The following is a 138,624-nucleotide window of genomic DNA, read 5'->3' on the forward strand; positions in this document are numbered from 1 at the left end:
GTCCAACTTCGGCTCAGGTCATGATCTCACGGTTTTTGAGTTCAAGCCCTACATCAGGCTCTGGGCCAACAGCTCAGAGCTTGGAGTCTGCTTCAAATTCTGTGTCTCTCTCTCTCTGCCCTCCCCCACCAGCACTCTCTCTTGCTCTCAAAAACAAATCAACATTAAAAAAATATTTTAAGAATATTTTAAGGGTTCTAATTTCACTTCACTTATATTTTAACTTACAACTCCCAAATAACAAATTAAACTTGGTTACTTCAAATTTTGATATTAATCAAGTTCTGAGCATTTTTCTTTCATCATTTATGTAACCATGCCCACTTTCTCCTTCATCCCATGACAGAGCAGCTTTATTTTTGCACACTGTCCCAGCTGAGCTCTAAACCAAGTCCAGCGGCTGCTGCCCTTGAAACTGGTTAGTAAAAGACCAAGTATTCAATTTAACACAGGCGTTGATTTAAACCGATAAAGAGCAGGAAACTCAGAGCTGAAGGGAAAACCGGCCCCATTGTTCCTGGGCATACTGGAGCACCCATCACATTAGGTAACCTCGTATCTCATCTGGACTAAATACCAAAGCTCAATGCATCCATTTAAGGTAGATGTAGCCCCATCCTTGAATTTCCAGATTTCAATCACCGTTGTCCTTCCTCATTTATTTTCTCAAGTAGCAGCTTTTGTTAAGAGTAATGAAAGAAAAACAGGTTTCAAACGGAGGAGGCAGTTGGGAGACCAGTATATCCTCCTCCACTGTGCAGAAGACAATCTGTGAAGTTTAAGTTTAGCAGATAGATCTTCCCTTAATATTGACACTGTCCTATGAAGAAACTAGACTTACAAATAAAGCCTGAAAAAAAAAAAAAATCAAACTTGCAGTTCAAGCTATCCTTACTCAACTGTACCATCAAAGTACAGTCTCCAAGTCAATTGTCATTTTACTTTATTTTTTTAAATTCATTTATTTTTATTTTTTTTATTTTTAGCGTTTATTTGTTTTTGAGATAGGGAGAGACAGAGCATGAACAGGGGAGGGTCAGAGAGAGAGGGAGACACAGAATCTGAAACAGGCTCCAGGCTCCGAGCTGTCAGCACAGAGCCTGACGCGGGGCTTAAACTCGCCGACCGCGAGATCATGACCTGAGCCGAAGTCGGACGCTTAACCGACTGAGCCACCCAGACGCCTGTCATTTTACTTTAAAGTAAGCTCTATGCTCAGTGTGGGCAGCTCCCCCCAGTGAGCCAGCCAAGTGCCCCTTATAAGCCAACTTTAGAACTCACCTACCATGACCAACTTTTTCTCTGCTCCTAATTTTGGCACTGAGTCTTATACTTAACTTCTATCAGAATGACCTCTTTTCTAAACCTTCAGAATGCAGACCACATCCATACTCAATCACAGAACTAGGAAAAATAACTCAGTTTATATGAATACTTTTGATACAAATTTCATATGGTTCATTTTAAAACAGTCGTCTTTTAGGGAGACTTACCTTCCAGTAAGTGCAGTTGCACATTCCCCGCATTACTCGGGCCCTTTCTGGGCCAGTTATTTTTTTACTGCCAATGACAGAAGATGATACAAAACCCTTCAAACACCATGTATCTCTTAGGCTGGCAGCCTCATTTACAAAAGAATAATGACTTCAAGTTAGACAAGATGGCAAAGTTATTTGGAAACTTGGCAATTTAAACTCCCTTTTCAGTTTTTTTTTTTTTTTTTTTTTTTTTTAAGTATTTTTGAGAGAGAGAGACAGAGAAGGAGTGGGGGAGGGGCAAAGGGAGGGGGAGACACAGAATCTGATGCAGACTCCAGGCTCTGAGCTGTCAGCACAGAGCCCCATGCAGGGCTGGAACCCACCAAACTGGAGATCATGACCTGAGGTGAAGTCGGACACCCAACCAATGGAGCTACCCAGATGCCCCCAGTCTGCTTCTTAAAAAAAGTTTTCGTTAAACATTTTTAAAAAATATTACTCAGATCAAGAAATCTTGAGCAAGTAAGAGCATTTATGTATGTGCAGGCTTGCGAGATGAATGCAATAGCACACCAGGAAAATAAATGTAACCGTTCCATTCCCAATCACATCAAGAATACCTACAGTCTAACCTTAGGGGTGCCCGAGTGGCTGAATCGGTTAAGGGACTGACTTCAGCTCAGATCATGATCTCACAGTTCATGAGTTCAAGCCATACATCGGGCTCTCTGCTGTCACTGCAAAGCCTGTTTCAGATGCTCTGTCCCCCTCCCACTCTCACTTGCTCTCTCAATATGTAAATAAGTAAAACAGAAAAGAATTTAAACGTAACAAGTTCAAAACTTACACTCTCCCAAGTACAGAAAGACCTAATTCAAAGCAAACGCCCCCAGTGCTCATGGATTACAAGACTTAACATTACTAAGAGGTCAATACTCCTCAAACTTATCTACAGATTCAATACAATCCCCATCAAAACCTCAGCTGGCTTCCTTAGAGGCTAAGCACTAATCACTAAGAAAAGATCATCTCTACGAATGAGAATACATCCTGCATTTAGGATTTACTTTGGTTGGTAGACTAGGGGGGTTAGAAATGCTGCAACAGAAATCACTCCAGCAGCCCTAACTATGGATCTCCAGGGTTCCCTCAAGGTAGATTTATTGAAAACCCACATGTAAGCCGTCATATCCAAACAAGGCTTGCTCTGTAATGTAACCTAATCACTGCCAGGTGAGTTTAGTGGCAAAGGTCCCAAATCCACCTGGAAAAAATTTGTGGGGGTGGAGTGATGAGAGCTGAGGGAAATCTGCAAAACCAAGCTCAGAGCAAAAAGGAAAAAAACACTCCTTGACTTCATTCCATAAGGTCAGAGATTTTAAATATGTAAGGAAAGAAATAGTAAAAATCTTTACATTTTCTCATAAAAATCTGCAAGGCAATTTCCTTTCAACAAATTGGGCAAATCTTATCTTGAGGTGAACCACCCCATTTATATGCCTGCTAATGAGCTGAATTACATATTGCGCATCCATCACACTAATCCAACAGTCATGGGTTACATGCTTACTCTCTAGTCCCAGTAAGGTAAGCTAGCCTCTTACTCTGAAAAAGATAAAAAGTTAAGATTAGCTTGTAGATACACTTCTCTCTCCCCAAGAGCCATTTAAAATCAATCCTTAAAAAAAAAAAAGAAAAAAGCAAACACAGAAAATTATGCCACTGAGAGGGATTTATTCTTCCATTAACTACAACTACTGCACTCTGATACCAATGTCAAGAAAAAAAAAATTATTCACGGGAAAGAAATTTAGGGCCCTCCAAAATAATTACAGTTCATTTACACCCGGAAATTAAACAGGAAGATGTTACCACTTTCCATGGATAGATGCCACAGAATGTGCTCATCTACACAGGCTCCCCCTTATACAAGACATACTACATTGAGATTTGACACATGGAACTTTCTCCTGAAGGCACAGAGAGGTGCACGGCATTTCTTTGCCGAAGAGGCTCCATGTTTTAGTTTAGAGAACCAGTATCAACGACAGGTGCACTTAGTGGCTATCATATCTTCATATTCTTTGTAAGCGATTGAGCCATCTGGCTCAATGGTCAGAACACTGAGAGGACTGTATTTGGCAGGCACACAGGAGGGTCTTGGCACTGAGGAGTCAAGCTTCTCATGGATGATATTCTGCACCATGGTGTGAACTGGCGAGCCATACCGATGTCCAAGTGCCCTTGGACAGTCCCCTTTACAGTATCGAGGGTTGTATCTGTGCGGGGCCACGATCCAGCTGTCCCACTTCAGCTGACTAAAACTAAGTCTAAAGTCATGGAGCTCACACTCGTTTTGGGGAAAAAGAAACTGTTTGAAGTATTCGCTCAGATTGAAAGAAGCTGGAACCAGAGGCTTCTGAGGTTCCAAGCCGATAGTCTCCTGACCTCTCCGATGACGGGAAGGTCGTACAGCCTCAGCTGACTCTTCTTCCTGGGGACAGGCAGACAGCCCTCTCTTCTGGCCAGCACCTTGGGAAGGCCTCCTTTTATAGTGAAGGGAATACCACCTGTGATGAGCCTGGGCACTCGTGTCGTTCAGATATAAAAGCAGTGAGGGGGGCACCAGAAGAGTCACGTTAAAGGGACTGTCATGTGCTGAAGGGCGCTGCAGCTGGGCTTTCACACAGGTCAAATTTACAGACATGTGAATGTTTCTTTGGTTGGAGGCCACTAGAGGCTGAAGAGGAGCAGTCACATCCACCTCAATCCATCTGTATTTCTTTCTAAATTCAAACTGGGAGTCAAAGGTAAATGAGGACGGAGTTCTATGGGGGTTCCCACTAGAAGACTCGGGCTCCTTCATCACCAGGTTGCACACACATTTCACAGCAGAAGAAAAAGAAATGGAGTTGCTGAAAGTAAATAGCAAGACTGACTTGATGAAGTGTTCAACGGCAGTAACACGATCCAGGTGAAATAGCAGGTCCACGGATGGTACGGCTCCTGAGAAGAAAAACAACCCACGAATTGTGCTTGAATACAAAAACGAAATAGCAAGTCAAATCACAGCATTAATACTTGATCATAGTGCTTTCTCCCTTCTCTTCCTCTCTTCATCCAGCCTCAACAAGTGAGGGAGGGGGGGTTACATAGAAAATGCGGGTGAGAGCTTTCTTCCATAACTAACTGCCAGCAACTACAGGCAAGTATTTTATCATCACAAAATCAGAACAGCTTTGGTGGTGAATAAAAACAACTATCGCTCCGTTTCACAACCCCAATCATTTGCTCCAAACATACAGAAGCTAATAAATATTTTTCTCTTGGCAAGTGCCTGGAGAGAAAGCGGTCATAAAAACACCAAGCTTCCTAAGGGATACAGGAGTACTGATGCATAGGGGCACTTGTACCCCAATGTTTATAGCAGCACTCTCAACAATAGCCAAATTATGGAAAGAGCCTAAATGTCCATCAAATGATGAATAGATAAAAAATTGTGGTTTATATACACAGTGGAGTACTACGTGGCTATGAGAAAGAATGAAATATGGCCCTTTGTAGCAACGTGGATGGAACTGGAGAGTGTGATGCTAAGTGAAATAAGCCATACAGAGAAAGACAGATACCATATGGTTTCACTCTTATGTGGATCCTGAGAAACTTAACAGAAACCCATGGGGGAGGGGAAGGAAAAAAAAAAAAAAAAAAGAGGTTAGAGTGGGAGAGAGCCAAAGCATAAGGGACTCTTAAAAACTGAGAACAAACTGAGGGTTGATGGGGGTGGAAGGGAGGGGAGGGTGGGTGATGGGTATTGAGGAGGGCACCTTTTGGGATGAGCACTGCGTGTTGTATGGAAACCAATTTGACAATAAATTTCATATATTGAAAAAAAAAAAAAAACCAACCTTGCTAAGAAGACTTTCTAAGCCCAATGAACAGGGTCAATGAAGAAAATTTAATCGTGTAATTCGAACACTTGAGATTGATAATCGAGGCTCTAAAAGCACTATAATAAGACATCAAGGAAGAAGAAAAGATTTTAAACAGCCCCACCTAACTTGTTGGGTCAGCACAGTTTTGGTCATGAGGTAATGAATTTAGGTTTTTGTTTTTTGATTTTTTTTTTTTAAAAGCACTTCTTTTTCACACACAATACCAAGGTGCTGAGTCAGACTGTTGACTAACACTTTGTTGTGAGGACCTACTGTTCCAAATGGGGACTCCAGCTTTCCTCTCACAGCAACAAACAAGGGGAAAACATCCCAGTCAATGCAGTAAATAGCTAGGGGATATTTTAGACACATTTCCAGGTTAGCAGTGGTAAAAGGGGAAGAACAAAGAGAGGTCAAGACACCGGGTTTCCAGTCTTGACTTTGTGACCTTGGACAAGATGCTGAGTTCCAACCAAACACTCCTCAGTCTTTAGAGCTATTAAGTCCCCTCTAACTCTACCCTATCTATCCTAGGAGACTCGCCACCCCTTAATCCATGAAGATATTAAAACCATAAGATCAAGTACCACATTTCCTTGATTTCGGTTATCGAATATTACGCAAAGTAAACTGCAATTCAAGGAACAAACCCAATCTGTTTCTTTAACCGAAACGCAAACTAATTTATCATCTTTCCACCACCCATTCACCACTCCACTCCTACATACCTGTCACCTGGTCCCCAGGAGCCTGCTTGTGCTGGGCATAGGATGTGAAGAGCCGAACAGTGTTGTAGAGAGGACTTCTGTTGGATTTAGGGATCCCCTCCTTGGTAGCAAAGGACTTATAGAGTCTCTTCATGTAACGCAAAGCTCTGGAGTCTGGCTGCAGCCTAGGGGCGTCACCTTGCCCATTATACAGAACCTTGAAGAGAGGAGGAAGAAAGCCCAATCTGTCTTTTTCATCTAGAGGCTGCACCAAGGACCAAGGTTCAGCCTTAGATTCCCATTCAGCACCCGCTGCAATCTGAACTTCTCCTGTAGAAGCCCGAGAACAAAGGCTAATAGGAAAACACAGCCAGGAAAAGCAGAAAAACCAAAGGAAAAAGTTGCTGAGAAGCGCCATGGCCTGGAAGAACTAGCAAGGAATACACTTCCCCATACCAGTCTTCTTCCTAAAAGCCAAGAAGAGCTTAGGTTGGTCTCTTAAATAAATTTTAGGTGTGTGGGTGGGCCAGGGTCAATTCTGTAATCAGACCTCAAGGATGGGTACCTGAAGATAATTCTTATCAGCTGTGAATCAAACATCTGATAACATCCTATCTATCCAATTTGTGCTCATTAGATACTGATGTATCTGGTGATTTAGCTTTCCTCTCCCTTTTGTTCTGGCATTCATTTAAAACCTCTTAAGTTAGCATTGCGTAGGTAGACTACCTATGCAAGCTGAAAGGCCAACAGAAATTGAGAAATGGCCTTAAAACCCCCCCTTAAAAATTTTTAACTTTTTTTTAATGTTTATTTTTGAGGGAGAGAGAGAGAGAAAGAGAAAGAGAGGGAGCGGGGGAGGGGCAGAGAGCAACGGAGACAGAAGATCCAGAGCAGGCTCTGCGTTGAGAGCGTGGAGCAGCAGGGCCTAAACCCACGAACCACGAGATTGTGAACTGAGTGGAAATCCCACGCTTAACCGGCTGAACCACACAGGCACCCCCAAACCATCCCTTTTTTGAGATTACGATTCTTAAAATGTTCCCTAGGTATTGCTGAAACTTCCAAAGCATGGAAAAAAGCGAATTATTCATGATGATACGAAAACCTGTTGGTATTCAATTTATGGTATTGGGTTCACTCTTGCTCTTCCTTCACTCTCATCACCTCTCTGGCTCCCAGGTGCTTAGAATAATTACTTACTGCATGTGGATTTGGAGAGAAAAAAATCACAATTGGCATGGAAATCCCAGAGAACAGAGAACTATTGGATGGCCCAATTCTCTTAGGGAATTTCGTATAGAATATGTACTTGGAATGCTGCAATATGCTTTAAAATGGACATCACCTTTAACCTTGACTCATTAAAAAAAATTTTTTTAATGCTTATTTTTGAGACAGAGCATGAGCAGGGGAGGGGCAGAGAGAGACGGAGACACAGAATCCAAAGCGGGCTCCAGGCTCTGAGCTATCAGCACAGAGCCCATTGTGGGGCTCCAACTCACGAAGAACAATCGTGAGATCATGACCTGAGCTGAAGTCAGCCACTTAACCGACTGAGCCACCCAGGCGCCCCAGACCTTGACTAATTTTAGAATATAATACCTTGATTCTTTACTTTCATCTACATATTCATCTGTACCTATGTAGATTGAAAGGTTTAGAGATGTTTGCAGGCTGTTTTTTGTTACTCAAATGCTGGTAGAATTTGCGAGGTGTTTTTGTTCTTGTTATGTAAGTACTTAGGTTCTTGCCTTGGAGCTGAGACTAGGTGAGAGATGATGTTTTAGAGAAATGGGACGAAGGTGCACCACAAGAGGCTGAAACGAATGCATATCCAGCGCCACCCATGAGATCACACTGGAAGGAAATCAACCCACACTCCTGGTATAAGATAGAGAACCAGTCTGTGCAGCACCTAGGTTGATGAAACTGTTCCAAATTTTATGTCTCCAAATTTTAAGTTCATTGCCTATGCCAAGCCTTCCCGGCCCATGACTGGTAAGCAGGGTCACATAAAACACACCTAAACTGTTGAATGACAGCTTACTTCTACTACACACACGGCTGGCAATTCCATGAACTAAACATGTACAAGACGCCCTGCATCCCGCCTTAGAAAGCGCTTCCGGAGGGAAGCTGGCGGCTGCGGGGGTGGCCTCTGTCCTCCTACCGCCACCAACAGCCGGTAATCAACGGCTTGCCCACTTCTTGAAGACTCCTGGGGCGCGACCTGAGGAAACGTGTTTATTCTACCCAGGGAAAGTCTACACCCCGCCAGTACATTCTATGACCGCGGCAGCCGAGAAAAGCCCCGGATGCAAGCTCCTGGTACTGATTCTGATACTGATTCTCGTCACCGATGGTCTGAAAAGAACCGAACCCCTTTAGCGGCCGGACCAGAGCGCACAAAGTCACGTAGGGAGGCCCCACCGCGGGCGTCAGGGCGCCCTCCACAGGCGCAGGGCCCATAGGTCCTCGGCGGGAGCGCCTTTGACGCCGGCTGGCCCCTTTCTCTCCACCTCAGTTCCCCTCGGCCCCGGCCGTCGCACGGAGAGGCAAGGGGCTGAGATAGTCGGCCGGATAGTCCACGGACCCCAAAGGCCGCCGCGGAGTCCGCAGCCGGCGCTTGGCCCAGCCAACCCACGGGGCCACCCGACCCGGGCACTCTTCTCCAGAAGGGGGAGCAACGGTGCCTCCCCCTGGAGACGGCAGGAAAATGGTATTCCCCGGAAGTGACTTCACGGCCTCCCGGAGCGGCTTCCAGTTAGCGGAAGTGACGGAAGGAGGCCGGTGGTTCCCGAGACTGTGGAGGGCGAGGTGACCCCCGCGCGGGAGTGAGGTCCGGTCGTGCGGTCGTGGTGGCCCCTGGGAGGGTGGAGGCGGCGCCTGGGCCGGGAAGGATGGGGAGCGCCGGGGAGGACCTCTTGGGTGGAAGCGGCGCGTCCGGAGACTGAGGCAAGCGCCTGTCGACCCTTGGTGTTGCAGGCGCCGTCACGACCATGGGCCGCGAGTTTGGGCATCTGACACGGATGCGGCATGTGATCACCTACAGCTTGTCACCCTTCGAGCAGCGCGCCTTCCCCCACTACTTCAGCAAGGGCATCCCCAACGTGCTGCGCCGCACGCGGGCGTGCATTCTTCGCGTCCTGCCGCGTGAGTGCCTTGGCCGGGTAGGGGGGCTGGACTTCCATCACACCCCAACAGCGGGTCCCTTCCGTGAGCACTGTCGGTAGGGCAGGCACTCCGCAACTTGGGATACGCCCGGTTTCTCACTGAGTGTTCCTGAAAGCCCTCGTGCTAGTATATCGTCCTGCTTATCTTAACCGATGAGTAAACTGAGTCACAGACGACTTAAACGACCCGTGCAAGGTCACCTGTGTGATTCCAGCGCCTCCCTCTGAGGTCATCTTTACCCACTAAGTAGCGAGGAACTGTTTGTGTTACATCCGCATCAGGTAGTGATGAAAATTAGCCCAACGTTGTGAATTTGCTAAAAACCACAGAAGTGTTCACTTACGTGTTTCTGTTACGTGCATCGTTATGTGCATAGTTTCTGTGAATTATCTTCATTATCTCATTAAAATATTTAAAATGTGCAACAGGAAAGAGATAGGGGAGGTCTGGTGACAAATTTTCCTGGGCTGGCCCTTTATTTTGGTCGCCTGTAAAATGAGTGTGTGATATAACCTTCCTTCATCATCTGGTTTAAAAGTGGCTTCTTGGAAACTAGAGACAGGAGGGCAGAACCTGCAGTGAGTCAGAAAGGAAGACTGGGACCCCAGTGTCTTATATGGGTGCACTGCTTACTCTCGCTTTTGATTTTTAAAGCGTTTGTAGGGTTTTATCTTGTCTATACCTGGGGGACCCAGGAGTTTGAAAAATCCAAGAGGAAGAATCCCGCTGCTTATGAAAATGACAAATGAGCCACTCATCTGGATAATGGTTCCCTTCGTCTGAAAGCCCTTCTCTGGGAGAGGAGTCGACACTGTACTGTCTTGAAGACATAATAAACTTCTTATGGACTGCACCGTTGTCATTTTCCATTTCTGTGAGCAAGTCCTGGATGTGACTGCTAATATTCAAGTTCGTGAACTCCCTTTCCTGGCATGAGTCCTAAACAGTTTCTCTAGTGAGTTTGGTGAAGGATCTGAGCTCAGTGCTTGTTCTATAATCTACGAGAAAGTAGCTGCAGCTGTTCCTGCAGATCATTTGTGAACCGCGGGTTGCCAGGGGTCTGTTCCCGTAATAACAGTAAGATCTGGTCACTACTGTAATTACGGTGTGTCACATACTCAGCCCTTCACGTGCCTTTAAACCTCACACCTGCCTTTTTTTTTAATTATCATTATTGCACACATTTTGCAGATGAGGACACATGCACAATGAGAGTAAGTAATTTGACTAAATGACACAACCAATGATGGTAGAGTCTGACACTAATGCTTCTAAAGCCATGCTAGACTGCCTTTCCTCCTAAGACAGGCCTTCCTTAGCCAGAGGGGAAGTCAGCTATAAAAGCAGGGGTGAGATCACCACCTGGCCCCTAGAGCTGGTGTCAGCAAATTGCCTGTTCTTGTACCAGGCTGCTAATGGTTTTAATCACATATGGCCCAGAAAGCTTAAAATACTCTCTGGCCTTTTATTGAAAAGTTTACTCTTGTTCTAGAGCCTTTGAATTCTCTTTTTAGTAGAAAGGCCCTTTTCCCTTCACCAGGAGATGGTAGAGGTAGGTATGGGTAGTTTACATGCTTCTGGTTCCCTGCTCCATTTCTAGAAACTTTCTCACTTCTTAGGACACTTCCTGCTGGTCCAGAGCAGCAACTTTCCCAGTGTAGTTCAGCTTCTGGCCCAGGCTGTATTTTTTCTCCTTCTTTTCTTTTTATTATTTTTAAAAAATGTTTATTTTAGAGCGAGACAGAGTGTGAGGGGGTAAGGAGAGAGAGAGAGGGAGACACCGAATCCAAAGCAGGCTCCAGCCTCTGAGCTGTCAGCACAGAGCCCAGTGCGGGGCTTGAAATCATAAACTGCGAGATCGTGACCTGAGCTAAAGTCGGATGTTTAACCAGCTGAGCCACTCAGTTGCCCCTCTTTTATTCTAACAATTATTTTTGCCTTTTAGGAACCAGAATTAAAATACTTAGAAACAAAAAACGCTAATAGAAATTGGATTGTGTGGCAGGATAAAGAACCTCTGAGTCTGGTGAACTGGGGCGCATACCCTTTAACCTGTGTTTCTTCACTGTATGATACAAGCAAGAAATCTGCATCCCTGAGCTTTGAACTTTTTGCCAGTAAGATAATGTGTTAATATAAAGCCATAGGGTTGTAATGGTGAGATGAGAGATAAGTAGGCGTCTGGCAGGCTTAACAAAGGACAGCTATGTGATGAAAATTGCCTTACCAAACGTCCAGTTTTCCTGGGCTCTGTCCAAATTTGTTCCCGGGACTTGCTGTGTATTTGGGTCCTAGACTATTGACAATCTGATGCAGCTGTGGACCTGAAGGTGTAAATGTACCCCTCCTTCACTTTATTTAGTTTCAACAGGTTCAGGCACCAGGGGAGGGCCACTGCCTTGATGGGCCAGTAACCTGTCCTCTTCCCTCTGACTAGCCTCAAACTTCCTTGGGGAGATGGCTACCCTCTCCCATCTTTTTGGCTCCATTTTACCCCAAGATATTATTTCTTCTTGGTTCCTAGACTCCTTTAAAGATAACAGCTCAAAAGTAAACTTAACCCTTTTTCAGCACAGACCAGGCCCTGAGTCTGGGTCTGAATCCTTTTTATCCCAGGAATGCTCTGAGAAGACCCTGCTACAATCTCTTTTATTGAAGTTCTGCTTTGAATAAAATTATTAAAGGCTGCCAGAAGGCTGTCTCTCACCAAAGGGCTTCCTTCTCTAAACTGGGGGGGGGGGGGGGGGCGGGGAACCCTGTGTAGCAGGGTGATGGGGACGGTGGGTGAAAGGGGTGTGTGTGGGGATGTGTTGCGTTACCATAGCTCAGTGCTACTGTACTGGGACCTGGGATTATTTTGGAGACCATTCTATCTGCAGAGATCTGTAAAGAAAAGAACTTTTATTTTTTATTTTTTATTTATTTTTTTTTTTTAATTTTTTTTTAACGTTTTATTTATTTTTGAGACAGAGAGAGACAGAGCATGAACGGGGGAGGGGCAGAGAGAGAGGGAAACACAGAATCGGAAGCAGGCTCCAGGCTCTGAGCCGTCAGCCCAGAGCCTGACGCGGGGCTCGAACTCACAGAGCGCGAGATCGTGACCTGAGCTGAAGTCGGCCGCTTAACCGACTGAGCCACCCAGGCGCCCCAGAAAAGAACTTTTAAAGTCTCTTAAGGAAGAAGGGGACCACTGCCGTGGGCCTTAATGCCTATAACCCACCCACTTGGAGCCTCCAGCCCTGGCTGTGGCTCAGTCCTCTGCTTCCAGGGCACAACCACTTAACTCATCTAGCCCTTCTTTTCCTCAGCACTGCCCCGCCCCCACAAGGGCTCTTATCTCTGGGCTGTAGAATGCAGCGAAGTGAACTCCGCTTTGCCAACAAAGTCCTCGAGATGCAGGCCTACCTAGTGTAGGGCCAGAAGTCTGTGCCAGTTCCAGCCAGCAAAAAAGCAAATATACTTTGACCCTTTGTTGAAGTTTTACCTGGAAGAGTTTTTCCATTTCAGAGTCTTTCATTTTTTATTAGACCTGTCCTGCTCAGGGACAGCAAAAAAGTCTCCAGTTACGGCCAAGCCCTAATGGTCTCCTCTCCATCTGGAATGTGTTTCAAACTGCTCATGTAGCTACACCCTCTTTCTCTCATTTCATCCTCGGCACTTACCTCAGCAGCAGAAAATCCCTGGGAGTTGTAATCAGAGTTACCTAGCTATAAGCTATCCAACATGCTTCTCATTTTCTTTTTGTAAATTAATCATTTGAACCCCCCCCCCCCCCCCCCCCCCGCCAAATGTCAGTGGCTGAGAGGTCTCAGATCTCCTCCCATCTCACTGAGAGAACAAGAGACTGAAGCTCAAAGGGAAAGGACTGACCACTGGTCAGTTAACCCAGACCCCGGGCTCCTGCCTCCCAGCCAAGCATTGTTTTCTCTTTATGGCTGAGATTGTTAAAGGCTGCTTAGACCTTTCTGCTGGAGGAAGATGTAGTTGTATGCTTATTCATTCAGCGAATACTTGACTGTTACAGAGCCCACTGATTATTTTTATTTATTTCAGGAATAGGCATTCACAACTATTCAAGGGCTATGGGATGGTTGTGGACAATGGCTGTCACTTCAGCTTCATGCTGTCCAGATGCCACTTTCCTTTTCAAACTTTGATTTTTGCTCCATGTTTAACTTAAACAACTACAGAGGTAATGTAGGCATATTTTGGAATACTTTTCCTAACCGGGTTCCTTCCATGGGCAGTGAACTGATAGGACTTTCCTCTTGGGAGGGGAGGTGGCAAACAAGATTGAGGCTTGAATCCCAAAGGCTTCTGCAGTGCTGTCACACTCATTATGATAAATAAGACTTTATCCCCCTGTACACAATGGACCCTCAGGCTTTTTCCTTGCCTGGGGAATTGGCTAGTTTGATTTTGCTTGGAGTAGAGGAAGGCAGAAATGAAAGATGAGGAGAAACCATGTTTGGAACTAGCAGTTTCCAAATCCCATTTGGCAGATCACGCTCTTTAAGGGGAGGCTGGCACGGAGGCCACAGACCTGTCTCTAGGACATCACGTTGTCAGTCTTTTGCTTATCTAATCAGATTTGTGTTCTTACCCAAAGTTCACTAGGTCATCACATAGCTTCTTCCCCACTCCACAGAGGTTCCTGGTTAAGCCCCTACCTGGGCTGATTCAACATCCAAGCTCAGGCCTAAGGGGAAGGAGCAACCAGCTAGTCTGTTTCTTCAAGTTCCTAAAGTGCAAGTAGTGGTGTCTCCCTCGGGGCCTGGCTGCACGGTCATCAGTGGACTGGGACCAGGACCGTCAGATCTGTGGCCACACCCCACTCCCCTAGCTCCAGTTGAGGTCCATCTTCCCACTCTCTGCTCCCTCAATAAGACGACTGGCATTTATGCTGTCCTATCTTCTGCTGTTCTGCGTCTCCTCCACTTTACCTTGCAGAACAGGCAACCTCAGACCAAATACCCATCCTGATAACAAGGGCCTTGGAAAGAGGTATCAGCCAAGCTTTTTTTTTTTTTTTTAATATTTATTTTTGAGAGAGACAGAGAAGAGACAGTGTGTGAGCAGGGGCCGGACAAAGAAGTGGGGAGACAGAATCCGAAGCAGGCTCCAGGCTCTGAGCGGTCGGCACAGAGCCCAATGCAGGGCTCAAACTCACGACCTGTGCGATCATGACCTGAGCTGAAGTCGGTTGCCCAACCGACTAAGCCACCCAGGGACCCCGTATCAGCCAAGTTTTTAGGGAGACACCAAGGAATCTTGTTACATCTGTCTTGGCTTAACCTTCCAGGTCATAGGAGGGATGTGAAGTCCTATCAATCTTACTCATAAGTTACAGCTCTTTCCCCCACATTTATCAAAATGCCCATGTCATTTAAGGAGTACCCATAACACCTCATGACTTAGGTACACACACTTTCTTGTTCTAGCAATCTGCAGCTGTTCCTACGGAAGCTGATGGACGTTTTGTGCTTTGGCAATATCTCAGCCCTAGGCCTGCTCCCCTGAGGCTGCTAGAAGGCTATGCTCTGCAGATGATCCCAGTCACCTACTGGGCAGAAAGCCTGTAATTCCAGGATTGCTGTCATATGTCACCACCATCAAGCAATCCCACTGATTTAGGACCTAGGATGCTAAGAACTCATTCACATTTTTAAAAACAAAACCACCTATACTCATTCATTCTATTCACCCATAGTTCAAGTAAGTCCCACATCAGTCTTGATTGCCCTTCCCCTGGGAAAAGGAGGTAGGCCAGACTTTGAACTTGCCACAGCTGGGTCCATTCTTCTAGTGGGACGATCTGGAGCAGATAACTGGATGAGAGTCCATCTGTACAAAAGGGGGATCTGGGGCCACTGTTAGATCACATATGCTGAAGCAACTTCCCAAAGAAGGGAGCTAAGAGCCTTATCCAATTGCCTGCAACATGATAGACTGGTGCTTCTTTCCTAGACAAGTCTGAAAGGGATCAACACTATTTCTGAAGACCTCACTATTAGAATTTTATTTTGATTACGGTGACCTCACTGAGCTATTTTGGAATCAAAATGTGGCTAGGTGCCTGGTTTCCCTCAGTGGCTTCACGTGGCTTTCAAAGGGAAGGAGAGGGTGGTGCTTTTGGTAAAATGGGTAATAGCGTCCAAGCCAGTAACATAATCAAAGTCCAAATGAGGGATCAGTAAATACAACGTGCCTGAAAGGCAGGCCTTGAGCACATTCCTCTGGTAGACATTAACTTATTACATCAACTGTGGTTGCAAATATAAACTTTGCCCCCATCTCACCTGGCAACCATAAAAGTGGTGAATTTCAGTCTATAAAAGGAAGTGGGAACTGCCCCCGGATTTCAGGCTCCAACAGCCTCCCTGTCAAGATGTGGCATCTCAAACTCTTTGCGGTGCTCATGATCTGCTTGCTGCTGTTGGACCAGGTAAGAAGTGGGTGTACAGGGATTGTGGTGGTGTGGAGGGGTGGGTGTGGCGGGGGGTGGGGGGTAGGGAATTGTAGACCGAACTTGAGAACCAGACTCAGCCCTTGAGGAAAAGTCCCTCTGCTCTGAGTCTACAGCATCCTGGCGGTGAGCATTCTCCCAAGGTGTGCAGAAAGGGGTCACCTCTTCCACGCCTGAGCTTTACTGGTCTTTGCCCTACAGGTAGATGGCTCTCCCATGCTGGAACCGAGTTCAATGAAGAGAAGGCCACGGAGAATGACTCCATTTTGGAGAGGGGTTTCCCTCAGGCCCATCGGATCCTCTTGCAGAGATGATTCTGAGTGTATCACGAGGCTGTGCAGGTAACTCCAAAAACTTGGGAGAAGGGCAGAGGACAGAAGAGCACACACACAGATCTAAGAATAAAACTGGGAGAGGCGACTGCCTGGGCTGTAGCCGGGAGCTCCATGGAGAATCCCTCAGGACTTGAGAACCAAGAACAGCTCAACAAAGTTAGCATGAAAGGTGGTGCCTTTCCTTTCTGCAGTCTATCCTGAGGTTAGATAGAGCCAGGAGAGGAAGGAAACACAGAAGACATGTCTCTGGGCACTGCTAAACCTTTGTCTTAAAAACCACCTTTTCTTTTCCTTAAGAAAAAGACGCTGTTCCCTAAGTGTGGCCCAGGAATGACGTACACACCGGGGGAAAAGAGGACAGCATTCACCTACAACAATGCTCCATTCTATGGAATACTGATGAACTGCATTTTGGCTGGAGACACTTAAGTGAAGCAATTTTGTGTTTTTAATATTTAAAGACAGATATATGCTTTAAACTGGTCTCCATTTCTTCTTAGAATGTTATGTAGATAAGCTTAACTAAACTTGTCAATTTAGAGTTTATTTTTCTATGTATACTATTAAACGTCTCAAACTGAAATTTTCAGTCTCAAATTCAAGTTTTTGAGGGGAAAAAGGATTCATTTTGTATGCTACAGAAAAACCCCAACATTGCCTAGTAACAGACTACTCAATCTGGAAAGGACAGTGAAAGTGAACATGTAAGAAATAAAGAACACAATGGCAGGCTGCAAGAGAAAAGTTTCATAGGAGCCAGAGGATCAGCCTTGGCAAGTTCACAAGCTGTGGCCCTGGCTCCAGGTCAGAACTCTTCAGCAAGGCCTCAGACATGGGCAGTGTCAGCACTTACTGCCCGATGATGGGCCCAAGTCTGTCTATGACTGAAAAGGAGGCAGAACTGGAAGAAGAAAATCTAGTTTAATAAAACGATAAAACCCAAGCCCCCAAGAACAGCAGAAAAGACTTTTCTGAGTTCTACTGGAGCAGGGTGAACTGTGATCTACGCAAAAGGATGCATGGCCAGCAAGTTCAGAATTTCTGTCATCAGAAAAGGAGAGCCGGACTAGGGGACCGACTCTTCAAGCAGAGAAGCAGTAGACACTAAGCTACAAAAGAGAAATTACATGAAAAGGCAGAGTAAGAGTTGAAGAAGTTTAAAGAGCACAGTGTTTATAAACTTTAATACAGAAAATCTATTTGATATTTATTAAACTTAGTTTCTCCAGCTATGGTTTGGCATTATACAAAGCATCTTAATGACACAGTAGAGTTAAAAAGATCTTTACAAATTGAAATGTGATACCCTTGTCTCCAAATATTTTAATTGCCATAAATTTGTTTAAAAATACACATTAAACGCATGTTTGACACTCTAAACTTTCTATAATCTCAATACCACAAAATACATATAATATACTATACAGATGTGGAAAAATCTAGTTAGTATATAATACTTTGCTCACCATTAACAGCTTTATTATGTGAAATGCACATACTTAGAAATCCTAGCTTTTGAGCCCCAAAGTACCTCTGAAATTTTAATGTATTGCAACAAATAAAAATCACAGTATATAATTGAAATTTTGGTTGAAAATGTCAGATGCCTAAATATTTTGGATAAAAGAAATGTAAAACAAAGATTTGGATCATGTACAAAACAAAGGCATCCTATCAGACACTAACAGTACCTTTCTGCAAAATCAACAAGGCTTTTTATCAGCGGCATTGCTTCCCCTCCAAAACCCTCCCCAAATATCAAACCGTTATTCACCAAATAATTTTAATGTCAAATAAGATAAAAGGATTCAATAAATATATAAGCATTTCCATCCTCCATATACAAAATTTCTTAAAACCATTCAAAACGGAGGCTAGATAGAAATTTTCATAACCGTGCTAACCAACCTACCTCACATCTGGTCCTCAAAAGTAGTGCCTTTTTAGGCACTGCCATCCGGGCCAGCTCTGTTGGTGAGCCCCCCCCCCCCCCCCCAAACCCCAGTACTGTTGAACGCTCATGTCAGTGATTTGCCAGGTGTGTGCATAAAGTTTTAAAAGGGGGACACTTCTTGAACAGTAACAACAAACTCAACAGTATGGATAACCATGGCATTGATTTGAAAGGCAGCATTTCCAAACATATTTTCCAGAGAGGAACATAGCCAGTAGAAAATTCCAGTGGTTGAAAGCTGAAAAGAAACCCCACGTGGAAACAGTAACAGGTCAAAAACTGCATATTACTAGAATTTCTGGGTGGGAGCTTTTTTTTCCATGCTCATTTAGGAAGCTTTTTTGTTTGCTTCTTTTTAAGAATGGCAATTTATGCTTAGCTGAGCAATGGTGGCAAGGAGAGGTCAATGCTGACATTCCGAAAGTCAACTTCATTATGTGATGATTACTTTAGGCTGCTATTTTAGGATGCTTAAAGATCTGTAAGACTCGGTTTAGACTTAACTCTAATGCCATATTCTGTAACCAGATTCCATCAAAAAGAAGAGATTTAGATATTCTTCCGTTGCTTTTCTAGAGCAGTGACTTTAATTAACCATATGGTTCAACTGAACAGAATCAGCATCCCCTTTACGTACTACTACTAACTTCCTTCCTGTCACTTGCCAGCCTGGTTCTAGGGTCTTGATGTCTAAACTGAATTTCTCCGTTACGGAGTATGTCAAAGACAAGCTCACAAAAAACATTGGCCTCTTGTCACTACATATTCCAAATAATTTGACACTTATCTCTATTTATTTTACTGAATAGCAACCTTAGATGTGCAATGTTATTTATTATTGGAAAAAAAGTCTGCCTCTCCAACATGTAAATACATGAAAACTGAAATGAAATCTGTGTTCCACATAACTAGGGAATATGAGTTATAGGAGTCTACATGAACATGAAATGCTTTGCTTCTGGATTTACTTAGGTTTAAAAAAAATCATCACAATCTGCCTAAAACAGTCATTCCCATCAGATGTTCCTGGGACCCAGAGGCAAACTCCTATAATTCAAAATACATAATGAGGCCATTTTGTTCAATTAGCAACTGGAAAATTAAAATCCTTCCCACCCTGTAAGAGCCCTTATTATACTACAGAAGGGCTCAAATATATTCTCAAAGTTAATTTACTACAAATCATAGTAATTAAGCTTTAACAATCTAAAAGGAATACACATTGCACTCTTGAACATTAATATTCAAGGTGTCAACAAGAAAGTGTCTTAGATCAATTTAATAAATAATGTGGAAATAGTTGCACTAAGCTAAAGTACTAAACACACACATTTTTGACAAACTAATTTCATGTTTTCATACATACATACATATATATAAAGTGTGTATGTGTACATAATTTTAAAATCCAAAGTTGCATACCCTTAAGCCTAGGAAGAGTGCACAGTGTACCTCTCCTCTACACAATCAGGCATCACTGACTGGAGCAACCACTGGCTGCTCCGAAACTCCAGAGTGCTGCGAGCCTCCAGAACCAGAACTTTCATTTAGAACAGGTGCCTTTTGTAGGCTCTTGCTTCACAATGCAAGCTCACTCAGTGAATATAATTTCCCAAAGTTTCTGTCATTAAGTACAAAATGATGCTTGTCTGATCTAGCTGATTAAACCTTTCTTTAAGAAAAAGAAAAAAACAACAATTAAAAACAACAACAACAGTGAATCTAATAAAGCCACAAGTGAATGCAAAGCGCAGCCCAGATGCCTATGGATCCACCAGTGCGAGAGCTACCTGGAGCACAGGCATGTTGTGGGCACGTGCACACATTACTCTACACTGCTTTTACGTTGGAGAATTAAATTCGTGATGGTCAAGATTCTCCACTCTTCAGCAACTATAGCTGAAGATTGATCTGAAGTACTCATTTCTTATAAAGTTAGTTCTTGGCTACTTGCCCAGGAAAAGGTGGCCCTGAGGCAAGAAATGGGCTGAATGCTCCCCAGCCAGACTGGCCCCGGGCTGGACTGTGGAAGCTTGAATCACCTGGAGGGGAGTGTTCCCCACAGCCCAGCCCAGGCTGGGCAAAACTACCATGTGACAACTTCATCCATTGTCCACTGGATGCCTGTGAAGAGTCCAATGGTGTAGGCTGCTGCCTCCTGGCATACAAGTGTGGTCTTAAAGAGCAGTCAATAGAGTTTTTTTTAAATAGTTGCTACTTCTATAATTAACTATATATTAAGTACAAGTCTCAGACGAAGTAAGTTTTTAGCCACTTGTCAAATTCAGGTTTAAATGGTTACAGAACAGTGAAGACACCTATTGAGGAAGGAGGAACGGTGGCCTATAAAGGAGTCCAAAGTCTGTGCTGGAGCGGATGAAGACACAGACAACTTTGGAGGAGATGGACACAGAGGGAAGGGAGTGGTGTTTCCACAGACTATTACATTAAAAATTCAATTATTTAGGATACGATTTTGATCCACTGCCCATTACCACCTGGTGGGAAAAATCCCTCCACGATGAAAAGCTTGAAAAATTCATTCTCTAAGAATGAACAGTTTTACAGAGAGAGAATTAACTTAGAGCAGCACCAGAAAACATGCAGGAAACTATATTTTAACCAAGTATCAGTGTGACCCCAGAAACACTCCTGCTGCCTTTCAGGACACACAAGAGATTAGAACACACTGGAATTCAGAGGTACCCAGCTGGCTGCTGTTGCCGAAAAGTATAAACGCTCAGAGGACACTTAATCCCTTTCTAAGACATCACTGCAAATTAAGGAATCAGAGTAAGAGCAATCAGAGAAGGACAGGACATACAACTACTTGATTAACAGGGGTGAGTTTCTCAATAACTACCCTAGATCACTGAGAAGTCGTCCTCTTAAGGAAAACTGTTCCTAAAACATACTAAGATGAAGTCAGAAAGATTTCAGAGGCAACTTCTCTAAGGGAAAAAAGTTAAATTCAACCAAATTTCTAGATTCCGATCTTCAGCGACATGCAAAAACAACCCGAGGTACAAAACAGTTAAAACGCTCTATAAATTTGAACCATAGGACAATGAGGGTTCACTAGCTTCAGAAATGAGTGTAAAAAAGACTCAAACACAGAGGACTCACTGCACCACTGGGCTTGGGAGATTTTCTATCCCGTCTTTCCCACTTCAAATCTTAGCAATCATCTGTAAATAGCAGGGCAATCCTTTTTTCTGATTGGATGGATTCATTTTTGGAATGGGGAAAAGGATAAACTATTTTTTGAAGCAGCATTACCCAACAGGTTAGACTAAGTCATGTACCAAAGCATTAGCTTTTCTGAAATAATTAATCTTTATGTGACCCTAAAGGAAGATTAAAAAGTAAAGAGAATTTAACATTATTACTGCTGAAGACCAACCACATGGGTGATCTGGTCCTAGTGTAAAACTTCATCTGTAAACAATCCATAAAGGTTTCATTCAAAGGTAAGATTTAAGGCACACCAGACATGATAGGGGTACGAAAGGGGGATGACAGACGGTACGTTTCTCGCTTTTAACGCCTATATGCACCTTACAGGGAAGGTACTCTGATACACAACTCTTACAGAGCTGGCTTCTTAAGCTCTACCCCTGCTCCCCTCCCCTTCCCAAGAGAGCTAACATTGAACTAAATTAGATACTTTTCTAGTGTGAATTTTCTGATCCCATCGGAAACACAAATCATTGGTGAGGGGGCCCTCATAATACAAAGGCAGTCAATACAAGACAAGTCTAAAAGGAGAACGTCATCTCTACCTCAGGCATTATAAACTGTAAGTTGTACAGCAAAAGCACACACAGCAAAGCTCCAGCCCATTCCTGCATTAGTCACTGCATGCTCCCATGAGAGCATCACAATCTAGTGTGGCAAAAACATTTTACAAATAAGAATTCTGAAGAGAGATTTAACCCTTCAAACACCATCACCGAAAGAGATACAGGCAACATCCCCCGGAGCTGGATCATTGTTTGTCCCTCAGTAACTTAACTCTGTTTCAAAACCGTCAAGTTATTAGCAACAAAAAAGAACACATGGTTTTAGCAAAATCCATGAAGTTCAAGATTGTCCTTTTATGAAACCCTTCACACGACATCCGTCTCCTAGAAAGTTTACCTGCCCTCTTTTGTAATGCATTAAATGCAAGCTATAGTCACCTTGTGATTGCTATAGTGTTATTAACACACATTCACAGTTCCGGAAGTAATGCATACTGAATCAGACACATTTCATCTTCTCTCTGGAGAATGTCATCTTCTCATATTTAAATGATTTTCATGTGTAGAAGAATATCCTTAATACTAAGTATAAATTCTGCAAGAAAACTGTAGTTACGATTTAAAATAATATCAGGTAGTAGGTACAGAAAGAACACGTCCGCGTTTTAGATGAACCAACTCTTACTCTTAGAAGAGCTACCACAAAAAGACATTAGATAACAAAGCTCCCAAAAGTATATAAATAAAAATGCCTACATTAAACTTAGGCTAAATTTTCAACAGAGTAAATTCATAAGCAGAAATAATTAAGTTTTAAACTAGCCCCAATCTGGGAACTTAAAAAAATTAAAATAAATAGGATTTCAATTGATTAGTTATGAATTGCAGCTGGAATTTCAATCTTATTACAGATCACCGAAACCGTCTTAGCAATGTGCTGCAGATTTAAAAACATTTAAATAATTTTCCATATTGGGAATATTAAAGGGGTCAACTGACATCATGGCTTTGGGTTATAAATAACAACACACATGAACCAGGGAGGAAAAAACCATTCCTCATTCTTAGTGTCGACTAGGTGGCATGTTATGGCAGTTTTCCTTCGTGATGTGACACAGTGTTGTGGAGAAAATCAGAGGCAACGAGAATGTGTTCAGTTCAAGATATCAACTTGGCATCCTGGCGAAGCCAGTGCAGTCCCTGCCGGGTATATCGAACCAGGTCTGTCATGATGCTTGCATTAAAGATGAGAGGGCCCATCACTTTATCCAGTTCAGCAAAGAATTCTAGAAAACCAAAAAGAGTCATTAAATGATACACATGCTCTCCCCAAACACTGCTTTAAAAGTTTGGTCTAGACTATAAAACAGTATTCATAGGAAGTCAAAACAAAGATTCCCGCCTGCACTAAAATGATGACCGTCCATGTTTTAGAACAAACCATCCATCCCACAGTCTCTGTCTTTCAAGCTACATTATTTTCTCTAAGTCATGAAATGTTTCCAACAGACTGTATGGTTAGGCATTAAGTGTTATACATAAAAGCAGAATTCCACTAATGGAAATTATCAATTGCTAGTATGCAGTATACACTACTAAAATGGGGACCTAGTGCTACGATGTACTCAAAACAGTCTCTGTTTACTGTTTTTGTGTAACAAGCAAGTGGTACAAAAAAGGACAATGTTCTGTGCATGTTTCCCTGTAAGAGCTCCTGTGAGGTTAGATATTTATGACAGCCTGTATCCAAACTTTCTGCTGCAATCATATACCATGCAACAGTGATAAACTAAATCCCATGTTTCAGACAGTATAGTTTAAAAATATAAGGGATGGAAATGAAAGGATTCTTCCTATGTGAACAAATACAGGTTGATGTGGATGTGAGGTAGGTGCAGAGGAGGACGGAACGAAAGTGTCCTAACATCTGATCCTGATGCAATTTTGGGAGAAGACAGAGAAGGATGCAGGACTCAGATGGTAAAGAGTTTTTATATGTGCAGAGAAAATGGGGTCATTCTCATGATGAAGACTTGGCCCTACTCAACACAAGACACAATCAAACAGTGAGGAAAAAAGGGTCTTCTTTATAGAATGCCACCTAAAAAATGCAGAAGGAATATCAGAAGACAGATTCCTATTTCCTAATGGAATAATAGATATAGATAATAACCATCAATGGATGTTAAAACAGAAGTAAAAGTTTGAGGGGCGCCTGGGTGGCTCAGTCGGTTAAGCATCCAACTTCAGCTCAAGTCATGATCTCATGGTTCGTGAGTTTGAGCCCTGTGCTGGGCTCTGTGCTGAAAGCTGAGAGCCTGGAGCCTGCTTCGGTTTCTGTGTCTCCCTTTCTCTTTGCCCTTCCCCCACTCACACTCTGTCTCTCTCTCAAAAATGAACAAACATTAAAGCAAATTTAAAAAAAAAAGTTAAAGTTTAATAGGGAATCTTACATCAAACTGAGGCTAAAACCACCTGAATTCAATCAATGGTCAAATCCTAATATCACTAAATAAGAGATAACCATTAATTACATGCCTCATAATATGCTGTAATATGCTATAATAGGAAATCAAGAGCACCACCTATGAAGTATTATCTAAAATAATGAACTTGAATCTAATCAAGTCTCAAGATGTAACTAATCAGTATGAAGGAAATATGGGGGACAGAGGAGCAAGCTAAATGATACCATGAGGAAGGAATCAGTCAAATCCAGAATATGTGTCATTGAGTCTTCAACATAAATGGCACAGTGCCCCACCTCCAAAAACACCAAAAAATAGAGGAGGGAGACTGATCAATGGATGTGTGGACTCTGTTGGAAACAAACAGAGCTGTCTTTAAAAAAAAAAAAACAAAAACCCGCATATTTGCAACAAAAGGGAAACTGGATGGTAGACTAGGTATTAGGTGACAGAAAGGAAGTACTATTAATTTTGGTGACTGTGTTAAAGTGATCACGGTGATCATGTTTTTGAAAAGTCCTTATCACTCAAGGATGCATATACCAAAGTATGTTGGGGTGAAATGTTATAATATCTGTTGTTTGCTTTAAAATACTCCAGGGGCAAAGAAAAGCAGGAGTCAGAAAGAGATGGAGTAAGATTAGCAAAATACTGTATTGGTAAAGCTGAAGTTGAGTGCAAGGTGCACAGGAGATCATTACATCATCCTCTTTCCTTTAGTCAGTATTTGAAAAGTACCAAGCAAAAAAGTAAAAATGAAAGAAGAGGATTGAAAAAAGGAAAAATGAAGCTGGAAAACTGTTATCAGAGAGAAAAAATGTAAAGGAAAGCAGGAGTGACTTAATAAGAATTTTGGCTTTGTAACCTTTCCTGAGCAACACTGACAGTATTTAAAATTTTAAGAAAAAATTGGATTTTAAGAAACACAACTTCATGTTAGATGCTGGGGTTCCTCTTCTACCTTTCTCTTCCCATTATCCCTCTTTAGGGATAGGAATCGTTCATCTTCATCTGATTACCTGTTTATATAATAAATATTTAAATTCACTGTGACAGAAAGACACTTGACTGACGACTGATGGGAGTGTTGGTCTACAAAGGATCTACCTGAATAGTTGCCACACTTGCCATATTTGCTAATAAAAGCCATGAAAATATTATGGTGTTTATATAGTACTTTTCCCTAGTATTTTATTATTATGTCTTAAATTTAAAATCCAGTAGAGTTAACATACACTGTTATATTAATTTCAGGGTACAATATGGTGATTCTTCCCTAGGACCTTTAAATATGTTATAATTCTCAATGTTCTTAGTTTGGGACATAACAAACATAAGGTACAAAGTCTCAAATAACCTAAAACTGAATAATGCCAGAAAATAATTTATTTTATAGTCTCTTTTACCATGTAAGTTTTTCAACAGACCTAAAAATCCAGTATGAATGTGTGTTTTTTTTTTTAAGTTTTATTTATTTTTCTTTTAGTAATTTCTACACCCAACACAGGGCTCAAACTCATGACCCTGAAGACCAAGAATTGCATGCTCCTGTGACTGGGCCAGCCAGGAGCTGCCAAATGTGCTTTCTTATTACATATTAACTATCTCCTGTGTACAAAATGTCTGCATGTAATCCTACACCTAAGTCAAACTTACTGTCACCCATCCTAACAGCATATATTTTTATTACTTTTATAACTGGCGCTGTCCTTAATGTGCCAAAACAAAGGCCTATTTGTCTTAGACCAAAAACTGTTTGTAGTTTAGTCTGTGTCACCAGTACAGTGAAAGGTATTTTTTCTCCAAATTCAGTACATTCAGTATGATTGGTAAGCAATGGTCATTATAATCAACTCTCGATTGCATAATAAACTAAATGCGGATCAGACACTTATTTGACTGGATCATAAAATCTCTCTTTGACAATTTCATCCTTCAAAGTCTCTCCATTGACCTGCCTACCTTTTTGCTCTTTGGAAAGCTGCTCGGCTTGGTCCCAAATTTCGGTGGCATAGAGGAAGTTGGACGTAACCTGAACATAGCTGGCTGCCATCTGGTGGATCCTCTGTGGAATGGTCACCGAAGAACCACTTGCTGAAGCACTACTGGCCCCAGAAGAATAATTTCCTGAATTGCCTGGCGACAGCTTTGGAGATACAGGGGAAGGCATCCCAACAGCTTTGCTACACACAGAGAAACAGGAAGCTTATTCGTATGAATATGGTGAATGTGATGAAACCAATGTTCTACTGGCTCTTCTTCCATGAAAGCTTTTAAAATTTAAAGATTCTTTTAAACTAGAAGAGTTCCCAGAGAAGTACAATTCCTTCTAAGTAAGTACTTAGCTCACTAAAGCCCATGGTGAATCAGCCTATCTAGACTCTTTGTTTTAATAAATGTAATAAATAATAAATCCCACCTTTTGACGGAAAAGAAGGGAGGAGGTCACACACCTTGTTAGAAGCACCTCAAAGACTTAGAAGTTAGATCACCTCACTCCCAGCTCAACACACTTTCCATCTATTCTGGCACATAATAGGTACTTTTCTAGTTGTTTTATAGAAAGTTGGGTGGAATTTGCAATTTAACACAAGAAAATTGTGGTAGTAGAGAGGAACATCTTATTTTGAACTCCATTTCAGGTATTTTCCTAGTTTAAACAAGTTATTCAAAGCTGACAAAGAGGTACAGATTTCTCAATCAACTGCAATTATTTCAAGCTTCCTGTCAATTAAATCTTTCTCAGGAAACACATGTTGAACTCTGACAGGTACATTTCAGCAGTACTAAAATTTGTGGAAATGCCAAAGACCGTTAAAAAAAAAAGGAAAATCAAACAAAAGTTGGGGGGGGGGGAAGCTATTTGTTAAGAATATTTTTATCTTCACTTTTAGCACTAGAAATTTGATTAAGAAAATACACAAGGGCAAAGACAGAAAGTTAAGATAAAAATAATAACTAAGTAGATAAACTTACACACAAAAAAAGCTTTCATGGCAATTTGCCTCCTTTTGGTGGGGGTGACACAGGAAGGGAGGAAAAGTCACAATAATCCCATTGTGATAAAAACCCAAGTAGGTGTGGAAATTAAACTATGAGAAGGACTGAGGTGCTATTAAAAAAACTCAAGATGGGGCGCCTGGGTGGCTCGGTCGGTTAAGCGTCCGACTTCGGCTCAGGTCATGATCTCACGGTCTGTGAGTTCGAGCCCCGCGTCGGGCTCTGTGCTGACAGCTCAGAGCCTGGAGCCTGTTTCCGATTCTGTGTCTCCCTCTCTCTCTGCCCCTCCCCTGTTCATGCTCTGTCTCTCTCTGTCTCAAAAATAAATAAACATTAAAAAAAAAAAAAATTAAAAAAAAACAAAACTCAAGATTTCTCCAGGTGAAATATCCCCTTCTCTACTCTTTCAAAGATTATGTTCATTACCATATTTTCAACTTAGTAAAAATAAACAGAAAAATGAAAACTTTAAAAAATACTTTATTAGAAATAGTTGTAATTTTTAAAGAATTGTCATCTTTCCATTTTTGGAAATTAGACCTTACCACCCATTCCACTTTTACAAACAAAAATAAATAATTGTGTCACAAAAAATACTTTATAGAATAAAATTTACCTACCTTCCCAAGCCAGGTGATGGTGCTTGAGAATTATTATAAGAATTCTGTGGAAAAAATAAAATGTATTTAATTAAAAAAAAAAAATCACACAACTTCTGAAGTACTACAGATATTCAAAAGCACTGGACCAGAACTGACCTTAAGAATCTTTACAAATTTAAGAACCTAAAATGTAAGAGCAAGAGAGAGAATGTATGTGTGTGTAAATGTGCAACAGAAAAACAATACTTAGGTGACAGCTGGGGGTTCTGAAAGACTTGAGAGAGAATTCTCAGAGAAGAGCGGAGTCATACTATGTGCAAAGGCTGCATGAAAGTGAATGGATGTAACCCACAGTTTCTCTGGAGCAGAGGTTTAGATAAGGAACTAGAAAGAGACCTTGATGACTTTGAGGTCAGGGTAAGAAGCTTGGACCTGACCTTGAAATCAACAGTAAGCTACTGAAGGGTTCTAACTCAGAACCAGGGCAGGATTTTAAGAAGATTTATGTGGTGCTGGCAGGAAAAAACATAGATAGTTTAGGAAACAAATGTAACAGTGTAAGGAAGGGTGGCAGTAAAACAGAATACCATTTGCAATGTATAAATTAGGTTTCATTATAAAAAGAGGCTACATCCCCTGAATTATTAGTAAGTGCTATTGCATATGGCTACACAGGTTCTACAATCAGATATATGTAGATTTAAAAACTTTTTAAGAAATCTCAAACCTATTTGAAAGTTCACCGACAGTAAGTAGCTCTACCCTTGCTGTGGCAGGCAAGACATGAAGGCACTTTTGGGGTTGGGATAGGAGACTTTACAAATTTTGTGTCCTAGAACATGGACCATCCTCTTTTTCACACTTACCTTCAGGTGCTCTGTCAGTGTCTTTGAGTACTTCAGAGCATTTTCCTTCTTCAGTTTGAACAGCCTCAGGTACAGCAAAGACTGGCATCGCAGGCTGGCCAACGGAAAAGGGCAGCTTATTTACCAGCACAGCAGACTCTGGCTATATCTGCACAGACAACTTTTGTATCGTGCAAGAGCGCAGGACTGGCTAATGTGAACAGACCATGGCATAAGTGTCAACGACACTAACCCTGAGGCAAAACTGGAAGATGTGCTCTTTATGGTACACACCTCAAGGAGGGGAAGAGACTGAGGACTAGTCTCCTGTTTGCTGACATTCAAAAATCAAAACCTCACCCATGAGACACCAACATGTCATTGCAACACATGCATTAAAAAAATCACTGAGGAGCAGAATCTCTAGATCCAATTATAAATATCTCATACTAAACAACAAAAACCAGGGAACTCCACTATGCATAGTACAACTCTACTGCAACGCAGGTAAACCTTACTATGGCTGACCAAAGCCCTGCACGGTCACCAATGTCTACCACTCTAGTCACTTTCACTTCTCACTGGTCTTTTTAGTTCCTTGATAGTTTCCTGTTTCCTTCCACCACACACCTCTTGCACATGTCCCCTCTACCTGAAGATAACGTGTCCCTACACCCTATTCTCTTATATATACTTTTCTTTCCAAGTACTGAATTCATATACTTGTCTGATTATTTAATTTCCGTCTCCTGACACTAGACACCAGACTCCATGACAAAGAAGACTGTGCCACTTTATCCACACTACATTCCTAGCTATTAAGCCCAGTGCCAGGTAAAGTAAATGCTTTTAACAAACAAATTGGTAATATCTCCCTGGGAGCAAGCCAACAAGCCACAATCTTTATTCTGAGCAAGCTAAACATTTGCTCCCTAAGGAAAGGTATATTGAGGAAAGGTATGTTGAGTAACAAGAGAGGATACCGAAAGAAGCGCCTGGAAAAGGGACGATGTGAGACAAGGAGAGTTCTACTCTACCAAGGATTTGCCAGGAGGGCAATGGATCAGAGACTGACAACAAGTTAAATCTTTCCGTAGGGATTTTGAGTTATTTTCTACTTTACCCATTGAGATTTATGAGTGGGTTACAAAAGGTCGATTCAAGGATAACTTTCCGAAGGGCATAACAGCATAATTTGCTCTGGAACCGCCTGTCATCTAGCAGAGGCTGGAACCCAACACCTACCAAAGTACTGTGAGCCTTTTATCTGCAGCTGTAGCATCAGGTGCCAAGTAATTCTTTAGCTTCATAGTGTACCTGTGAGTTAAAACAACAAACAGATGACACAAAACATAATATTCCCCTTTATCTAATGACTTCCTTGGTCCTCAGAACATTAGAACCCAACTTCAATAAAGGCAAAAATACCCCCTGAAGTATCTAATTCTCTGTATCCAAGAACAATAAAGGATTAAGCATCCTCTTTAGCTTTACTGTATACAGCTACATCAGCCCCTTCCAAGATGAACCAAAGAAATACTATTGCCAATGACGTGGCAGCAAATTTTCCCACTTACTTGATGAGCTCCACTGTCTCTGAATACATAGGGAATGGGGATTTGGATTCCTGAGCATTTTTCTCTAATGCATTCCCACATTCAATGAAAGATACCACAGCATCAAGATAGTATACAGCTTTCTCAAACCTATCAGACTGAAGAAAGGAGAATAAAGGTAATGAGAAATACACTGATGTACTATGAGAGCAAACCACAAATGAAGATTTAAGTTAATTTGATTAACTTAAATAAATGTGAGAATGTTTACATACCAATGCATCTGCATTGTGCTTCAGCTTTTTTGCTTCTTGTAAATAATGGTCTGCTGAATAATTTCTGCAATGTAAATTTTTATAGTAAATGGAACAGTAAATATTTTTGTAAGATAATACTTTCCATTTTAGTCTCTAGCATCCCTCAGTTTTCATATCCCCAAGTAAAGAACATGACCTGCGACTAAACATCCAATTCAGGTTTTTCTGACAAATGCTTTTCTTGGGTTAAGAGCATGAATCGTTTCGGCCAACTCATGGCAGATTTTCTACTTAGGGAAACAGAAATCAAGCTCCCTAGTATTAGATACTAATTTACCCAAGTTGTTTGAAAGATTCAGAATGAACAGATGCCTTTCGAATCAAAATCTAAATGTTCTGTGGATTACAACACAAGTATGAATTCTTCTGTTCACTGATAGGATTTTAAACAAGTTTCTTACATGCTGACTGGAATGATTTCTCCAAAGCATAAGAAACATTTATCTCACCTGTCGTCAAAGGCAAGCTTCGTTCTCCGAGGCTTAGAGGCATCAGGAGTTGGTGTAGAGGAAGGACAGTTAGAAGAGCTATTTGGAGCCTTTTCCTAACCAAAAAAATATATAATGTTGAAAAAATACGTATGTTGAAAATTCTGAGGTGATTAAAGTTAAACTGGAAGTATTTCTTGAGCCACTAGTTAAAAGTACAAAAAATTCCACTGCTGTCAGTAATTAATTTCTTTGCTATAATCATTTACAATTTCACAATGTAAAAGTCCTTTTTAACAGAATGGGTCCACTTTATATAAACAAAAACATTCATTCTAATAGCAAAGTCTACTATTACCAGGCAATGACTGAACTAGACACTTGTTGAAACATATGGAAGACACAAACCTACTATCAAAATAGTAGTAGTGCTTAAGACAAAATTTACTGATAATTACTGGTCACTGAAAACAGCAATAATATCATCTAACATTTACTATGTGCTTACTACTTACCAGGCACTAAGTACTTAGGCCAGTCATTAAGATTTCAACAACCTTATGGAATGTGTATTGCTACTGGGACAGAATAAAAAGCAGTGTCAAGGAGGGTAACTCACCCAAGTTCAAACAGCTTTTAAGTGGCATTCCCGGAATCCAGGTCTGTCACATTTTATTTTATTCATTTTTCAGAGTCTTTTTTTTATGTTTATTTTAGTTATATTTTGAGAGAGAGGGAGAGGGAGAGACAGAGTGGTGTGTGTGAGCAGGGGAGGGGCAGAGAGAGGGGGAGACAGAGAAACCCAAGCAGGATCTCTGTACTGTTAGTGCAGAGCCCACGCAGGGCTCGAACTCATGACCCTGAGATCACGAACTGAGCCGAAATCAAGAGTAAGTGCTTAAATGACTGAGCCACCAGGCGCCCCTGAAGCAGTCCCATTTTACAAGTCTAGGCTTCTTAACTTTATTCTACCCTCTATCAATATAGCCCTTTATGCGGGGCCTTTGATCCTGTCTTCCCAACTACTTCCCTATACACATTTTTCCATAATAAAACATAATAAGTTAATAAGTAGATAGATAAGTAGATAAATAAGTAGAATTTATCCTACAAATGGATGAATGTTCCAACATTAGTAAACCCAATTAATATATAATTTTACCGCTTGTGCTTAAAAATCTACTGAAAATGAACCATGTAACCTAACCATTTCTTTTTTCTTAAATGATAATAGCTTTTCAGTTCTACCCAATACAGCATGCACCTCAAAGAATTAAAATAATCATTATGGTGATGATGATATATGATGATGTATCTCAACTCAAAAAAACCTGGCAGAACTAGAAGAAATAAACAAATCTTGTATGTTTGTGGAAAAAGGAACAAGAGGACAAAATGACCAAAATATCAACATAAAGAAGGTCTGAAAACAGGATTAATCAATGTGAATTACACAGATTCCTTGTCCACAATATATGCAGAATAGACATTCTTTTGTAGTAAATACAGAACTACCATATACTATACTCTCATAAAGCAAATCTTTTTTTTAATGTTTACATTTTTGAAAGAGAGAGAGCAAGTGCACAAGTAGGACAGGGGCAGAGAGAGAGGGAGAGAGATCTGAGGCAGGCTCCACCCTAACAGCAGAGAGCCTGAAACAGGGCTCAAACTCACGAACTTTGAGATCATGAATTAAGCTGAAGTCAGACGTTTAGCCAACTGAGCCCCCAGGCATCCCTCTCATAAAGCAGATCTTAACAAATTTCAAAAGACTGCTACCATGCAGACAATTTTCCAGCCCCAATGCAATTAATGTAGCAACACTAACCAGACGATAACCAGCAAATCTCCATGTTTGGACATTGATTAATCCACTTTTAAAGAACTCTAGTGTCAAAGATGAAATCACACTGGAAATTAGAAAAAATTTTAAACTGAGTTATAAAATCATTCCATATCTTCTAGGATGCACATATACAGTAGTTAAAGGAAAATATATAGCTTAACTGCTTATGTTAGAGAAAGAAAAAAGGCTTAAACTTAATTTAAAAATTAATGAGCTAAGTTTCCATCTTTAAAAGTCAGTGAACAGAGGGGCACCTGAGTGGCTCAGTTGGTTAAGCATCTGACTTTGGCTCAGGTCATGATCTCGCAGTCCGTGAGTTCAAGCCCCATGTCAGGCTCTGTGCTGACAGCTCAGAGCCTGGAGCCTGCTTCAGATTCTGTGTCTCCCTCTCTCTCTGCCCCTCCCCCACACATACTCTGTCTGTGTGTGTCTCTCTCTCTCAAAAATAAATATTAAAAAAAAAAAAAAGTAAACAGAGGGAGCCTGGGTAGCTCAGTCAATAAAGCATCTCACTCTTGGTTTAGGCTCAGGTCTTGATCTCACGGTTCATGAGTTTGAGCCCAGCATTGGGCTCCGAGCTGACAGGGGGAGGAGGGCCTGCTTAGGATTCTCTCTTTCCCTCTCTCTCTGCTCCTTTGCTTGTGCTCTCTCTCTCAAAATAAATAAACTTAAAAAAAAAAAAAAACCCTCAGTAAACAGAACAGCAAAACAAAAAGAATAAGAAAGGAAATCATAGACTAAAAATTAACAAAATAGAAATAAAAAGTAAACCACAGAGAATCAACAAAAACAAAGGCTCTTTTTTGAAAAGACAAGTAAAACTAATAAGCCTCTGATGATACTAATCAAGGGGGAAAAAAAAAAGAAATGGCATACAGAACTAATATCAAGAACAAAAGAGAAACATAAGAGATGTTACAAATACCAAAAGCATAAGAGAATGTAATCAACAACTTTATGCCAACATATTTCAAATATTTGATAATAGGAGCAAATATGTAGAAACATAAAAATTATATGTAATTTTGTTTTTCCATATTATCTAATTATTCTTAAAGTGATAACAAGAAAAAGTACATTTTCTAACTAAATTACAGATTCTTTTTATTAAAAAAATTTTTTTTAATGTTTATTTTTGAGATTGAAAGAGAACACAGACAGAGGAAGGGCATAGAGAGAGGGAGACACAGAATCCAAAGCAGGCTCCAGGCTATGAGTTGTCAGCACAGAGCCCGATGCGGGGCTTGAACCCACGAACCATAAGATCATCACCTGAGCTGAAGTCAGAAGCTTAACCGAGTGAGTCCCCCAGATGTGCCTATAGAGTGTTCTTTAATAAACCCATATATAATTGCCTAAATTGGAAATTGCCAAGACTAACATTAACGATTTTAATAACTGTTAAAAATGCCCTAAGGTGTTGGAATCAAAGTGGTCAGGACCTATATTTTATATTTTGTCACCAACAACAGAATACCAAATAACTACACTTGATCCAACAAATATTTCCTGATTACCCAGTAAGTTAAACAATGGAGAAAACACAAAATAAGATACAAATCCCTGCTTTCAAGGACCTGACAAACCAACAAGGAAGACGTAAGAGTTTTTACCTATGAGATCACAAAAGCCACATGAGTGGGTGAGCTCACTTAAAGAGTACATTTAAAAAGAGAGAGGTAAGAGGTTTCAAGAAATAAGCATACAGACCTCAAATCCTACAGCTAAAGGATGGAGAATAGAAAAAGAGCCAGTCAGCAAGTTGACACAGAAGTGGGACGGTGAAGGAGGTCAAGAGGACAGTCAGGTCCCTTAAGGACACTAGGACTAATACTCTAAACCATTACAGAAGGGTGTCCAACTGCGGAAAAAGTCTTCTGTATATCTCAATTTCAGATGTTGTTCACAATTAAAATTACCTCAATTTCAAAGACTTAACTACTACATTTAATAAGCACAAGTAACTACTTTTAATGCAATTTTTTCAACTCTCAAACCTTTGCCTACTCAAGTCACAAACAACAATCCAGTGAACTATATTCTTAAAAATCTATGTATTTGGGGGCGCCTGGGTGGCTCAGTCGGTTGAGCATCCTACTTCAGCTCAGGTCATGATCTCGCAGTTCGTGAGTTCAAGCCCTGCATCGGGCTCTGTGTTGATAGCTCAGAGCCTGGAATCTGCTTTGGATTCTGTGTCTTCCACTCTCTCTGCCCCTCCCCTGCTCACACTCTGTTTCTCTCTCTCTCAAGAATAAATAAACATTAAGAAAAAAAATCAAGGTATTTTCTTAATTTTGTCAGAGTTTGCTCCCAATCAAAACAGTTCAGAAAGTAATGCAAATAACCTCGTAAAAAAACTGAGGGTAAGATTCTAATAAGGTATAGCCTTGAGAAACCTTCTATGATCCAATTCTCCATCCATGAACATTAAGAATATTCCCCTATAGGGCACCTGGGTGGCTCAGTCGGTTAAGCATCTGACTCTGGCTCAGGTCAAGATCTCATGGTTCGTGGGTCTGGGCCCCCGTGTCTGGCTCTGCACTGACAGTGCAGAGCCTCTTTGGGATTCTCTCTCTGCACCTCCCCCACTTGCACTTACTGTCTCTCTCTCAAAATAAACTTAAAAAAAAAAAAAAAAGCCCTATGTTATGATCATGCTCTAGGAATAGTTCCAATGCTAATTTACCTAAAGAATTTCCTTCATGAATCAAAGCCAAATTAGTTGCCTTATCACTTTATGTAATATAACTTGCTTGTAAAATCTAATTCTAAAAAATCCAAAGCCAATTCCAAACTATACACAATCGATCATAGCAAATGGAGTGATTTATAATTAGATCATAATCAGCTACTTTCTTCCAAAACCAACTTTTCCAATTAAGCGTTTGTCTTAATTAATATGCATGTTGGCAGATGACTTATTGCTTTCACGGTCTGAGATCACCGCATACGTTCATTATCAAGATTATGACATTTTGAGATGAAAACACATAGGCCTACAAGTTTAAGGAGAGGTTTACAAGATTTTCAAAGCACAATGCCACCTTGGAGAATTCCTATGACAATGGGATTGCTTTTCAAAAGGCTCAGGCCTCTAGTGGCTTACCTTGACCTCCTTAGAGCTAGTGGAAGTCTTCCCTTCAGTCTTCTTCTGCTTTGATGTGGAGGAACTGTTTTTGCTGCTGCCACTATTCTCCTTGTTGCTGTTATTACTTGACTTTAAAGAAGACGACTGACTAATAGTCCTCTTCCGAGAGCCATGCTCTGTTTTTGGATCTTTTGAAGGAACGGGTCCAGCAGGAGAAGGCAACAAATCCTTTTCTTTTGCAGCACTTTGCTTAGTTGACCTGCCAAACCAAACAAATGCCCTTATTTCTCCACAGTCATGTAGCTGTGATGGATTTTTTTCTATTTCTCTCTGTCTGCTTTCAAGACAAATTTATTTTTCCCTGAGTTAATTAAAACACATGATTTCTATGAAACAAAATAAAAGTGTACATTTCATGAGGACAGGCCATCTCATGTGTTTTCCACCCTCTGGTTGTATACCCAGCGCTTAAATCCTGGCCTGCCACACAGCAAGTATTCAATAAATACTGATTACATAAATGAGAAGATGAACGATGAAGATATTAATAAGTTCCTAAGTTAGAAATTGGTCTCTTGCAAGTTACAGTTAAGCTTGTCATTTAGCCAGAAAGTGGTAACACTTTAGTTTAATTCTTAGCCTATATTCAACCCTACTCCACTAAAGAAAGAAGAACAGACTGAATCTTAAAAACTTTCTGACCCAATTAGCTAAAAATAAAATCTCCTACTAGCTGGTATATGTATACATATGCATGGATAGGACATGTACTTACTAAAAGGAACATTCTAAGAGCACATCAGGAAGTACACAACAGCAAATGACATACACATATTAACACACATGTAACATGTTTAGGGGACATACTCTCTGTTGCTGGATGGCTTGTGACCTGCTGAATTCTTGTCCTCTGTTTTGGGTTTCTTGCTGTCATTGGCTCGGTTATCATCTTCATTCTGGGTGAAAAATAGGAAAAAAGCAACTACTACATTTGATTTTTATTCACCTAATTTCAGTTTCCAGCACAAGTCACCCTCAAATAGTTCATCCCTGGTAAGTTTCAAAAAGAAAAGAAATAAGAAGTGAAAAAATTCATGTAAGCCATGCTAAATAAACTGAGTTTCAAGGTGGAGAAGTCTCCTATTTAGATAAACAGAGCCCAAACACTGAAATACATTTCCTATAGAGTCTTGAGATGACATCTTTTTATCCTAATGATTTTGCAGGAAGAATGAAATTATAATTGAGATATAACTCACATACAATAAAATCCACTCTTTAAAGTACACAATTCAATGACTTTTAGTATATTCACAGAAGTGCACAACCTTACCACAAATAATTCTAGAACATTTTCAACATCTCAAAGACCCCTCTACCCTATAGCAGGCATTCCCCCCATTCCCTTCACTCTAATAATCGCTGATCTATGTATTTCATCTTTATAGATTTGCCTATTCTAGACATTTTATATAAATGGAATCATATATGTGGTCTTTTGTGTCTGCCTCCTGTCACTTAGTATATTTTTAAAGTTCATCCATGCTTTAGCATGTAACAGTACTTCATTTGTTTTCATACCTGAATATACTCCATTGTATGCATATACCACATTTTATCTACCCATTCATCACTTAATGGCCATTTGAGTTGTCTCCACTTCTTGGCTAATACAAACAATACTCCTGTGAACATTCAAGTATAAATTTGGGGGTAGACATGTTTTCTTTTCTCTTGGGTATATACTTAAGTGGAATGGACTGGAATTTTTGGGTCATAAAGTAACACTGGGGTGCCTAGGTGGCTCAGCCAATTAAGTATCCGACTTCGGCTCGGGTCATGATCTCACATTTCGTGGGTTCAAGCCCCGCGTCGGGCTCTGTACTGACAGTTCAGAGCCTGGAGTCTGCTTCAGATTCTGTATCTCTCTCTCTCTCTCTCTCTCTCTCTCTCTCTGCTCCTCTTCTGCTTGCACTCTCTCTCTCAAAAATAAATAAACATTAAAAAATTAAAATTAAAAAAAATTAAGTAACACTACCTTTAACTTTTTGAGGAACTGCTGAAACTGTGTTCCAAAGTGGCTACACATCATTTTATATTCCCACCAGCACCATATAAAATTCTAACTCCTCCACATCTCTGCCAATACTTGCTACTGTCCATATTTTTTATTATAGCCAAACCTGATGATTTTGAAAGACTCTTTTTGCTAAAACAAAAGCTATTAGCCTATCTATAATTACCAAAGCTACTTTCCTGAGTGATTGTAAATTTTCTTACTGCTTCAAATATCAGGGCCCAAGATTGCAAACATTCTACTGTAACAAAGAAATCTGTTCCCTTACACAAAAGATTGAAAGTGGACACATAAAAACACGAGGGGGCGCCTGGGTGGTTCAGTTGGTTAAGTGTCCAACTTTGGCTTGGGTCATGATCTCTTGTTTATGATATGAGTTTGAGCCCCAACGTGTGGCTCTCTGTTGTCAGTGTGGAGCCTGCTTCGTATCCTCTGTCTCTCTCTCTCTCTGCCCCTCCTCCCTTGCTCGCACACATGCTATCTCTCAAAAATAAATGAACATTAAAAACAAGACAAAACCAGGGGCACCTAGGTGGGTCAGTCGGTTGAGCGGTCGGCTTCAGCCCAGATCATGATCTCACAGCCTAGGAGTTTGAGCCCCGCATGGGGCTCTGTGTTGAGAGCTCAAGAGCCTGGAGCCTGCTTCGCATTCTGTGTCTCCCTCTCTCTGCCCCTCCCACGCTTGCACTGTGTCTCTCTCTATCAAAAATAAATAAACATTAAAAACAAAACAAAACAGGGGCGCCTGGGTGGCTCAGTCGGTTGAGTGGCCGACTTCGGCTCGGGTCATGATCTCGCGGTCCGTGAGTTCGAGCCCCGCGTCGGGCTCTGTGCTGACAGCTCAGAGCCTGGAGCCTGTTTCAGATTCTGTGTCTCCCTCTCTGATCCTCCCCCGTTCATGCTCTGTCATTCTCTGTCTCAAAAATAAATAAACGTTAAAAAAAAAAACAAAACAAACAAACAAAAAAACATGAGAAAAATAATCTAAATCCATCATTACTCTTAGCTGGGACTCCTCTCAGTACCATCTGATTTATCGTCAGAAACTACCCCTGACAATTTTACCAAAGTCAGGACACTCAAAAAACCATTACTAAGTTTCCGAACTTGATTCTGATTTTATAAAATCAAAATCTGACTTACAGGTATTGATATAAAAAAACTTGGGGGGCTCCCAGGTGGCTCAGTCAGTTAAGCATCTGACTTCTGACTTCAGCTCAGGTTATGATCTCAGGGTCATGAGATTGAGCCTCGTGTCGGGCTATGTGCTGAGCATGAAGCCTGCTTAAGACACTCTCCCCCTCTCTCTGCCCCTCCCCTGCTCTCTTAAAAAAAAAAACAACAACCAAAAAAACAAAACTTGGGAGGAATATAACATGCCAATGAGATGTGGGGAAGGGGAGGAGTATGGAGAATTTCTTTTAGAGAAGGGGATTTTGTTGTAAGTTATATATTGTAGAATTTTAAACAAGAGTAAAAAGGACATTACATATTCTATCTCTATATTATATCAAATCTCATAACATGTAATACTTTTTAAGCATAAAAGGACCATTTTTTAGTTCCATAAGAAGCACCTTAGTGTTCTAAAGAGCAGAGTCCATCATTTATTTATAAGCTCTTATTTCATGTAATTCTATGAATTAAATCCCAAGTCCAGCAATCTGAGGTTGCAGCTCTACAGTGGCAGCAGCCCTAAACTTACTGGTCTAAAAAGCTTCCCTATACTACAATAATGGAAACTCATTAGCTATAGCACTGAAAATAGTAAGCTTCAGTTTTCTAGAAATTCATATTTTTATAAATCGTCTATTTTTGAAGATTAAAAAAAAGGGTATTATTCTAGTTTGTCCGAATATGTATCATCATCTGCACTTCTGTAGTGTGGTTTTAAGAAAAAAAACAGAGGAAAAACCTCCAGTTCACTCATTTTAAAAAATGCTTTATTCTTTCTATCCTCTGATGTGAGATTGCCACGGTCAACTGGGATTGGGGTTTTGCTCTGAGTCTACCTGGTAGACTGGGTGGCTCTACCTGAGCCTGGGTGGCTCAGTCAGTTGAGCGTCTGACTTTGGCTCAGGTCATGATCTCACTGTTTGTGGGCTCCAGCCCCGTGTGGGGCTCTGTGCTGACAGCTGAGAGCCTGGAAACTGCTTCCAATACTGTGTCTCCCTCTCTCTCTGTCCCTCCCTCCCTCTCTCTCTCAAAAATAAATAAACATTCAAAAGAAATTTTTTTTTTTTTTTAAATTTATTTTTGGGACAGAGAGAGACAGAGCATGAACGGGGGAGGGGCAGAGAGAGAGGGAGACACAGAATCGGAAACAGGCTCCAGGCTCCGAGCCATCAGCCCAGAGCCTGACGCAGGGCTCGAACTCACGGACCGTGAGATCGTGACCTGGCTGAAGTCGGACGCTTAACCGACTGCGCCACCCAGGCGCCCCTCAAAAGAAAATTTTTTAATATAAATCATTAAGATTTTCTTTCCTCTAAAAATGTCTCACTAGACCTGAAAGATCAAGCTGGTTTTTTCCCCAAAGAATCTGTCTATACACATAAGTTGTTCAGCTCTTTTCATTACATGTCATTATCCTCCAATCAAAGACATCTGTGAGTTTTCACACTTCCTCAGTTTAAAAAGGCTGACATTATATACTAAGCATCATCTCTAAATCCAAATTATCACAAAAGACTTTAAGGACAAGAGTTGGCCATGTGCCAGCAGATGTGCTTAGTTTTAAACCTACAGACATAGGTGGTCAAAAAGGAAAAAAAAAGCTGGGGCACAGGTATGTACAGAGGATTGGTGAAATTCTTAAGAATTTGTCCAAAATTGATGAGCCCATTTTTTATCTGGAATTAGTAATTTAAAGAGTGTGACTTGGTCTGGGTGTAAGATAGAAGAGAGTGTTACAGAATGTGACAGCCTGGGGGCACCTGGGTGGCTCAGTAGGTTAAGCGTCCAACTTCTGCTCAAGTCATGATCTCGTGGTTTGGGAGTTTGGGCTCTGCTTCGGGCTCTGTGTGGACAGCTCAGAGCCGGGAGCCTGCTTCAGATTCTGTGTCTCCCTCTCTCTCTACCACTCCCCTGCTCTCTTTCTCTCTCAAATATACATAAACATTTAAAAAACATTTTTTTTAAAGAGAATGTGACAACCTGGAAAATATATATCCCAACTAAAGACATTTAAAATAAAAATTTTAACAATGTTGTGAAGGCCTGTTTGCAATCCCTGCTTCACTCTCATCTATACGCTGGCCAGTACATACTCTGAAAAGAAGCACTGGCTCATTTCTTACTTGATCAGAAACTATCCTGCTTCATTAAAGGAGCCAGGCAGAGGCACAGTGGTCCTGAAGGACTGTTCTGTCTGTAGCTTCACTTGGGTCTTGGGCTTCCCCTCTATTTTCTCTCACAGCTATAACTCAACTAGGTATCTTCTGGCTTACCGAGATTTCCACTGCATTTCAGGTTCTGATGTTTAAAAACAAAACAACAACAAAAACCCTTTACAAACCTTATGTTTCCTCTTGCCTTTGTTGGAAACTTTTTCTGAGGCTTGTTTCTGAGCCTCTCTTGTGTGCTTTTCTGGCACATTTTTCTTTTCCCCCTTGGGTGGCTCTGTTTCTTTGTAAGGCTTTCCTGGTATTCTGGTCAAGAGATTCAGGTCAATCTTCACAATAAGTGGATACCTGTCATCAGGCTCACTGAGGGGTGAAAGAAGTTCCTTCTCTTCCATAGGAGAGAACATTCGTTGCCGAAAAAAGCTATCTTCTTCCTCCACTGAGGAGGGTTTCACGGGAGTCCTGTTACTCTCAGGGTACTTAGGAGTTTGTGAGGAAGGAGGAAGGCTCTCGCTTTCATCCGAATCTGAGGATGAGGTATCTGTTTCTATGATTTCCCTTGATTTCTGGGAAGATTTACTTGTTGACTTGTATTTCTTTTTTTCTGCAGAAGGTCGAGGGGAAGATTTGGACTCCTTTTTTATATTGGGTTTCCTTGAGCCTTTGGTGGCTGCTTTGTGTCTGCTGGAAGGCATGCTGGTAGCCATGTCTACAGGGGTTTCACTTTCTATCTTCAGGCCTCCCCGGGGCTCTTCAGCAGCTGCCTTCTCAGCCTTTTTGGGTTGTTTTTTGCCTACAGTTCTCCTCTGTGTTGTACTGTCACTCTGTGCAGGGGACTTCTGCCTCCCGCGCCCACTTTCTGATCCCTTTTGGACAGTCTTGGAGTCTCGTCCAGGAGTAGCAGAACTTGTTTCTTTAGGTCCCCCTGGATCAGTGTAGCTATTCCCGGTGCCCTGTTCTCGGCCTTCCTTTTTATAGCCTTGAGATGAGGGGATGTTACTGTCCACAGAAGACGCTGGTGACACTTTATGTGGGTTCACTTTATTCAACCAATTATCAAGTTGCCATTTGTTTGTTGGTGGTGGTTCAGGCTGAAAAACAGAAACAAAAATACAATGTCTAAGAGCACAGAGCCATCTGTTTTTCATACTTTTGACTGAACTAAAGCAAAGGGCTGAATATTGACTATCAGAGCTCTCATCACTTGAATGAGGAGATAAGCTTAATGTTACAAATGGCCTTTAAACATTAAAGATTCCTGTCAGGAACCCAACTTCAAAGATAAAATTCCTAATCTAGACCAAATATTTATTCAAGTAACAAGGACACTGAAGTATCGAAGGTTCCTCCAAGATACACAGTTCAATTTCTTAACCTTCTTTCCTTCACTTTCTATATTTGACTCTTTTTTTTTTTTTTAAAAAAAAGGGGGAAAAAGGGGGAAGGGGGGGGGGGGGGGGGGGGGGGGGGGGGGGAGGGAGAAGTTGGGCTCACTCGAAGTGGGGCTCGAGCTCACCTGATACAGGACTCGAACTGAGAAACCCTGAGATCATAACGTGACCTAAAGTCAAATCCTTAATGACTGAGCCACCCAGTGGCCAAATCTAGCCACCTAGATTTGAATCAAGTCTTAAATGGCCATCAACAGAGGCCATTAGAGACCCATGGAAGGTGGTACCCCTGTCTCCCTCTCACCTCAGGAGATGCACTCTGGGATGGCTCGTTTGCCTCACTGTCACTGGAACTACTTTCACTCTCAGAGTCAGATCCAGAGCTGCTTTCAGATCCACTGTGGCTGCTAGAATCATCCCTGGAGTTATCTGCTCCTTCACTATTATGGTGTGATGGTTCAGAGTTACTAAAAGAAAGAAAACATATAAATGAGAAAGTTGGGTTTTTTTTTCCCACAATGACAACAGGAAAACATCCAAATCTGAAAACCAACTTTATAAAATGTTTACTGTTATATTGTTACAATTCTATGAATTCAGAACTTTATTTATAAATGAAATAAATACTTCATAAAAAGTTTCTAATATGCTGCTCAGCCACTGGTACTTACCTTTTAGAAACGGTTTTATTGAGGTATGATTTACATACCACAGAATTCATTCACGTTAAGTTTACAATCTGATGATATTTAGTTAATTTACACGGTTGTACAATCACCACCACAGTACTATTTACTGTGTGAGGTCAATTTTTCTTTTAATGTTTATTTATTTTTGAGAGAGACAGAGAGGGAGAGCGTGAGCAGGGGAGGGACAGAGAGAGAGGGAGACACAGAATCTGAAGCAGGTTCCAGGCTCTGAGCTGTCAGCACAGAGCTGGACACGGGGTTCCAACTAATGAACTGTGAGCCGAGCTCATGACCTGAGCCGAAGTCAGTCGCTTACCTGACTGAGCCACCCAGGTGCCCATGTAAGGTCAATTATTATAACACTACAATTCTATCAGGTAATTCCCACCTCTACAAATAAAACAAAATAAAAGGATGCATACCTTCCTGGTGTACTCCTTGGCATTGTCTTATCACAATCCTAAAAGTAAAACGAGAGGAAATCTGTGAATGAATAAACACTCTATCTGCTTAATGTGAACAATATTTGAACTCTTAACAGGAACACTAGCAGTTCTAATGTATGCATCAATGTTTACCTAACATTAAGGACATAATGTTTTTACCTAAAGAATAACTAATTACCAGGCTAAGATGAAAAGATTTGTTAATAGTTCTTGTCAACAATCTCATGCTTCATGAGTAAGTTCTGATCCACCATAAATATTAAAGAAGAGCCAATTAAAAAAAATGGAGATTTAAAGACAGAGCAGAAAAACAACATTACACTGGTCAGAAAGCAGTAAGGAACTTCTTTTAAATAAATGGCTCATGGGGCGCCTGGGTGGCTCAGTCGGCTAAGCATCCGACTTCGGCTCAGGTCACGATCTCACTGTCCGTGGGTTCGAGCACCGTGTCGGGCTCTGTGCTGACGGCTCAGAGCCTGGAGCCTGTTTCAGATTCTGTGTCTCCCTCTCTCTGACCCTCCCCCGTTCATGCTCTGTCTCTCTCTGTCGCAAAAATAAATAAACGTTAAAAAAAAATTTTTTTTAATAAATAAATGGCTCATAAATCTATCATTCAACCATAATTCTTATCAAATACAATGAAAACACACAGTGTATGAAACTGGCAAACTCATAAAGCAGTAGACATACCTGCTCCCCATCGCTGTCTTCACTGCTGCTTAGTTTTAAGTCATCTTTTAACATACTAAAGGGAAAATGCAGAAAGGATTAGTATTTTTGTAACAGTTTATCATGGCACACCAGAGTATTAAATATTTACTAACCATTCTAGAAATAATCACTGTGGTAGCCAAAGATTTAATTAAAAAACAAAGAAAAGAACCAGTAAATTTTACTCTGTTTTGGTTCACATCCAGAGTACAAAGTGAGAAAAGTAGGAATTTAACATTTTCACAAGCTCTCACTTTTCCATAAGTAAAATGCATATCCTTCTTTTCTAATTAAATAAACCACATTCTACAACTTCTCTCTACTTGTTTTCTCTATTTTTCTCTAATTACATACACACACACACTCATTCATATTAAATCAAATTACCATACTCATACTCAACAGTCCACTAGAGAGATGTAACTCCTAAAAAGAAGGAAGATAAAATGAAAATATCACCAATTCTCTTTCACTGTCCCTCATGTATCACAAAGAGATTCATACAACCAGGTAACTGTGAAAACCAGAACACTAAGTCAAAGTGCTAGTTCATAAATGTCTTGCTATGAAAGAAGAATGCCCTCTGGAAAAGTAACAATTTGGGGTAAAAACCTTACTTATAAAATAGAAATGACAGTGTGTGAATTAAAAACAAATTCCAGGTTCCAAACCCTCCTTCATCAAATTCAAATCAATTAAAAAAACATGAACTGACAATTTCTGAAATTCACTTTTCAAAGTAAAATTACAAATTTAAAATTGCCTAGAGGCTCCTGGATGGCTCAGTTAACCATCCGACTTTGGCTCAGGTCGTGATCTCGCATTTGTGGGTTCGAGCCCTTCGGTAGGCTCTGTGCTAACAGCTCAGAGCCTGGTGCCTGCTTCGGATTCTGTGTGTGTCTCTCTCTCACCCTCCCCCGCCTGCACTCTGTCTCTCTCTCTCCCTCTCTCAAAAATAAACATTAAAATTTTTTTTTTCCTTAAGGCCAAAAAATCATAATTAAAATTAAAAATCTGAGTGATGACCCACAAAACACTCCTTGCCTTTTTACAGAAGAGCAAAAATTAATACAAAGCTTAGGGAAAACTACGACTATAAAAATGTTTCTCATTACCAGCAGTTCCATTACCTTTCTTCTTAAAATTTCATGACACTCTCCAATCAGTGGGAAGGAAATCTTCTTTCACTTCAGTAACTATTAATACTTTCCCTTCAAAAACTTCACCTGAGTTTCTAAGTCTGACCCCAAATTCAGATTATCATATAAGAGATCACCTTGAAACAAAGTACCCAGATAATTACAGAATTATGAAAAATGTTTTAAGGCTGGCCTGGTTAAGCAGGACAGAAAAAAAGGGTTTTCTTTTGGACAAGGGCTTGGTGCATGTCTATGAATGACATCCTATAAGGAAATGTACTTGCTCTGAATTCTCTCAGCCCTTATGATTTAATAATGGCAGCTCAATGAACCTGCTCACACATGTGGATATGTCAAAGCTTTTACCAAACTGCTCAAGGTCCTGCATGCTTTCGCTCCCTCCGCAACAAGAGATACACACATATATGGTAGGCCCTTATCAATTCTTTGCACATCAATAAGTATGATAAATATGAATATAATTTGAATTCTTTAACAGTGAGGGGGACTTGTTGCATTTCACATAAGTTATTCTCACTCAGTTCTTCCTCTGTTCAGCTGAAGAGGCTGAGGTTATCAAGACTGTATGTTGTAGTTTAGAAAGCTAGCACTGTGGCCACCATTTCTTTAGAATTTTGTTTTAATCATGGAGTTAACTTGTGGTCTCAGGAATTCAGGAGTTCACTTTTGAACCTGGAATTTATTATCACCCAATATACTAGCCTGATTACATTTTGATATATATTCCTGGTTCTACTAAAGAAGTAGGAAAACAAATATAGTACAAACTATGCTGATTTAATATTCTACATTTAGCAATTAAATGGAGGGCTTACAAAGAAGAATCCTGTATTTTTTGGTCTTCTTTATTAAAAACTATCAACCTACACACAAACACAAATACACACATCTCTAAGAGATGAGAAAAATCTGTAATCTCAGAGGAGGGGAAGACAAACTATGGCCCACAAGTCAAATAAAGACTACTACTTGTTTTGTAAAAAAGTTTTATTGGAACACAACGACACCCATAGTCTATATTTGCTTTCATGCTACAATGGCAGAGCTGGTTAGTTGGGACAAAAGCCATCTAGCCCCTAAATCCTAAAATATTTCACTATCTGGCCCTTTACATAAACATTTGCATACCCCTTCCTTAAAAGATTAAGGACACATTTCTAAGTGTTCTGGTATGCAGACACTACACATAGACTTTTAGCAAAACGGATAAACTTATTAAGCAATAAACTTACGATTTAGACTGGTGTCCATTTGAAGTTTTAGAAGAAGGATTGTATCTTTCTAGAACAAAGAGAATGCAGAAATTAGCAACTACAGTGTGGCTATTTAGATTGTAAAATATGTATCAGTATACCCTCAAAGAAATGTAAATCAAAACATTTAGAATTCTTCCTCCACCAAACTGGCAACACTTTAGAGTCCAATAATACAAGATAACTGGGGGAAACAGGTAAGCTCCAATGCTGCTTGTCCAACTATAAACCCATACAATCTTTTTGGCAGGCAATCTGGCAATATTATCTTTACTGATACTGTAAATGCACATATCCACTTTCGTAGCAATTATAATGAAAAAAATTTTTCCTTACAGGTATATCTGGAAAAATACATAAACACACACTGAAACACAGATGTTTATCATAATATGTTTTGTAACAGCAAAAACTAGAAACATCTATCGAGAGGAGAGTAGTTAAATAAATGATGGTATTATCATAAAATACACAATTTTAATGTTAAAAAGAATGAGCTAATGTTAAAAGAATGAGCAAGAATTTATACTGATATAGACACAGCTCTAAAATAAATTAAGTGAAAAATATAGGTAATAAAGAGTATGTGCAACTTATGATCTCATGTGCCAATACTGAGTTATAGGGGGAGGAGGACAGAACTAAGGAGGAGACATTCTGAAAAGTTGTTAAGAGAGAAAATGTAAACTTTCTGGCCTACGGCTATTTTCTTCATATCTTTAAATAGTGATAAAGATTCCTATAACTATAGTTTAAGGTAAAACCGAGAAGTGGATATACAAATAAAGTTTGCTAACATTAAAAAGGAATATTCTCCATAGTTTCGTCTCTTTGCTTTAAGACCTCTAAAGACAATAAACTAAGCATCAAAAAGTTCCACATTTTTATATCCCAAAACTGATTACCAATGTAAATCTACCTTATTAAAGAAGTTACTGTTCTTGGCAAAACCATTTACTTTATTATAGAGCTATATGAGGAAGCCCAGACATTCATAAGGTTCCTGGCCTTACCACTCATTAATTCACGTAACCATCATCTCTTGGGATCACATTTAAATTCCCTAAGGCTATCATCCCCTCAAGTTCTTCTCAGAAACAAAAAGACAGGAGGTAGAGGGGGATTCTGTAACACACAGAAGATTTTCGTCCCAGACCTAAAGGCCCAGGAAGAATAAATACAGACGTAGGCAGAGAAGAACTACAATAAGTGACAATGACCCTTTCCCTTGCATATAGTGTAACTCTCACAGAACCAACTATCTTCATGAAAGATAGAGAAAGAGAGAGGAATGCTCTTGGGTTTATGAGGTGTCCATCAAACTGAATTCATGAACTCTGAACTTATTGCTTCAAGAAATACTTAGTCAATTTGATCTCCAATGATCTATAATTCTTCATTTTAAAAAATGTTGATTTATTTTGGGGGGAGGAACAGAGAGAGGGGGGAGAGAGAGAATCCTAAGCAGGATCCATGCTGTCAGCGCACAGCCTAAGGTGGGGTTCGATCCCACGAACTGTGAGATCATGACCTGAGCTGAAATCAAGAACCGGGTGCTCAACGACTGAGCCACCCAGGTGCCTCTATAATTTTTCATTTTTTAAATGTACCAAGATTCAGTTTAACTCATTACAAACTGGGATAATAACTCATTACAAACTCAGATAATAAAAACTGGGATAAGACACGTGAACGAATTATAAAACCAATATATGATGTGACCATGAGAAATGAATGCTCAATTAACAGCTTAACATGAAAACCAAGAAGAAAAAAAATACTCACTTTGTTCTCCAGGGCCAAAATTGGACTGCTGAGATTCCTAAGGGACACAAAATTATATAGTGATATTAAGAGAAGGGTTCATTAGTAAAAAATGCTTTAAACTAAACTATTCAATTCCAGCTAATTCAATGAAAGATCCTGTTGAGTTCCTAAGAATGCATAAAAGAAAAAACACAAAGAATTTAATGATCCCATCTAATCAGCCTCAGCAATTGTTCTGGTCAGTAATGAACTCTCCCAGAGCTGAACACAAAAAACATCAAGCTACCTAATAGTCTACCTTTATTATTCATTTCTTTTCAGCAGCATCCATGGTCCTCATATCATAATTTAGAGCTTCAGGAAAGCAAATTATTTCCATTTAAGATTCTTGGTCTTAAAATGTTTAATTAAAAAAAAAGTAATACTAAAAACCTCACACGGTCATTCACATGTCACTATATTGCCTTGCTTTTCCCACTCCCAATATTTTACACACAATTAGCAACTTGAGGAAAAGACTGTCATATACCACTCTGTAAGCCATACACTAGTACAATGTCTGGCACTCAGGAAGCACCAGTAAAAAGAAAGCCAAAATCTCACTGTCAGTGAAAGAAACATGTCTTTCCAAACTCAACTTTCATAATCAGAAAACCTTTTTCACACATGGAAATTGTGCATTTTTCTAGGTTAAGTCTTTGGAACACAACATTATTAAAATTGTGTTTAATTGTGTTTGGAACACAACATGTATTAAAATTACACAAACATCCCTAAAAGCCCACTTAAAAATGAGCAAAATCTTGCTTTAATGACAGAATTACCTGTGAAAGAGAAATCCACATAGTATGAGTGCTAAAATACAGTTTTGTTGTTAAAAATAATACTGTAAACCTACACCTATGGTCAAATGATTTTCAACAAGTATTCCAAGACCATCTATAAGGGAAATGACAGTCTTTTCAACAAATGGTGTTAGGACAACGGACTAGACATAAGCAAAAAAAATGAAGGTGGATGCTTACCTTAGCCAATATAAAAAAAATAACTCAAAATGGATCAAAGAACTAAATGTAAGAGCTCAAACTACAAAACTCTTAGAAAACTTAGAGCCAAATCTTAATGACCCTGGATTTGGCAAAGAACTCTTACATATGACACCAAAAACATCAAAAACACAAAAGAAACAAATAGAGAAATTGGATTTCAGCAAAATTAAAAACTTTTGTACTTCAAAGGACAACTCTATCAAGAAAGTAAAAAAACAACCCACAGAATGGGAGAAAATATCTGCCAATTATGTATCTGATAAGAGACTGCTATCTACAATATATAAAGAGCTCTTACAATTCAATGATAAAAAGACAGCCCAATGAAAAAAATGTGCAAAGCATCTGAACAGACAATTCTACAAGGAAGATATAAAAATGGTTAATAAGCACATACAAATGGTCAATAAGCACATGAAAACATGTTGTCTGACATCGTTTCTCATGGGGAAAATGCAAATCAAACCCACAATGAGGTAATACTTCACACCTACTAGGATGACTAGGATCAAAAACAGATAACAGCAAGTATTGACAAGGATGCAGAGAAAAATGAAAGCCTAGTAGGAATGTAAACTGGCTCAGCTAGCTTTGGAAAACATTCTGGAAGTTCCTCAAATGATGAAGCATACAGTTGCCATTTGACTTTGCAATTCTACTCCTAGGTATATAACCAAGTGAAAAGAAACATTATGTCCACCCAGAAACTTCTACACAAATGTTTACAGCACCATTATTCACAAAAGCCCAAAGCTTAAAACAACTCAAATGTTCATCAGCTGATGAGTTTATAAGTAAAACGTGATATATAACCATACAATGGAATATTTGGCCACAAATAGAAATGAAGTACTGATATATTCTATAACTTGGAAGAACCTTGAAAACATTATCCTAAGTTAAAGAATCCTGCAAAAGACCACATATGGTATGATTCCATTTACATGAAATGTTCAGAAAAAAGGAAATCTATGGAGACAGAGTAGATGAGTGGTTTCATAGGGCTGAGAAGGAGACAGAGGGAAGTGGTAATAGATAAACAGGGCGTTTCTTTTTGAGATGATCAAAATGCTCTAAAATTCACCGTTTTGATGGCTCCGTAAGTCTGTAAATATATTCAAAACCATTAAATTGTACACTTTAAATGGGAGAAAAGCATGGTATGTGGATTATATTTCAATAAAGCTACTAAAAAACCTGCCAATAGAGCAGTGACCAAGGTCACTCCTGTGAATTATGTTGCAGATACAAATAATCCTCCACCGCTTTCAATTGCCAATTATCTTATACTCATTTACCTGGTAAAGAGCCTAAATGTTAATAGCCCAAACTTTCAAGTAATCTCTCACTCCTTTCCCTAACACCTCTGACAATAGTCAGTCTACTGGTCTTCAAAGTCTAGTGGATTCTGTCCCTATAACATCTACTAAATGCACACCATCTCATCTTCATCTATGCTGCAAAGACTTCAGGTCCTCACATTTTTTCATCTACAAAGGCCATTTAATGGAACTTTCTAGCTCTAATCTTTCTCCTTCACTCAACTATAGTCTCCAGTCAACCTTTCTGAAGCCCAAATCCTAGTATGAGTCATCACTACTTTATTTCGTAGGGCCTTCAATGGCTCTGTTTTTCCTAGGGATTAAACCCAAACTCTTTGACACACACGATATCCATTCATATGTCTAAGTACTGGAAAACAAAGTGAAGAGGAAAAACACACAAAGGCCTTCTACTCATGGAGCTTAACACTTTTCTGAAAAATGTTAATGACTATCTCTGCAACTATTCATGTAAATAAAGGTAAAATGGCAATTGTAAGAAGTGCAATCAAAGGTAAATAACAGGGGCGCCTGGGTGGCGCAGTCGGTTAAGCGTCCGACTTCAGCCAGGTCACGATCTCGCGGTCCGTGAGTTCGAGCCCCGCGTCAGGCTCTGGGCTGATGGCTCGGAGCCTGGAGCCTGTTTCCGATGATTCTGTGTCTCCCTCTCTCTCTGCCCCTCGCCCGTTCATGCTCTGTCTCTCTCTGTCCCAAAAATAAATAAAAAAACGTTGAAAAAAAAAATTAAAAAAAAAAAATTAAAAAAAAAAAAAGGTAAATAACATACACAGTATTATCTAAGAGCTTATAATTGTGTGTGTGTGTGTGTGTGGGAGAGAGAGAGAGACAGAGAGAGAGACAGAGAGAGACAGAGAGAGAGAGCGAGCATGTGAATGAATGTGAGAAAGGGAGAAAGAGAGAGAGAGAGACACACACACAGATCTAGCCAGGAAAATGAACAAAGGCTTCTCTGAGCAAGTACCGTTCAGGTTGGGATGTGAAGTGTAGGTAGGAAGTAAACTGGGAAAGGTAAGTGTACAGGGTAGAGAGAACAGCATGTAAAGGCCAGAAAAGATAGGGAGCACTGGTAGTGTAAAGGACTTAAAGGCAGTCCACAAGAGGAAAAAGTACAGAAGGGTAGTGAGAAATGAGACTCAAGAGAAATGAGACTCAAGACATGAAAACCTAGATCATATAGCACGCAGGCTTTATAGATTATATTAAAGAACATTTAATACACATAAACCACATCTGTTTAGTAAAATCTGAGGGGTGCCTGGGTGGCTCAGTCGGTTGAGCATCTGACTTTGGCTCAGGTCATGATCTCACGGTTTGTGAATTTGAGCCCCGTGTCAGTCTCTGTGCTGACAGTTAGAGCCTGGAGCCTGCTTTGGATTCTGTGTCTCATTCTCTCTCTGCCCCTCCCCGACTTGTGTCCTGTCTCTCAAAAATAAATAACTGTAAAAAAAAAAAAAATTTTTTTTTTAAACTGGGGACTTGCAGGAGGGAGAGATGCAGGCCGAGGAAGGAGGCTGGGGGAAGGGGTATAACTCATTTTTATGTGAGGTAACTTATGTCATGAAACAACCAGTGAATTTTTTTGTTAGTGCAAAAAATACAAGCTTCTGTGTTAGTGTAAAAGATTCGGGAGTACTTTATGCCCCATTAAAAAAGGAGGAGGGAGGGAGATAAATTATTTACATTATACTTCAGGATTTATACTGTCTCTGTTATATCTTTCTTTGATGCACAAAAAAGTAGCTCTTCAAGTAATTTAATAACTGGAAAAGAATCTAACAAAAAGACAACTAGAATCACTGGCACTTCCACCCATCTCTATAGAGCTAACTTTGTACACTGAATGATTTATTCTAATATTTATTTCTTGAATCTTGAGCTTTGCTTTCTAAACCTGCCTCAACAGTGTTTCCTGATAAAGAAGTGCCTTTTAGTAGATTTGCTCTTTATTGGATTTCAGCCATTTTTAACTAGAGCAGAAAGACCAAGGTTTTGGACAAAGATATAGAACACTGGGAAAAATCTCAAAATAGGTTTATAATACAATTTTACTAAACCTCGATGTTTAAGGACTGAATTGAATTATTACACAACTCAAAATACCAGTGAGTATGAACCATGATGCTTTCATAGTTTCATTAGCAACTATCTCAAGGTATGTTATACACTCAAGAGCAAGATTAATGATATAAATGCATATTCAAACTACTGTTGATAATCCGATGTTTCCTTCTTTTCTGTTTATGGCATCTTTGTTCCTACTTTGTACAGCGGCAGATAAAGAGTTCATACCAGAAGAAGATAAATCTCAGCTCTGTCATGTTCTTGTTTGCTCACAAATGCATCTCACTGTTATTTTCACTCAGCACTTTCACTGCAGGTATATCTTTTAAGCCACTTGTGCATTAGTGAAGATTAGATGAATTAAAACCAGTTAATATACCGTGTAAATCACCTTAACTATGCACATTTAAAACTGTAATATAGTAGAGCCAGTAAGAGCAAATAAAGGAGAGCAAGTCTATCAACTTTTCCATAATGAGAAAACCTAAGCTTTTCTCGGAATACCTCAGAAATAAAATGTGACTAACTGCCATTCAGATCAAGAGAAGCAATACTACTTTGATTTTGTTTTTGTAGACTTAAAAATAGAGAAATTTAGGACTAAAAACAACTATAAAATTTTCATCCCCTTCTCCCCAGTCCCCAATCTCCAATATACACACAATGTTGGAGCAAATGCTTTTCACTCTGAAGACCACTGACTTACCACAGTGGCAAGAATAAAGATGGAGAAAAATGAATGGAACTAAAATACATTAAAGGAGGCAAAATCATTAGGACTTGGTGATAGTTTAGAGGGTGTAACAGGGAAGGACGTGCCAAGCATAATTCTAACAAGGCTTTCCTAGCTTCACTAAGACAGGAAACAGGAAGAGGATCATGTTTGTTTCCTCTTTACTTTCCTTTCGGTTTGAACTAGCAGGGAGAATCATAAGTTCTCCCTGGAAGATGTCTCAAAGGCACCTGAAACTCAACATCTAAGAAGTGTCATGTATGTAACTAGATGTATGTATCTGGAATTCAAATACAGTCTGGAATTAAGATAAAAATTGTCATGAAGATAAAAATATGTGGAACACCGATGTGAAGAGGAACAGGGTACAAAGAGAAGACAATCTAGGTCTAAGCATGGAGTGTGTAACTGTGCATGCACTTAAACACTAATATGAATTTTTTTATTCTTTTTATTATTTTGTTTTCACAACGGAATATTGGGCAGCTTGAGGCAAAACACATTTCTTCTTTTGTATTCTCGTATAGCACCAAGCACAATGCCAGGAAAACGTAATGGTAGAGACAAAGACAGAGGAGAAAAAGGAGAAGCCAGAGAAGCAAAGTAACTCTGGATGAGCAACGTACAGTGGGAGATAAGGAGGAAATAGGCTAAAACAGTATTTTTTTTATTTAAAAAATTATTTTAAGTTTATTTATTTTGGGGAGACAGAGAAAGACAAAGCACGAGGTGGGGAGGGGCAGATAGAGAGAGAAACACAGAATCTGAAGCAGGCTCCAGGCTCTGAGCTGTTAGCACAGAGCCCGACATGGCGCTCGAACCCACCAACCATGAGATCATGACCTGAGTCGAAGACAGACGCTTAACCGACTGAGCCATCCAGGCGCCCCATAGGCTAAAACAATATTTAATGCTCATGAGAACCCTATGAAAATAAAGAAATAAAGAACATTAACTGGATTTACAAAATGGGCCACTAGTGGTCATAATGAAAATGGTTTTGGTGAGGTGTAAAAGCAAGATCAGACTAGGTTGAGGAGTAAGTGAAGGAAAGCATACAGACAGCAAATTTGAACCACTTTTTAAGTAAGTTTAACTCTAAAGAGGAGGACTGGATGGAGCATAACATGGAATAGAGGGATTTATTTGTTGTGCTGTTTTTAAATGGCACAGATCAAGGATGTTTAAGTGAATGGTAAGGATTTAATAAATCAGCTCTCCAAATATGTTCCTAAACTCAACTTCTCCTCTACCACTAGCCACATGTGAACTGCTCTTTCACATCTGTTAATGAGTGTGAAATCTGCCCTCTTGGGTGCTCCTTACCTTCCTGTGCTTCTAGCACCCTTATACTTCTCCTTTAAAGCCCAGTTGGTGCCATCATCCTTAGGATGCCATCTCCAAATTCCATAAGTATCAAAACTTTCTCCCTTTTCTGTCCTCTCGGTGGACCCAGTTCATATGGTTAACACACAAAGAATGAATACCTATTAAAGTTATGTAGGAAGCTTTAAACTGTTTTATACACAAAGGTGTATTCATTAAAAATTCAGAGACTGAGATGAACTATAAAAAAGCAAAACCTGACTTATAAAAGCAACTCAACCAAAGCAATCATCACTAAGTAGCTAACTGAAGTTATTTCAAACACATTACCTGAGTATTTATATCCAAATCCAGTAAACAAACATTTACTGAATGGCTATATATGCCAGGAACTATTCTAGGCATTGGCACATACTATTCTAATTGTGTTTGTTAAATACCAATCTTAGTTAGAACAAGGGTAACATCTCAATGATTCAATGCTAGGGACGCCCGGGTGGCTCAGTCGGTTGAGCGACAGACTCTTGATCTTGGCCAGGTCATGATCTCATGGTTCGTAAGTTCGAGCCCCGTGTCCACCTCATGCTGAAAGCAGAGCCTGCTTGAGATTCTCTCTCCTCTCTGTCTCTCCCAGCTCACATCCTCTCTATCAATAAAATAAACTTAAAAAAAAAAAAAAAAAGATTCAATGCTATACCTCTGAAGTACTATCTATAATACTGCCAGGTAGTGTTTCAAACATATAGTAAATATGTGCAAGGTCAGTCAAAAGCTTTAGTATGCTTCAAACTATCATTGGAAAATCTACCAACCTAATTCCAACTACACCCATCTAATCTGCTTTCCTTCCTATGATAAAGAAAGACCTAACTGTGCTCTATTCTAAAGCTAATATCCTCCATCACAGCACTGAATCTCAACCTCTCTAATGGAGACTTCTTAAGGTTACCGGCTGTCTTTCCCATGTATCATTTGTTTTTCCTTTTTTACTAAAACATCATGATCAGCACAGATGATATATATGATATATAAAAAATCCTTATCTTATAAAAATACTCACCTGACAACATCACTATACCCTTCCTGGCACCATCACATTTCCCTGCTCCCTTTTACAATGTGTCAAAAGAAAATCTTTTATATGTTCATCATCTCCAGTATCTTTTGGGCCTCTGAAATCATTCTTTTACCCTCAGCTTTCTAACTAAAAGTGTTTATATCAGCAATTAAAAAAATACATTGTCAAATCTCATACCTGGAACATAGTAAGAACTTAATAAATATATGCTTGACAAATAAATACATAAACATCAAATCTATAGACATGAAAGCCATAATGTCTGAGATCAAAAATATGTTAAATGGGATTAACAACAGATTAGACACTACAGAACGAAAGATTACTGAAACTGAAGATTTAGCAATAGAAACTACCCATAAATGAAACAACAAAAGATAAAAGATTTTAAAAAATGAACAGTGCATTCATGAGCTATGGAACAACTTCAAGAGGCCTAATATATATGTAAATGGAGTCCTAGAAGTGAAGGAGAAAAGGGGAAGAGGGAGTACAGAGAAATATCTTGAGAAAATAATGGCAAAAATTTCCCAAATGTAATAAAAACTATAAACCCAAAGTTTCAAGAAGCTAAAAGTCACCCCCGAGCACAAAAAAAAGATGAAAAGACCCAAGACAACTCAAAAGTGAAGAGCTTAAAATCAGTGATAGAGACAAAAAGAATCTTAAAAGCAGCCAGAAGGAAAAAAAAGACACCTTATATACAAAGAAAAAAGGCAATAAAGGATATCTCATATACAATGCAATCCAGAAGACAACGGACAACGGTTATAACCTAGCATTCTATAATCAGCAAAAATACCTGAAGAAAAAAGGTAAAATAAAAATGTCAGATACACAAAAGCTGAAAGCATTCATCTATCACAAGCAGACAAGCATTAAAAGAAATGTTAAGGGGCGCCTGGGTGGCTCAGTCGGTAAAGCGTCCGACTTCAGCTCAGGTCATGATCTGACACTCCGTGAGTTCGAGCCCTGTGTCGGGCTCTGTGCTGACAGTTCAGAGCCTGCAACCTGCTTCAGATTCTGTGTCTCCCTCTCTCTCTGCCCCTCCCCTGCTCAAGCTCTGTCTCTGTCTCAAACATAAATAAAAACATTTTAAAAAATTAAAAAAAAAATGTTACAAGGGAGTCCTCCAGGGGCACCTGGGTGGCTCAGTAGTAGATTAAGTGGCTGACTCTTGATTTTTGGCTCAGGTAATGATCTCTCGGTGGGTTTATGAGTTTGAGCCCCGTGTCTGGCTCTGCACTCAAAGTATGGAGCCTGCTTTGCACCTTCTGTCTCTCTGCCCCTCCCCTTCGCACACACTCTCTTTCTCTCAAAAATAAATAAATGTTAAAAAAAATTATTAAAAAAATAAGCTACACTGGTTATATTAATATCAAAGTAAATTTTATAGCAAAGATTATCGTAAGAATTAAAAAGAGTCAGTTCCTAACGATAAAGGTTATCATTCATGTAGAATTAATAACAATCCCAAATGTTTATGCACCTAAAAAAAAAACTTCTTAAAAATATGAAGAAAGGAACAAGAGAAAATTCAAAATCATAAACTCAAACTTACTGGAGATTAACTATAAGTCTCAATAACTGATAGAACAAGTAGAATTAAAATGAGTAAGAAAATAGAAAACTGAATACTATAAACCAACTTGATATTGACATTTACAAAACACTCCAATGAACAACAGCAAAATATATATTCAAATGTACACAAGCATTTGCTAAAAGAATATATATATTATATATATAAATTATATATAAATTATAATAAATGTAAAAGGATTCCAGTCACACAAAGCATGTTCTCTGACCAAAATGGAATTAAGCCACAAGTAACAGAATATATTCTGTAACAGAAAATATACAGCAAAATCTCCAAATATTCAAAAACAAAATGACACTTCAAAATAATCCACGGAATAAAGAAGAAATCAAAAAGGAAATCAGAACACATTTTGACCTGAATAAAACTGAAAACACATTTCAGAATTTGTGGGACGCAAATAAAATGTTACATAGAGAGAAATTTATAGCACTAACAGCGTGCATTATAAAGTAAGAAAGATCTCACATCAATAACCTTAGCATCCTCTTTAAGAATATTTTTTAAAAGAAGTATAAATAAAATAAAATGAAAGCAGAACAAGAAAGTAATACAGATGACAATGGAAATCAATGCAACAAAAACCAAAACCAATGAAGGAGAAAAAGCAGATTTTTAGAAGATCAATACAACTGAAAAACCTCAAGCCAGAAGAAAAATAGAAGAATCAAATTACCAATAACAGGAATAAGAGAAGTGGCATCATAAGAGATATAAAAATTATAATAAAGAAATATTATCAAAAATCAAAACTTTATACCAATAAATTTAACAACTTTCATAATCAACAGATAAACTGAACAAGTTGCTTGAAAAAATACAAACTACCAAAACACATTCAAGAGAAACAGATAATATGAATAGCCCTAGATCTATTAGTAAATATAATATTGAGTTAAACACTATACTATAAACAAAACCCAAAACTCAAAGGGTTTCACTGGTGAATTCTAACAAACATGTAAGGAAGAAATAATACCAATTCTATACAAACTATTCCAGAAAATAGAGGAGGGAGTTATGTCCCATCTCATTCTATAAGGCTGGCATTACTCTGATACCAAAACCCAGCAAAGACATAATAAGAAAATAAAATGACAGACCAAAAACATAGATGTAAATTTTTTTTGTAAAAATTTTTTAAAATTTTTTGAAAATCAAATCGACATATAAAACAGGTAATATATAATAACCAAGTGAAGTTTCTACCAGGAAGGCAATACTGGTTTAAATTTTTAAAATTAATCAATGTAATTTACCATATCACAAACCAAAAAGGAAAATCATATGATTACATCAATAGATTCAAAGAAAGCATTCAACAAAATCCAAAATGCACTACTGATAAGAACACTCAGGCAAATGTGAATAGAAGGGAACCTCCGCAATTTAATAAATGACATCTGTGAAAATTCCACAGCTAAAATCATACTTAATGATGAAAGACTGAATACTTCCCCTCTATAATGAAAAACAAGGCAAGAATGTTTACTCTAACCACTTCCAGTCAACACTTTATTGAAGGTTCTAGCCAGTACAATAAAGCAAGAATAAGAAATGAGGCATCTGGTTTGAAACTAAAGTTGTAACAACACCCTTCATTCACACATGACATGATTGTCTAAATAAAAATTCTATGGTAGCTACAAAAATGCTACTAGAACTAAATACATTCATCAAGGTTTCAATATAAAAAATAAAATAATAAATGAAATGTATCTTTATAAACTAGCCAGGGAAAGCAGATACTGAAAAAAAATTTCCAAGTTTTTGTTTTAAGTGTATTTATTTTGGGGTGCTTGGGTGGCTCAGTCAGTTAAGTATTCGACTTCAGCTCAGGTCATGATCTCACAGTCTGTGAGTTCAAGTCCCACTTTGGGCTCTGTACTGAAAGCTTAGAGCCTAGAGCCTGCTTCAGATTTTTTGCCTTTGTCTCTCTCTGCCCCTCCCCCACTCATGCTCTGTCTCTCTCTCTCTCAAAAATAAACATTAAAAGACAAATAAGTATATAAACTTAAAAAAAATTTTTTTAAGTTTATTTATTTTGAGAGAGACAGATGAGCAGGGGAGGGGCAAAGAGAGAAGGGGAGAGAGAGAACCACAAGCAGGCTCCTTGCTGTCAACGCAGAGCCTGACACAAGGATCAAATCCACAAACTGTGAGATCATGACCTGAGCAAAAACCAAGAGTCGGATACTTAACCAATTGAGTCACCCAGGGGCCCCACATATATTGAACATTTTTAAACAAAATACCATTTATAATAGTACTAAAAAATGAAATGCTTAGAGGTAACTCTGATAGAAAGTGTGGAACACCTAGATATTGAAAACTATAAAATAACAACAAATTAAATTATACCTAGGTAAATAGAGAAGAAGATAAGTGCTATGGGCCAGAAGACTCAATACTGTTAAGATGGCAATTCTCCCCAGCTGATTCATAAACCCAATGCAATCTCTATCAAAACCCTAGAAGGCTTTTATGCTGAAAATAACAGGGTGGTTGTAAAATTCATACTAAAATGAAAGGACCCTGAAAAATCAAAATAATTTTGAAAAATGGTAATATGATTGGAGGATTTACATCACTATCGCTTTATATTATTCACGTCAGATAATCAAGACAGGTTGGTACTGATATCATGATAGACAAAGAGATTAATGAAATAGAATACAGTCAGAAATGCACCACATATATAGTTAAGTGCAAGTACTAAGGCAATTCCATGCAGAGAAACAAGTTTTTTAAACACTGATGATGAAAATGGACAACTATACACAAAAAATAAACTTTCATCCATACCTGTACCATATACAAAAACTACTTTAAAATGAATCACAGACCTAAATGTAAAGCCCAAAACTATAAGAAGTTTAAAAAAATACATAGGAGAATGTGAGTTAGGGAAAATTTCTTAGACACCAAAAAACATGATCTGTAAACTAAGAAACTCATGAATTGGAACTCATCAATACTAGCAACTTCTCCTCTTCAAAAGATATAGTTAAGAGAATGAAAAAGGAAGCTACTTACTGGGGTTGGAGGGATGTACAAATCTCTTATCCGATAATGGACTTGAAGCCAGAAAACAGAAAACACTCTCAAACTCACTAAGAAGAGGACAACATCCAATAAAAGATGGGCAAAAGTTTTTTAAAGTGCACCAAGGAAGATATACAAATGACAAATAAGTACATGAAAAGATGCTCAATATCATTTGTCACTAGAGAAATATAAATTAAAACCACAATGAGGCGGCACTCCTACACAATTACTAACAGGCCTAAAATTTAAAAAGACTGGCCATAACAAGCATTGGTTAAATATGGGGAGCAACTGAAACTCTCATATATTGCTAGTAGGAATACAATATGGTTCAATCATTTTGGAAAACATTATGAGCTATTCTTAAAAGTTAAATGTATATTAACCATCTACTAAAAGGTATTTACTGATGAGAAATAAAAGCATGTGCCCACATAAAGATTTGTACACAAATTTTTACAGCAGCTTTATTTTTAACTAAAAACCAGAAATAGCCCAAATGTCCATCAGTAGATGAAAGGGTAAACAAACTGGTAAAATTATAAGACGTGAACACTACTTGGCAATAAAAAATAATGATTTTCATATGCAATACTATGGATGAATCTCAAAATAACTGTGCTGAAAGAAACCAGAGCCAAAAAGAGTACATATATTATTATTCTATTTATGTACAATTCTCAAAAATGCAAACTAATGTATAGCGACAGAAATCAGATTAGTGTTTGACTAGGGATGGGAAGGGTAGAGAGAGTACAAGGAAGAGAACATTGTAAAGGATCATAAGTAAACCTTTGGGGTATAGCAACAAAACAAAGGATAAAAACCATATGATCATTTCAACAGATTCAGAAAAAGCATTTGACAAAGTACAACATCCATTTATGGTAAAAAATCTTCTGCAGGGGTGCCTGGGTGGCTCAATCAGTTAAGTGTCCAACTCTTGATTTTGGCTCAAGTCATGATCTCACAGTTCATGAGATCAAGCCCCATGTTGGACTCTGCACTGACAGAGGGAAGCCTGCTTGGGATTCAATCCCTTCCCTCTCTCTCTGCCCCTCGCTCACTTGTGATCACTCTCTCTCTCAAGATAAAGAAATAAACATTTAAAAAAAGAAATAAAAAGCACAGTTAAAATATCTTCTACAAAGCAGGCTTAAGGGGGGCATACCTCAACATAATGGCCATATAGGAAAAACCCACAGCTAACATCACCCTCAATGGTAAGTTTTGTTTTTTTTTTAACCTGTGTTGTGGTCCTTTATTATTTTTTTAATATAAAATTTATTGTCAAATTGGCTACCATACTCAATGGTAACTTTTAAAAACAAATTTTTTCCCCTAAGATTAGGAACAAGACAGAGATGTCCCCCCTCACCACTTTCATTCGACAGAGTACTAAAAGTCCTAGCCACAGCAATCAGACAAGAAAAAGAAATAAAACATATCCAAATTGGTAAGGAAGAATTAAAACTTTCATCATTTGCAGGATGACATGATATACAGAAAACCCTAAGACTCCACCAAAAAAACTACTAGATCTGATAAATGAATTCAGTAAGATCACAGGATACAAAATCAATACACAGAAATCTGTTGCATTTCTATACATTAATAACAAAGTCGCAGGAAGAGAAATTAAGAAAACAATTCCATTTACAGTTGCACCAAAAATAATAAAATACCTAGGAATAAACTTAACCAAGGAGATGAAAGACATGTACTCTGAAAACTACAAAACACTGAGGAAAGACAACACCAACAAATGGTAAGATATTCCATGATCACGGATTCAGAGAACAAATACTGTTAAAATATCCATACTATCCAAAGCAATGTACAAATTGAATGCAATCCCTATCAAAATACTGATAGCATTTTCACAGAACTAAAACAAATAATCCTAAAATTTGTATGGAACTACAAAAGACCCCAAACAGCCACAACAATCTTGAAAAAGAACAAAACTAGAGGTATCACAACCCCAGGTTTCAAGATACACTACAAAGCTGTAGTAATCAAGACAGTGTGGCACTGGCACAAAAAAAGGCACATAGGTCAATGGAACAGAATAAAGAACCCAGAAATAAACCCATGATTATATGGTTAATTAATCTACAATGAAGGATCCAAGAATATGCAACGGGAAAAAAGTCTCATCAAAAAATGGTGCTGGCAAAACTGGACAGCTACATGCAAAAGAATGAAATTGGACCACTTTCACACCAATTTTGTGTATTTTAAATAAACTCAAAATGGATTAAAGCCCTAAATGTGAGACCTGAAACCATAAAAACCCAAGAAGAGAACACAGGCAGTAATATCCCTGACTCTGTCAGTCACAACATTTTTCTAGATATGTCTCCTAAGGCAAGGGCAACAAAAGTAAAAATAAACTACTAGGACTATATCAAAATAAACTGCAAAGCAGAGGAAGCAATCAACAAAACAAAAAGACAACCTACTGAATGGGAGAAGACGTCTGCAAATGACATATCTAATAAGGGATTAGTATCCAAAATATATAAAAAACTTATACAACTCAACACCAAAAAGCAAATAATCCAATTAAAAAATGGACAAAAGACAGGAACATACATTTCTTCAAAGAAGACATACAGATAGCCCACAGACACATGAAAAGATGCTCAACATCAATCATCATCAGTAAAATGCAAACCAAAACCACAATGAGATATCATCTCATACCTGTCAGAATGGCTAAAATCCAAAACACAAGAGTTAAGATGGCAGAGAATGAGGGGGACCAGGATTGCCCTCATCCCTCAAACACAGCAGTACTGAGGTCAGAACACTTGGAACACCCATGAAATCAGTCTGTGGAGTGACAGAAAAATCTCCACAGGTAGATGGGAGACAGCTTGGTGGGACAGATGTGCATATATGCGAAATGGGGGAGATAAAACAACGTGGGCATGGAGGGGAGGGATCCCCCTGAGTGGAGAGAAAAAAGGGAGAGAAAGAGAAGATGTGGATTGCAGTACTGTTAGGACAAGAGAAAAACCTCTCCAGACTAGGGACTGGGGAAAGAGAAATACAGAGAGCACCAGTTTTACTTTGCAAACAGCCTTAGGAGCTAAAAATCGGAGGTTTCAAAAGACTTTCTCCAGACTGAGCTGCCGCCATGTGTGTGCATGCCTGGGGTAGACAGGAGCCAGTCCCAGGGGTGGTAGTGAAAAACACAAGAAACACATGGTGAGAATATGGAGAAAAGGGAACTCTTGTGTACTGCTGGTGGGAATGCAAACTGGTGCAGAGACTGTGGGAAGAATATGAAGGTTCCTCAAAAAATTAAAAAAAGAACTACCCTACGATTCAGTAATCACACTACTGGGTATTTACCCAGAGTACAAAAACATTAATTCAAAAAGATACACAACCCCCATGTATACTGCAGCATTACTTCCAACAGCCAAATCACGGAAGCGGCCCAAGTATCCATCAATAGATGAATGGATAAAGAACAGATGGTATATACATACAATGGAATATTACACAGCCATAAAAAAGAATGAAATCTTGCCATGTGAACAACATGGCTGGATCTAGAGAGTATAATGGTAATAAAGTCAGTCAGAGAAATATAAAATACCATATGATTTCACTCATATTTGTAATTTAAGAAAACAAATGAACAAAGAAGGGACAGACAAAAAAACCCAGACTCTTAAATATGGAGAACAGATGCTTACTAGAGGTGGGATGGGTAGGAGGATGGGTGAAATATGTGAAAGGGATTAAGAGTAGACTTATCATAATGAGCACTGAGTAATGTAAAGAATTGTTGAATTACTATATGGTACATCTGAAACTAATATAATCCTATGTTAATTATACTGGAATTAAAAGAAAAATTTAGGGGTGCGTGGGTGGCCCAGTCAGTTGAGCATCCCCCTTTGTCTCAGGTCGTGATCTCATGGCTCGTGGGTTCAAGCCCCGCGTCAGACTCTTGTGTTGAAAGCTTGGAGCCTGGAGTCAGCTTCGGATTCTGTGTCTCCCTCTCTCACTCTGTCCCTCCCCTGCTTGTGTACTCCCTCTTTCAAAAATAAATATAAACATTTTTTAAACGAATAAATAAACTAAAATTAAAATTAAAAAAATTTAAAGAGAAACATTTGAGGGTAACTGATCTATTAACTGTACTATGATGATGGTTTCACAGGTTTACATGTAAGTCAAAATATAAAATTTAATTTAAAATATGTGCTGTATATTGATATCATTAATCCTTAAAAAAATCATTTAACATACTCAGCTGTTTAAAATTTTTTTTTTAATGTTTTATTTTATTTTTGAGACAGAGAGAGACAGAGCATGAATGGGGGAGGGTCAGAACGAGAGGGAGACACAGAATCTGAAGCAGGCTCCAGGCTCTGAGCTGTCAGCACAGTGCCCGACGCGGGGCTCGAACTCACGGACCGCGAGATCGTGACCTGAGCCGAAGTCGGACACTTAACCGACTGAGCCACCCAGGCGCCCCCATACTCAGCTGTTTAAAATGTAGGAAATAATAATGTATTGTGAAGTTTATAACATATAGCTAAGCAACATGTATTATAAAAGCAGAAAGAATAAAAAGAGGGAAATGAAGTTAAACTGTTGCAAGGCAACTAACCCGTATGTGAAATGACACACTGTTTTAAAATAATTGTGGTGTATGTATGATGTTGTAAACCCTTGAGCAACCACACACACACATATACACAGGTCTAGAGAACTCACACTTCCCTGATTTCAAAATTTACTACACAACTATAGTAATCAAGACAGTGTGACACTGCCATAAGAACAGACAGATCAGTGAAAAAGAATGCAAGAGTACACAAAAATCCCTCACATTTATGGTCAATTTATTTTCCATAGGGTGCCAACATGATTCAATGGGCAAAGAACAGTCTTCTCAATAAATGGTGCAGGGACAACTGGATACGCACATGCAAAATAATGAAGTTGGACACTTATCTCACACCAAATATAAAAATTAACTCAAAATGATCAAAAACCTAAATATAAGAGGTAAAACTATAAATTCATATAAGAAAATATAGATGTCAATCTTCATTACTTTGAACTGTGCACTGGTTTCTTAGATATGACATCAAAAACACAAACAAAAACAACAACAAAAGATAAACTGGACTTCATCAAAATTAAAAGATTTTTGGGCTTTAAAAAACACCATCAAGATAGCAAAAAAGACAACCCACAGAATGGGAGAACATTTTTGCAAATCATACATCAGACAAGGGACTACACTCTAAGGTATACAAAAAACTCCGATGAATAATAAAAAGACAACCCAATTTAAAAATCAGCAAAATATGGGATACCTGGGTGGCTCAGTCGGTTAAGAGTCCAACTTCACTCAGGTCATGATCTCACAGTTCAAGAGTTCAAGCCCTGCATTGTGCTCTGTGCTGACAGCTCAGAGCCTGGAGCCTGCTTCAGATTCTGTGTCTCTGTCTCTCTCTGCACCTCCCCCACTTGCACTCTATCTTTCTCTCAAAAATAAATAAACATTAAAAATCAGCAAAATATCTAACAGGTATCTCTCCAGATCAGATACACAAAGGCCCTAGAAGCCCATAAAAAGAGTCTCAACATTACTAGCCATCAGGGAAATTAATATCAAAACCACAAGGACAAACCACTTCACACCCACTTAAAATATCTAGAAGGGTAATAACAACTTCGCCAGGATTTGAAGAAACTGCAAGGCTCATACACTGCTGGTGGAAATATAAAATGTAGCAACCACTTTGGAAAAACATGAGGTAGTTCCTCAAAAGATTAAACACGGTTACAATATAACCCAGCAATTCTACTCCTAGGTATATAAAACCAAGTGAAAACAACTGAAAACATATGTCTACACAAGCATTTCTACACTCACGTTTATAGCAGCAATTTTCATAATAGCCAAAAAATGAAAACAACCCAAATGCCAAACAACTGATAAAAAGATAAACAAAATGTGATATATCCATAAAATGAAATACACATTTAGCCATAAAATGGAACAAAATAATGATATATAACATAAACAAATCATGCCAGATGTAAAAATATCTGGTCATAAAAGACCACATATTGTATACTTCAATTTATATGAAATGTCTAGAAGAGGCAAATGAATAGAGAAATAATGTAGAGTAGTGACTGCTTTGGGGTTAGGGTATGAGACTGGAGGATACAGAAGGGTAACTGCTAAGTAGTATAGGGTTTCTTTTGGTGGTGATGACAATGTTCTAAAATAATTGTGGTTATAGTTACATAACTACGAATATATTAAAAACCAGTTAACTGTATGTTTTAAATGAATTAACTGTATGGTATGTATGTTATGTACCTTAATAAAACTGTCACCTAAAAAAAAATTATGAATGGACTTGCATTCATAAGCCAGAACTATGAAATTAAGTTCAAAGTCTTTTGATAAACTCAAGCTTTAATTTTACAATTAAAAAAAAAAGTATACCTATTAAATAATTCCAGATAGAATATTAAAAATAATTATTCAATCCAAAAGAACCTCAAAAAAAGAACAAAGAAAGAATTGTTGGGACAAATGGAAAACAAATAGCAAATAGTACATTTAACATTGTCAGGTACATTTAATCCCTACAATAAAAACAAAAAACAAAAACAAAAAAAACCCTACAATACCAATATCAATTACTACATTAAAAGGAAATGGTTTAAACACTCCAAGATTAAATGCTAGAGACCGGCAAACTAAAAAACCAAGACCCCAAATTATATGCTGACTATAAGAAACTCACTTCAGGGGCGCCTGGGTAGCTCAGTCAGTCAAGCATCCGACTCTTGATTTCAGCTCAGGTCATAATCTCAAGATTCAGGAGATGGAGCCTTACACTGCTATCAGCACAGAGCCCACCTGGGATTCTTTCTCCCTCTTTCTCTCTCTCTCTCTGCCCCTTCCCTGCACATACACACCTGTGTGTGCACACACTCTCTCTCAAAATAAACATTTAAGAAAGTCATTTAAATATGAAGCCACCAATAGATTAAAAATAAAAGAATAGAAAACGTTAAACCTTGTCAATAGTAAATTAAAAGAAAGCATGAATGGCTATATGAATCTCAGACAAAGTAGACTTCAGAACAAGTATTAATACCAGATATAAAAACCAACACCTCATGATGGAAAAAAAAAAAGGGGGGGGGGATCAAATTATCAGAAAGATATAGCAATCCTAAATGTGTACATACCTAATAAACAAAGCTTCAAAACACATGAACCCAAAATGGATAAAACTCAAAGAGGAAACAGAAAAATCCATAAATACAGGTGCAGATGTCAACACTCTCCTTTCATTACTTGATAGAATAGAAAGTGAGTAAAAATGTAGATGACTAATCACTCTCAACTAACTTGATCTGATATATACAGAACATATTCTATATAGTGTACATAAAGGTCACCAAGAAAGATCATATAATGGCCATAAAACATTTAATAAATTTTTAAAAATTGGTATTATATAGCATATATTCTCTAACAAGAACATAAATAAATTAGAAAATTAGTAACAAAGGGTATGTGGAAAATCCTCAAATATTTGAAAATAAAACCACATGCTTCTAAATAACCCATGGATCAAGGAAGAAGTCACACAGGAATAAAGAAATATTATGCAATGAATGATAATACAAACAATATAACACAATTTGTGAGATACACCTTAAGTAGGGCTCAGAGGTAAACTGTAGTTTTAGAGAAAACAAGAAAGGTTTTACAATCTACTATCTAAGCCTTCATCTGAAAAAGTTAAAAGAAAAGTACTCCTGGAACCAGTATTGCACTGTATGTTACCTAACTGTAATTTAAATTAAAAAAGAAAATAAAATAAAAAAAAGAAGTTAAAAGAAAATGAAACTCACAATAAGTAGAATGAAGACAAGGAATAAACAAAGAAATAGAAAACTGAAAAAAGTAAACTATGGTTCTTGGAAATGATCAGTAAAACTCATAAACCTAGCTAGTTTAGTCAAGGAAAATAAAAAAAAGAGAGAAAATGCAAATCACCAATAAAGGGAAAAAATGACCACTAGAGATCCTAGAGGCATTAAAAGAATATTTATATTATTTACAAATAACTCTATGTCAATAAATTTGAGTACTTAGAGGAAACGGAAATTATAAAATTGACACAAGGAACAGAACATCTGAATAGCTCTTACATCTAATAAAAATTTTGAAATTATAATTTAAAACCTTCCAATAAAGACCACTATGGGCCCAGATGGCATCGCTGTTGAAGTGTATTAAAACATTCAAGGAAGAATTAATACTAAATTTCACAAACCAGTTCAGAATATAAAGATGAAGAGAACTTTTCCCTGTTCCTTTTAAAGAGCCAGCACTCCCAGATACCAAAATCAAATACAGACACTAAAGAAAACTACAAATAACACTCCCTACCTAGCTGGGCCACCACCCCCTCCCCCCCCACACACACACCCCCACCCCCACGGCAAAAGATTTGAACTGGCACTTCCAAAAGAATAGTCAATAAGCTCATAAAAAGAGGTTCAACATCATTAGTCATCAGGGAAATTACAAACTAAAACTAGTAGGAGATACCGCTGCGTGCCCAGTAAAATGGCTAAAACTCAATAGACAATACCAAATGTACACAAGGATGCAGAACAAATCAAACTATCATATACTACTGAGGGATGCGAGTGGGGTGAAGTAAAAGCGTGATAAAATCACCTTGGAAAATATTAGGTTAGTATCAACTTAATATGAACTCAGCATATGACTCAGCAATTTGACTTTTTACCATATATCCCAGTATTTACCCTAGAAAAGAGAAAACTTAAGTCCACACAAAGACTTGTAAGTCACTATTTATAGATACTCTATTCTTAATAGCACAAATCTGGAAAAGACCCAAATGTTCATCAACAGGTAAATGGATACACAAATTCTGGTATTTTCATACAACACAAATAAAAAGAAACTCAGGAATAAAAAAGAACAAATTACTGATATGTTCATGAACATGGACGAATTCCAAAAATACATGCTGAACAAAAGAAGGCAAACATATATGCAAAAGAATTACACACTGCATGGCTTCCATTTATGTGAAATTCTAGAAAAAGCAAAACTTATCTGCAGCTACATGAAACATATCAGTAATTGTGAGGGCCAGTGGTGGGGGTGAGGCAGATAGCAAAGAAACGTGAGGGGACTTGGCAGTGATGGAAATGTTCTAATTATTCAAAACTGCAATTACGTTAAAATAAAAAATGGGGGTGTGCTTATGATCCCAGGAAAGGAGAAAGCTTCTTTAATAAGACATTAAAAAATAACAGCTTCATGAAAGAGAAAATTCTACATATTCATCAAAATTAACATCTTCTGGACCACAATACTTAAAAAGACTCTAACTGGGAGATACATTTACAGCATATAGAAGAAATTATTAAATCCAGAATTCACAAAACAATAAACACAAAAAGAAATCCTCCTAAAATATTTTAAGTGAAGGATGCAAGCCAAAGAGCAGAGGAAACAGGTAAATTTATCCACACAGAAATCACATGGATGACAAATGTGTAAAGAGATGGACCCCATGAGTAATCTTGGAAACGGAATACCATCTTGCACTCAAAAGACTGGTGCTTAAAATAACAAATGGTGATGTGCATGTGAGGAATAATAGGGACTACAAGTGAGAGTACTGACTGGTACAACTGATATGGAGGGAATTTAAGAATTTATATTAAATATATAATCAATAATTCTACTTCTTACTTTTCACCCAAAAAAAACCTCACGCACACAAGAAGGCATGAAAAAGATACCCACTAAAGCAATGTTTATAGAAATGAAAACTTGGCAACAACTTAGATACCAAAGTAAAATAATTCAACTAAGATACATTTATACCATGGATGCAAATAAAAGAAGTAAAATACCTCTATATGTAATATATTATCAGTATACAATAAAGATACATAATAACATGGAGAGGTCTTTCAGACCTGTTGCTGATTAAAAATATAGAATAAACTGGTGCAGAAATAAAGTACATGAGAAAATGCTTACATGTAATGATCACATATATATGTATGTAAATGCATATGAAAAGACTTGCAAAGGTATGTATGAAAGTAGCTCCGGTAAGATGGAGGAGGCAAAATTGGGGAAAGCTATTATCAGGGGTCCTGATCAAACTTCCACAAGGAAAATATATTCTTTTATTGTTCGTGTAAATATAAATTAATGTAAAAAAAAAAAAAAGCATATCTGCTGATTGTAGATGAGCTTGGAACTGTTGTCTGAGGAACCTCCATCCATAGCACATATTTACAGTTGCTACGTCCAATGGAAAGGAGTTCCTCAGACAGTCTGAGAAGCCTTAGCGCCTGCAGCTTAGAATACCATAACAGTTTCCAACCAACTTTGATGCCTTTTTAAAAGGATAAAAGAATAATTCTCTTCCCAATTGCCTCCAAAGCTTTTTCAAGAACTTCTTAATCCAAGTCGCTCTTGATTCCCTTATCTTGTTTTATTTTCTTCATAGCAATTATCACTATCTGAACTTATGTATTTATTCACTTATTTATTGTCTGTCTCCCACTAGAATGGGAATGGCAAGACAATTTTGAATTCATATGATTTTAGTGAAGCCATTGAGAGTTTTCTAACAGAATCAAAGACACATGTTATTTACTTACCTTAGTTGGAAAAGGAAATTTGGAAGGTTCTGTTTTGCATGGTGTATGAATAGCCGTTAGAGGGGGAGGCCATGAATGCGTCATCTCCTGAAATGTAATTATTACAGTTTGTTTTCAACCAGTTCAAGGATAAAAGTTACATAGCTAAAAACCAGATTTATATTATAAATGCTGGTTTCATGGTAGCTCCTCCAAAAGTATACATACTTGATCGGTAAGTATTAATTAAGCACAACTGTGTGCAAAGCACTATGGGGGCAGGAAACAGTAAGATAAATAATATACACTCCCTGGCTTCAAGAAGCTTGGAGTTAGGATGCCGAAACCTGTGAAATGTCACAGAAATCAGCCTGTGATCAAACACAAGGCACACAGTACAATGCTACTGAGGAAGAGCCGGCTGTGAGAGCTGTGACGGGGGTAATAATAAGAAAAGGAGGTAACACTGTGTGCCTGTAATGGGCCACCTACTGTGCTGTTTTACCTGTCTGTTCCTCATTTAGTACTCACAATGATATTAGGAGGTAGATACTGTTATTACCCTGACTCTGCGTAGGATGAAACTGAAGCACAGAAGTTGTCCATTAAAAGTCATACACGTAGTAAGTAATGGACACACAGTTGCACCCTAGGAAGTCTGGCTGCAGAACCTATTAACTGATAGGAAGTTTTGGTCAGGTGGAGGAAATCAGAAGAGAGATATCAAAAGCACATGAAAAGGAAGACAGACAAGCAAGGCCATAAGTATGATTTCGTTCAATGCCTTCTGTTTAATCATATGCCAACTATGTTCAAGTGGAGATTTGGATAAGATCACAATGTATATGTTAGAAGAGCAGGGGAAAGAGAGAGAATCAGATTTAGAATAAGGAGGGAGTGTTTTATTTCTGGCATATAGCTCAAAGTAAGCCATCAGGTAGACTGAGAAAATACAATAAAAGTGGTACAATTTTTAGGAATTTACTCTGTAGCTATACCCACATAGTTAGGTAAAAATACATGTTCAAGGGGCCTATGCTTAAAAAATGGAAACAACCTACATATCCAACAGCACAGAAATAATTACCAGACAGTCATACAATGGAACACCAACCAGACAGTAAAATGAGTAATTTTAACTACTGATATGAAATCATGTCCACAATATACTGTTAAGTGATAAATACAAATCATAGTCTATGTGCTAGTAAATGCTCATATATGAAAAAAAATCTCTAGCTACCTGTGGGCAACAGAATGACAGGAGGAGGAAGGGACATGGGCATGTGATACAGTCTATACTACCTGAACCTCATAAAACAGCCACCTGCACTGTAATGGCTCTTTATCTTCTTACAACGCTTTATTTTTCAATGGCATTTCATGTTCTCAAATAATATTACATAGTTGATTATTTCCAATATCCTACTCTAGAACATCAATTCAAAGGGTGCAATACTATCATTATTATCACCACTGTATCTGAAGGGCTTGATAATGGCAGGTGCTCAATTAGTAAGCCTTGAATTAATCTTTTTTTATTTTACAATAAACATGTATCATTTTTAGATTAAAACGTTTTTTCTTTACGTTCATGATGGAGTTCCTAGAAACAGTAGGACTACAAATATCAAGAAAACATGAAGGCAGTCAGGACCAGACGTTCCTTACACACTGCATACAGGGAAAGGAAACAGAAACTCATGCACTCTAGGTTTTCAGTGTGCATTTTACACTTCAAATACCAAAGTACTCTCAACAGAAAATCTATGTAACTCCATCATTAAATGTCAGAGCACCTATTAAACCCAAGGCCATGTGCCAAGCCCTGTATATACAAAATGTATTAATAAATGGTCAGTAACATCAAAGAGTAATTAAATATAAGAAATCTAAGATTCTTCCAGGTATTATAATATCATGCATTTTTGAGGATGCAAGAGAAAAGATAAATGCTGTTAAACTTTTTATATACATGGCAACTGAAAAATGCACACTATGTGAGATTCAAAGGAAAGACTTATTTTTGTGATCTGATGGTCTGACATAGGGGAAAGAAGGATTTCACTGGGATTCTAAGAAAAAAATAGAATCTATATATGACTGAAGACTAAGGAGAAACATATTTCACGCAAGTTTACTTTAAAAAGGTAAAAGAGCAAGTATATGCCTTAGTGAAACCAATTTGGCAAAAGTGGTGAATCAATAGCAAAAGAGGTTAGAACCGGCCTATAGAAGGTCTAGAATGTTGAAGCTGGACACTATTCTTTCTATGGGGCTTAGAGACTCACTGAAAACTTCTAAAAAGGAAATTAACTTATGAAGACAATGGATTAAAAAGAGAATCTGGTAGCAATATAGATGACAGAGGAGAAGGGAGACTCAAGGCAGAAAGGCAAAGCAAGGACTGTATATTGCAATTTTTGAAGCTCAAGGTGGCAGAAATGGAAATAAAGGAATGGTATTTCCAAGGAGTATTCAAAGCGTACATGTAGTTTTGTGATTAAACAGAACATGAGAGAAAATGAAGATTTTACACTTATAAGCACATGAGAATGGTAGTACCACTAATAGAAGGAAGTCTAATAAATCTGCCTTTAGACATGATGAATCTAAAAAAAAACAGGGAGAAATGCAAATGGACACACAGCTACGAGGCAAGGAAGAGACATAAACCACAACCCAAGGGAGGCTAAGCAGGAGATAAAGACTGAACTGCTAATAGTTGAAGCCATTAACAATAAAGGAAAATTAAGACAGAGCAAAAAGAGAAGGAGAAGCTAGAAAAAAGGACCCATATTTAAAAGATAAAAGGGGCACCTGGGTGACTCAGTCGGTTGAGCACCCAAGTCTTGATTTTGGCTCAGGTCATGATCCCAGGGTTGTGGAATCAAACCCCATGTCAGGCTCCATGCTAAGGATTTATTCTCTATCTCTCTCTCTCTCTCTCTCTCTCCCTCTCTCCCTCCCTCCCTCCCTCCTCCCCAGGCCCCCTTTCCCACTCTCTCTCTAAAATAAAAAATTTTTTTAATTTTTAATTTAAAAAATAAATAAAGAGAAGAGAAGACACAAAGGTTTCCAAAAGGCAGAGAATGAGACAAGGGTGGAAGGAAATAAAAACAGTGAAGCATAGTAACAGTCAAGGGAAGGAAGAATCAGGTTTCCAGAAGTAAAAAATAAAAATTCTTTAAAACAGCAGAAACAGCAGAGAACTCAAATGAAAGCCCCAGTGAAGGGGAAGATAATGACCTTAGACAAACAGGTTCAGCAGAATGATAGAAGTATATCAAAGACTGCAGTGGGCTGAAGAAAGGAAGGAGAGAATAAAGTGGAGGCAGCAAAACAAGTAGTCTTTCAGAAGTATCCACAGTGAAATGCACATATAGACACAAAAACTCAGGAGCTTATGCAAAAAGTACAAGTAATATGTAACTTAACAGTTTTTCTCTATTGAGCCAAAAGCAGTCACTGTCACTCATTAATTTCCTGGACTTTCTCTTTTTCCGACAGAAAACTTTTTCTTTTCCCAAAAGAGGAATACACATTTTGGTCACGTGTCACTTTTAAACATATTCCACTCAACACTCAAAATGAGCAATATTCAGAGGTCTTTCATTGTAGGATTTGACCAGTATGTACAGAGAATTACAAAGCAAGTATTTTCAATGAAATGTTTTGACTGGTAATTACTGAGTTTTTTAGCACTTAAATTAACTGATCAGCCTTAGAAAGTGCAATTATATTTGCTTTCTTCCTCTTTTCAAGGCAAAGTATTAAACCTGGAATTTGCTTTACTTAAAAATGAAAAACAAACAAAACCAGTCCTTTGAGGGCAGACAGTAAACAAACCAAATGATTCAGAAACTAAGTATGAAAATAAGCAAAATAGAGTCAATTACTTTTTAAGGACATAATGAGGTTATGCATGTAAGCAATTTCCTGCTTCAGGTCCTTTGAGAAATATTGGGGAGAAGAGAGAAAAAGATAGCAGAGCATCATAAATAAAAAAGACTGAAACTATTAAAAAAAAAAAAAATCAACAACTTACTTTAAGAATTTCATCCACACAGCTCACATCACCAGAAGCAGATGCCTTAAGAGGAAAAGAAACACACATTAAATTTGGAGTCATTTATTATTAGATTTGTATCATTTGTTGTACAGATTTAACAACATTGCTAGAAAGTGAATTAAATTTAAAGACATATTTATTGATCCCACTACTCTAAATCACTAATTAGAACCTTTGGACAAAGTTCCTTTAATGTCAATTTTTCAAGCTTTAAAAAATTTTAATCATCAACTGTACAGGATGTAAAGAACTTTGTATTTTTCAGAAGTTTTAAAAAGTCCTATCTTTCTTAGATTAGAAATAAATTTTTAAATGTTATTTTTCAGGTGAGAAACTTATCAAAAATTTAAAGTTTATTTATATACAAAATATTCCATGATACTGAAATGTATCATTTCAAACAAAATAAAACCAATATTATTGAAAGAATACTTGTCTGGAACAGAATGGACATTTTATATAGCTTTTCATAAATTATGGAAAAGTTGTTTATTCTAAAGCACAATCAGGAATTAGAGAGCTAAAGTGTGAACTCAAATCCACCTCCAAGGATCATGTCATCTGAAGAAAGAACAAACAACCACGTCACTGTTCTCTTGCAAGGAGTTCTTAGATGACACATGCCATGAACAACAGTTTCCCAAGTCCATAGGAAAAATGTTTCAATGTTCTCAAAATAGCACCTGACCTATCCTTGATCCCTTCAACCACGTTTTAAGCTATAAACTATGACTTTCAGTTACTGACATTACTTTTGAAAATTTTATTTTAAAATTTACATTAAAATATAAAACTTCTATTTCACAATGAATGCTCAATTTCTTTGGTTATTCTGATGCTTGGTATACAGTTATAATGCTGTAAATTTCAAACCACCAGTATGAATTTAGAGCAGCTGCCTCAAACCTTTAAGTTTAACCAGAGAAAAGATCATGGAAACCAAACCTCACAACATTACCAACTGGATGGATCCTCAAAAATCTTAACATTCCCTACATGGAACCACTGCCCACATCTCATTCATGAGTATCACAATGAGAAAACAAGTTAATTTTTTTAAACACAATATGTATTATTTCATACAATCAAAAGGAGGAAATCTAAGATATTGATCTCACAGATAGTGCTTTTATTCTGTAACTGTTATTTGAATATTTCAAAATAGTGAATGGCATTTTCTCTACTGCCCAAGAGGGGAAGTTAACAGGTCTGTGGATCCACTTGAGAGTCAATGACAAGCCTTTTTTTAAACATATATACACCTTCTCATTAAAACAGAGAGGGGCGCCTGGGTGGTTCAGTCAGTTAAGTGTCTAATTCTTGATTTTGGCTCAGGTCACAATCTCATTGTTCCTGAGACTGACCCCACATTGGACTCTGTGCTAACAGCGCAACGTCTGCTTGGCATTCTCTCTCTCTCTCTCTCTCTCTCTCTCTCTCTCTGTCTCTCCCCCTCTCTGTTCCTCTCCCGCTCATACTCTCTCTCAAAATAAATAAACATTAAAAAAAAAACCAACAACAACAGAGAGACAAACTGCTTCACAGAGTCGTAACAGTAAAAGCTCTAGGGGCGCCTGGGTGATTCAGTCAGTTCAGCATCTGATTCTTGATTTCAGCTCAGGTCATGATCTCACGGTTCATGGGATCAAGCCCTGAAACGGGCTCTGGGCTAACAGCATGGACCCTGCTTGGGATTCTCTCTCCCTCACTTGCTCCCTCTCTCAAATAAACATTTAAAAAAATAAAAGTTTTAAATGTGTGACTTACATCCAATGGTTGGGAAGGTATTTTCAGCTTGGTAAGATGTGCTTTGCTACTGGGCTTCAGTTCGGTCATGCTGTTGCCATGGGATTGGCTACTGTAGTGCTCAGAGGACAGCTTTGGTTCCATGGACTCCTGTCCATCCATGGGCCGCACATAGGCAGTGGGTTTCTGTAACATTGAACTGGACTTTGACATCAATGAAGGTGGGAAAGACTGATTCGAATGTTGCCCACTTGAAAAAGGTACACGGGAAGGAGAATCCCAGTTTGCATCAGGGTCCCGAGGTGATTTGGAACGCTGATGTTCCTTGCTATGGTGATCATTCCCATGAGATCTGGAATGACTGGAGCTTAATGAAGAAACAGCCTGGGGTTTTCCAGGGCTGGAAGAGCGTGATTTGGAGTGTTCTGATCCATGCTGGCTTTTTTTCCGACTGCTGCTCCCACTACTGCTGTATGAATCACGGTCGTGCCTCTGGCCACTACTATTAGTGCCACCACTGCCACCTGTACTGGTCCGCTGGCTACTGTGTCCACTCTGCAAGCCGGAGGACCGTTTCTGAGACTGAGAAGTACTGGGAGCAGGTCCTACTGGAGTCCATTTGCTACTCTGATGAGAGGTCCCATGTCTCTGTTCGAAGAAATTAGGATTCGATTTTTCATCTGCTGTTGGTGGTACTGTAGGCTTGGGAATTGCAACAAGCTTTGGTATAGATCTGTCTCCTATGAAATCCTTCATTTCATCGTAATTTCCAAGCATACTCTGAATACGACTTGATAGCTTATCTTCTTTGCTAGTCTACAAAAAAAATTGCAAAATAAAATTATATAATTAGCATAACCAGAAATAAAAGATGCTTCTAAGCGGACTTTCCAAACTTCAAATGCAAAGGGATTTTTCAAAGAGAAACCTCATGTCCTATCTTAAGGTTAACATCTCAAAAGCAAACTCCAAACATATAATTTTTATAGTGACAAAAAAAAAAAAAAATACTGAAAGTGAAAAACATTCATGCTAAAACACAAATATTCTAAAGGACATTGAGATATAGCAGCACTCTCAACAATAGCCAAATTATGGAAAGAGCATAAATGTCCATCAACTGATGAACAGATAAAGAAATTGTGGTTTAGGGGCTCCTGGGTGGCTCAGTCGATTAAGCGTCCGACTTCAGCTCAGGTCACGATCTCGCGGTCCGTGAGTTCGAGCCCCGCGTCAGGCTCTGGGCTGATGGCTCGGAGCCTGGAGCCTGCTTCCGATTCTGTGTCTCCCTCTCTCTCTGCCCCTCCCCCATTCATGCTCTGTCTCTCTCTGTCCCAAAAATAAATAAATGTAAAAAAAAAAAAAAATTAAAAAAAAAAAAAAGAAACTGTGGTTTATATACACAATGGAATACTACGTGGCAATGAGAAAGAATGAAATACAGCCCTTTGTAGCAACGTGGATGGAAGTGGCGAGTGTGATGCTAAGTGAAATAAGCCATACAGAGAAAGACAGATACCATATGGTTTCACTCTTATGTGGATCCTGAGAAACTTAACAAAAACCCATGGGAGAGGGGAAGGGAAAAAAAAAAAAGAAGTTAGAGTGGGAGGGAGCCAAAGCATAAGAGACTCTTAAAAACTGAGAACAAACTGAGGGTTGATGGGGGGTGGGAGGGAGGGGAGGGTGGCTGATGGGTATTGAGGTGGGCACCTTTTGGGATGAGCACTGGGTGTTGTATAGAAACCAATTTGACAATAAATTTCATATATTGAAAAATAAATAAATAAAAATAAATAAATAAATAAATAAAAATAAAGGACATTGAGAAATATGTAGAAAAGATTCCAGAAGGGAAAAAAATCCAAATTTCACCAATAAATATATTGGAATAGTAGTAAAAATCTTTTGAAAAGTCATGTGCCTTTATGTCTTTCAGTTCTAGGTCAGCTGCTGAGCCAACACTCATTATTTTAGCAATCTAGGAAAACATTGCATTACTTAAGAGTTCAATGTTACAGTTAGAAAGAGAAACAAAAATTTAATGAAATGAGTTATATCCAACTGACATTTTTAAAAATTTTAATTTCTTCTGTTACTGTGACTAACAAAAGTCAACAAAAAATTAAGAAAGGAAAAGCCAGTAATAAAGTTTCAAATATTAATTCTATTAATTCTGACCAACAAACACAAGTTTTGAAGCCAATGGTACACACTTTAAGTTTTGAAAATCATTCTTGGAGGGACACCTGGGTGGCTTAGTCAGTTGAGCATCCGACTCTTGATTTCAGCTCAAGTCATGATCTCACAGTTCAGGAGATCGAGCCCCACCTAAGGCTCTGTGCTGTGTGGAGCCTGCTTGAGATTATCTCTCTCCCCCTCTTTCTCTGTCCCTACTCTGCTTGCAGGTGGCACGCTCTCTCTCTCTCTCTCTCTCTCTCTCTCTCAAAATAAATACATAAACACTTAAAATTAATACTAAAATCATTCTTAGATAATAAAGTCCAAGATGTCTACAAGCTTTAGGACTCATTCACGTTCATACGCAAGAATGAGAGTAAGCTTACTGATTACATTAAAGAAGAAATCAACCACTACTATTTATTTTGAGATTGGCATGAATTGATAATAACTTTAGATTATTTGAAAATCAGTCTGACCCCTATTAAACAAGAAAGGCAAATATATAGACAGCATCGAGATCAGGAATCAAATCCAATTCATTACATTGTAATTATAAAATAAATGGTAGTATGAATCGAAGATTCTGGACCAATCTCTTGTTTTTTCCAAAATGTCTTTAATCTCTAATTCCAAACCCCAGGTTTTGTGTCACACTCATATAAATGATGTCAGTATAACCTTAAAAAATAAAAAAATGGCTTCTACAGATCTCATAAATGGCTTCTACAAACACCAAATGTTTTAAGAACAAAGTCAAACTATGTGTTATATTTATATTTCATCAGAAAAAAAAGTTTAATACACTCTCAATCTCATACTGCAAACCCACAATGGTCATTACTGTGACAATATATACTATTACAGCCACCATACATAGGCTAAGCCTTTAAAAATGTAAGGCTAGATCAAATGAAAGCCAAAGGCAAATCAAGTATTAGAGACATTTATGTCCACTGCAGCTATGTTAGAGTCAATCAGAAGTGATATGTACTGTTTTATGCAATCCCAAATCAAGTACAATGATAGCTATAAAAATAGCAATTGGTTCAATTTATTGAACGTCTCTGACAACATGCTTTTAACGTAAATTGGAATCTGTTAATTAACCACATAAAAAAGAAAGATAACTTAGTATACGGTAACAGAAAAAGGAACCAGACTGATAGTGAAAACACATTTATTCAAACATACTAATAGTCATTGATACTTAGTTTACTAAGTAAGCAAATGGCAAGAAACAAGACAGACACAAAGAATATCTGAAATAAGTGTCTTTGACTGATGTTATACCCAAAGAACCTAGGAAACAGCAGATGACGCGTACCCATTTACAAAATATTAATTTAATTCAGAAAGGTGAAATGCCTGCCCAGGATTAGTGGTAAAGCCAAGAATATAGAGATAAATGCTTGAGTTAATCCAGACCACATTTTCAAGACTATGAGATAGCAAAGGGGAGATGGAAGGAGGTATGGGTTTGAGGACAATTTTAGGATGCTAACAATATTGTTTCTTGATCTAGATACTGATTATATAAGAGTGTTCATGTTGTGAAAATTCTTTCAGCTAAAACACTTGTTTTGTGTACCTTTCTGCATGTTATACTCCAATGACAAGTTTATCCCCAAAAAGGACATTCTGATTTAGAGGAAAGGAAAAAATGTTAAATGGTATACATATTAGTAACTCTTTCCTACTATAAAAATTCAATTTTAAACACTTTCTTAAAAGGAAAACTGTCACACTACTGGCAGGGGGGAACATTCAAAGGACAACTTACAACTTTGTATGGTTCAGCAAAGAGAGGAGAGCTAGGTGGGAAGGCGTCTTCGCCCTGCTGAATTTCCTGATTCCGCCTTTCCCGTTCTTTCATACGCAGCACATTTCGGTCTTCACGGTTCATGTTGCTAAGAAGAGAAACACAATCTTTGTATTATAAAAAGAAAAATTAAATGTTCTGTACTCGTTTTGTGAGTTTAAAGCTTCAATCAGAGATTCCCTTTCAAGTTCCAAGTAATAACAGGCATTAGTGCGGAAGCTGGGTACTGGTAATGGTTTTACCAACTAATACCAAGTGTCTTGCATAACTATCGAGACAGGAAACACTAGCCCAGACTATTAGGATCCACCCCATTGAAACATTTAACCTCATCAATTTTTAAAGAATTCAGCTAGCTAAAAGTCAGCTAAAACTTATGGAAGGTTGTACTTAAACCCAAATCCTTAGCATTTCCTATAAGCCTTTCATGGCTTCCTCTTCAGAAATCTAACTATTCTTTGCCATTAGAGGCACACAACCCACTCCCACCTACCACTCCCTTCCCCCAGGTATCCAGTGCTTTCCTCTACTTTGCATCTCCTTGATTCCTTTTTGTCTCAAACACAGCTTCCTTGGTGTCCATCCTTAAGGCAGTCTAACCTCGCTTTGCTGTTGCTCTAGATTCCCTAAAAAACGACATTTCTGCTCTAAATACATTAATATTTCAATTAATACCTCAATAAATGGCAGGGGCACTGGGTGGCTAAGTTGGTTAAGCGTCCAACTTCGACTCAGGTCATGATCTCACAATTTGTGAGTTCGAGCCTCGCATCTGGCTCTGTGCTGACAGCTCAGAGCCTGGAACCTGCTTCAGATTCTATGTCTCCCTCTCTCTCTGCCCCTCCCCTGCTCACGCTCTGTCTCTGTCTCTCAAAAATAATTGTTAAAAAAAAATACCTCAATAAATGGCAAAACTGAGGCTTTCAGCAATAGAATCTAAAAATAACTTGGGTTAGTAATAGTAGTCGAAACTGTACTGAAAAAGAGTCAGTCTTTTGGGGTGGAGGGGAAAATGAGGGGGTCATTTCTACAAACATTACAGCATTTTGTATTTTCACTAAGAACAAAACAAAGAAGAATTAAAACTTTGTAAATGGGTACACATTATCTGTTGTTTCTTAGGTTCTCTTTCAGAGATATTTGCCTCTCCCTTGTTTCTTGCCATTTGCTTGCTTAGTTAACTAAATGTCGTTATTTATAGCAGCAGGGACCTTTGGTTAACAACGTAAAGGATGCTGAGCCCCGGGACAAGGTATTACCAGAGACTCTGCAACATTCTTCCCTGGGGATAGAGTAAATCAGCTATCCTGGTTTTATTTAAAGGGAGTGGGGAATCCTGGAAGAGACCAAAGGGAAAAACCAGGTTGTATGTGTAGAGCCTTTCTAGCCTTATAATTCATAAATCTAATCAGAAAATTGAAGTAAATCAAGATGGGAAATAAATTATAATTGTAAAATTAGAATGGACAGCAAAACCAATATATTCTTGAAGATTTTTATAAGTGGTCAGAACAGTGCAAGTAAACATTCAAAAATAAAACTTTGTGATTTGCACAATTTAGTATCAAAGTAAATTAATGTTCAAAAAAATATTCTAAATGCTCGAAATGTGTATTAAGGTGTTTCTATGTGTACAATATTCTAATACACTTAAACAAGAATATAAGCTATTTTGAGGTACTGAAGTAATATGTGCTTTCTTTGGTCTCCCTGGTACTTAGTACCATACAGAACCACAAAAAGTATTTGATTCTTTCTTTAATAAATACCAGAAAACATCTACACTTCAGTATTCAGAGAGCGAAACCGAAGAACATAATATTATTCTACAATACACTTGAACAAATTAATAAGTGTATATCACTAACAATCAGGTTTCAGAGAGAATGCTATAAACCTTTACACCTCTTCATATGGTGCTACAGCATATGAAGTGATCTGTATCCTAAGAGTCTAGGGAATGTGTTAAATACTAATTTCCTTACACTTCCTGAATTCGATTTCTGAAATATTTTTTTAAAAAAAGAAATGCCTTCCCTAAACCATGATTTAATTAAAGTGCTAAAATAATCATGCAAAAAACACTTGTACATTTATTACACAAATAGATATGATTCCCACAATAAAAGTCCTCCAATAATCCAATACAAAAATGTTTTCTTAATGTAAGTCATCCAACTGAATATTCCCTTTTAATAAGACTGCCAAGAAGCAGAACAAAATTAAATGATTGCTTATAAGAACTAATATCCCAGTTATAGCTCTTATTCTCTAATTTTTTTAAACTTTTTTTTAAAGTTTATTTATTTTGAGAGAGACAGAGAGAGCAAGTGGGGAAGGGGCAGAAAGAGAGGGGGAGAGAGAGAATTGCTAGCAGGCTCCATGATGTCAGCACAGAGTCCAACGTAGGGCTCGAACACACAAACCACAAGATCATGACCTGAACCAAAACCAAGAGTCAGACGCTTAAGTGATTGAGCCACCCAGATTCCCTCAAATTTTTTTCTGATCAGCCTTACTTTCACATATAATTTATTGGATCCACATTTGTTCCTGTGTTTTTGAACATCAATACCTCTGCCTAAGATAAAGTTTCCCACAAACAATAATTCCAGTAATCTGAGCTCCCTTAAAATTAACATGAAATTTAAATATAAGTCAATTAGAAGTATATCTCTGCTGCACAGGCAAGCTATTATATAGCATATCCCTCAGGAGATTTGCAACTACCAGAATGAAAAAGGATTGTTAAAATTAGCAAATTGCTACATCAAAACAAAATCTGTGGGACTACCAGATAAAATAATTTTTAAAAGCATAATAGCAAGTAGAAAGGAGAGTTCTCTAAATTTTTTAATTGCTTAAGGTAAACTGTTCTTAAGTACCTATCAAGTACTTATGTTAAGTTGATATGTTTATTTCAAACAGCATTCTATGGTATAGCATAATGATATAGCAATTTCATTGTTTCAAGATTGAGCAAATGAGTAAATATACCAAGACTTCTAGGGATCCAGGCATGTTACTATGAAAGAAGAGAGATTATAAATATAGAAAGGAATAAAAAGAAAAAGAACCTTTGAGGACTAGGAACTAGTAGCAGTACAACGAACACAGGCTTTTATTTTAAAAATCTGTATGTCCATCTGCCTGCCTGCCTGTCTATTGAGAGTGTCTCCAGCTCTGTTCACTGAAAGCGTCTGTGAGCACTGACATCCCAGAAAAAAGAAGCACCTTCAGTACCCAAATTCTGATTTCTAATATCATTTCCTACGAAAATGGAACAAGACTTCTTGGAGAAATAGCTCATTCCAAGGCTACAGCAGATAAAGTACAAATAGACCTTAAAATATCTTGTTTTAACAGCAAGAAAATGCACAAAAACATATGGGGACATATGAAAAGGGCATGAGAAGCAGCCAGAAGGTGCTCCCATCAGTCAGATTTAGAAACATGAGCATCAAAATAAAGACAAAAATGGAATATAAGCAAATGAACAACAACAACAAAAGAACCCCTCAGTCTACAGTAATAATAGCAAAAAATAAAAGAACGAGAAATAAAGCAGGGAGTAAATGCCTTCTTTAAAAAACAATGTCAACTAATCAATATAGAAGAAATAAAAGAATTAGAAAATCACTTTTTTTGTGAACACTGAATTAATAATTGAGACCAAAATCATCAATAGGTGCGCACCTGGGTGGCTCAGTAGGTTGTGCATCTCACTCTTGATTTTGGCTCAGGTTATGATCTCACAGTTGTGGGATGAGCCCTGCTTAAGATTCTCTCTCTCCCACTCCTTCTGCTCCTCCCCCGCTTGCACACACATGTGTGCTCTCTCTCAAAAAAACAAACAAAACAACCATCAATGGATGCTAAAACCACTGGGGAAAAAATTGGGGGGAATAGAATATTCAGTATCACCCCATTGACCATTAATTAGAAAAAAAATTTTTAATATAGAGAAGTAAACAATACCCTTAATCAAGTAATCAGAGTTAACATTATCAATAATGGGATAAAATAACATCATGCGCGGCACTAAATGAGGCACTAAAGACATATCACTACCTAGGTATTCTTTCTGCTAAAAATTTAACCTGCATCTAATCAGGAACAAGCAGACAAAACTTAAGTTGAGAACAATTCTGCAAAATTGGCCTGGACTCTTCAAAGATGTCAGTATCATGAAAAGAAACACAAAAAGAGGCTGGGGTTACTTTTATATTCTTCTATATTCAAGGAGACACAACAACTAAAGGCTGGATGTGATTCTTCATTTCCCAGACACTAGTTCTGGGGAGAGAAAAATGGTTGTGAAGGACATTATTGGGAAATTTGAGTATGAACAGTATTTCAGATAATCCTATCAATGTTCAGCTTTTGAACTATGAATATTGTATTTAGTAATGTAGGAGAATGTCCTTGGTTCTTAGGACGTACACAGCATATGTGGGTGAAATGTCATCATCGTGTCTGCAAGTCTAAAATGGTTTAGCACCCATCTAAATATAGATCTAGCATGTGTAGAGAGTGAATGAGTGAGAGAAAGTTTGTGTATGTGTGTATGCAAGCGTGCACGCACACAGGGAGGTTGGAAGAAAGGAGGGACGGAGGGCAGGAGGGAAAAACAGACAGTAGAGCAGGATCGGCAATTACAGTAAAAATATTGACAACTGGTACATCTAGATCAAGGGAATACAGACATATGTTATACTTTATTATATAGGTCTGAAATTTCCTTTAATGTTTATTTATTTTGAGAGAGAGAGAATCCCAAGCAAGCTCTACGTTGTCAATGCAGAGCTTGATGAGGGGCTCAATCTTACAAACCATGAGATCATGACCTGACTTGAAGTTAAGGGTTGGACACTTAAGAGACTAAGCCACCCAGGTGCCCCTGAAATTTTTTAAAATAAAAGATAGAAGGAAAAGAGTGATAACATTTATACAGGAGAGCACTATGGGTACTTTCCAGCATTTTCACCCTTGGAATTTACTATCAAACTGTCTCTTCTCTAAAGATTAAAGTATTTCTCTCAAAGACAGATACCATATGTTTTCACTCTTATGTGGATCCTGAGAAACCCATGGGGGAGGGGAAGGGAAAAACAAGAAAAAAAAGAGGTTAGAGTGGGAGAGAGAGCCAAAGCATAAGAGACTCTTAAAAACTGAGAACAAACTGAGGGTTGATGGGGGATGGGACGGAGGGGAGGGTAGGTGATGGGCTTTGAAGAGGGCATCTTTTGGGATGAGCACTGGGTGTTGTATGGAAACTAATTTGACAATAAATTTCATATAATATAAAAAAAAAGTATTTCTCTCATGTCTAACATGTGCCCCCCCGCTTCATATTTCCAAGTTCAAATTGATCATCCAAATCTCAACTCGTCCTCTATGTCACTGTTTATTACACTTGAGAAAGTGTAATAGCATTCTTGGCTAACAGGGGACACTATGAACATGCCAAGTTTCAGTTCCCCTAAAGTAACAAGGGTGCCAACCTAAAACAAGATATTAATATTAAACATTAAGATATTAACATTAAACATTAATATCTATTATTTATTAAATCTATTTATTAACTTAATAAATACACAAGAAGCATCTATTATATACTTAGTACTGGATAGAGAACAAGAAGAATTTGTCCAGGTAGATAATAAAATTTACTATAAAGTCATCACCATTATCAAAACAGCATTGTAGTGCACAGAAATGAACTAAATAAATGCTCTGCAAAACAAAACCCAGAAATAAACTCAAAGATACATCGGATATTAACAGTTAAAAAATCCAATCCAATGAGAAAAGAATGTTTTATTTAAAATCTTCTATTTACTAACAAGAGCCAAGTATTTTTCTAAAACGACATAGTCATTAAAATGGTAAAGTGATGTTTCAAACTCAGAAAAAATAAATTCTTTAATTGAGCAACCTTACTTGTGGGGATATAACCCACAGAATTAGCAGTACAGCCATAAGCTACAAAGATGTTTAGTGAAGCACTTCTGTTAATGGTAAAACAATTGAAAATAACAAAATGACCAAGAAGAGAAAAAATGGTTAACTAAATAGTTAAACCACAGTTTTTTAATAATAAACAAATGAGGCAGGTCTTTGCCAATGAACTTGAAGGAATTTCCCTAATTGCTGCTTTGTGAGAATACATAGATGCAACACAACGTATAGTATGACTGATCATTCTTTGTTCAGGGTAAACTAGAATTGTTAGGTGTTGAGTATATCCATAAGAATTAGATTCAACTAACTGGACTAACATCAGAATGTAACAACTAATATTCTCACAAGCTAAACACCAGGACACTGAAATGTGAATATACAGTTTTCATATATAAGACATAGGATGTCTTCCTATTTAGCTATCTCTTCTTTATTGGTCCTCAGCAAATGTTTTGGCTGTTCATATAAACATGAATAAGGAGTATTCTTCCACCTACACATTTTTCAAAAGAGATGAACCTTAATGGTTTTGTTTCTCCAATTACAAAAGCAATACTGTTTGCTCAAATACTGTTTGCTCAAAACTTAATATAAATTAGAAATTAAAAGTCATCAACAATTTCACTTTCCTGAAATAATACTGTGAGGAGCCACATATAATCATACACATGAAGAAATTATTACACACACGATTCTTATTTCATTTAGTAAACAATGAACATAGTTCCACATCAATACATATGAATTTTCAGTCTTTTATTGACTGTATAGTATTTGTTTAACCAGAAAGCCCCTGATAGATTGTTGGGCTATATCCAGAATTTAGTATTTCAGACATTACAGCGAATTTGTATGTATGTGAAACTATTGTGAGGGTATATGCTATATCGCTTTTAATTTATATCACTAAAGTGCTTTCCAAAATGAATGAATCAGGGACACCTGGGTGGCCCAGTCAGTTGAGCACCCAACTTCAGCCCAGGTCATGATCTTGTGGTCCATGAGTTCGAGCCCCACATCAGGCTCACCGCTGTCAGAACAGAGCCCACTTCAGATCCTCTGTCCCCCTCTCTCTACCCTCTCCACTCATTCCCTCTCTCTCTCTCTCTCTCTCTCCAAAATAAAACATTAAAACACACACACACCAAAAACAAACACACAAACAAACAGGGGTGCCTGGGTGGCTCAGTCAGTGAAGTATCCAACTTTGGCTCAGGTCATGATCTCAAGGTTTGTGGGTTTGAGCCCCGCATCAGGCTCTGTGCTGACAGCTCAGAGCCTAGAGCCTGCTTCAGATTCTGTTTCTCCCTCTCTCTCTGCCCCTCCCCGGCTTGTGTGCGCTCTCGCTCTCAAAAATAAATAATAAACATTAAAAAATTTAAAAAAGGGATACCTGGGTGGCTCAGTCGGTAAGGCGTCCGACTTCCACTCAGGTCATGATCTCGCAGTTTGTGAGTTCGAGCCCTGTGTCGGGCTCTGTGCTGACAGCTCAGAGCCTGGAGCCTGCTTCGGATTCTGTGTCTCCCCCTCTCTCTGCTCCTCCCATGCTCATGCTCTGTCTGTTTCTCAATAATAAGTAAATATTTTAAAAATTAAAAAAAAAATTAGGGGCGCCTGGGTGACTCAGTCAGCCAAGGGTCTGACTTCGGCTCAGGTCATGACCTCACGGTTTGTGAGTTCGAGCCCTGCATCACGCTCTGTGCTGACAGCTCAGAGCCTGGAGCCTGCTTCGGAGTCTGTGTCTCCCTCTCTCTCTGCTCCTGTTCACATTCTGTCTCCCTCTCAAAAATAAATAAAGATTAGGGGCGCCTGGGTGGCTCAGTCGGTTAAGTGTCCGACTTCAGCTCAGGTCACGATCTCGCAGTCCGTGGGTTCGAGCCCCACATCGGGCTCTGGGTTGATGGCTCAGAGCCTGGAGCCTGCTTCCGATTCTGTGTCTCCCTCTCTCTCTGCCCCTCCCCCGTTCATGCTCTGTCTCTCTCTGTCTCAAAAATAAATAAACGTTAAAAAAAATTTTTTTTAAATTAAAAAAATTAAAAAATAAATAAATAAATAAATATTGAAAAAAAAAAAAGACTGAATCAATGGATTGCCTACCAACAAAATAATGAGACTGCCGTTTAATCATGCCATTCTCAATCCTAGGGCATGAGTCTTTTTAAATTGTGTCACCAATCTAAGAGGGAAAAAATCCAATTTCATTTGTTTATTTCATTCATTCATAAAATACATGAGCCTATCCATTATTGCTAGGCACTGGGCTAGAAGCTAGGGATAAAACGGAAAACAACACATAGACAGTTCTTGGCCATCTTACAGTCAACTGCATTCTACTGAATTTCTCTGATAGCTAGGTTGTACTTTTTTGTGTTAGCCATTATACTTCTTCTTTTGTGAACTGCCTATTCATGTCTTTTGTCCATTTTCCTATTAAAGTGACAGTCTTTTAATTATGTGATAACTATGCTTTCTCAATTTGTCACATATCTTAACTGAGGAATACCAGGTTAGGATTAAATCTTTTTTTTTTTAATTTTTTTTAATCTTTATTTATTTTCGAGAGAGAGAGAAAGAGAGAGACAGAGTGCGAGTCGGGGAGGAACAGAGAGAGGAGACAAAGAATCCGAAGCAGGCTCCAGGCTCTGAGCTGTCCACACAGAGCCCAATGCAGGGATCGAACTCACAAACCATGAGATCATGACCTGAGCTGAAGTGTCACACTTAACCGCATGAGCCACCCAGGCGCCCCGGATAGGATTAAATCTTACACTGACGTGTGCATCCTCACTCTACTGAGTACCGCTTCAAGTCTTCTGCCTCCTCCTCCAAGATCACCACCAAACTGTACTGGCAGGTTATGCCTAAACTCTTTTCAATCTCTTCACAATACGTAAACTGCACTGCAGTTGCAGAAATTTGTCAGTACTCTCTGGACTTGTTTCTGCTTCCTTCTTTCATCTTGATCTGGAAATGCTCAGCCTCTCTGGAGTTTTCCATTCTTTATTTCTGTGGGGTAACTATAATTAAGCTAAATAAATAATTTTAAATTCCTATACTACAAATATTATGCTATCTAGATCTTAATTCTCACTTATCCAGTATCTAAAGAGACCAAAAATGAGTTCAACTATGGACAACATAGGATTGGAGGACTTAAGGAAGGAAACAGTTGGCTTTGACTGGCAGCCCCCGCCACCCACTTCACTTGTTACAAAAGACTCATCCACCACTAGCAGCCCCAGTCAAGTCAAACTGTATTTAGAGAGGAACCATGCAAATTAGAAAGAGGTCACCTCTCAGACATTCATATTTCTCTGAAGATTCTTAGGACCTCTTGGGAAAAAAGAAGGGCAATGACGGATTAAGAATAGCAATCTCAGGGGCACCTGGGTGGCTCAGTGCGTTAAATGTCTGACTCTTCATTTCAGTTCAGGTCCTGTTCTCACAGTATGTGGGATCAAGCCCTACATGTCGGGCTGTGTGCTGACAGTATGAAGCCTGGTTGGGATTCTCTCTCCTCGCTCTCTGGCCCTCCTCCGCTTGTGTGCGTGAGTACTCTCTCACTTGCACACTCTTTCTGAAAATAAATAAACATTAAAAAAAAATAACAATATCAGAAGAGTATGAAGAATAACTCAGGCATGTATGTAATAACTATTTACTGGATGAATATTTTGGAACCAAAAAGAAGTCCTCCCTTATTTTTCTGTAATCATCACGGGAAAGGCAAAGGTTATCAATTTTCAACAGGACCCTTTATCTCCCAATGCACAGTACCTCAAATTGTCAAGTGATACCTGTCGTTTAGTTATAAGCAAGGACTATTTGATAATCTAGATGTAGAGTGGTATCCTTGCTAATAAAGATTCTCAAAAATGTCTAGTAACCAAAAACCAACATAGGCAATTACCTATTAACTAATTTCTTAAATACCTTAAAGTAATCTAAGTTCCAAACTTCAATTGAGCTATAAACAGTTGAGGCATGGTAATTTAGTACATGAGATACGTAAAGATAAATGATTGTTATTTCTGATTATATATTAGACATACATTTTAGGTTCAGTAACCTCCCTAAATTTCAGTTTTATCTTTTATAAAATGCCCATACTACTCTGATGATAATAATTAGATGAGAGAAGCATTTGAATGTATCTGAGCATTTACCATTACACAAGAATAAAGGATAAAACAAAAAATGAAGGGTGACTGCAAGTGAGCATAAGAGATCGTTTTGGGGAGATGGAAATGTTCTACAATTAAACTGTGATGAGGGCTGCACACTCTATAAACTGATTTAAAAACTGTTCAATTGTACCCTTAAAAAGTGAATTTTATGGGGCGCGTTGGTGGCTCAGTCGGTTAAGCTTCCGACTTTGGCTCAGGTCACGATCTCGTCAGTGAGTTCAGGTCCCGCATCGGGCTCTGTGCTGACAGCTCAGAGCCTGGAGCCTGCTTCAGATTCTGTGTCTCCCTCTCTCTCTCGGCTCCTCCCCCACTCATGCTCTGTCTCTCTCTGTCTCTCAAAGGTGAATAAATGTTAAAAAAAAAATTTTTTTTAAGTGAATTTTATGAAATTGTATCTCTATAAAGCTGTTTTTAAAAAAAATAATGGAATATTAACAGCTTGAAAAGGATCCTTGATTACTCTCATTTCTCAAGTGCTCCTCTGTATCTGTGGCCTTACTACTGATGGTCTGTAGGCCAGTGCATTTCCTTAAATAACAGAGGCCTCCAACTTTCTGCTTAAACTGCCTTTTCCCTATCACAAACAACTGAGGTCTCCTACCATTAAAATAATCTGGTGTTAAAGAGATAAAGAATATAAATAAAGACAAACATTACAGTCTCTCGGGATTTGACACAATGAACCTGAACACAATACAATAAGCCAACTAGTCCTAACAGATACATATAAAACACTCCACTCAACAATAGAATATACTTTCTTCTCACATGCAGTATTGTCACTAGGAATAAAATACTCAGAAATAAATTTAACAAAAAACAAGAAAACATGCTCTGAAAACTATAAAATGTTACTGAAAGAAATGAAAGAAGACCTAAAGAAATGGAAAGACATCTCATATTTGTGGATTGGAAGATTTAACTATTAAGATGGACATACTCCCTAAACTCCTCTACAGATTCAACACAGTTATCAATACCCCAGCCGACTTCTTTGCAGAAGTTGACAATCTGATTCTAAAATTCATATGGAAATATAAAGGATCCTGAACAGACAAAACAATCTTGCAAAAGAGCAAGCTGGAAGTCACACACACTTTCCGATTTCAAAACTTACTACAAACCTATAAATCAAATAAATAGAACTGAGAGTCCAGAAACACATTACATTTATAACTGATTCTCATTAAGAGTGCCAAGACAACTCAATTGAAAAATGGGCAAAGGACTTAAATATTTCTCCAAAGAAGATATTAAAATGGCCAATAAATAATTAATACTTTGTTACCTACACTGGAAACAAAATTTTAAAAGAGAAAAGAGAAATAAAATATGACCAATAGTGGCACCTGGGTGGTTTGGTTAGTTAAGCGTCCATCTTCGGTTCAGGTCATGATCTCATGGCCCTTGAGTTCAAGCCCTGTATTGGGCTGTGTGCTGACAGCTCGGAGCCTGAAGCCTGACTCAGTGTCTCCGTCTCTCTCTGACCCTCTCCCGTTCACACTGTCTTCCTCTCTCTCACTCTCAAAAATAAATAAAAACGTTTTTAAAAAATTTTAAATGAGCAATATATGAAAAGACGCTCAACATCATTAGTCATTAGGGAAACACAAATCAAAACCACAATGAGATACTACTTCACCACTCATTAGGATGGCTATTACCAAAACAAACAAACAAACAAGCAAAAACTGCTGTTAAGAAAGTTGAGAAATTAGAATGCTTGAGCATTCATTACTGATGGAAATGTAAAATGGTGCAGATGGAGTGGAAAACAGTTTGGTGGTTACTCAAAAAGCATAAAAGAATTTCATGTGATCTGGCAATTATACTATGTCTATACCCAAAAGAACTGAAAGCAGGGACTCAGGTACACCAATGCTCATAGCCCCATTATCCACAACAGTCAAAAGGTAGAAGCAACACAAGTGTCTATCAAAAGATGAATGGATAAACAAAATGTGGCACATATATGCAATGGAATATTATTTGGCCTTAAAAAAGAATGAAATTTTGACATGCTACAACATGGATGAACCTTGAGGATATTTCGCAAAGTGAAATGGGACAGTCACAAAAAACCAAATAGTGTATGATCCCACTTATATGAAGTGCATAGAAAATTCACAGAAAGAGAAAGGAGAATTGTGGTTGCCAGGGACTAGGGATAAGGAGGAATGGGAATTATGTTTAATGGGTATACAGTTTTTGTTTGGGATGATGAAAAAGACCTGTAAACAGACAATGGTGATGGTTTCACAATACTGTGAATATACTTAATGTCATTGAGCTACACACTTAAAATGACTAATAACTTTTATGTTATGGATATTTTTCCACAATAAAAAAATTACAATAAGCACACAGTAAAAAAAAAAAAAGGTTTAACGTGCATTCCCAATGAAGCAGAAAGCCACCTTCTATAATATTTTAATAAACACATGCAGTCTTAGAACGTTTCAAATTTAAATTTTAAAAAGATTAAAAGCAAAATGTGACCTTTAACTTGCCTCTTTCAAATGATGTTCAGAACCTACTACAATGTTTTTTTCAATTATTGTCTCAGAACATCTATACTACTGACAAATGGAGCTGTTCAACTACCAGATTATTAAATTATTTAAACTCTAAAAATCTAAATGAGACTAGAGCTAAGAGCATGATCATTTTAGAATCCAGTTTACAACAAATGCTATTAAACTGTAATTGTATCACAATGCACTGTATTAAAGCAAAAAGCCTCATGTGTACTGAAATCTCCCTTGGCCTCATTTGGCAGGATTTCTCTGTGAGAATCTGAAGAGGTTATTTCCTAAAAGGTAGGGAAACAAATATTGTACACCTGGAGAGCAAAGCCAATAGTAACAAACCATCAGGTCCCAAAACAGTATTTTGCAGAGAAGGATCTTGCCCCAAAGTCAGAAATAAGACTTCTACAGCCTTTAGGTTTAAAATACTGCCATGAAAAACACGGAAGCAAAGATAACTCCATTCTGGTTGTGCTTTCTTCGTTGTATCTTTAAACATAAGCAGAATTTCTTATAATCATTTTTCATAACTCACTCTCAACTAGGCCCTCAAAGATTCCCAAAATCTTACTAGTTTTCACAGATGAATGTTCTTTCCTACTTCTCACAAGTATTTTCATGGAGTCCTAGGACTCTATCTCCTAACTTGCATCCCACAAATGGCCTTGTCTTAGTGAACAGAGATTAAAAACAGAAAATTAAACAAGAGACAGAAATTTTCTCATCAATCAACCATGAACTTTCAAACTACCAGCATCTGAATCCATTCTCTTATTTCCTCTGGGTAAAAAAGAAAAAGTATCTCTTTTCTGTGAAAGAACAAGTATGTCCATTTTACTACGTTCTAGACCTTTATCAGTTACTGACTTCTCTCTAGCAACTTCAACTTCTCCCTCTCTAATGAATCCTTTCTACCAGCATCCAAGCATATTCTTCCTTTATTTAAAAAAAGTTAATATATACTTGAGAGAAAGAGAGAGAGAGAGAGAGAGAGAGAGAAAGGGAGAGAGGGAGTGTGCACCCAAGTGGGGGAGGGGCAGAGAGAGAGGCCACAATCCCACGGTGCCAGTGTAAAGCCTGACAGGGGTTGAACTCATGAACCTTGAGATCAAATTCTTCTTCAAAAAAAGAAACAGACTCAGGGTGCTTGGGTGGCTCCATCGGTTAAGTCTCTGACTCTTGATTTCAGCTCATGTCTTGACCTCACAGTTCGTGAGTCAGTTCGTGAGTTCGCGCCCTCCATCAGGCTCTGCACTGTCAGCGCAGAGCCTGCTTGGGATTCTCTCTCTCCACCCCTTCCCTGCTCATGCTCTCCCACTCTAAAAACAAATAAACTTAAAAAGAAAGAAAAAGAAAAAGGCTTCCTTGATCCCATCTCTCTCTCCAGCTACCATTCTATCTTTTCTCTTCTCTATTTTCGTTCATGGCCAAGCTTCTCAAAAGGACTCTTGGCGATTCTCTACTTCCTCTGCAACCATTCGTGTCATAAAAAGTTACCTGAAATAGGGTAAGAAGCAATAAACACTTGTGTTAGTCACGAACCACCTCAGGAAATATAGCATTGCCAATATAGTGAAAGGCTATTGTATACCATCCCTGGATCACATCTCTTGTGCTCACTCCACCTTATAAGTGAGAGCCACTACTCTGATTTTGGTGATAATCATTCCCATAAATTCCTTTTATATTTTTATAACTTATGTATATATCCTTAACACTGTTTTGCATATTTTTCAACATTTAAAAAGGGTATATTCTAAAGACTGAGGGTTTCTAATTCTCAGCATTATGTTATGAGGTTGATACATGTTACTGTAGTACATTTATTTTCACCAAGGTGTATTCACACAACTTACCACTGTCCAGTTGATGGATATTTAGTTTCCCCTTTTTCTGCCAACACAGAGCTGTAGTGAATTGGCATTTCTCTTATGCCAATGAGTGAAAGCTTTTCTAGAATAGACACCTACAAGTGGAATTTCTAGGATGCAAGCATCTTCAATGTTGTTTTTTTTTAATGTTTGTTTAGTTTTGAGAGAGCATGTGCATGAGCGAGATAGAAGATCCAAAGCAGACTCTGTGCTGATCGTAAAAAGTCCAATGCAGGCCTTGAACCCACAAACTGTGAGACCATGACCTGAGCAAAAACCAAGAGTCAAATGCTTGACTGACTGAGCCACGCAGGAGCCCATGGTATCTTCAATTTTAGTAGATATAGACAAATTGTTTTCCAAAACATATCCAATCACTATTCAACCTTCTATTGTTTCCAACTTCCCAACATTCTGTTTTCAACTTCCTACACTCCACTTTGCCAAGATCACTAGTGATTTGCATATTACTAAATCCAACAGACACTTAATCATCTTAGTTGACCTGCCATTCAACACATCCAGCCACTAATGGCTCCTTAATATACTTTTTTTTTTTTTAACAAAAAGCTGCAAGTTTATTCACATAATAATTCTAACATGTATCCACATAACATGTATCAAAATTTCAAGCATGTCGTTTTGAATCTCAAGAAACCACAACATTCAGTATTAATTAAAAACAAAAAAAAAAGGGTGACAGTGGTCATTTATAGGTTTTAGTCCAACATGAAAATGCAGAAAATGTTTATTTTGTTGATCTGTGTTGATTCCATGTTTCTCCTTGAGAAGCTTCAACTGTTCTTCCTTCTTTTTTGTGTCCACCTTCTAAAATGCCCTATTGGCATTACAGTACAAAACCACCAGGTTATCTGTTATAAACACTGAATCCTGAAAGGTGATCACACACATTCTAGGCATCAAAGAAATCTTCACAGATCACACAAGCTGTTCCTCTAGTTGCAGGTGTGTCCCCAGTCAGATTTAATGAATAGATCAGTATTTCCAAAATATATCGTATGTTTCTTCACCTATGATGTCATATGGCAAATTTCTTATATCTAAACTGATTTAGTTCAAGTGGAAGTCGAATATTCACTGTCTTGGCAGGCTGATGAGGTTACTACAGCAAATACTGGAATCCCTCCGGACACCTCTGGAGCTCACTCAACTTTGACCACAACGTCAAATGCAGGACATCATCATACAGGCTCTCTCCTCCTTAATATACTTTTGGTTTCTGCAACTCCAGCCCTCACAGTTTTCCCACCACCTTGGTCTCCTCCCATTTTACCTACCAGACTTCTTAGAAGTTGATGCTTCTCTGTGCTCAGCCATGGGTCTTATTCTGATTCAGTCTACATTCTCTCCTTACATTCTCATGGCTTAAAATACTATGTGTACACAGGGGCACCTGGGTGGCTCAGTGGTTTAAGCATCTGACTCTTGACCTTAAGTCATGGTCTCAAGGTGTGTGGGATGGAACCCAGTGTCAGGCTCTGTGCTGACAGTGCAGACCCTGCGTGGGATTCTCTGTCCCTCTCTCTCATTCTCTTAAAATAAACAAACTTAAAAAAACAAAAAAACCACCTATATACCTACAATACAAATACCCAAATATGCACCATTATCAAATTTTTCTCTTTGAGATAGAGAACCTCTTTGATCATGTTCTTTGAGGGATCTCAATCTTAATACATCCCGAATTGATTCCTTAATCTGTTTTTCCCTGCCAGGAACTCCTGCTCCAGTAATCCTCATCCTATCAACCAACTGCTCTTGTTCAATCCTCCCTTTAACCTCTCTCCACAACCAACCCATAACCACAGCCTCCCAAAATATATATATTTTTTATAACTTTTTTTAAATTTTTTTATTAATATATGAAATTTATTGTCAAATTGGTTCCAAAATATATTTTTAATTTATCTGTTCACTTCTCTCTGCTCAGCCACTAGTCAAAACAAGGTATTACTTTATCTCCTTGAACAAATGTTACAATTGGATTCCTGGTTCCCTTGTTTTCTAATCCACATTTCATACAGCAAAGTGATCTAATTTTTTTTAGAGGAAAAGTAGCTTTTTTTTTTTTTTTTAATTTGAGAGAGAGAGAGAGAGAGAGAGAGAGAGAGAGAGGGAGAGGGAGAACATGAGTGGGGGAGAGGGGCAGAGGAACAGAGAGAATCTTGAGTGGGCTCCACACTCAGCAGAGCCCAACGTGGAGCTCAATTCCATGACCCTAGGATCATGACCTGAGCCAAAATCAAGACTGGGATGCTCAAGGGGCACGCGGGTGGCTCAGTCATTTAAGCATCCAACTTTTGGTTTTGGCTCAGGTCATGATCTCATAGTTTATGAGATTCTCTCTCTCCCTCTCTCTCTGTCCCTCCCCATCTCCCCAGAGTCCTATCATGAGCTCGCACTCACTTTCCCTCTCTTTCTTTCTCTCTCAAGATAAATAAACGTTAAAAAAAAAAGAAAAAAAGAAAAAAGAGTCAGAAGCTCAACCACCAAACCATCCAGGTGCCTCCAAAGTGATCTTTTTAAAACACAAACCAGATCATATCACCCAACCCCTGCTTTAAACATTTTAATAAGCTTTCCATTTACCTTAGGAAAAACTTTAAGGTCCTGAAATGGCCTACAAAGCAATGATGTAACTTCATACTTGACGTGACTCCCACCTATCTCATCAGATTTATTTTATATCTTATGAATAACCTCCCTTCCCAGTGCCACCAATCATCTTTTCTTTTTTTAGCTTCTTGAACTTGTGGTGCTTTTTTCAGCATTAGGAAATTCATGTAGACAATTCCATTTTCCCTCAGAGTACCTAATCATAATTAAGTATACACTTTTTTTGATGTTCATTAATATTTCCTCTCCCACTAGGTCATGATCAGAGAATGTTGTCTGTTTTGTTCAGCCTTGCATACCTAGAACATAACCTAGTGGACAATCACTTCAGTAAGTAAACTAATGAACTTCAGGGCCTGGTTAGAAAGGAGCAATTATCTCACTATAAAATAATACTTAGAGATCATGAGATTCTTCACCTAACATCACAAAATCCCAGTATTTCAAAACTGGAATAATTAAGACTCATATTACACTAAAATCAGACACCATCTGCAACAAATTTTAATATAGCAGACACTTAACGTGTGCATTAATTATTTTAGATCAGAATTGAAACACATGTCTTTACTTATCTGCCAAGCTATACAACTCTGATTCTATGACTATAACTCAATTCACTTTCTCTATGAAGCTTTTCCTAATAAAGCAAAACTTTATTTCCTCATCTTAGAGGTCAAACAATACCACAACAATGTTTATTATGTCATTACACACACATTCAATTGTTCAAGAAGTCATTTGAAACAGTATTTTCCAAATGGGTTACTGATAAATGTATTCTTTTTAAAATACTAGACAGGGGCAACTGGCTGGCTCAACTGGTAAAACATGCGACTTTTCATCTCAGGGTTGTGAGTTCAAACCCCACACTGGGAGTGGTGCCTACTTAAAGATTTTTTTTCTAAAAATCTAGATAATTTTAAGTCTCAATTCAAGAAATGTTTATTACACACACAAGTATGCTCAACACTTAAGTGTGAACATAAGAATATGACTATTCATATTACTTATAACCAGCTGCTTCCTTTTAGATAATATTTCTCTCAATAATAATCCTAAAATGGTCCTTCTCCCAGTAGTCCTGCACAGTTTTACACACCAAAACCATTTTCAGAACCAAAACCAAGTAAAATTATATTTCTTGGTCTTTTACTAATACTTGAGAAATATGCAAACCAAATTTAACTAGTTTAAACTTCTCTCAAAAAGTTACTACCAAATTCTAAAAGCATATGGACAAATAAACTGAGAAGTCTATTTTCATCTTTAAAGATGAATGAATGGCTGGTAACGATGGTTAAAAGTCAAAGTTTACAGTTCCTTTTAGAAAGAAAACAACCTTGGGGCACCTAGGTGCCTCAGTTGGTTAAGCGTCCAATCTTGGCTTCAGCTTGGATTGTGATCTCATGGCTTGTGAGTTTGATCCCTGCAATAGGACTGTGCTGACAGCATGGAGCCTGCTTGGGATTCTCTCTCTCTCTCTCTCTCTCTCTCTCTCTGCCCATCTCCTGCTGTTTCTGTCTCTCTCAAAATAAACTTTAAAAAAAAAATTAAAAATTAAAAAAAAAAAGGAGAAAAATCTTTTGATTCAGTTTCTTGCTTTCAAAGCATGCAATATCTAAAACCCACTAAGGTCTCCTATTGGAAACTTCTGTAATATATGAGTTGATAATTACTTTCATATTTTTATGAAACAGAAGTACTTAAAACATTGTTCTGCTTAAAAATCAAAAACTCCATGGGGCGCCTGGGTGGCTCAGTCGGTTGAGCGTACGACTTTGGCTCAGGTCACGATCTCACGGTTCATGAGTTCGAGCCCCGCGTCGGGCTCTGGGCTGATGGCTCAGAGCCTGGAGCCTGCTTCCGATTCTGTGTCTCCCTCTCTCTCTGCCCCTCCCCCGTTCATGCTCTGTCTCTCTCTGTCTCAAAAATAAATAAACATTAAAAAAAATTTTGTAAAAAAAAAAAAATAAAAAACTCCAAGCTCTATGGAAAATCCTAATCCTAAATTCTCATCCCAGGATTTAAAACTGTCCACAGCTTTTTAAATTCTTACCTATTTCTATAAAACCTTCAGGGTTTATCTGAGCCTAAAAATAACCTACACACGTCCAGATCTACATATTTACTCAAAAACTAGTCCCTCTACTTAGAATATCCTTCCTTCTCCCCATTTCTAAACACATCCATTTCAAAGTTCACTGCATACCCCACTTCCTCCAAAAAGCCCTCCAAGATTCCTCTGTCACTAAAATCACTTACTTTCCAAAGAATTTCTTTGTATCTCATCTGGCCACTTAACACTTGTATTACATTAGGATTATTTACTGATATTCTAGGGACTCTCCCTACTCACCTCCTTATTATAAGCCTCTAGAGAGTAAGAGCCACGTAAACATCATTTCACTTACTCTTTAACCCCTGTGGTGATTAACACAGTGGCAGGCATACGACACATACTCAAAACATGTGATGAGTTTCATAAAGGTCACAACTGTAGTGTTATTGCCCTAAGAGTCAGTGGTAATACTCACTAAAAGTTGTGAGTTTCAAAATATGATGTGGCCCATCATTTTCTATCCACAGATAGTCTCCCATTTCCTAAGACTTTCAATTATATCTGATAACAATAAGAGAGTAGGTCTTCTTTATACTGTATTCAATATATTATCAATCCAATAAAGGCATTAATAGTGATATTAAATGAACTCTGTTGCTTTTAAAGCAATTTTTCTACAAGAGTTTATCTAAAAGTAAAACAACATATGTTCAAGAAAAAAAACCATACAGAAATGATCAATTTCTATTTTTACTTAAACCCTGTACTCTCAAATGTTCACCAAATGTAAGTGCTAGACTGTAAAATCTCAGAATCATACTTGGCAAAGTGGGAAGGTGTAAAAACTGAATATTTCAGTCTACAACATCCAGAAAGAAATGATCTGTTCAACAGAGCACTGTAAGACTGCTTTCATTTGCAGTACCTGAGGAAGCCAAGAGAAAAGAATACAAGTCCAAACTGCAAAATAAAAGCAAATTTTTTACTTAAAAATGCATATACCACATTAAGCAAAAGTTTAACAACATTATACAGCAAAAGATCCTTGGAGTGCACACTAAAAAGGAATTTCTCAGTAATTTCATCATCATTTGCATATGTGAAAAAACGGATGGTAACAAAGTACCCCGTTTCTTTTTTTTTTTTAAGTTTATTTATTTTGAGAGAGAGAGAGCATGCAGTTGAACAGAAGAAGGGCAGAGACAGAGAGGGGATTCAAGCAGGCTCCAAGCTCAGTACAGAGCCTGATGCAGGGCTCAATCCCATGACCGTGAGATCATGACCTGAGCTACAATCAAGAGTTGGTAACTTAACCCACTTTATTAACTCTAAATTCTGTTAATAAGGTTCCAGTTAAATGTAAACAGGAATACTGCTTTAAGAAGGTTAAGGCCATTTAAGGCTACTGCTCTTTAATAATAACTTAGAAGTTACGGGTTGTTTATCATGGCACAAAGAATATTTACTTTGAAAGATCAAACTGTAAGTAAGAAGAGTAAACATACTTTCAAAATATTTTCTAATTCAGACTTGTAACATATTCGGACAAAAGTCAGAAGGAATTTTGAAGGTTTTACAATTGTCATTTTAAAAACTATCTTTCAGTATAGACCTATACAACACATAAGGTACAATGTTAACACTCTTAGTTCATTCACCAATTACTTAACCAGAGCATATACTGTGCCAGACACTGCACTAATGTTAAGGATATTAAAAATAAAAGTACTCTGGGGCGCCTGGGTGACTCAGTCTTCAGGTTAAGTGTCCAACTTTGGCTCAGGTCATGATCTTGCCATTCATGGGTTTGAGCCCCGCGTTAGGCTCTGTGCTGAGATTGTGTCTCCCTCTCTCTCTCTCTGCCCCTCCCCCATTCGCACTCTGTTTCTCTCTCTTAAAAATGAATAAACGTTAAAAAAAATATTTTTTAAAAAACAAATAAATAAAAGTACTCATCTCCAAGATTTGGGTGCACCTACCCAGACTAGAGAAAGATGGCAGTAGGGAAGGAGGAAGGAAAGGGAAGAAGGCAAAAGAGGGAGGTTGGTTCTAAGCAGAGAGAACAAGTGCAACAGCCAAGAAGAGAGAGCACAGCACAACCAGGGAATACAGGTGTATCAAGTACAGGTGGAAAATAGGGTTGGGGGAGTACAAAATAAAAGTTAAGACTGGAGAGATACATGAAATCAGACCAGACCTGTGGGATTGTTTATCAGATCTGGAAAATATAAAGAGACCTCTGCAAAGAAAATGAAATCTCCCAGATCTTGAGTGACGACTTTATTACATTAAAAAAATACTAAAACATAAAATTAGGTATGAACTCATTATATTTATAGCTCTTAAGTTTTACCTAACTGTAAAACAGAAACAACTTTAAAAATTAAATACAAAATAAAATTTAAAGTAACATTAACATAACATGGGGCACCTGGGTGGCTCAGTCAGCTAAGCCTCCTACTTCAGCTCAGGTCATGATCTTGAGGTTCCTGGGTTCACATCCTGTATGAGGCTCTGTGCTAACAGCTCAGAGCCTAAAGCCTGCTTCAGATTCTGCAAGATTCTCCCTTTCTCTCTGCCCCTCCCCTGCTTGTGCTCTCTCTCTCAAAAATAAACATTAAAAACATTTTTTAAATAAAATAACATTAATATAAGACTATGACGTATTCATAATAATTCACGAACAATGTTGTAGTCGATCCTAGAAATATGTAATCTCAGGTCTAGTTTCATATTTACAAACCACTTCTACAATATGACTTTGATAATACTAACACAGGAAATGCTTATGAATATGTTATACTAAATGGATTTAATAATTCCAAGTATTTATAGTTGCTAGTTTAGGGAAATACAACCATATACTACCATGCCAGCTAGAGGTCCTTAAATATTGATTTTAAAACACATTTTTTAAAAATTAAAAAAAAAAAATAATAGGGGCACCTGGGTGGCTCAGTTGGTTAGGTGTCCAACTTCGGCTCAGTTCATGATCTCAAGCTTGTGAATTCGAGCCTCGCGTCGGGCTCTGTGCTGACAGGTCAGAGCCTGGAGCCTGCTTCAGATTTTGTGCCCCTCTCGCTCTGCCCCTCCCCCCATTCCTGCTCCGTGTCTCTCACTCTCTTTCTCTCTCTCTCTAGAATAAATAACAAACATTAAAAAAAAATTTAAAGAGTCCTCACTTGCTGGGGCACCCAGGTGGCTCAGTCGGTTAAGTGTCCGACTGGATCTCAGCTCAGATCATAATCTTACCATTTGTGAGATTAAGCCCAGCATCAGACTCTGCACTAACAAGGACTCTGCTTGGACTTCCTCTCTCCCTTTCTCTCTCAAAATAAATAAATAAACTTAAAAAAAAAAAAAAGAATAAAGAGTCCTCACTTGTTAACTTTTGCAATCTATCTTATTTGTGGTTTAAGTAACTTAATTGAAATCTACAGTAAATGTGTATGCAGTATAATGACTGCTGAGATTTGGAACAAAATACTTATACTGTAAACAAACTCTTTCATATTGATTAATTACATAGATGGGATCCACCAGATACATCTCACAGTGAAGACATGACACTAACTACTATGCCAGGGCTCTTACTGGTTTGGCCTGCTTAAATTAACAACCTACCATGACACGATCCATTTGAACTCACCATCTTTCCTTGTCTGAACCACCACAAAATCATTAGTACAATGCATTATAACTTGGCACAAACACAGTAATAAACAACATCTAAACACAGCAACAAACTCCCAAGGGAGTAGCTGGCTACAAAGCAGTGCTTCAGATGTTACAGAAGAATCCCTAGTTAGAAGAACAGTACAAAAAATGAAACACAACTAAAAAGTTTTAAGGGACAAAATCAGATTTGTAGTTTAGAGGGAAGTCAGGAAGCAAACGAGAAGGTTGCTGCAATAATTCAGTGAAAAGTGAAAACCTGGATTAAGGCAGTAATACTAGGAATACAGATAATATAGAGAAAGCATTTAAATTTAAAGATGTTAAGGAAGTAGACTCTTGGGGCCAGCCAGATGTGAGAAGTAAAACAGAGGAATCAAGGACAACTTGGAGGTTTCTGGAAAAGGCGATGACAGTGGTACGTTACCCAAGGCAAGGAAAAGAGCAGGATCTGGGGGTGAGGGGACTGACTGAGAAGCAGTAGAAGAATTAATTCGTACATGATGAACACTCACTGAAACTATCTGATGAGCTTCCAGCCTTACCTCTCCCCCAGCTTTTCTGGAAATTCTTGCCCCCCCTTCACCGTACCTTCAAGGTACAGGTGACCAGTGAAGTCTGAATATCTAACTTAAGCTAAGCCAATGCCCAGACCACATCTGTTTTTTATGTATTTTTAAAATTTATTTATATCTATTCATACACATGCACACACACATTCCACAATCAAAAAACCCTAACTACCACCACAGTAAATAGGGACCATGTAAACTAACATTGAATCCTAAAACAATACTCAATCTCAACTATCCACCAGGGATCTGCTAAGACAGGAGATGACCAGCTTTTTCTAAGCCACAGAGTAAATATTTTAGGTTTTGCAGGCCCTACGGTCACAGCTATTCCACTCTCCTATTGTAGCAGCAAAAGCAGCTACAAACAACACAGAAACAAATGGGTGTGTCGTCTGTGTCCCAATAAAACTTTATTTACGGACACTGAATTTGAGTTTCCTATAATTTTCACAGGCCACAATATTTTTTTCCCACCATTTAAAAATATAAAAAACATTTTTAGCTCACAGGCCATACAAAAGCAGGCAGCACTGGGCCTACTAACCATAGCTTACTGATCCTTATGCTAAGCCAACACAGAACTGCCTTCCCTTAAAACTCCTTCCAGATGTCCTCTCAGTGTTAACCTTAACTTAAAACAACAGACAAGGAAAACAATCCTAGTTGACAGAACTGAAAATTTTCATTTGGCTTACCAAAGAATTCACTCCATTTGCAAGGAAGTCAACAGATGAAGGCCCACATACTTGCTGGTTTTGCCATTTACCTTACACTGTACTTGCCTAGCAACGTATGATGTAAGTTTTGGAACACTGCTACCTTCCTCTCTCCTCCACACCAAACAGTTTTAGTTTTGTTGGTGTTTTTGTTGTTTTTCCACAACTATGTATCAGTTATCTCAGGAATGATTAAATTTAGTATTTAGCCCACAACTTTGTCAAATATGTGACAAAGCAGATCTAGCTAGACCAATTAACAAAGGATATCACCGTGTGAATCTGGACTCAGAGAACAAGGGCCTTTGGATGGAAATTGGGTTGTCTCTATTGAAGAGAAGAGGGTATCTGCTGTTATATGCAGATAGCTATATTATGTTAAAAAATACATATTCAGGGGCGCCTGGGTTGCTCGGTCAGTTGAGCGTCCAACTTCGGCTCAGGTCACGATCTCACGGTCTGTGAGTTCGAGCCCCGCGTCGGGCTCTGGGCTGATGGCTCAGAGCCTGGAGCCTGCTTCTGATTCTGTGTCTCCCTCTCTCTCTGCCCCTCCCCCGTTCATGCTCTGTCTCTCTCTGTCTCAAAAATAAATAAATGTTAAAAAAAAAAAATTAAAAAAAAAATACATATTCAACAGGGGCGCCTGGGTGGCTCAGTCAGTTAACGATCCAACTCTCGATTTCAGCTGAGGTCATGATCTCATGGTTTATGAGATCGAGCCCTGCATCAGCCTCTGCAATGACAATGCAAAGCCTGTTTGAGATTCTCTCTCTCCCTCTCTCTCTGCCCCTCTCTGCTTGCATGTGTGCTCTCTCTCTCTCTCAATGTAAATAAGTAAACATTAATATATATATATATATATACACATATATATGCATATATAAAAGTAGGACTATGTGTGCACTAAATAGCTATGGGATGAATGAGGGGGACAACTATGTTTTAGAGTGCCCTTTACTCCACTTCTCTCTGGAATGCTGCAGTTAGAGCATATTGGGTTTTTTTGTTTGTTTGTTTATTTACTTATTTTGAGAGAGAGCATGCATACACACGAGAGGCAGAGAGAGACAGAAACAGCATGCGCATGTGCACATGCACGAGTACTGGGGACGGGCAGAGAGGGAGAAAAAAGAATCTTACAAACCATGAGATCATGACCTGAGCTAAAACCAAGAATCAAATCCAAGAGTTGGAAGCTTGAATGACTGAGCCACCCAGGTGCCCCAGTTAGAACATGTTATTACAATGTAGCTCCCTAGCCAAAGTTATGCTCCACAGGTGGACAGATCACCAAATGAATCCTTTTCCTGGAATTGAGATTTAGAATCAAGGCAGCCTCTCTCTGATAGCAGCAGATATAAAATTTAAAACTCATAAGGTATTAGTTAAGTGTTAAATTTCATCTGCAGCAAGGGCGAACTGAATAGAGAAAGAACATCTAGAGAGTAATAAAGAGATACTCTTAACCACATCTGCAGCCCCTGGATCCAGCTGCTCCTGAGTTCTAGCTGTCCTCTTGTGGGTTGATTGCCTTTCTTACAATTCATGGGATATGTGGTATGTTCTCAACAAGTTCTTTTTAGTTTAAGTTAGATATGTGTCACTCGCCTAACCAAAACAAAGTGCCTACTAAACAATCCAAAGGAAGGTATTCAGTTGAATAAGAGTTCTGGTTCCCACAAAACACTTAAGAGATGGTAGCTGAAGCTGTACAAATGGATGCGATCATCCAGAAGAGTGAAAACAAAAGCCCAAGGCTAGGGGGTGCCTGGATGGCTCAGTTGGTTGAGCGTCTGACTTCGGCTCAGGTCATGATTTTGCGGTCTGTGAGTTCGAGCCCCACGTCCAGCTCTGTGCTGATAGCTGACAGCTGGAAGCCTGGAGCTTGCTTCGGATTCTGTGTCTCCCTTGCTCTCTGCCCCTCCCCCGCTCATGTTCTGTCTCTCTCTCTCTCTCTCTCTGTCAAAAATAAACAAACATTAAAAAAAAAAATTAAAAAAAAAACCAACAACGAAGGCCAAGGCTAAAATCAAGAACTTTCAATATCAAAGCATTAGCAGAGAACTAAGTCTGCAAGAACACAACTGGTAGGAAGAAAGGGACAAAGTCGTAAGAGTCCAGGAAGAAAACAGTATCAAGGAGAAAATGGTTAACAAAAGTAAGTAGACAAAGAGATAAAGGAGTAAGCAGTAACTATATAATTTGGCAATAAAGAAGTCACAGGCGGCCTTGGCAAGAGCAATTTCACAAACAGGATGAGAAGACAGACATAAAGTTTAAGAGTGCAGAGGAGGGGCACCTGGGTGGCTCAGTTAGTAGTAGCACGTGGGACTTCAGCTCAGGTCATGATTTCACTATTTGTGAGTTCAAGTCCCATACTGGGCTCTCTGCTGTCAGCACAGAGCCTGCTTCCCTCCAGATCCTCTGTACCCCTCTCTCTGCTCCTCCCCAGCTTGTGCTCTCCACACTCTCTCAAAAATAAAAACATTAAACAAAACAAAACAAAACAGGGCACTTGGGTGGCTCAATCTGCTAAGATTCTGACTTAGGCTCAAGTCATGATCTCACAGCTCCTGAGTTCAAGCCCTGTGTGGAGCTCTGTACTGACAACTCAGAGCCTGGAGCCTGCTTCAAATTCTGCGTCTCCCTCTCTCTGCCCCTCCCCAGGTTGCACTCTGTCTCTCTCTCAAAATAATAAACATTAAAAAGAAAAAAAAAAAAAAAAAAGACTGCAGAGGAAGTACACAACACTACCCATGAAGTAATCTTGCCATTTAAAAAAAAAATTCAAGCCTTGGGGTGCCTGACTGATTCAGTTAGTAGAGCATGCAACTCTCGATCTTGGGGTCGTGAGTTCAAACCCCATTTTGAACACAGTTTATTTAAAAGTAAAAATTCAGAGGGTGCCTGGTTGGCTCAGTTGGTTGAGCCTCCCACTCTTGATTTCCACTGAGGTCATGATCTCATGGTTCATGGGAAAGAGCCCTGCATCAGGCTCTGAACTGATGGTGTGGAGTCTGCTTGGGATGTTCTCTCTCCCTCCCTCTCTGCCCCTCCTCAACTTGTTCCCCCCCTCTCTCTCTCTCTCTGAAAATAAACTTTAAAAATAAATAAATAAATAAATAAATAAATAAATAAATAAAAATAAAAATAAAAATTCAGGGGCACCTGGGTGACTCAGTTAAGCATCCAACTCTTGATTTAGGCTCAGGTCATGACCTTGCCATTCATGGGTTCAAGCCCCGCCTCACTGACAGTGCAGAGCCTGCTTGGGATTCTCTTTCTCCCTCTCTCTTTGCCTCTCACGCATTTGCTCTCTCTCAAAATAAATTTTAAAAACACAAAGTAAAAATAAAAATTCAAGGGGTGCCTGGGTGGCCTTGGTTAGGCATCTGCCCTCTTCCTGGCTCACCCTCTTTCAAAATAAATAAACATTAAAAAAATGAAATAAAAAGTCAAGCTTCAATTGGATCAAGCTTCTAAACGTAACTACTATATACAGAAAAAACAAGGGACTGAGGAACATACTACATAATACCACAGGGATGCAGCCAGAACTATTTAGACTGTGAGAAATCTCATAGGGCAAAAAACATGGCTTCTTTATCAACCCAATTGTATAGAAATGAGTAAGTGCAAAAATCAGAGAAATCTGAAGACTGACTAAATATGCGATGACACTAAGGAATTAGTATTAACTTCTTTACTGAAAAGTTGGATTATTGTTTTAATCCTTATTTTTTAGAGATATATAAGGGAATAGTATTACACAATCCTTATTTTACCAGTATGTCTTCCCTGATACATGGTGCCAGATGTCACTCAGCAGGGTACAGTCCCCTAGTTAACATAACAAGTAAGGAAGATACAAAGTGATGCAGGGATTCAAAAAAGGTAGGTCCCAGTTGGAGTATCCAAAGGAATCATGGAAAACTTTAGGAAGACAATGGTACTTCCACTGTGCCTTAACAGACAGTGAAATTTTAACAGGGTAGGGAACAAGAGAGGAAAAGTGGTATTTTAGATGGAAGAAATGGAAGCAATTGCAAAGAGGTGTGAAGTCCTGTCAATGCAAAGCACTGGCCTATACTCACCTCTCCATAAAACTGTTGCTACCATAATGACAAGAAAAGAAAAAGTCAAAGTGAAAAACTGTAACTCACTAGCCAGCTCTAACTTAACAAAATCATGCGAGACGCATTCAGTCCTAAAGTAGCCTCGAGTAGCACAGTCCCAAGGTAGATCATGACAATATTTGGGTAGTCAAACCATACTGGCTTTCCAGAGCAATGTATTCGTGTCAATCCCTGATTTCCCCTGCCACACACCTACAACTCTGGAAAAACAATGCACAAGGTTCTTTTACCTATCCTAGGAAATTATAAAAATAGTTTAAAACGGTACCCAATAATAAGCTTTGTCTACCCTCCTAAAAGCCACCGCCATGGTTCATTTGGCACCACAAAAGAGGTAAAATTACCTTCCCTCAGAACATTCCTCAGGTTACAGATTTTTTAATAAAATATATACATGATGAAGCAGGTAGATTTTTTTTTTTATTTTTTGACTATATCTACTTTTTTTTAAATTCCAGTGTCATTAACATACACTGCTATATTAGTTTCAGGTGTACAATATAGTGATCCAACAGTTCCATACGTTACTTAGAGCTCATCAAGACAATTGCACTGTGTCAACTATACTGGAATTATATTTAAAAAAAAAATTTTTTTTTCAAGTGCATTCCTAATGTCCTTCACCTTTTTCACCCATTCCTGCCACCCACCTCCCTTCTGGTAACCATCTGTTTGTTCTCTGTAGTTGAGTCTATTTTTTGGTTTGTCTCTTTTTTCTTTCCTTCGTTTGTTTTGTTTCTTAAATTCCACATAGGAATCATATGCTATCTGTCTTTCTCTGGCTTATTTCACTTAGCATCATATTCTCTAGATCCATCCGTACTGTTGTTGCAAATGGCAAGATTTCATTCTTTTTTATGGCTGAATAGTACTCCATTGTATATATATATACCGATCTTCTTTATCCATTTATCTATTGATGGACACTTGAGGTGCTTCCATAGTTGGCTATTGCAAATAATGCTGCAATAAACACAGAGATGCATGTATCCCTCAAAATTAGTGTTTTCAAAGTTTTGGGGTAAATACCCAGTAGTGTGATTATTGGATTGCAGGGTAGTTCTATTTTCAATTTTTTTAAGGAAACAGTCTTCCACGGTGACTGCACCAGTTTGAAATTCCACCAACAGTGCATAAGGATTCTTTTTTCTCCACGTTTTCACCAATACTTGTTTCTTGAGTTTTGTATTTTAGCCATTTGAAAGATGATTTTAAATAAAATTTCTTTGTTCAAAAACAGAATTAGGCTGGGTGGTGCAGTTGATTAGGCATCCAACTCCTGATTTCAGCTCAGGTCATGATCTCCAGGTTCATGGGATGGATCCTTGCATTGGGCTCTGCTCTGGGAGGGCTGAACCTGCTTAAGATTCTTTCTTTGCCCCTCTCCTGCTTGTGTGCATGCTTGCATCACACACTCTCTCTCTAGTCCTCTCTCTCAAAATAAATAAGCTTTAAAAAAAAGAGAGAGAGAATTAAGGGGTGTCTGGGTGGCTCAGTTGGTTAAGCGTCCAACTTCAGCTCAGGTCACAATCTCAAGGTTCATAGGTTTGAGCCCTGCATCGGGCTCTGTGCTGATCACCCAGAGCCTGCAGCCTGCTTCAGATTTTGTGTCTCCCTCTCTCTCTGCCCCTCCCCTGCACTCTCACTCTCTCTTTCTGTCTCAAAAATAAACATTAAAAAAAACAGGATTAATAAGTAGTCTCAATATTAAAATGTTTTTGTAATATTTTGGAAATGAATTCACTGGTTCTAATATTTTCTGTGTGCCAATACCATTAAAATTCTCAGGATGTGATGCTAGTGAAAATGAACATCAAGACAGACAGGAATGCAGATGATCAGCCAAAACTCCATAACGGTCATGTTTATCATGTCCTCTTCCATTTACTAGAGTTATCACTTCAAGCAACCAAGATATTCAGTATAAAAAGTTACAGGTAGTGGTACCTGCTTGAACCAAAGGAAAAAGCACCAAAGTAACAGGTCTGGTTAGCTTTAATCACTGACTACACCTCGTTTCACACTTACCGACACTGGCACACACCCTCCCAGAAATCAAATATAATCGTTCCAACTTATCAGAGGAAATGAAAAAGGAAATGGGTAAAATATAATGAGGGCTGGGAGTTCAAAAGCTGGGAAACCTTTACATGACATAGGAAAGTTAAAAAGAATTTTTTTTAATTTGAGTACGGTTGACCTAAAAAAAAGTTTTTATAATAAAATACCTGGAGAATAGAGCTAAAGTAAACAATAAAACCTAAGTCATCAACTTTTACAATATGTACCGTACTTCTGGGTCACTGTCCGCGTGTGCCTTTAATACCTGTAAGAATACTTCTTTGATTTTATGAAAAATACTACAAAGAAAAGGCCTCATACATTTTGGACTCCATTCTAAACCAGTAGATGGCCACAAAAGAAGAAATACCTGTTTTCTTTGTTCCTCTCAGGTACACATAAAGTATGACATTTACCTTAGCTCTTCAAAAAAGGTAAGATACATAACTTTTAGAAGCCTTCACCTTCTGTCATCTTCTGTAGCTGACAGTTACTTTCTCCCCTTCAAATATTGATCACTTGCTCATACAGTTTTCTTTAGATTATCCCTTTGTGAAAACTTAGATTGGATATCACATTCACATTCAATCTAACCATTGTGTAAAATACTGATGATACTGGAGAGATATAACCATAGCTCTTGTTCTAAACACACTACAAGAGACCTATCAGAAAATTACAATACAAAAGGAGAATATATCAGCTATTACAAAAGGCATACAATTCAAGAGCACAGAGAATGTATGTCATCTGACAAAGAGAAAGTAATCTGAATGAAAATATTCTATCTTTAGGAATTCTTAATTACAGAGCTTTACCAAAGCACTGTACAATCATCTCTACACCCCAAAACTGTGGAGTGCTTTCCAATTAATACAGCTAAGCTCTTTGTGAGTGTGTGTGTGTGTGTGTGTGTGTGTGTGTGTAAACCACACAGTAAAGATTGGGTCATTCACAGACCTCCTATCTTGTCCACACCTGATGCAAACTTATATTTAAAGTAGAATTTGCCTACTGTTCCTGCAGAGCTAACAAAACCCAAAGTCATCAGCATACAAGCCACCACAAACTGAATGAAACTGATATTTAAAAAAAAAGAAAAATCACTGCTCCCAGGTAAATTGACTCTAAAAGATCATTAAAAATAACTTCTGGAGGATTTTTTTTAATGTTTAGAGACTGAAAAATGCAGTGATGAATAAGGAAAATAAACCAGAAAAATTTAAAGAAGCCAGCTTTGTTAAAAGACAAGTGGCCACTTGCCAACACGTCTTTATGCACATATGACCAAAGAAGATCCAGGCAGATTCACAGGCCACAAAGGTTCTTATCAAACGCCAGATTAAGAAAATTCACATAAATATTTCAATTTTGATAAATCAAAGTACAGTGAAATAACAAAAGCACTTCACAAAGCTTTGCAGAATCAATATGGAAACAAAGCTTTGAGCTTTTTAAACACATGAGTCCTAAAAATCAACACGTATCTTAAACGTCACATTTGCAAATATCTTATTCACAGGCACTTATTGCTTAGGTTCCCTCAAGACATACCGGTCACTGAAAAAGAGAATGGCCTTAGTTTAAAATTTCCGTAAAGCCACTCTGAATGGCAACTGACTACGAGAAGAACCCTAAATGGAACTCTTCGTCTTAGTGCAACTCCATACACGAGCATTTCAGATTTGTACTTTCAACTTCCTATAAATGATAACCACTGTAAGAGAAAAAGCAGTAAGGATAGTCCTAAACTCCTATACCCCAAGATCCACCCTCAAAGAGTGGAAGGAACAGCAAAGTGGAAGGAACAAAGCACTGACGTCAATTACGAGATTAACCCCGGGCACAGGCAGCTGGAGGAAAGGCCTAAAAACATCAATATCCAAACCCGAGCTATCGGGAAAACTAGGTAACAGACCGACTGCGAAGTTAGGGGCGGGGGGGCGGCTATTCAAGTATTACACCCCCACATTCCCATTTTTAGTCAATCCCCTTCGCTAGCCTAAGGTGGAAATTTTTTTCCTTTTTTTTTTTTTTTTTTTTGCAGAGGTGGGGGGGAGAGAGCGAGAGAGAGAGGGAGAGGGAGAAAGAGAGCGAGAGCGAGAGAGAGGGGGAGAGACGTGCGCAGGATCGCGAGAAGGAAAGCGAGAACTAGTTGGGTAATGATAGCCAGAAATCTAGGCCTATTTTCTCTACAAATAACTTGAAACTGAAGAGGATATTAAAAAATCACGAATCTGTCGCTAAATTTTCTGAGGGCTGGAATGGATTAAGAAACGAAAGCGGAAAGGAGAAACAGTGAAAAGATGGATTTCTGGAAATTTTTGTTAGGATGGTTAGCCTTATGTTGTTTTTTTTTTTGTTTTTTTTTCCGAGGCCGGGGGTGGGGGTGAAACGGAAAGAAGAAGGGCGAAGCCGGATCGAGCAGCCCCGGCCTGAAGGGTCTCCCGAGCCCCCAAGGCGGACCCAGTTCACCGTCTCCCCCACCCCCACCCCGCACCCCGCGGCCAGGCCCGGCCCGGCCCGGCCCGGCCCTCCGTCAGTCAGTCGGCCCCGCTCACCTCCAATCCCTGCTCCGCTAGGCCCAAACCATCTCCCAACTGCGGCAGCGGCGGCGCCGGGCCTGCACCTTCACCGGACGCGCATTCGAGCCCGCCCGGGGGCGGCGACAGACTGCCAAGGACGAGGAACTCCGGGCGGCGGCGGGGGTTCGGCAGGTCTGGAAAGGCGCAGGCGGGGGCGGCGGCGACGCGCCTCACACGGAACAGGCGGAGGTCCCGCCCCGCTCCATGACGGTCGGGCCCAGCCCGGGACGGCCGACTGAGGCGGCAGGGGCGGGCCGACGAAGACCTGGCACCGGGATCCCCGCCCCGTCCGCTGGCGGCGGCGGCGACGGCGGCTCGACTCCCGCAGCCAGGACGGTGACTGACGCAGCGGCCGTGCCACCCATGTGATCAGGGCCGGGCGGGGGCGAGGCGTCACGTGGCGACGCCGCGCCCCGCCCCGCCAGAAAAGCGGGGCCCTGCTGGGCCTGTGGTGACCGGAGGCGACACGGGGGCCGTGACGTGCGCGGCTGTGGGGGTCGGACGACGCCGGACGGGCGGAGCACCGGCCCCGGTGGCTTAGACCCGACCTCCTAGGCCCGGCGGCCGCACAGGGCAGGGCCGCCGGGCAGGACCCGGCCTGCAGATCCGCGACGCGCACACCCTTCTGTGCACGTAGCCGCTACCGGGGACGGGCCGAGCCGGGTCTACCGGTTCTGGGACTCAGGTGAGGGGCGGGGGGTCAGGTCGTGCGCCCCTGGCGAGGATCTGGCGAACCCGAAGCCCCTTCGACCGACTTCCCGGTGCTGACGTTGATGGCCGGAGTCCCCGGCCCTCAACAGGTCGGCGGAGAAAGGAAGTCTCCAGGGACTTACTGCAGGAGGATGCTTAGAACCACGCTTGAACTTCTTCCATGAAGGCTCTCCAGCCCTTTCTGTTCGTCATCCAAACATTTTCTGCCAGTAATACTGTTCTTCAGGATATCATTTTCAACGCTTTCCTTCATCTCTTAACATTCTGCCAGTCAGGGCAAACTATAATTTAATTGAGAGTAAAATAATAGTTATAGACCAGACAGGATTTTCAAAGGGTCTCATGGAACGCAGTTTGGTAACTGTTCAGAGACACTACCTCTGGTTCACCATTGGAAGAACACTTTATAATCTCTTGCCTCTTACTTGTTTTCTTTCTGTGCAGAAGCCTCAGGAAGCTGGGAGGAGCGTGAAGGGGGTGGGAGGTTACTTTCTACCAACTAATTTAGAAAAAAAGCATGTTAAAGATTGCTTTTGGTAAGGTGCAAGGTTTTTGAGGAGCTTTATGATAAACTCTTATAAGGAATGTGCATATGAAAATGTTTTTGTCAGCCCTTAACACTGGTAATTCAGCATCAATAAAAGTATAATTTTTCCTTTTTAAAATTCTTAACTGACCACCTATTATTTTTAAGCCTCACTCTTTATATCTATATAGATATTATCTATGTATCTCTATAGATGAGGAAATTATTAGTGCAAAACTCAAAAAGAACTGTGATGAAATAGAGGAAAAATAATTACTCCTCCCATCCCTGCCCTTTAACTATGGTAGTCCTGGAGGCAATCATTTGGCATTTTCTAGTGTATCCCTCCCAAGATATGTTATAAATAAACATGAAAATATAGTGATAACATACTTTTTACAGGAAAGATAATGTACTATATATACTGTTAAGTTCCTTCCTTTTCTCACTTAAAATATCCTGGGTATCCTTCCATATGGATGTGGGGCCACAAGCCAACAAAGAATTCTTGAGAGGCTTTTGGTGCAAGAAGGTGCTTTTATTACAACCTGGGGTCAGAACCTGTGGGCAGAAAGAACTGTACCTTTGCTGTATGAAGGCAGTGGCTACATGCTTAGTGCTCAAGGGGGAGGGGAGCTGCAGGGAGTATTAGGTCATAAATGTCTTCCTCGAATTTCTACTCCTAAAACTAGTTTCAGAAGATTTCTCTGGTGCTTAACATTCACCTCAATATTAACTGTTGGTGAGATTTACAGGCACTCATGAGACGCTTTAAGAATTCAGGAGTCAGTGCATGTTTGATCCTTATCAAAACCATGTAAGCTATAGGTCAGCCTTCTGGGCTAAAGGTGAACGTTTTTCTGCTTCTAGCCATCATCGCTTATCACTACATGAAGAACTGCTTCATTCTTCCCAGCGGCAGTATTTCCATTGTATGCAAATATTTATTTAGTCAGTCCCCTATAAGTGGGCATTTAGGTTGTTGCCAAGCCAAAGCTATTACAAACTAGGCTGTAACTGATAACTAATTACCCCATACGATGGGCAACTAATACGTAAATCCTTACCCTGGAACCTTTAGATCAAAAGGTACTTTTAACTTTGATAGATACTGTCAAATTGTCCTCCGCAGAAGTTGTGCCAATTTTATTTGCTTTCTTTCAAGTTTTGCCTTGGAAGATTTACAAGGTTATATTGGAAGGTAGTGGGATGGAGAGAAGTAAAAGAAAGGTTGTCATTTTACACAATAATTAAAGAAGTATGAAGATGCAAATTGATATTTAATAAACTTTACAAGAGGTTTCCTTAACTTATTTTGGAATAAATGTTATTTGTCATTTAATCAGATGCATCAATTTTAACAAAGTGAATGTCTCTATTTTCATGTTCCAGAACAATGTAAGTCAACTGCACAGAATAAAGAAATAGTAGAAAATACTGACCATAAAGCTATAAGAGAAAAAAAAAAATGAAAGAAATGTATGGTTGTTTTATTTTATTTTATTTTTAGTTTCGAGAGAGACCGAGTGTGAGTGGGGGAGGGGCAGAGAGCGAGGGAGACACAGATCTGAAGCAGGGTCCAGGTTCTGAGCTGTCAGCATAAAGCCTGACACGGGGATTGAACTCACTAGCTGTGAGATCATGACCTGAGCCAAAGTCAGATGCTTAACCTACTGAGCCACCCAGGCACCCCAGAAATGTATGATTGTTTTATTAACATGCAAGATTTTAAAGTATTCAACATAGGGGCGCCTGGGTGGCTCAGTCAGTTGAGCGTCCGACTTCGGCTCAGGTCAGGATCTCGCGGTCCGTGAGTTCGAGCCCCGCGTCGGGCTCTGGGCTGATGGCTCCGAGCCTGGAGCCTGCTTCCAATTCTGTGTCTCCCTCTCTCTCTGCCCCTCCCCCGTTCATGCTTTGTCTCTCTCTGTCTCAAAAATAAATAAACGTTAAAAAAAAAAAATAAAGTATTCAACATATATTGTTCAGTAGCAATTCTGAGTAGATTTCTGTGTTTTATAATTCACAAACAAGAAAATGCAAGGGTGTCTGGGTGGCTCAGTCACTTGAGCTTTCAACTTCAGCTGAGGTCATGATCTCACATTCGTGGATTTGAGTCCCATGTCGGACTCTTGCTGACAGCTCAGAGCCTGGAGCCTGCTTAGGATTCTGTGTCTCCCTCTCTCTCTGCCCCAGTCCTGTTCACATTCCCTCTCTGTCTCTCAAAAAAATAAAATAAAAAACATTAAAATTTTTAAAAAAAGAAAATGCATATTTTTTAATGTGTACAATTATATAAACTACCACTACAATCAAGACATAGAACATTTCCATTACACCAAAACATTCTCTTGTTCTCCTTTATAATGAACCCCTCACCTCAACCTGGGTTCCTGGCAACCACTCATATGCTTTCTTGTCTCTAAAATTTTATCTTTTCCAGAATGTGACATAAATGGAACCATACAGTATGTAGCCTTTTAAGTCTGGCTTCTTTCACTTAGCATAATGCCTTTGAGATTCAGCATTGTTGTTGCATGTATTAGTAATTTATTCCCATTTATTGCTAAGTAGTAATCTATTATATGGATATAACCTAGTTTGTTTAACCATGCATGAGTTGGACATTTGAGTTTCCATTTTTTAATGATAATGAATAAAGCTGATATAAACATCCATGTGCAAGATTTCATTCAGACTTTAAAACTTATCCTTTTTTTTAATTAATGTGTTTTATAAAAAGATTTTATTTTTAAGTACTCTCTACACCAAATGTGGAGCTCGAACTCACAACCCCCAAATTAAGAGTCACATGCTCGGGGCGCCTGGGTGGCGCAGTCGGTTGAGCGTCCGACTTCAGCCAGGTCACGATCTCGCGGTCCGTGAGTTCGAGCCCCGCGTCGGGCTCTGGGCTGATGGCTCGGATCCTGGAGCCTGTTTCCGATTCTGTGTCTCCCTCTCTCTCTGCCCCTCCCCCGTTCATGCTCTGTCTCTCTCTGTCCCAAAAATAAATAAAAAATGTTAAAAAAAAAAAAAAAGAGTCACATGCTCTACTAACTGAGCCAGCCAGGCATCCCTAAAATTATTTTCTGAAAGTCACATCTATGTATAGGAAATACCAAGTCACAATTTCATCTACACAAATATTATTCCATGTTATTTTAGAAACTCGTAATTTATTCATTATGTATCAAACATGTAACGTATACGTTACATATATGTAACACCTACATATATCAGGTACTATTCTAGGCACATGGATAAAACAATTGTTAAATGCTCTTCTCCAAAAATACCACCCAAACAATGTGGTGATAAGGCAAAGCTGAGTTTATCATTTACTGGTAAGAGAGACCAGTACCCCGACAGTCTCAGTAACATTCAGTAACATTCCGAGCAGGGAAGTTGCGATATTTATCAGTTTGGGGGGCTTTTCAGTTCAGAGGCTTGATTAGAGTTTGGTGAGATTCATGATCTAATAGGTTAGGATTAGTGGACACAGCAAAGATTTTTAAGAGTCTTGGAGAGTATATTAATTATTGCTCCCATAACAAACAACCACAAACTTAGGGACTTAAAGTAACACAAATTTATCATCTTATAATTTTGTAAGTCATAAGTCTGATACAGGTCTTGTTGGGTTAGGACCAAGGTATTGGCAAGACTGCTTCTTTTTGTAGGCTCTAGGAGGCGATCCCTTTCTTTGCCTTTTCCAACCTTTAGAGAATGTCCACACCCCTTGGCTTGTGCCCCTGTTCACCTTCAAATTGCTTCAAAGTCAGCAATTGCTGGTTGAGTACTTTCTTAAATCACATCACTCTTCCTATTCTGTCTCCCTCTTCTATTTTGAGAACGCCTGTGATTGCTGTGGGCCAACTCAGATAATCCAGAATCATCTCCCTATTTTAAGGTCAACTGAATTAGCAATTTAATTCTATCTGACCCTACTTCCCTTTGTCATTTAACATGGCATATTGAAAGATTCCAGGGATTTGTACATGAACATCTTCTGAGGGCCACTATTTGGCTTATCACACAGTGTAGGCCATCATCTAAAGTCATCTACTGCAAAAATAGAAAAGATTCAGTACTATGAGAAAAAAAAAGTTAGAAAATAAGATCATCTACTGAAAAGTTGAGCAATTTTGTGTTCATTTAAAAGGGATTTTGAGAAGTTCCTGAAATGAACAATAAAGCTTCTTGCAATTATTCTCTTTCTGGTTAAAATGTTCCTGAATCGTAGTTATGTTGAAGATGACTTCACCTCAGATCATGATCTCGTGGTCAGTGGGTTCGAGCCCCGCATCGGGCTCTGTGCTGACAGCTCAGAGCCTGGAGCCTGCTTTGGATCCTGTGTGTGTGTGTCTCTCTCTCTCTGCTCCTCCCCCACTCGTGCTCTGTCTCTCTCTCTCAAAAATGAATAAGTGTTAAAAAAATTTTTTTAAATGGTAGAGGTGAGGGGAGATGGGCAAGGTACCAACAACAATATCTGGTTCGATAATTACTCTACATACTATGTGGTAGGCACAACGCTAAATACTTTGGGTGTGCTATTTAATCTTCCGGAGCTTTTCCTTTCTGTCTTGTCCACTACTACCATGCACTGAAACCACTCACCAAGAACATCAACAGTGACCACACTGCCAGATTCAAAAGTTGAATCTTTGCCTTTACCTTAGTAGCATTTAACACAGTTGACCATTCTCTCTGGTTTGAAACATTTTCTTCTCTTATATTTTAAGATGCCCCACTCGCAGAATTTCCCACTTACCCGGCTGCTGCTTTTCAGGCTCATTTGCAAGAGATCCTTTACCTTTTCCTGACTTCTAAGCAGAAGTACCCTAAGACTTGATCTTTAAGCTCCTTCTTTTCTCTCTGGAGTTGGCAAGCTTTTTCTATAAAGGTGAGATAGTTGATAGTTTAGGCTTTGCAGGCCAAGTGGCAAAATCAAGGATCTTATGTAAGTATATAACAATAGATTTAATTTTTTCCATAAATGTTTTTGATGAAGTTCAAAGTATAGTAATTGAGCAAGTTTTGTAATTCAAGTCTACTGATGAGAATAATAATTTTTTGCTAGGGAGTGAGGATAACATTTCTCTTGATTAAGATTCAAAGTTAGAGTTTCCTATCGTCAAAAGTGCTTTCAGGAGTGTCGGGCTGGCTTAATCGGTACAGCATGTGAATCTTGATCCTGGGGTCTCGAGTTCAAGCCCCATGGTGGGTGTGGAACTTACATTTAAAAAAAGTATGTTCAGGGGCACCTGGGTGGCTCAGTCAGTTAAGTGACCAACTTTAGCTCAGGTCATAATCATATGGTTCATGAATTCAAGCCCCACATTGGGCTCTGTGTTGACAGTGCAAAGCCTGCTTGGTATTCTCTCTCTCTCTCTCTCTCTCTCTCTCTCACTGCACCTCCCAACTCACATTCAAACACTCTCTCTCTTTCAAAATAAACTTTTTAAAAAAGTGCTTTCAAATATTCTTCTGTTAATACTGATCTGTAACGAAGTTTTATCTATTTCACTTTTGAAAACATCTTTTCCCACGGTACTGCTAAATGCTGATATCAATCTGTTGGCATGTGATATTAACAAGAGTATTCATTTTTTGGAAAAAATGTATAGATTTTTACTAGGTTCTTCTCTTGATTTATGCCTTAGAATATATCATTACATTGAGAAGCAATCACCTCTAATTGAAGATTGAATGGGAGAGTCTCAATCGTAGGGTTAAGTGGATTTTGAAATATGAAAATTTCCTTTACATCTGAAGTCCAGAAAACACTGTAGGGAATGCAGTTTGAGCTCAGAAAAGATACATGCGGCAAATGTGTGAGCTAATGCACATTTTACTTCTCCTTGTAACTTCTGACAGCACAGGAAGTGTATGAAGCAATTTGACATTACTTGTACCCCAAAAAAGTTACTGTTGCTGAAATAACTTTACTGTGGAAGAAGTTTCACATATCAACAATTTACTTTGTGATTTTAGGTTGAACTCATTAAGAAGCATTGCTGAGTCTTCAGTAAAAGCTAATTCCCAAACTATTTTGTGTTCAACGGTGGTCGAGGGCAGTTCTCATTCATGAAAACTTGCAACTCACAACATTATTCACAATCGCCAAAAGGTGGAAGCAACCCAAGTGTCCATCGATGAATGAATGGATAAGCAAGATGTGGTATGTTTACACAACAGGATATTATTCAACTTTAAAAAGGAAGAAAACTCTGACACATGCTATAACATGGATGAACCTTGAGGATGTTATGCTAAATGAAATAAGCCAATCACAAAAAAGACAAGTATTGTATCATTCCACTTATGTGAATACCAAGAGTAGTTAAAGTCATAGAGACAGAAAGTAGAATGGTGGTTGCCAGGGGCTGGGGTGGGGGGTGGGGAGAATGAGGATTTTTTGTTTAATGGGTATAGAGTTTCAGTTTTGCAAGATAAAATGAGGTTTGCAGAGGGATACTGGTGATGGTGGTAATGGTCGCACAACAGTGGGCATATACTTAACACCACTGAAATGTGCAGTTAAAAATGGTTAAGATGTTAAATTTTTTTACCTTTTTTATTTTAGAGAGAGAGTGTATGAACTGGGAAGAGGGGCAAAGGAAGAGAGGGAGAGAATCTTAGGCAGGCCCCACGCTCAGCGTGGAACCTGACATGGGGCTCGATCCCACACTCCTGGGATCATGACCTAAGCTGAAACCAAGAGTCGGACACTCAACTGACTGAGCCACCCAGGCGCCCCAATATGTTAAACTTTATGTTTTATTATCTTAACATCAATTAAAGAAAAATTCCATCTGTGTCCTGAGCTCAATCACAACAACACTTTGCCACTACTAAGCCATCAACTTGCTGTGTCGTAGCAGCAGGTCAGGTTATGCAGGTTTATTTCAAAAAAAAAAAAAAAATCCTGGAATTTATGATGCTTAAGTGCAGAAGAGCAAATAAAGATCACTGTTGCATTGTTTATTCAATAACACATGATAAATTCAAATATTTGCCACAAGGCTTTAAACACCTTACATTTTCAAAAGGTTTGTAAATCTATTCAACTGAGATTTTTCTGCTCCTCATATATTGGTACTATCAGCTGTAACACATCTTATCCAACTCATCTTCAGGTTACACTCTTGGCTTCAGGGCTTCAGGTCCAACTCTTGGCTTCAGCTCAGGTCATATTGTCATGGTTCGTGAGTTCAAGCCCTGAGTTGGGATTCTCTTTCTCTTCCTCTCTCTCTGCCCCTCCCCCACTTGTTCTCTCTCAAAATAAAAAAATAAACTTAAAACACAAAACAAAACACAAATAAAAAAAAAATAGTCTTTTCAACAAAGGCTGCTGGGACAACTGCATTTCCTTTTACAAAAGAATGAATTTGGACCCCTACTTCACACCATATACAAAAATTAGCTCAAAATGAATCAGACCTAATTGTAAGAGCTAAAACTATAAAACATGAGCATAAAATTTTAAGACTTGGATTAGGTAATGGCTTATTAGATGTGTGGTATTGTGGTTTATAATTTAAATGTATTAATATGTGAATGACCAAAATGCATTTCCTATATATATAGGTATATAGCCACAGTTCTGGTTCACAGTTTCCAAAACCCTTAGCATTCCCTAAGTGTTGAGAGTGATAAAGGTGTCTTTTGTTTATTAATGAGGTAACTTTTGGGCTTCACCGAAGGATGGAGGCTGATTGCCAGGAGGACCAACTATGTGATTTAGAAGGTTGAAACTGTCAGCCCCACCCCCCAACCGCTCACTCAACCAATCAGCCAATGGCCAATGACTTAATCAATCATGACTATGCAATGAAGGCCCCATAAAAACCTCAAGGGACTGTTTCTGAGAGCTTCTGGGTTGGATATTGGGGAGAGTGGCACACCAGAAGAAGGCATGGAAGCTCTATGCCCTTTGCCCATACCTTGCCCTATGTATCTCTTCATCTGGATGTTGATTCATATCATTTATAATACTCTTTAATAAAATGGTGAAAGTAACTATATCCCTGAGTTCTGTGAGCAGCTTTAGCATATTAATTTTTTTAATTATTTAAATGTTTATTTATTTTTGAGAGAGAGAGACAGAGTGTGAACGGGGGAAGGGCAGAGAGAGGGAGACAGAATCTGAAGCAGGATCCAGGCTCTGAGCTGTCAGCACAGAGCCCAATGTGGGGCTTGAACTCATGAACCGCAAGATCATGCATGACCTGAGTTGAAGTCAGGCGCTTAACTGACTGAGCCACCAAGGTGCCCCAAGCGGCTCTAGTATATTAAAAGAATCTAAGGAGGAGATTGTTTGGAACCTCCACAATCCATAGCTGGTTGATCAGAAGCACAAGTAACAGCCTAGGGCGTGTGTCTGGCATCTGAAGTGAGGGACAGAGGGCAGTCTTGTAAGACTGAGCCCTTAATGAGTAGAATCTGATGCAATCTCAGGGTAGTGTTAGAATTCAGTTGAAGTCTCAGACATCCACCAGATACCCAAGAATTGCTTAGTGTTTGGTATGGGGAACCCCTCCCAGGTTGGAATTGGGTCCAGGAGCCTTAAAACAATATGACACCCAAAAGACAAGCAATGAAAGAAAAATAAATAAACTAAACTTCATCAAAATTAAAAACTTCTTTGTTTCAAAGAACAGCATCAAGAAAGTGAGAATAGACAAATGCTCAGGTTTTAAAAAATGGGCAGAAGACCTGAATGAACATTTCTTTAAAGACGATATACAAATGGTCAATAAGCACGTGAGATAATACCCGACACATTAGCCATTCAGGAAATGCAAATCAAAACCACAATGTGATACTGCTTCATACTCACGAGGATGATTATAATCAAAGTGACAGATAATTACAAGTGTTGGTAAAATGTAGAGAAATTAGAACATTTGCAGATTGCTGCTGGGATTGTAAGATGGTACAGCTGCTTTGGAAAACAGTCTGTTGGTTTCTCAAAACATTAAGCATAAAGTTGCCATATGACCCAGAAATTCCATTCCTTGGTATATACTCAAGAGAATTCAAAACATATATCCACACAAAAACTTGTACACAATGTTCATAGCAACAGTATTCATAATAGTCACAAGATAGAAAACAATCCAAATGTCCAACTGATGAATGGATAAACAATTGTGGTATGTCCATACAATAGAATATCATTTGGCAATTAAAAGCTGAAATACTGATACATGCTACACTATAGATGAAATTTGAAAACATTGTGCTAAGTGAAAGAAGTGAGCCATAAAACAATATATGATGTAGTTCCATTTATATGAAATGCCTGCAACAGGCAAATCTAGAGACGAAACAAGATTAGTAAGGTTACCAACTATTGGGTGGTTAGGAGGGAGATGAATAAAACTGCTCATAGGGACAGGGTTTCTTTTTGGGGTGATAAAAAATATTTAGAAATTTATTCTGATGATGGTGTACAACTCTGAACTATACACTGTAAACAGGTAAATGTTATGGTATGATATTTATAACTAAAGAAGCCATTATGAAAAAAAGAGGGTCCAGGAAATCCAGTTGATATCACTTACTTTGCTTCTTAATTGATTATTGATGTTGTTCTCACTGTCTTCAAATCTGAGCAACCGTTCAAACAGAAAGGCTAATACTCTCAAACAGTTTTGTTTTCTCTGGATATATTTCTTTGACTGTGCAATCAAATGTGATTTAATGAACTTGCCCGCAGTAAATGGCTTTCTTTGCTTGGATAACAAATGAGTCACTTAGAAACTTACTTGGGTTATAGCCTCCTTTTCATTTTTTATTTTTGTGAAGAAATTCAGCTGTAATGAGATAGCCCACTTACAATTTTCTATGTCTTTTATGATATAGTCTCAGAAGCCACATCAATTTCTGCAATATTCTGTTGGTTGCACAAGTCAGCCCAATTCAGCCTGGGAATAGACGTACTAGGACATGAATACCACAAGTCAGGAGTCATGGGGGGCCATTTTAGAAGCTGCCTACCACAATGCCCTTTTAAGAAAAGTGAATTAAAAAAAAACACACAGGTGTAAACATTACTTTTTTTCATTTTGTAAAACATTTTTTTAATGTTATCTCTTACAAGAAACTGATGTCTTTTTTTTAATGTTTATTTATTTTTGAGAGACAGAGTGTAAGCGAGCGTGCGTGGGGGAGGGGCAGAGAGAGTGGGAGACAGAGGATCCCAAGCAGGCTCTGCATTGAGAGGGAGAGCCTGACGCAAGGTTGGAACTCACAAGCCATGAGCCCTGCATTCCTGATCTGAGCCAAAGTCAGATGCTTAAGCAACTGAGCCACCCAGGCAGCCCAAAGATTTTTTTTTTTTTCCTTGAGAGAGAAAGAGTGAGAGGGAGGGGCAGAGAGAGAGGGAGACAGAGAATCCGAGGCAGGCTCCACACTGTCAGCGCAGAGCCAGATGCGAGGCTCTAACTCACGAACCCTGAGCTCATGACCTAAGCTGAACTCAAGAGTCAGACGCTGATTTCACTAACTGAGCCACTCAGGCATCCCTAAAACATTTTTTGGTGTAATAATTCTAATGCAAACATTATGAAAAATAGTACAAATTTGTTCATGGCTCAGTCTCTATATGCCCATCACTCCCACCTCCACCCCAGAAATGAGTCCAAGTATACTATTAAGGTGAATGAAGACATTAACAATCTTATTTATCATTCATTTATTCATTCTTTCAACAATTATCTATTGAGTGCTTATCATATACCAGACAGCATCATAAGCATTCTGGATGGCAGAGGCAGGAGTGAACAAAAGAGTCCTTATCATCACGGGGCTTCTATTTTAGTGAAGACACAGACACACAAATACATGCATATGACCAACTTTCAGGTATAAATACAAAGAGGAAAAAGGGAAAAGGGATAGCATGAGAACAGGTACTTTTTTTAGCTAGGTTGGCTAGGAAAACCTCTCATAAGAAATGAACACTGAGCAAAAACTTAAATGTGGTCTTTTAATAAACATTTCCTTTGGGGCACCTGGGTGGATCAGTTGGTTAAGCTTCCGACTTTAGCTCAGGTGATGATCTCACAGTTTGTGAGTTTGAGGTCCATGTCGGGCTCTGTGCTGACAGCTCAGGGCCTGGAGCCTGCTTGAGATTCTGTGTCTCCCTCTCTCTCTGCCCCTCCCCCACTCACACTCTGTTTGTGTCTCTCTCTCTCAAAAATAAATAAACATTAAAATTTTTTAAAAAATGTTTACTTTAAAACATATAAATATTAGGGTTTTCAAATTATTATTTCATAACAAATGGCTCAAAACTTAGTGGCTTAGGGGCCCGTGGGTGTCTCAGTCAGTTGAGCATCCAACTTCAGTTGGATCCAGTACATCCAAAGCCTGCTTTGGATTCTGTGTCTCCTTCTCTCTCTGCCCCTCCCCGGCTTGTTCTCTCTCTCTCTCTCTCTCTCTCTCTCTCTCTGTCTCTCTCTCTTTCTCTCTCAACAGTAAATAAACATTAAGAAATAAACCTAATGGCTTAGAACAACAGTAACTATTTATCAACTCTCACAATTTCTGTGGGTCAGGAATGCAGCTGTGGCTTTGGTAGGTGGTTCTGACTTAGGGGGCCTCTTGAAAGGTGGTAATCAATCATTTGAAGACTTAACTAGGTTGGAGGATCAGATGTGACCGGCAGGTTACTGCCACTTGTTGATTGGAGGACTGTTCCTCTCCACTGGGGTCTCTCTACAAGGCTGCTTGAGTACCCTCATGCCATGGACTGAGAGTTTCAAGAGACAAGGCAGAAGATGTAGTGCCTTTTATGACCTAGCCTCTGAAGTCACACACTGTCACTTTTGTATTATCCTACTGGTTACTTAGATCAGCCCTGATTCAGTGTAGGAAGGGACTATACAAGGGCATAAATAACAGGAAATGAGGATCATTGGGAACCATCTTAAAGGCTGGTTATACCAGTCCAAACCATAATTTTCATCAGATGTTTTTTTTTTAATTTTTTTTTTTAACATTTATTTATTTTTGAGACAGAGAGAGACAGAGCATGAACAGGGGAGGGGAAGAGAGAGGGGGAGACACAGAATCTGAAACAGGCTCCAGGCTCTGAGCTATCAGCATAGAGCCCGACGCGGGGCTTGAACTCATGGACCGTGAGATCATGACCTGAGCCGAAGCCGGATGTCTAACCGACTGAGCCACCCAGGCGCCCCTCATCAGATGTTTGTAGTGATTTTCAGCAGTTTACACAGGGGGAAAAACCCCACTAATGAACAATAAAATCTAATTTTTTTATATTGGTTCAATTTCATTTTCAGTTTTTTCTTTAAATTTTTACATGTTTATTTGTTACTTTTGGGAGACAGAGAGAGAGAGCCAGCAGGGGAAGGGCAGAGACAGAGGGAGATACAGAATCCGAAGCAGGTTGCAGGCTCTGAGCTGTCGGCACAGAGCCCAATGCAGGGCTCGAACCCACAAACCACGAGATCATGACCTGAGCCAATGTCAACGCTCAACTGACTAAGTCACCCAGGCGCCCCTCATGTTCAGTTTTTACATACATAAACTTTGTACCTTCACATTTATAGAAGACTCCACCCAATAGTAGAATACATATTCTTTTCAGAATGCACTCAGAACATCCACAAAGTTATATTTGCCAAGATAGTCTATATTCCAGATCATAAAAGAAGTCCCAATAAGGGTAAAAGGATTCAAGTCATACTAGGTATATTCAAAGAATACCTGACCAGGGGTGCCTTGGAGGCTCAGTCGGTTAATTGTCCAACTTCAGCTCAGGTCATGATCTCACAGTTTGTGGGTTTGAACCCACCTCAGGCTCTGTGCTGACAGCTCAGAGCCTGGAGCCTGCTTCAGATTTGGCGTCTCTCTCTCTCTCTGCCCCTCCCCTGCTCACACTCTGTCTCTGTCAAAAATAAATAAATAAACATAAAAAATTTTTTAAAAAAGAGATTTTCAACCAACTGAGCACCCAGGGGTCCCTCTTTTTATAGTTTCTTTTTTCAAGTTTATTTATCTATTTTTGAGAGAGAGAGAGAGCATGTGCGCAGGGAAGGGGCGGAGAGAGAGGGGGACAGAGGATCCAAAGCGGGCTCTATACTGACAGCAGAGAGCCTGATGTAGGGCCTGATGTGGGGCTCGAACCCACGATCCTCGAGATCATGACCTGAGCTGAAGTCGGAAGCTTCATTGACTGAGCCACCCAGGTCCTCCTTCTAGTTATTTTTGTTCTAGTTTCTTTCTTTCTTTCTTTCTTTCTTTCTTTCTTTCTTTCTTTCTTTTTGAGAGAGAGAGAGAGAGAGCGGGAGTGAGCGAGGGGAAGAGAGAGAGAGAGAGAGAGAGAGAGAGAGAGAGAATCCCATGAAGGCTCTGCACTGTCAGTTCAGAGCCTGAAGCAGGGCTCAAACTCACCCCATTTGGTGCCCGAACTCACAAACCAACGGTGAGCTGATGACCTGAGCTGAAGTCGGGTGCTTAACCTACAGAGCCACCCAGGTGCCCTGTCCCTGCTGGTTTTTTAAGGTGCAAGCTGAACTCATTCATTTAGGAACTTTCTTTTTTTCTAATATTTAGTGCTATAAATTTCCCCTTAGTACTGTTTTAGAGGCATCTCACAAATACCAGTATATTTTGCTTTCACCTTTGGTTAAAAATATTTTGTAATTTTCCTTTTGAGGAAAAAGGAGTTTTGAGTTCTTCTTTGGCCCATGGGTTGTATAGAAGTGTATTATTCAGTTTCCATACACTGGGAGATTTTCTAAAAATGGTTCTTTTATTGATTTCTAGTTTAATTCCACTGTGGTCAGATATACCTTGTATATATCTTGCATGACTTAAATCCTTTTCTATTTATGAGACTTTTTTATGATTAGGAACATAGACTATCTGGGTAAACATATCTTAGTAAATACTCTGGGTGCACTTTGAAAAGAATATGTATTCTGCTATTGTTGGGTGGAGTGTTCTATAAATACAACTTCAACTGAATTGGTTGGTTGTGTTGTTCAAGTTTTCTATATCCTTACTGATTTTACGTCTCCTTGTTCTATCAAATATTGAGTATGGATATTGAAATCTCTGACTAGTGGCACCTGGGTGACTCAGTCAGTCGGTTAAGCGGCTGACTTCAGATCAGGTCATGATCTCACAGTTCACAAGTTCAGGCCCTGTGTTGGGCTCGGTCTCACAGCTCAGGGCCTGGAGCCAGCTTCAGATTCTGTGTCTCCCTCTCTCTCTGCCCCTCCCCTGCTCGCACTCTGTCTCTCTCAAAAATAAATTAAAAATCCCATTAGAAACAATTAAAAAAAGACATCTCTGACTATACTTATGGATTTATCTATTTCTCATTTTATTTTTATCAGTCTTATTCCATATATTTTCTATTCTTTTTTTTAATTTTCTTTTTTTAAATTTACATACAAATTAGTTAGCATATATATAGTGCAACAGTGATTTCAGTGATTTTAGTGCCCCTTACCCCTTTAGCCCATCCCCCCTCCCACACCCCCTCCAATAACCCTTTGTTTGTTGTCCATATTTATCAGCCTCTTCTGTTTTTTCCCCTCCCTGTTTTTATATTATTTTTGTTTCCCTTCCCTTATGTTCATTTGTTTTATCTCTTAAAGTCCTCCTATGAGTGAAGTCATATGATTTTTGTCTTTCTCTGACTAATTTCACTTAGCATAATACCTTCCAACTCCATCCACGTAGTTGCAAATGGCAAGATTTCATTCTTTTTGATTGCTGAGTAATACTCCATTGTATAGATATACCACATCTTCTTTATCCATTCATCCATCCATGGACATTTGGGCTCTTTCCATACTTTAGCTATTGTTGATAGTGCTGCTATAAACATCGGGGTGCATGTGTCTCTTTGAAACAGCACACCTGTATCTCTTGGATAAATGCCTAGTAGTGAGATTGCTGGGTCATAGGGTAGCTCTATTTTTAACTTTTTGAGGAACCTCCATACTGTTTTCCAGAGCGGCTGCACCAGCTTGCATTGCCACCAACAATGTAAAAGGGATTCTCTTTCTCCGCATCCTCGTCAACATCTGTTGTTGCCTGAGTTGTTAATGTTAGCCATTTTGACAGGTGTGAGATGGTATCTCATTGTGGTTTTGATTTGTATTTCCCTGATGATGAGTGATGTGGAGCATTTTTTCATGTGTCGGTTGGCCATCTGGAAGTCTTCTTCGGAGAAGTGTCTATTCATGTCTTTTGCCCATTTCTTCACTGAATTATTTGTTTTGTGGGTGTTGGGTTTGATAAGTTCTTTATAGATTTTGGATACTAACCCTTTATCTGATATGTCATTTGCAAATATCTTCTCCCACTCTGTCAGTTGCCTTTAGTTTTGCTGATCGTTTCCTTGGCTCTGCAGAAGGTTTTTATTTTGATGAGGTCCCAGTAGTTCATTTTTGCTTTTGTTTCCCTTGCCCCTGGAGACGTGTTGAGTAAGAAGTTGCTGTGGCCAAGATCAAAGAGGTTTTTACCTGCTTTCTCCTTGAGAATTTTGATGGCTTACTATCTTAAGTTTAGGTCTTTCATCCATTTTATTTTGGTGTACAGTGTAAGAAAGTGGTCCAGGTTCATTCTTCTGCATGTCACTGTCCAGTTTTCCTGGCACTACTTGCTGAAGAGACTGTCTTTTTTCCATAGGATATTCTTTCCTGCTTTGTCAAAGATTAGTTGGCCATTCGTTTGTAGGTCCATTTCTGGGTTCTCTATTCTGTCCCATTGATGTGAGTGTCTGTTCTTGTGCCAGTACATATATTTTCAAGATCTATTATAAGGTGCATAATTATTTAGGATTGTTATGTCCTTTTCATGTATTGACCACAAAGCCACACAAAATGACCTTCTTTAGCCCTGGTAATATTCTGTCTTCTGAAATCTATTTTGTTATTAATACATACTCTCTAGTTTTCTGTTTATCAGTATTGGCATATCTATTTGTGCATTTCTGGTCAGTTGCATGACTTGCTCTCTTATCCAATCTGATAATCTCTACCTTTTAGAGTGTTTAGACCATTTATATTTAATGAGATTATTGATGTCATTAGGTTTAAATCTATCCAGGATTATTGGGGGTGGGGTGATAGAGTAAACTGGGTGGAATGGGTGGGAAGGATTACAAAGGGACACATGGAAGCTTGGGGTGAGTTTTTATGATCTTGCTTGTGGTGTTGATTTTATGACTATATATGTGTCAGATTATACACTTTCAATATATGCAGACTATTCTATCAACTGCACCTCAATAAAGGTTTTTTTAAAGTTTTTATAATAATCACCCAGTGCTTATCAGGACATGTGAACTCCTTAATCCCCTCACCTGTTTCACCCATCCCTACGCTTCTAGTAACCTTTAGTTTGCTTTCTGTAATTAAGAATGTTTCTTGGTTTGTCTCTCTCTCTCTCTCTTTTTTTCCCTTTTGTTCATTTGTTTTGTTTCTTAAATTCCACATTTGAGTGAAATCATATGGTGTTTGTCTTTCTCTGACTGACTTATTTCACTTAGCAGTATACTCTTTAGCTCCATCCATGTTAAAGTTTTAAAGAAAAATTGGAAAGAAAAAATGTCATCTATAATCTTACCATCCAAATATGAGAGCTGTTAGCAACTTGGTAACCATGAAAGTCTAGAGACAACATTTTCAGATACCCAGATCTGAAAATTTTGAAAAACTGTAGTATTCCACTATGGTAATAAAATAGTCTGACTTTTCTCCTGTTGCTAGAGTTGGTTTATATTTGTGAAGGTTATATTTGCTATTATAGTTTTAATAATAAAACTGTACCAAAATGGATATTTTTGTTTCAATATTTATCCAAACAACATATCTGGAAACTTTCCTAGGTACCCCTCCACTGCAATCAGTTGATCATTAAGTTCTGTCACATTTGTCGCCTCCTTTCTGCTCTCATTGTTAATAGGCTGGGTGTGTATAAGTGTCTTGAGTTTGCATAAATTATAAGCAAGAGCATACAAATCACACAGTAGAGACTCTTATAAGGGGGTGTACTCTCTCTGGCATTAGTGGTGGGGACAAGTCACTGTGTCAAGGCTCTGATGACCAAAGTCCCCAGCAGTGATCCTCATTTCTCTTCTGGACGCCTACAATAATATCTCTCATTCTTTTAACTTAAAGCTAAAGATATTAAACCAATAAATCTAATAACATGTGAAGAAACAATTTTTCTTGAGCATTTAAATGTTGATTACAAGCTGATCAATTAATGAAATAAAGCAATGTATTTTATATAATTGAGTATTAATCACACACATACATATATATTTACACACACAATAAACATCATGGATTTTATTAATTTCTTCCTTATTTCTGTACTAATTTTTCCTTCCTAGTTCTACTGCTATTCTTTTCTCCTTTTTTGATATTTTCTGAAGGATCTAATATTATTTTGATTTCTTCCTAGAATTACATTAATAATACCAGATCCAAAAGTAAAGTTATACCATCACAGAGATTACAGAATTTGGGTCACAATTTTTGTTTGTTTGTTTGTTTGTTTTGCTTTTTAATGTTTATTTCTTTTTGAGAGAGAAAGAGCAGGAGTAGGTAAGGGGCAGAGAGAGAGGGAGACACAGAATCCGAAGCAGGCTCCAGGCTCTGAGCTGTCAGCACAGAGCCTGACGTGGGGCTCAAACCCACAAGACTGAGATCATGACCTGAGCCAAAGTTGGATGCTCAACCAACTGAGCCATCCAGGTGCCCAGGTCACAATTTGGTTCTTAGTGGAGTCTTGGGGTTGGGGTTTGGGTTGGCTTATAGATCAAGCCACTTAATCCTCTACTTCTAATCTTGACATTCTTGAGATTTTAAATGTTTTGTGTGTGTGTGTGTGTGTGTGTGTGTGCTTTTTTTTTTAACGTGAGGCTCTCCTGCCATCTCCCAGATAAAATACAAATTCCTTAGCATGATAGATAAGTCTTGGGAATATAGCAATCCCCTCCCCCAGCCTCCCATATAGCCTCAACCCATGCTGGTGTCCACAAGAGCAGGCTTCCAGCCATGCCCACCAATTCTTTCTCAGCCAAATACACCTCCTGTGAAAGGCTTATCCAAACTCTCCTAGCAAATGTTTCAGACTCTAAGCTCTCGAGAAACTTCTTTTTATCACTTAAGCAATACTGTAATTGTCAACTAATAGCCTGTGAATCCTTGGAGGACAGAGACAGGTACTTAGCAATAGCTGTTAAATTTTGCATGAATGAGCATTTTCTCCTTAGTCCACATACTCATGATTCCCTTCAAGAGAGCTAGTTACGGATGATTTCTTTGTGCAAATATCTAATGGCCTTGGCTTACATGTTTTGTGATCCCAGACTTTATTATGGATTTGCCTGGTATAGAAACCACCTTTTCGGAGTACCCTCAGGACTTCCTAAGGAAGGTAATCATTTTATCAAATGTGCAACACAATGTCCATATAAAAAAAGTTATTCAGCAATCCTATGGATTTTCATTCTTGTTTTGTCCAGAAAATTTTGGGGAGAGTAAGATGTAGCTAGGAATTTATCATTGTGGTCTAATAGCACTTACTGTCTACACCCCAAGTAGCTCTTAGCATATGGCAACTTGTATCATTTCTAATTTTAAATTAACATAATAACCATTTTAATCATTAATCATGGCAGGTTGAACACTGGGGCTCACTACTGTGTATTCATAAAATCTCACGATAAAGGGATTAAATATAAAACAAACCACCAAGACAGCACGAACAGGAGAGGAGTGTAGAGTCAGATTCTCACATAAACTTTCCACCGGTGTTTTTGTCTTCAAGCCTTGCCTGCACCTTGGCTGACAAGTGTATGGTGCCATCAAGTTTGGAGACTTTCCAGAGTTCCGCGGCACAAATCAGCTTGCTTCCTATTGCTTTTCTCTTACTGCCAGCTTGTGCTTTGGCCTTGCTTGGTTTAAATCGGCAGCCATTATTCCATCAATTTTACAGCTTCTGAAAGAATTGTCATTTTTTGTGTTTCATCTCCTCTCCTCTCCCTTTCTCTTTGCCTTATGCGTTTATGCTTTCTGTTTTTTGATGCCATCTTAGTTGGATTTCAGAGGAATGGTAATAAACACATGGGTTCAATTTTCCATGTTTAACTGAAAGCCCTCTTCGTTGTTCAGGTTTCTGTGTGTCTGGTCTCCCCAGCTAGAGAGCGAAATCCAAGGAAACCATTATTGAAGTGTTATTATACATTGTTTTATAGGATCTTCCAAACAGGCGTTCTACTTATGTTTATGGTTGATATTACGGATTACCTTGAGTAGCCAGCACAAGTACCCTTGAGGTTACATAAAAGACTTTTCAAGAACACTGGCAATTTCTAGGTCTTCAACTTCCACCTGTACCCTTTCCTAAAATTTATCTAACATTTGCAGCCCATGTATCGTATTGGCTTTCCTTTCTCTTTTCCTCTTTAATGATGCATTTCTCTCCTTTTCCCCCTCTCTTTTACACACACACACACACACACACACACACACATCCCACATCTAAATCTTTTTCTGGCACAATTTGCCCAGGGTGTAAAAACCTGCAGGGCAGCATACAAACACACAATTTGACATATTGCTTTGGGCCAACTTCTTCCAATTAAGGCCCCATAATCTGAGGTATGGCAATACGGTCATACATATATATAACATTTTTCTTCCCCTGCCAACAGCTCAGCTTGGTGTGAGAAAACAGGTATTTGGCCCATGTCTGAATGTAGCTATATTATAGTGGGGGAAAGGATGCAGTAATGACGATTTTTTTTAAAATTTTTTTTTCCCAACGTTTTTTATTTATTTTTGGGACAGAGAGAGACAGAGCATGAACGGGGGAGGGGCAGAGAGAGAGGGAGACACAGAGTCGGAAACAGGCTCCAGGCTCCGAGCCATCAGCCCAGAGCCTGACGCGGGGCTCGAACTCACGGACCGCGAGATCGTGACCTGGCTGAAGTCGGACGCTTAACCGACTGCGCCACCCAGGCGCCCCTGACGATTTTTAATTAAAGAATTTGCCTCTTCCATCTGTTGTCAGAGAAAGCATTGCTCCTGAGGAAGTCCTAGAGAAGTAAAGCTAGAGGAGAAATGTTGAAGGTGATGGCTCCTTCTTTCTTCCAGCTAATGGCAAGATTCCATGTGTTGTCTAACTACCTTAGTACACTGTTACTCAAAATCCAGAAAACCTAGAAAGATAGCACCAAGATCCTGGATTCTAAACACCATTCTTCAATCAAAAACTAGGGCAGACCTCTTAGAGAAGTGGTTGGTTCCAAAGGTGGGTCAGGGAGACCTGAACTGGAACATCAAACATGGAACATCTTGTGGTTCCAGGATGTAAGGAAATACCAAAGCCAACTAACAAGCAAAGAAACAATGAGGATTTGTTTAAAGAATAAAGGAGCCAAAGTGAAGGAGCTCTCCTAATAGCCAAAGGAGGAACAATGTGAACAACAAAAGAAACAACGGTATTATTGGATTTTAACTCACAGGACAAAATAAACATCTGAGTACACAGTATAAAAAAATCAAATAAATGGGAGAGGAGCATCTCTCTACTTGCTAGATGGAATGCTAATCAATTCATGAATTAATAAAGCCGATTGCATTTTCAAAAAATTAAAAGATTAAAAAATGGTGGAGAAGAGACAGCACAATCTTAGAGAGTTCCAATTAGCGTAGGAGAGAGGGAAACAGAACATCACCACTTGCAAAACATCACAGGAATAACTGTAGATGAGATCCACTAAAACTCGTGGGTGAGTATAGAGTAACAATTTGCCTGGTCTCACAAGTATCTCTCCCAAGATATCTGTTAACTAAAAGGGTAACTTTACAATGAAGAAATCTGACTGAAACCACCTTAAGCAAATAACCAAATCAACATCACTAATAATAAATAAGACATATTGACACTAGAAATCCTGTGATAGGGCGGATGGAGGACAGCTTCACTGCTGTCATTTTCTTCCAAAAAGTACGACCTTAATTCAATCACCACATCAATAAACCCAAACTGAGGGACACCAGACAAAAAAAATTGATAAAACACTCTTTTAAAACAATAAGGGCGGGGCGCCTGGGTGGCGCAGTCGGTTAAGCGTCCGACTTCAGCCAGGTCACGATCTCGCGGTCCGTGAGTTCGAGCCCCGCGTCAGGCTCTGGGCTGATGGCTCGGAGCCTGGAGCCTGTTTCCGATTCTGTGTCTCCCTCTCTCTCTGCCCCTCCCCCGTTCATGCTCTGTCTCTCTCTGTCCCAAAAAAAAAAAAAAAAAAAAAAAAAAAAAGGTTGAAAAAAAAAAAAAAACAATAAGGGCATGAAGGACGAGGAGATACTGAGGAACTGTTATAGACAGTAGCAGACTGACTAGTAGCTAACTGTATTTTCTGGGTCATACTCTGGAACAGAAAAAGGACATTAATAAAAAAGCTGGTGAACTATGGTTATGGAAGATGCTAACCTAAGGGGAAGCTGGGTGAGGTATATATGTCAACAGCATTTTTGCAATTTTTCTGCAAACCTATGAATATGAAGTATACCTTCTCTGCACGTTTTTCCCCTCATTACCAGGGCTAATGTGTAGCCTACAACTATATTTTAATTCCAGGACAAAGTACTAATGAAATGTTTGTGGAATGAAAACCTATGATCTAATGACTCTTCTTGATATGGTTGTGGTTGAGAAATGTTACATTTAAGGCATTTGCCGAGGGTGGGGGAGAGCTGAGTGGCTCAGTTGGTTGAGCATCTGACTTCAGGTCAGGTCATGATCTCACAGTTGGTGGGTTCGAACCCTGCGTCGGGCTCTGTGCTGACAGCTGAGACTGGAGCCTGCTTCAGATTTTGTGTCTCCCTCTCTGTCTGCACCTCCCCTGCTTGTACTCTCTCTCTCTCTCTCCCTCAAAAATAAAGAAACACTAAAAAAAAAAAAGACATACGTCAGGGACTCAACTTTCAAATTTTTGCTTTTAGGCAGGATATGGAGAAACTCTTCGGAAGTTAGACTCTACCTTGCCATTGATTCTGTTTTCTGTTTTTATTTGTATTGGGACGGGGGTCAGAGGAAGAGAAAGAGAGAATCTCAAGCAGGCTCTACACTCAGCACAGAACCCAACACAGGGCTCAATCCCACAACGCTTGGATCATGACCTGAGTGGACATCAAGAGTCGGATGCTCAACTGACCCTGCCCCACAGGTGCTCCGCCACTGATTCTGTTTTGAATGAACTGTATGACTAGAAAAGAATAGAATTCCTGCCTTCTGTACTTCTCCAGGTACACCTTGTAACAGTTACAACAATAAAAATAATTAGAATTTGCTTAAATGTCCTTACCCTCCAAAGGAATAAGAGCTAGCATTAAGTAAAATAGCAAAGAGATAATAGATGCTTGAGCTCATGAGCACAAATGAGTTTTATTTAATTGCAAGTGTTGCAACCTAAGTACACTTTTCTTTTCTCTTCCAAGTTCTTTAACTGCTAAAAATGCCCTTACAGAGACTACCGTTGTAAAATGGGATTAATTAGTAACTTATTAAATCTACCTGCCAATTGATATGTTCTGTATGGAGCCTTTGAAATGATGTTTTTAGAGTTTATTTACAATCACTGAAAACAGCTCGTTCTATAAAACATACAAGGAGTTACAGGCTCCTTAAACTTACAACATACGTGTATTTCAACACTTAAATAGAAGCTCATTTTTTCAAAAGCAATTTTCTACTTTCTCATAAAAATATAAAAAAGACAACATTCATAGTTTTAAAAACCCTTATTTAGCCCAAGTCAA

The 138,624-nt window shown here is 38.9% G+C and overlaps 4 protein-coding genes across 7 annotated transcripts; 2 read left to right on the plus strand and 2 right to left on the minus strand.

Annotated features, from left to right (window-relative positions):
- Positions 1 to 3,192: 3,192 nt before the first annotated feature.
- GDF9 (growth differentiation factor 9) lies at positions 3,193 to 7,502 on the minus strand. The gene is made up of 2 exons (XM_049649157.1): positions 6,142 to 7,502; positions 3,193 to 4,484 (listed from the first exon to the last, which is right to left on the minus strand). The coding sequence occupies exons 1-2, from the start codon at positions 6,536 to 6,538 to the stop codon at positions 3,520 to 3,522; spliced, it is 1,362 nt and encodes a 453-aa protein (XP_049505114.1). The 5' UTR covers positions 6,539 to 7,502; the 3' UTR covers positions 3,193 to 3,519.
- Positions 7,503 to 8,855: 1,353 nt separating this feature from the next.
- LOC125935480 (cytochrome b-c1 complex subunit 8) lies at positions 8,856 to 10,150 on the plus strand. The gene is made up of 3 exons (XM_049649163.1): positions 8,856 to 8,962; positions 9,109 to 9,276; positions 9,952 to 10,150. The coding sequence occupies exons 2-3, from the start codon at positions 9,123 to 9,125 to the stop codon at positions 10,044 to 10,046; spliced, it is 249 nt and encodes an 82-aa protein (XP_049505120.1). The 5' UTR covers positions 8,856 to 8,962; positions 9,109 to 9,122; the 3' UTR covers positions 10,047 to 10,150.
- Positions 10,151 to 15,640: 5,490 nt separating this feature from the next.
- On the plus strand, positions 15,641 to 17,615 carry LEAP2 (liver enriched antimicrobial peptide 2). The gene is made up of 3 exons (XM_049649164.1): positions 15,641 to 15,742; positions 15,965 to 16,104; positions 16,396 to 17,615. Exons 1-3 carry the CDS (start codon positions 15,686 to 15,688, stop codon positions 16,430 to 16,432), a joined length of 234 nt encoding a protein of 77 aa, XP_049505121.1. The 5' UTR covers positions 15,641 to 15,685; the 3' UTR covers positions 16,433 to 17,615.
- Positions 17,616 to 22,839: 5,224 nt separating this feature from the next.
- On the minus strand, positions 22,840 to 115,542 carry AFF4 (ALF transcription elongation factor 4). Of its 4 annotated transcripts, none has more exons than XM_049649146.1 (21): positions 115,395 to 115,542; positions 81,526 to 81,652; positions 77,583 to 78,377; positions 75,792 to 75,836; positions 71,765 to 71,851; positions 48,805 to 48,841; positions 46,999 to 47,047; positions 44,586 to 44,640; positions 43,872 to 43,909; positions 43,065 to 43,227; positions 41,543 to 42,460; positions 36,816 to 36,904; positions 35,967 to 36,207; positions 31,033 to 31,127; positions 30,542 to 30,605; positions 30,288 to 30,424; positions 29,956 to 30,027; positions 28,732 to 28,825; positions 27,884 to 27,927; positions 26,226 to 26,446; positions 22,840 to 23,081 (listed from the first exon to the last, which is right to left on the minus strand). In XM_049649146.1, exons 1-21 carry the CDS (start codon positions 115,523 to 115,525, stop codon positions 22,954 to 22,956), a joined length of 3,630 nt encoding a protein of 1,209 aa, XP_049505103.1. In that variant the 5' UTR covers positions 115,526 to 115,542; the 3' UTR covers positions 22,840 to 22,953. The 4 variants fall into 4 exon arrangements, with proteins under 4 accessions (XP_049505103.1, XP_049505105.1, XP_049505106.1 ...); XM_049649148.1 differs by lacking the exon at positions 115,395 to 115,542 and adding an exon at positions 114,538 to 114,941; XM_049649149.1 differs by lacking the exon at positions 115,395 to 115,542 and adding an exon at positions 90,915 to 92,031.
- Between the last annotated feature and the right edge of the window lie 23,082 nt (positions 115,543 to 138,624).

The sequence above is a fragment of the Panthera uncia genome (genome assembly GCF_023721935.1).
Source record: "Panthera uncia isolate 11264 chromosome A1 unlocalized genomic scaffold, Puncia_PCG_1.0 HiC_scaffold_17, whole genome shotgun sequence".
Classification (NCBI taxonomy): Eukaryota; Metazoa; Chordata; class Mammalia; order Carnivora; family Felidae; genus Panthera; species Panthera uncia.

What these genes read in the sequence shown, in the direction of transcription:
- LEAP2 (XM_049649164.1), top strand. Translation starts at nt 15,686, where the DNA reads ATGTGGCATCTCAAACTCTTTGCGGTGCTCATGATCTGCTTGCTGCTG. An exon ending in GCTTGCTGCTGTTGGACCAG is followed by an intron (nt 15,743 to 15,964) that starts GTAAGAAGTGGG and finishes TTTGCCCTACAG; the next exon opens with GTAGATGGCTCTCCCATGCT. An exon ending in TGTATCACGAGGCTGTGCAG is followed by an intron (nt 16,105 to 16,395) that starts GTAACTCCAAAA and finishes CTTTTCCTTAAG; the next exon opens with AAAAAGACGCTGTTCCCTAA.
- GDF9 (XM_049649157.1), bottom strand. Translation starts at nt 6,538, where the DNA reads ATGGCGCTTCTCAGCAACTTTTTCCTTTGGTTTTTCTGCTTTTCCTGG. An exon ending in TCCTGGGGACCAGGTGACAG is followed by an intron (nt 4,485 to 6,141) that starts GTATGTAGGAGT and finishes TTTTCTTCTCAG; the next exon opens with GAGCCGTACCATCCGTGGAC.
- AFF4 (XM_049649146.1), bottom strand. Translation starts at nt 115,525, where the DNA reads ATGAAGGAAAGCGTTGAAAATGATATCCTGAAGAACAGTATTACTGGC. An exon ending in GTGTGGATGAAATTCTTAAA is followed by an intron (nt 71,852 to 75,791) that starts GTAAGTTGTTGA and finishes ATTACATTTCAG; the next exon opens with GAGATGACGCATTCATGGCC. An exon ending in AATTTCCTTTTCCAACTAAG is followed by an intron (nt 48,842 to 71,764) that starts GTAAGTAAATAA and finishes TGTGTCCCTTAG; the next exon opens with GAATCTCAGCAGTCCAATTT.
- LOC125935480 (XM_049649163.1), top strand. Translation starts at nt 9,123, where the DNA reads ATGGGCCGCGAGTTTGGGCATCTGACACGGATGCGGCATGTGATCACC. An exon ending in CATTCTTCGCGTCCTGCCGC is followed by an intron (nt 9,277 to 9,951) that starts GTGAGTGCCTTG and finishes TGATTTTTAAAG; the next exon opens with CGTTTGTAGGGTTTTATCTT.